The 144,179-nt window shown below is 41.6% G+C and overlaps 1 protein-coding gene across 1 annotated transcript; it reads right to left on the reverse strand.

The window, feature by feature from the left end:
• Positions 1–5,249: 5,249 nt before the first annotated feature.
• On the reverse strand, positions 5,250–108,861 carry TOX3 (TOX high mobility group box family member 3). Its single transcript, XM_082232927.1, has 7 exons — positions 108,734–108,861; positions 35,345–35,410; positions 28,408–28,665; positions 13,520–13,789; positions 10,892–11,119; positions 9,552–9,632; positions 5,250–7,211 (listed from the first exon to the last, which is right to left on the reverse strand). The coding sequence occupies exons 1-7, from the start codon at positions 108,833–108,835 to the stop codon at positions 6,453–6,455; spliced, it is 1,764 nt and encodes a 587-aa protein (XP_082089053.1). The 5' UTR covers positions 108,836–108,861; the 3' UTR covers positions 5,250–6,452.
• Positions 108,862–144,179: the final 35,318 nt, after the last annotated feature.

Consider the following 144,179-nt stretch of genomic DNA (forward strand, 5'->3'; position numbering starts at 1 on the left):
TATATGTCATACACTCCATGATGTGATATGAGAGGTGATATTGTGCCCCCAGCCCCGGGCCTGCACCTCTGGTGGGGGATGCTTTTTCCAACCCCTAGGCCTGCCTCTGGCCTTCCCTGTCATGCCTCTGAATTGCAAGTGGGGAGAGTGCTGTTGTGTTTCCCACAGGCACCCATTTGGCCACTGTGAGAACAGGAGGCTGGACTAGATGGGCTTTGACCTCATACAATAGGGTTCTTCTTGTGTTTAAATAATAACAGCGTCAGAATCATATTAAGGCTGCAACCTCATGCAAAATAAATTGGGATCAGTAGCAGCTGTACTGGTGGCGTAGATCTCTGGAACCACTTTTCCAACACCGCCAATGCTGTAGCTTCCCTAGATGGAGCTGGGTTGGGGCAATGTGGTAGCAAGATCAGGACTGCATGGATTCTCCAGTAATCTAGTGCTCCTACCGGTGGTTCCACATAGCCCTGAAATTACTAACTTTCCGCCCCACCCCAGCTGTAGTGATGGTGGCATTGAGAGGGCAGCTATGTGGCTTTGCCCCACCACACCAAACACTACATTTTGGGAGGAAGCTATCTTGAACTCAATGGAATATAGAGCCAGGGTGATATTGACCATAGGGTCAATCCAGGTTCTTATACCCGCACAGCCATGAAACTTGTTTACTGACCTTGCGTTTGTCACCATCTCTCAGCCCAATCTAACTCACAAGGTTGTCAGGTGGATAAACTGCAAATATACTGGTGGATGAGCATGGTCTGGGGGGTGGGGAGTAGTTATCTGACACACCACTGCCAATTGCCATGATATTAGGATTGAAACCTGATTCATCACAGACAATGGAATTAGTTCTTCACATAGCACATAATTTATGGGATGTGCTGTTGCAAGATAGCTAATGGTTTCGGTGCTTTTAAAAGGAAGAAAAGTATGTTAGGATGCAATCCTATGCACACTCACCTGGGAGTAGAGATGGAAGGATCTGCTCATTTCAGCTCTCTCCATTTCTCATTTTCCCAGTCTTACAATTCAGTTCTCCACATGTTGCAACAATTGCAGATGGTTTCTTTTAAAATCCTTATGAAAGTCCGCCATTTTAGTGCAAAAATGCTCATGAAAGTTCATCATTTTGGTGCCAGTTTCTCTGAACACATTTTTATATGCCGTTTTGACTAACGTACACATTTTTGCAAGCAACTTTTTCTATTATTATGCATTTTTGTATGTTATTTTCACTAATGCCTTCATTTTTGTGCACACTTCTGTAAACATTAGTCCATCTAGCTCATTATTGCCTACATTGACTAGTAGAAAGTCAAAGTTTAAGATGGAGAATCTTTCTCAGACCTACCAGAAGCTGGGGCTTGCACCTGGGTCCTTTTGCATGTGATCTGCCTCTGAACTATGGCCTTTCCCCTTGTTTGTTTGCAGGTATTCCCCAAATCCACAGCCACTCTGCGTTTCTCCCACTGACAGCAAAATATTATTCAGTCCCATCAGGTGCAAATCTGGCCTCAAAATTATCCCGTACCCCCAGCTGAGACATTAAGAAAGACTACAAACTCAAAATTGTTACTGAAATTAATTAAATGGTTTATTGAAGCAATTAAAGTGGCAATCATGATGGATATATGTCACTGAGTACCAGCATGCCTGCTGTGAAACAATGGGAGATGGTTACTAGCTCCATGCCTGTTTATGGACATCACTGAGGCTTTTGATTAGACACTACAGTTCTGGACTAGATAAATGCAGGGGGGAGGGTTGAGCACCATTTAGGCCCCTTCCAACTCTGCAGTTCTATGATTCTAGGAATGTTTGAATGCATCCAGTGCAGGTCTTCTTACATGCTTATACTTTTAGAGAAGAAGAAGAAGAAGAAGAAGAAGAAGAAGAAGAAGAAGAAGAAGAAGAAGAAGAAGAAGAAGTAGTAGTAGTAGTGGTGCCCAAGCTGGTAATCCAAAACTCCAGTTAACATAATGGGACTTCTTTCCAAGTAGGCATGCATAGGAGGGTTTTTCGTTCTTGTTTTTAAAGGAATTAATTAACTAACTGAATGTTGCATCTCTGCAAAGCAGTCAAAATTAGGCCAAAGAATTCATATGCCAGACCAATTTCCCCATGTATGAAAATCCATCGGGGATAACCTGTTAGCGTGAGCTGCTATGAGGCACCATCCCAGCTTATTTGTGCATTTATCTATTCAAAAGCATTTATAAAGCGCTTAATATTTCAAAAATCTCTTCCTGGCTTTAGCCACCATGCCTAAGGCAAATATGCCAATTCATGTGCAGCTTTGGAGGCTAGCACTTTAAATGTCCCCGATTGCCTTAACACAGCCTTTCTCAACCTGTCGGTCCCCAGATGTTGTTGAACTACAACTACCATCACCCCTAGCTAGCAAGGCCAGAGCTCGGGGATGATGGGAGTTGTAGTCCAACAATATCTGGGGACCCACAGGTTGAGAACTGCCGCCTTAACATTTAAGGGTAGCCAAGATCAATACCATCCTGGCTTACCCCCACCTCCTTCATGGTAAACCTCTTTTCTCAGAGGCTTGAAGCCATTTTGCAATGTGAAGTGCAGCTGAATGGAAAGATAGGCAGAAGCCACATATATATAACTACAGGGGTTAGAAGCAGGCGAGAGATTTTACACTGGAGCAAGAAAAAGAGGGCAAAGTTGCTGCCACCCTGGACCTCCACTTATTGCTTCATCTTAGGATGATATGGGGATGAAGGGCACAAGCTTGAGCCCTATGCAAAATCAAGAGACAGGCAGGAAGCATTGGGAATTTGCTACAAGTTTCTAGCGTCTTTCAGCAGATGCTGTCAAGGGGTCAAGAGTGCTTCAGTAAAATTCCATTTCACTTGCAAGGTTAACCCTAAAGGGCAGATCAGCTGGAGATTCCTTCCTTGGAGAAGCATCTCCAGTGCAAAACCTCCCAGAGAGACCAACATATTTTCTTTAAGCTCTTTTTTTCAGACTGTAATATGCCTTGACAATCATTTCTGATATATAAGACAAGTGTTCCAATATGCTAGTGGCCATGACAAAATATTAAACCCACATCTCCTTACCCACACCTCCAAAACAAATTCTAAACACAGCAGCATCCTGAATAGATAGTTTATCAGGTGCCAAAGCAGCTCTGACACAGGCAGGTATAAGATCATACGAAGAGCCTGCTGAGTCAGGCCAGTGGCCCAGCTAGGGCATTATCCTGTGCTCACAGTGGCCAACCAGATGCCTGTGGAAAACCAGTAAGCAGGATTCAAGCACACGAGCATGCTCTCCTTCTGTGGTTTCCAGCATTACCACCTCCAATATTAAGGCTGCAACCATAATAGTTATTGCTAGCCTTCTCTTCAATGCATTTATCCAGTCCTCTTTGGAAGCCGTCAAGGTTGGTGGCTATTTCTGCCTCCTGTGGGAATGAGCTCCATGGTTTTACTATGCACTGCATGAAGGGCTTTCTTGTATCCGTCCCAAATCTTCCAACATGCAGGTTCATTGGATGTCCACAAATTCGAGTGTTATGAGAGAACAACCTTCACCATGTGAAGTTTCACTGATGATTGAAACTTCTATCTTGTTGCCTCTTACTTGCAAGTTCCAAACCCTGCAACCTTTCAAAGGCAAGTTGCTCCATCCCCAAGATCAGTTTGGTTGCCCTCTTCTCAACCTTTCCCAACTCTACAATACCCGTTTTGAGATGAGGCAAGCAGAATAGCCACCCAGCAAAGTCTGTAGTCCCCGTCTTGATACACTCCCCCTCTGGAAAACCTCTGCATTCCCCGTTCATGATTTGTGGTTGCTGCTCACTCAGTCATCCTCCTGCACTCCAAATGCAGTCTATTGCCCTTTTCCTTTCCTAGCTGTAAGGACCCTCCACTGAAGTGACAGGAGTTGGGACTCCCCTTTTGCTGGTGGTGGCAAAAGAGCTTAATAGAGACCATTGCTTCCCAGTGTTTTTGGATTACACCTTCCATTGACCCTCACCATTGGTCATGTGCTGGCTGATGCTAATAATATTAGAACCCAATAACACCCACAGGACAACCAACTTGAGAACGGCTGATGCAGACCATGTTAAATAGACTCTAGTTTTCAATAGCACATCCAACTTTTGGCATATGCAAGTGCTTCTGGCTTCACCCAGATCTTTCCAGATTCTAGGTAAAGCCTGCACTGCTGCAGGAGTGGTTCATTTGAGCTCAGAGAAAAACTGTGGCCTCCATATGATATCAAGTTTGTTTGTATCTTAAACTTGCCTGGTTTAAGCTGAACCTGCCATGGTAGAGGTACACTAACAGAGCAGTTCTAGCTAGGACGCTGACAGAACTTACACCCACTTAGCATAAACTGGCATATGCCAAACTCCATTCAAGAGCAGGACAGCTGCTGGCTGAGACAACCCAAAGCTGGCTGAGGGAAAACAAGCCTTTGAAGTAAAGTTTGAACGTTCACCATCCTTTTTGCCAGTGTCAAGTTCTGCTGAGTCGACAGGGATTTTGAACAGATGCAAGTCTGCCCCTACTACACCCCCCAGAATGACCCTTTGCAAGATTGCCCTACTCTTGGTTCTGCTGGCTTTGGTAGAACCCTGGCTAAGAGACTTACCCTGGTGAATCTCCACCTGGGCTGCAATGAGGGGCTTCATGGCCCAGGCTCACTCAGCTATCCACCTATTCTAAACCCACTCATCCCAGTGGATCTTGGGTTTGGATGACACTGTATTAGTGAAAGCAGCCTTGGATGCCAGTGTAAATGTTAGGGCTGTGATCTAGGACTGGACAAATCCCAACTTGAATCAGGCCAATTGTTCTGGGTTCGATGAGGTGCACCCTGAGCAATCGTGAGAGTAGTGGTGGTTTGGCAACCACGTTTAATTAGGGTTTTAAACCCTAATTAAACATGGGGGTAGTGCCAAAGTGAAGGGGTTGGATGGGAGATGTAGATAGAAATTCTCACCCGGCCTACTTTTAACCGCTTTGCCACCACAAACATTAGGATTTAAAATACCGATTAAACTTAGGGCTAGATCATTCTAGGTTGAATCAGGCAACAAACCAGATTTGAGGTGGCCATGTACAGCCCTGCTTAATGTTATGGTATGAGGAGGAGGTGTAGCACAGGCAAACTGGTATTTTGTTCAAAGGGTTAAGGATTAGCTGATTTCAGTTTTGCAAAACACTGGGGGTATGTGGTTGGATTTTTTTCTTCTTTTTTACTGAAATGTGTTTATTCTATAGCAAGATAAAAGCATTTGTTTTAGATAAGCAAAATACAAACAACTCAATTGCTGCTATTATAACTCATAAAAAAGTATAAAAACAGCATAAAAACACAGTAAGCAATATTGCAGTTAAATCATTCATGTTACCAGTGTTTACATTAAAGCCTCATTTATGAAAACTTTACAACACATGATATGAAAAACTTACAATTTTTTAAAGGAAATATTTACACTGATTATTCAGATGTAGCAATTCTTTTAAATAGTCTACTGGTATTACAGCATATATTTTTTAAAAACTCACATTTTTCCTTCTTACCTATTTTTTTTGTAATAACAGTGCATTTAAGTGCATTTCCTTTTTTAAAAAATACAGTGTATTAAATCTGAAAGTTGTCACCCAAACACAGGATAGAATATTCACATCTTTTTTAAAAAAACAACAACAACAACTTGGAATGAACAGAACAGGGTAAGAATATATTTTGTAACAAAGCACTGTAAGTGTTTAGAGAAATTATAGCTTTGATGGTAAAGATGGGCTCTGATATTTAAGAACTTTCACTTGCAGGTTCCCCCCCTCCCCCTTCTGGAGACATATTAAAAAGAGAAAAAGGAGCTTTGGCAAAAGTCTATGATTTTTACATTAATCTTTATATATATATTTATATTTATATATATATGACAGAGAAAAACACCGTCAACTACTCATGTCATACGAGTGTGATTGCATGGAATCCAATCAACATTTTACAGGTAGTTACAACTGTGCTTTTTAGGTCTTCATGAACAAAAAAACCCAAAAAGAAACCCCAAACTGGTTTGAAGTGCATTCACTAATCAGTTTTAATCTGGAACTGTGAAAAAGGCCAAAACTTTTTCGTTTCACTGCCCAGGCATATCCAAGACTATGTAGTTCACATGTTATGGGTAAAGCTCAAAATAAATAAAGAAAACAAGAGAGCACAGCATTTTCTTTAAAAAGATCGGAAAGAGAGAGGGGGGAAACAAATATTTATAGTCAGCTAAATGAATATACACAGCTACATTGTAGTTCTTTATTGCCTATCTAATAGACAGCTTAGAGGCTCACTCATCTGTTATGCATCCCTGCATAACTACCATCAGCAATGTACAGTTTCCAGCCGTAAACAGTCCCCCTTTGCTTAACTCACAATGCAAAGCAGCTTTGCAACATGTGTCTTCAGAAAATACTGGCCTGCGATAATAGCTGAGTCTGTGTCTGGGTTTGTATTTGGGACTGGTGTTGTTGGGGGGCTGGCGGGGGGCTCCCGATGCTGGGGATCGGGGAGGTGATCTGTGAGGCCACTGGGGAATGTTGCTGAGGTGAAGGCTGTGACTGGTGCTGCTGCTGCTGTTGCTGCTGCAGGTGCTGCATCTGCTGCTGCTGCATCTGCTGGAGCTGGTGCTGCAACTGATGCTGAATTTGCTGCTGGCTCAGCTGCTGCTGCAGGTGCTGCTGCTGCTGCAGGTGCTGCTGCATGTGGTGCTGGAAATGCTGCTGCTGCATCTGCTGCTGGATCTGCTGATGCATGTGCTGCTGGTGGAGCTGCTGCTGCTGCATCTGCTGCTGCTGCATCTGCTGCAGCTGCTGCAGCTGGTGCTGCTGGCTCTGCAAGGAAGGGCTGACCTGGGAGGGCGCCGACGCCGACGTGCCCACCATGCTGCTTCCCATGGAGCTTATCAGCGAGGTGGAAATGTTTGTGGGCATGTTGGGCGCAATGGTGACCGAGGCAACTATCTGATTCATGGGCAGCCGCATTGCTAGAGGCTTGGGGGCAATTGCCCTGGGGAGCGACTGCTGGAGAGTCTGTGGAGAAGTGGCCACGGCCGCGTGCTGGGAGAGAGGGGCGTTCAGAAGGAGGGACGAGGACAGGTTTGTAGATGCCAGCGTTTGCTGAACAGAACGGATTGTTTGGGCTTCAGCTGACTCAGCAGCAGCCTGCATTTAAGAAAGAGAAGTTCATGACAGTTAATACAGAGGCCGCCTCTTATGTTTTTATATTTATACGTTTATATTTATATTTGTCACATTTGCATTTCTCTCACACCCGAGGAGCTTGTAATAGCATCCTTGGCATCTTCCCCTTTCTCTTTATTAATAATAATTAAAAAAATCTTTAACACAACTTTAATAACACAGAACAATCCCCTTCCCATCTCAGGGAGGACACAAGGGGTGCCTAAATTAAAACAAAAGGCAAAACAAAAAAACAAAAAAGTATTAATCCATCAGTAAAACCCATCAGGAGGTAACAAGATTCAAGTCTATTGTGTTCATAGCAGCCAGAAAGTTTTCTATACTGTGGGAATGTATCTTTTTACTGCAGTTTTGCTTTCCTAAACAGTGCCAGTCTCAAAAAAAAGAAAAAGCATTTCGTTCCTTTAACCAGTCACAGATTATTTGTTAATTTTTCCATCAAGGCAACTCACCAAACCACCTTACACTCATACGGCAACATCCTTTAAGTCATATCAATAGCTGGTCAGGCAACTCCCCATTTTAGGAACATCAGAAGAGCATTAGGCCAAAGGTACATCTAGTCCTGGGATCTGTTCTTACAATGGCCAACCAGTAGCCAACAGGAAGCAGGACATGAGTGTGATAGCACTGTTCCCCCCTCATATTTTTCAGAAAATAGCATTTGGAGGTACATGCTGATGCTGGAGGTATTACATAGCCATCGTGACTAGTGGGCATATATAGCCTTATCACCCAAAAAATTGTATAATCCACCTTTTAAAGCCTTCCAAGCTGGTGGTCATCACTACATATTAGGGAACTGCATAATTTAATCATGCGCTGTGTGATCATTAATATTTTTCTATTCTGAATCTCCAACCCTTCCAGGTTCCATTTGTTCATACAGGGAAGGAGATAAGACTTCTATCCACCTTCATGCATCCATATGAACTGACCCAGACCCTGTGATCATGATCAGAGCTTTGTGTACCTCTTCCACAAGAGGTCCAAAAGGTGGTAACACAAGAATGCGCCTTTTCTTCACTGGCTCCTCTTTTGTGGAATGCTCTCTCCAGGGTCGGCTGCCTGGCACCATCTTTAGATATCTTTAGGACCTCAGAGAAAACTTCCCCTCTATAACCAGGCCTTTGGCCTTTAACTATCTGGGACCTTTTAGAAGTGGGTGGGGTGTCTTAAATGTACACACACAAACCCATTTTAATGTATCTATGTAGGTTGTTGTTTGCTTGTAAGTTGCTTTGGCTTGCGATGGGCAAGATAAAGAGACTAACAAAGTAAATGAAGAACAGTAATAATAATGCATCGTTTAATACACCTTTTTCACACACATCCTTTATCCATATAACCACTGCTAGAGCCTTTTCGGGACATTTGGAGGGGAGGACTAGATGTTTTTAAGGCATCGAGGAGGAGCCTGTTGCCAAGATTCAATTTCCTTGCAAGTATTAATTGGTTGAGTGGAGGAGCCCTCAAATATCTGAAGATAGCTTAGCTGATCAAGGATATGAAACCTACAAGCAAAGCCCAAGACAACCTACTACACCTCACAGACTCGCTCTGCATTGGGTTCTGATTTCTGCAGATACCAAATCGCTTCTGCAAAAGAATAAATTGCCAACAGTCTCATACTGCTGTTTATTATAAGAGCTTTCACAAGAGCTTTATTCAATAAATAATGCAGCATGTACAGTACCGTGATATTACACCGCCTTGTAACATGCTCTATGGTTTTGCAGTGCTTTACTCAAAGACCATTTCTCTTCTTTTTCCAAATGGATGGTGCCCAGTTATATTTATAGTACTGAAATTTTGCTGTTTTCTGGTTTGTTGTTATATTTGTTATTATGTTGTTGTTGTTCTGTTATGAAGCTGTGATTTGCAATGATTGATTTTGAGACCTATTCCTGTCTTCTTTGATGTAAGTCACTTTGGACGGGATTCTTTTGTGGAAAAGTGGCATACCAATAAAATTATGAGTGAATGAATCTATACGATGTCCTGGTTGCACAGAGAGCAAAGCAACCTGATTTTTGTAAGTGAAATAATTGTAGAGTTGGAAGGGCCTAAAGAGTCGTCTAATCCAAACCTCTACAACACAGGAATAAAAGATGGATATACCAGGGACTTAGTCTCAGTCCGTCTGCATGCAAAGCAAGAGCCTCTAGATTGCTGTCCTTCCCCAAAGATAAGGCTGGTTAAAAAAACAAACTCTCTGCTTATTTATTTATAAGGTGAAAAGAATCCACACTGAAGGCACTGCAGTACTGGATGCGTAACTGAAGTCAGACTTGAGCTCACCTTGGAAACCAAACTTGCTCTGTAGGCAGCAAGTGCCTTAAGGTATTCTTTCTTGGCAGCTTCTGTTTTCCTTTTATATACCTGTTAAAAGACATTGCAATTAACACCACCTTCAGTGTTTAAATTTCACACCATAAAGTAGCTCTTGCCCGAAGAGGGAAGTTATGGTCTTGTAAAACGAAGAAAGTCAAAAGGGACAATGCCAACGCTGCAACAAAAAGGTTCACAAAAGTGTGTGACTCCCATCCCTCCTCTCCTTTAAAACAACGAGCCAAAACTGCTACTGTGTACATTTTCAGCATTAAAATGGGAAGGAGTTGGAGCTGAGATGATTAAAAAAAAATCTCCTGAATTCATCCGCCTCCCTCCAAAGGTTACCTCTTTCATTTCTGTTTGCATTCACGTCACCCATCAGTTACTTCTTTGACTCCATTTATTATATTGCTTCCTGGAAGCAGTTTCATAGCCAATTAGAAATGACTATGTGATGATGTCACAGAGCATAAATTAAGCCAATACAGAGTAAGGGAACAGGCCTTGCGCTGAATGAGCTTTGTTTGCCTCCAGTGATGTCATCACAATTACAAAATTTACTTGCTATATAAAAGCAGTAGCCTCTCAAGAGAGAACATTTCACAAGCAAGTTCACCTTGTTTTCATTGATGTTCTGAACTTGCTTGTGAAATGTTCTCTCTTGAGTTCCATTCAGCCCTCACTGAGATTTTAAGAACATGGGCATATGAAGTTGCCTTAACCAGACCACTGGTCCATCTAAGTTCAGTACTCTCTTCACTGATTTGCAGCAGGTCTCCAGGGTTTTAGACAGAAGTCCTAACTGAAGACAGCCAGGATTTAACCTGGGACCATCCATATGCAAGGTTAGTGCTCTGCCTCTGAGCCTTGTCATTAAAGGGGTAAACCCATTACTAAATGCTCTTTCATACATTAGGGAACAGACAGTGCCTCTTAAGATGGTCCTTGCATTTTTAGTAAGTATTTACATTCAGAGCAATATTTTGCAGTGCAATGCTCCACCGTCCAATAAATCGGGAACTGTTTAGCCGGTCAAAAGTGTTTTTCATTGATTAATTGATGAATCAAGTCAATTAAAATATTGCAACCTTACTACTACCACTGCAATCAGAGAATGACAAGGGGCTGATATGAAGCCAGATCCTTAGCTGGGATGATAGGAAGCATAACTGTGCTCCAACCCATGCTGCTGCATTTCTAATTAATGAAGTCAGAAGGATCAGCCCACTAGTGTTTAATTAGGACTTTGGCATCTTTCAGTGCATCGCCCCTTTCTCCCCCAAAACTCCAAAGGGTCCCTTGGTTACCTGCTTCTGCTCTTCTCCTAGGCTATCCCACATAGACGCTACAATTTTTGAAACCTCTCCAAAGGTAGCATTGGGGTTCTGCCCTTTAATTGCTGCTTGTGTATCCCTGAAGAACAGGGCATATGCTGACACTGGCTTCTGTGGCTCATTGGGGTCTTTCTTTTTCTTCTTCTTTGGAGTCTTGGGCTTCTTGCCAGAATCTGGGGCAGCTCTCTTTTCTCCTGCAGCCTTGATAAAGAGCAACGAAACCAAAATCAGTGTCCAGCATGGGATATTAATTATAAAAATCAGCTATGCATGCACAAAGCTATTTATGCTCTACTTGAAAAGAAGTATGCCAAAAGACCACAACATAGGGGAAATAAAAAGAAGACCTTTGTAGTAGGCATTAAAAAACAATTCAAAATCATAAGACATGGAATATATTTCTGATCATGAGGGCGAGAAACTTACATTTCTAGTTTATTTTTTAAAGTATCCATCAGAGGTATCACATTCACCATATCAGGTGCTCATGCACAACTGGAAATGCAGAAACAGTCTTGTCTATGGGCAGCATTATGCAAAGTATTTGAGGCCATTATCTGAAGCTTGTTTCTGACAAACGTTTCACAGTGCAACACCAGCTCCCACTTTAACCATATACCAAGCTTGTAGCCCTCCAGCCACTCACTTAGAATGCTCTCAGAAAAGAAGCATAGGTCACTGATTTCCATTTTTAACAGAGGTGTTTGTTTGTTTGTTGAAGCCTATCAAATGAGCTTCACATTTGTTCATAGCCCACCTACTGGCCCTGCCAAATGAGCCTATTTCCTCCACTAGCTCCTTCACCCTGTGTTGTCCCACAAGCAAGAGTAGCCAGCATTAGAGGTTTGCATAGTTCCATATGGAAGCCAACAGCCTATCAGATGAGTTACAGAAATAAGATACTCAGTATGAAAGGAGGAGGAAACCACTCGTCATTCTTCTTTCAGCCTTTTTGTTAAGGCTGCTTACTATGGCTTTTGTTCCTTTTTCCGGGTCACAGAACAATTAATAGAGTCATTATTCAATCACGACTGAGCTCCAATGAGTCCCTCTGCAGCTGCCCTGCATAGCCTGTAGGCAGAGTTCTGGTGGAAATGGCATTTGATGGATCCATGCGATTAATTTCAGGCCTTCCACATGCTCAACTCCCATGGTCTTCATCAAAAATTCTGCATACATAACCTGCACAACCAATCTCTTTATTTAGCTTTCTATAACCTGCTCTCTATCCCTCAGGCTCAAGGCTAATAACTGCAAAGTAACAAAACAAATAAATGCAAAACTGTGCTATGTTAGACATAGATATTCCAGCCATCAGGCATCTGCTCTTTGTTTATATCCCAAAATAGGCTGTCATTGTTCAGAGATATTTCTCAGTCGGCTGTCTATCCTTTGCAAACCTATTTAATCTGATATGAAAAGGAATTTGAGAGCACACTCAAAGCTTTCCCAAAGAGGTGAAGGTATTTTTTATTGGTTTTTTTATTGAAGAATGCTTAGGTTTTTGGTTTTGTAAAATGAAAATTAATTTGCAAGCAGGTATGTCAGTCAGAATTGCTGCATCTAGAAAATGAGGAAGTTGCTATAAAGAACCCTATACCAGCAACTTTTTCTCTCATTTATTTCTCGCTTTTTTCTTCAAGGGGCTCCAGGTGCCATGTACATGGTTTTCTCCCCTCCTCATTTAATCCGCACAAGAACCCTATGAGGCTGGTGAGGCTGAGAGGCAGTGGCTGGCCCAAGCTCACCCACTGAGCTTCATGGCTGAGAAGGGATTTGAACCCTGCTCTCCCAGTTCCTACAGTTAAGTCCCACACTCGAACCATTACACCACATTAATACACACCAAAAGCCACAGAATAGCAGCATAGCATCATTATGGTAAGCAACTAAATAAAGCTACTGGGTGATACAGTGGTGCCTCACAAGACGAAATTAATTCGTTCCGCGAGTTTTTTCGTCTAGCGAATTTTTTGTCTTGCGAAGCACAGTGTTGGAAAAGTTTTGGAAAAGCTTCAAAAATCGCCAAAAACCTCAAAAAAGGCTACCACACTGTGTTCTATGAGTTGCTCCTCGAAGTCAAGTCGCAACTGTATTAACGGTGTTAAGAAAAAGGAAACAAACTTGCAAAAAACGCAAGACGTTTTCGTCTTGCGAAGCAAGCCCATAGGGAAATTTGTCTTGCGAAGCAGCTCAAAAACCGCAAAACCCTTTCGTCTAGCGAGTTTTTCGTCTTGCGAGGCATTCGTCTTGCGGGGCACCACTGTACTCAACTAAGTTTTATTCAGAGCAGACTCACTGAAATATTGCATTTAATTACGGGGTATCAGAGTTTTTGGGGGGTTAACCAGGCTGGGATAGCTGGGATAGCAGGCTTGTTGGTTTTTTTAATGTCTGATGTAGATTTTTTCAATTTCGTTGTTCTGTATGGGACAATGACAATAAAGATTATCGTATCGTATGAAATGATTCTACTCTGAATAAAACTTAGCTGAATTCCACTCACTCCTTTTTGCCCTTACTGATCTCCACTTAAAAACAAAAACAAAAGTTTGGTGGTGGGAGAGAGAGCATCTTTTTACAACACATGATAGAACTTACCCTGTTTGAGTCCTCCGCATCTTCCTCATTTATAGAACTGGATGGAGAAGGGGTTGCCGATTTGCTTGCAGGAGGGGATGGGGAAGTGTGTGGCACATTGGTCCCGCCCAAGTTCAGCCCCAGTTGAGCACTGAGCTGGGATTGGTTAATAGTGGTCAGCTGGTTAGGTGACATAATTCCCGAACGAGCAGCATCTGTCATATGGACAATGGATCTCATAATCAAAGAGTGGTCCTGGCGATACTGAGGCACATCTGCATGACTATGATCCTAGAAAGAAAGAAAAAGGTGGGGAAATATGATATTAACCTGCTAGAATTATCAAGTCAATTCCTGTGCCCTACTCCAACTCAACTTATATCTCAGCCTAAGGATGTGCAATGTAGTCACTAGGTGTTATTTTCTGGTTTACTGTTCCACCCACTTCTCTCTCCATCACTTACTGTTTCTCAAATCTCCAATTCTAGATTGCATTCCCCTCAGGGAAGGGATCTGTTCTACTGCACTCTTGTAAAACACCATTCACGCTCATGGTGCTATATAAATTCAAAATAATAATCAGGATTGGCAGCAAGCGTTGGCATACTAAGGCATCTGCCAGGAGCCCACAGCCCAGCAGAGAGCCCACCAGCATGAGCCCCCTGGAGCTGCTCCTGCTCTTCACAACCACCTCCCAAATTTATGTATTTATAAAATTTCTATCCCACCCTTCCTCCCCAACGAGCCCAGGGGAGCAAACTATAAGTGGGGAAATAATGAAAAGCTCTTAAAAACAATTCCAATACAGATGCAGACCAGGGAAGATCAGAACGCAAAAGCCTTGCTGAAGAGGAAGGTATTTAATAGGTGCCATAAAGATGCCGCCTGTCTAATATTCAAGAGGAGGGAATTCCAAAAGGAAGGTGCCACAATGATAAAGAGCAGATTCCTACATTATGCAGACAGATTTCCTGATAAGTTGGTATTTTCAGGAGGCCCTCACCTACAGAGCGCGGTGATCAGTTAGGTATATAACAGTTGAGGCAATCTTTCAGGTATCAATAATAATAATAATAATAATAATAATAATAATAATAATAATAATTTATTATTTGTACCCTGCCCATCTGGCTGGGTTTCCCCAGCCACTCTGGGCGGCTTCCAACAAAGATTAAAAATACATTAAAATGTCACACATTAAAAGCTTCCCTAAACAGGGCTGCCTTCAGATGTCTTCTAAATGTCAGGTAGTTGTTTATCTCTTTGACATCTGATGGGAGGGCGTTCCATCAGGTGGGTGCCACTACTGAGAAGATCCTCTTCCTGGTTCCCTGTAGCCTTGCTTCTCGCAGTGAGAAACTGCCAGAAGGCCCCCAGCGCTGGACCTCAGTGTCTGGGCAGAATGATGGGGGTGAAGATGCTCCTTCAGGTATACTGGGCCAAGGCCGTTTAGGGATTTAAAGGTCAGCACCAACACTTTGAATTGTGCTCGGAAATGTACTGGGAGCCAGTGTAGCTCTTTCAGGACCAGTGTTATATGGTCTGGTGGCCACTCTCAGTAACCAGTCTAGCTGCCACATTCTGGATTAGTTGTAGTTTCTGGGTCACCTTCAAATGTAGCCCCACGTAGAGCGCATTGAGTAGTCCAAGTGGGAGATAACTATAGCATGCACCACTCTGGTGAGACAGTCCGCAGGCAGATAGGGTCTCAGCCTACAAAGCTGTATATGACTTTGTACATCAAAACTAGCCCCTTGAACTTCCTGTGTCCCAATGTTATAATGCAATAATTCTGATACATGATTACAGTAATCCTTGCTTGCCTTGAGCTCTATTTATATTTCCAGAATGTTTTGCTTCTGGTTTCCCAGTGTTAAATTCACAAACTAAATAAACAAAGAAAGCTTGTAATACAAATGTATCTGAACCAGACAGGAGTTGAAGTTGCCTAATTCCTTCTGGGTAACTTTTCCTGTGAATTCTTACTGCTGCTTATAATAAAGGAACTCTCACCTAGGATGATTATTATTGTTGTTGTTATTGTTAATTTGTGTATACTGCCCTTCATCCAAAGACCCCAGGATGGTTCCCAACAGAAAAATACAAAATGAGAATACAAAATACATAATGAAACAAAGGCAAGCCAATAACTCCCACAAACACATTTAAAAAGCCACAGACTGTTAATCAGCTGAACACCTGGTTAAAGATAAATGTTTCTGCCTGGCACCTAAAGATGCATAATGAAGGAGCCAGGCGAGCCTCCCTGGGAAAGCATTCCACAAATAGGGAGCCACTGCAGGAAAGGCCCATTCTCATGCTGCCACCCTCTGATGATTATTGTAGGGTTTGGATTAGTTCATATGGGGAGAGGTGGTCCTTGAGGTATTGCAGTCCCCAGCTATTTAGGGTTCAATAGGTCAAAACCAGCACTATGACTTTGGCTCAGAAACTAATTGGAAGTCAGTGCAGTTGGGCCAGGATTGGTGTTACATGCTCAAACCATCTTGCCCCAGTGCCAAAACTGGACCTAAACCCTGATTGATCTGGATCTAGGAAATCAGTTTCCTCCAAGAGCATCTGGATCTGGCCTGCGACCATCCACTCAAGAACATTTCCCAAAAAGGGGAGACGGGCTGGTCTCAGGTTTTCTGAATCCAGGGTGGGTTTCTTGAGGAGTAGTTTTACCCCTGCCTCCTTCAAGCAGGCAGGGACCACCCCTTCTCACAAGGAGGCATTAATCACCTCCCTGGCCCAGCCAGCTGTCCCCTCCCTGCTGGTTTTTATCAGCCAAGAGGGTCAAGGGTCCAGTCACTCTGGCTGATCCAAGCACCTTGTCCACAACCTTGAGCCTAAAGAACTGAAATTCATCCGACACAACAGGACCAGACAATGCTCTGGACACCCCTTGAGATTCATCTGCTATAATGGCAGATTATATTGGCAGGGGTATCTGGAAGTCATTCAGAATCTTTTTAAGGATATCACTTTCCACAAATTAAATCACCCCACCCAAATCCTGCAGTGCCACTGCCAATTCTGCAGACAGTGTCTTACTGCCTTAAGGAAGAGTTTTTTAATGTTAGAAAATAAAAAGACTTGAAGAGAATAATAATTTGCTGGGGGGGGGGGGAGAGATAGGGTGTCAAGGCATACAGAGAGCTATTTCCTGGTGGTTTCTCACCTATAAAAAGCTGCTCTTTTCTCTGCCACAAAAAGAGGTTTCCCTTAGTCCTTATTCAAATAAATCATAATATAAAGACATGGTTTAACAAATGCTTTACTCTAAATCTTGTCATTTTGGTTCAGTTTGAGGCTTTTATTGAAGCTAAGTTCTGCTGACTTAAACAGGCCCAGAAACCAATTTCATAGGCAAGTCTATGAATTCTTAACCATTTCATCTAAGATGAAATGCATGGTACTGCTTTTGCCTCCCGTTCATACTTCCCTTCTCTACTTTTTTCTTGCAGTGGGAAGCTTAAGAACGTCCTGAATTCATTATGTTAGAGGTGGGGGACTTGTGGCCCTCCAGATGTTGTTAGACTCTAAATCCCATCATCCTTAACCACTGGCTCTGCTGGCTGAGACTAATGAGGCTTGGAATCCAAGAAAAACTGGAGGGTTGTAGGTTCCCCATCACAGATGCAGATGTAGATGCTTGTACATCTGCAGCAATGCATTTGCCCATAGCAACATGCAGACAAAACCCCAGTAGCCTAATACATAATTACAAGAGAGAAAAGTTACAGAGGGCTGCAAAAAGGAGATTTTTACAGAGGTGGAAATATGAGGACACATAATACAGTATAGTAAATCAGTATTTTGATATAATATTTGATATAAAAGCTGAACATAATTAACATAATTAGCATAATGCTAGCCCACTCACACATATACAGATAAGGCTTTAACTTACACATTGTTATTCCAAAACTTAATGAACAAAGACTGTTTTTCAATAAATCTATTCATTTTCTTGAATAAGGTCTAGAAAAATAAATTAATTTAATTACAGTGCCATATCCCTTTTTTCTTTTTAGCCAATTTGCAGTGCACATCCTGACAGCAACAAATAAGTTAAGTGATAGTTTTAGATCACTGTTTCTACCTCTCTTTTCAGATACTCAAAAGTCATTTTGTTTAGGTCAAGTGGGGTATTGCATTATGGCACTTCATTAATTTTATCTGAACCTATCATATGTTAAAGTTGTATTTAAGTATTTATTAAATTTGTTACATTTGCTCCCCAAAGCGTTCAGAGTGATTTTACACTTGAGTTTGCCACCCTAAGAAAGAAAGAAAAAGGCCTCTCAAAAATCCTGTGAGGTAAAATTGGCATGAGGTCACACTGAGGGAGGAACTAGAAGTTTCCGTAAAGGTGCCTTCTCATCCTCTTGCAAACCAAGAGAAGAAAATGTATAGGATTACAGGACACAGCTTTATACCAAAGCCAGACCAACTTGGGTCCCTTCAAATTCAGGAGCTGAATCTTCAAACATTCAGCAGATGTGCTACCACCGAGCTACAGCTCTTCACCATGCACAATTCCATACACCTCTAACATGTCTCCTCACCTCACGAACTTCATATCACCCAACTTTTTCTAATCAAAAACTGGAATATGTTACCATGCAATGTGATCTGCACTGTGCTCTCGCTCCCCCAATAGTGGGGGGGGGGTTTACGGGGCCTGTTTTTGGGCACTACATGAGATCACGGTCCCCCAAAAGCATTTTGTGGGGGGGGGAGAGATCACAGCAGCCAAAATAGCTGCCACAATCTCATGAGAAAAAAAATGGAATGTCCCATTTTTTCCAGGGCACTTGGCAAGTAAGTCACTATCCTTTGCTAAACTAAAAAGCCCAAGTCTTTCCTCAAACTCCCCTATTTTTTACCTATTCATGGGCTTGGGCTTGGATCTCATGCCTTAGGCAAGTACACTGCACCAGTCTTTAGGTGGCAACATAGCAAGTTGTGATTTTACAGCAGATCTAGCCCTGCACATTTGGATACAAGCAACCTGATGTACCGTATTTTTTGCTCTATAAGACTCACTTTTTCCCTCCTAAAAAGTAAAGGGAAGTGTGTGTGCGTCTTATGGAGCAAATGCAGGTGGCGCAGATATCCCAGAAGCCAGAACAGCAAGAGGGATTGCTTTCACTGCACAGCGATCCCTCTTGCTGTTCTGGCTTCTGAGATTCAGAATTATTTTCTTCTTGTTTTCCTCCTCCAAACACTAGGTGTGTCTTGTGGTCTGGTGCGTCTTATAGAGCGAAAAATACGGTAAATATCTAACACGATGCCAAGAAAAGTAATATAAAATATTTACAAATCATGTATTTGTCTTGTTAAATGTGCCGAGATTTAGCCTCCTGAAAAAGCCTGAAGCCACTGGAAGATGGGTTGTTAACTGCCTAAAACTTGCAGTTCTGGAAGTATGGGGGCTTCTGGGACCCTGTTGCCACAAGTAATTGGAGAATTATGATCCAGGGCTATCATGAAACAATTCTCCATGTTGACACTGAAAAGGCTCCTGAAGCCATTGACTGATTTTGAAACTGGAGAGGTGGAAAAGGACAGGGTGGCAGACTGCCCAGGATCCTGAATATATGAAACTGTCTTATAATGAATCATGATGATTAATTCATCTGTACAGTACTGTGTGTAGCAATGTCTTTCCCCAGTAGCAGATCTCGAGGATTTCAAGCAGATATTTTTTCCCCCAGGTGTACCACCTGATATCCTTTTAAGTAGAGATGTATGCATGCAGAGTGTGTCTCTGCCACACAACCACAGATACTGACACTGCACCCAGATTTAAAAAAAAATAAATCAGTTCACTTTGTGCCAGAAACTAGTGCACAGTTTGATGCTAGCTAAAATGTATCTACAATTTTGCTTTAGAAACCCACTTTAAACTTTGTCTCCTTACAATCCTGCAAGCATTGATATACATGGAACCCTAAGAACCTAAGGAAATCCTCAATGGCCCATCTAGTCAGTGCCCAATCATATGCCCTAATGGGAAGTCTAAAGGCAGGACAATCCCCTATGTTTAGACTAAAAAACCATGGCTGCAGAAGTTATTTGGGACCAGAATAAAATGCAGTTTCTTTGAATCCTGACTTTTTAAACCTGTGTGGGTTGTCTTTAAACAAACTGTTTAGGGGGCCTGGATTAGCAGATTTCTGTGGTGGTTTTTTTACTCTAAATAGCTGGCAAAATCAAATCAATCAATTTAAAAGTATTGCTTAACATGATAGGTAAATAACAGTATAGAATAATAAAACAAGAGAGACCTATATAATACAACAAACGTGCCAAGAAATGAAACATTAAGAATTAAGCATAAATCAATAAAAAGCACCTTAATTAAAACTTGATAATTGATCTTTCAAATGGAGTAAATCACCGAGTTGGGCTCAGCCCATTATTTACCTAGATTTAAATTCCTTTCATACCATTTTCTAATTTTATTTTGGCCACAAAACATGCAGAAGTAAAACAGATACAAGAACCCCAGTTTCCCCAGTAGTATATTTTATATTTGCCTTCTAAAATTTGGTTTGTGCCTTGACTGCTTCCATTAAAAAAAAAATGGCTACTCCGTATTGTCACATACTTTTTAAAAAGCAAGAATTCTATGTTCTGGCAAAATCTAATTATACAACACTGCTCTGTTCAGTTGGACTATCACCAAAAGCAACAACAATCCCCAAATAAAAGGAAAAACCATTGCCATAAAGACATACGTGAATCGAAAGCCGAGAAAGAAATGCCTCTCCAGGCACAATGTATGCATCTCAGTGTTATGAGAACGTTTCAACTCTCATGCGGTTCTGCAGAAGGAAACCAGCAATTGCTTTCCCTTGACCCTTTCAAGTGCACCTCTGAGTGGGGCAAACCAATATTTGGCCCTGAATAAAATTGCCTACAAGGTTCTCACCTCTCCAAATGTCAGAATGATATTTTGGGAATGGGCTCACTGTGTGCGCAAATCTATGGGTCAATGCTTCCCCCCCCCTATTTTTTCATGTTCTACAATACTGAAGATTCGAATTACTGCATAATACACAGGTGACAGAAATGAGAGTAACCTCAAGGAACAGGAACCATTGGAATGGCTTCCTGATTTCCCAATGCTTATTCCACAGCTTTCATTTTTTGCTACCCTTTTACCCGGTTAAACTTCCACTTGCTGTTCTGCAAAAAGAGCAGCATCCTGCTGCCAGTGACAACTAACTTAGAAGCACAGGGAGGTTCGCCTGGTGCCATTTTTGTGGTCTTTTTGGTGCCAGGTGAAGACTTTGTTACTCACTCGCCTTTTAACATAGGGCATCTAATCTTTAAATCTGCTTTTAATGGGGGCAAGGGGTGTACAGAAAGTTCTGTTTTGCCACCTTTATATAGGTCTCGCATTTTTAAACAGGTTTGTGCTTCAGTTTTTATTTCAGTTGGGTTTATTTACTCATTGCAAACTGCCCAGAGAACTTTTACATTATGGGGCAGCGCAGAAGTGCCATAAATCAAACCAAATAAATAACAGGCTGCTTTTTCCTTTTTTTTTTAAGAACCAGAGCTATTTAGCAAGGACAGTATGCACACTGTCCAGCAAATCCCCACAGCAAGGCCAACTGAAAGCATCTTGGCAGATACACGTCTTTTGGCTCCACTGGTGCAGTCAAGGGAGGTAAGTAGGAGTCTCATTATCCTATCAGTGTGATGGCATCCGGAGTTAACTCTGGTAGGACACAACCCTTGTCTTCAGTCTAGAGATATGCCAAATATCCATTTTGCTCTGATGGTTACCAAAGACTGATGGTTACCAAATACATGGTATGCAAAAGAGAGAGGAAATATGTAGGTGTTCCTACTATAGATATATGGTTTTATGATGTATTGTTGAATTCATCTGTCAAAAAAATGTGTCAGAGATGTACAGTAGTACCTCCGGTTATGTAACCCTCTGGTTACATAAACTTTGGGATGCAGAAGTATTTTACCGGGTTTTGCCATGCGCACATGTGCATAAGTGGTCTACCACTGCACACGCATGCGCAGAAGCGGTCCTCAGGTTGTGGAAACCTCAGGATCCAACTGAACCTCTGGAACGGATCCCATCCGCAACCAGAGGTACCACTGTATATTCCTTTTGTGGCATGTTATATGTCCAATAAAAGTTTTCCTGGACAACCAGCTTGATAGGGATAAGTTCCACAAAAGTATGTGGCTCACTGTTCTCAGAAGAACTGTGCACATGACATTTTCTGAAGCTTTTCCTCAGACCATTCTAATCCAGTGACTAAAAACCACATCTCATTTTTGTTTGTTGGCTGTGGGTAAGGGTGGGAAAGAAAAGTGTCACGGTTGACAGTGGCACCAGGTGAGAATTGAGTATTTTGTTATGAGAACAAAAATAATCACCAATAGATTTTATATGTGCAATGTTTAAAAAGCTCTTGTTGTAAAACAATGATACTGACTTTTTTTTAAAAAAAATGCATTATTTATGTTATTACATTTTTATTATAACTTTCCCTGAAGTACCTCAGGGCGATGTGCACAGCTCTCACCCATTTCCTTCTCATAACCATTCTCCATAATCTATTGAACCCCCATTTCCTTCTCATAACCATTCTCCATAATCTACTGAACTTCATAGCTAAGTGAGGCTTTTAATCAGAATCTCTCTGTTCACCTGTAATTCCCAGCAACTGTATTCAGAGATGTACTACTTCCAACAAAGGAAGTTGAACTCAGCCTTCATGGCCAGTAGATGTTGATAGCCTTCTCCTCCGTGGATTTTACTAATCCTCTTTTAAAGGCATCTAGGTTGGAGGCCATCACCACTGGCTCCTTTGGAAGTGATTTCCATAGTTTTAAGTATGTGCCATCTTATTTTATCTGCCCTAAACCTTCCATCATACAGTTTCATTGTATGTTCATGAAAAAGAGAGAACTTATCTCTACTCACTTTCTCCATGGCATGCATTAGTTTTTAAACATCTATCATGTCACTTCTTTCTCTAAACAACAAAACTAAACTGATTGGTGTCTGATGATAAAATGCCACACTGAGCTGTTAAGTGCCTCCTCAGGTGAGAAACCGCCATCCTTATAAATGAACAAATGATTGAATTCAGTAATTAGTTGGGTTTCCCCCTCTTAATGATGACAATAAACATGTTCTTAACAACAAGAAAGGCTTCTTTTAATAAAGAGTTCCAGACACTAAACACATTAATGAACCATGAAATAACTGTTTTATTTGTAATATTATAAACAATACTGCTGTAACTCTGTTGTAATCACAGTTCCTCTCTTTTCCCCTATTCATATCAAGATCGTAATGTGGACATTAAAAATAAATTGTGGGAGTTTCCTTGTAAATAAAATTAGAATGAATAAAACACACATTTTATGAAGGAAAATAACCTGAAACCGTGCCTATCTCCCAATTTGACATAACATATTGGTAATTTTCAATTCCTTGCTTTACTGAAAGGCTAAATCAAGAATCTGGATTATAAATGTCTATATTTAAATTGTCTTTTAAATAAAATTAAAAATCTTTCCTTCATATGATTATATCTATGTGAAATACTAAAGGTTGTTTACAGCAGTGTAATCCTATGCATTCCTACTCAGCGGTAACTCCTACTGGATTTAATAGGACTTACTCCCATGTGATGTGAACAGTGTGTTCCATGTGTACAGTGATATGGGGTGTAAATGCTCCAATACATTATTTCATCATGTAACAGATTCCATTTCATAAGTTCATTAGTTAACAATGAATGGATGCCAATTGCAAATGTAATATTTGATAAGTTTTGCAGTTTCAAAGTTTTAGGTTTGTTGGCTGAATACAAATAAAATAAGCATACAAAATTAAATGGGTCTATAGAGCATCAAAAATTTTCCAATGCAAACTGAAAATTTCCCAGTGCAAACTTCCATTTGCTAATTAGCCTAATTTGCATGAGAACTTTTTTTCAGAAAATGTTCCAAATGTTATTATTCTTTCCTGAAAAACCCACATCATTGCATGTATATAAGATTTCAGTTGCTGAAATCCTATCCACATTTGCATGGGAATAAGCCTTGTTGAACTTAGTGGGACTGATGACTAGGCATGGACTGCATTGTGAGTGACTGATGCTAGCAATCCTTTAATCTTATATACTATTTATGTTAGCAATTTTTGTCCCATGGCATTGTGATAAATATATCAACCAGGATCCACAAAATCAAAAAACAATGAGCTCCAGGGAGCATCAGATTTGTTTTCTTCAGTTGTTCAATGCACATGGCCAAGAACAGAACAAACCCATTGGAATGAATGGTCTTATTAGTCATGTGCATTAATTTCAGTGGAAATGCATTAGATGCAACCCATCATTAAGAATTTTATTTCAGAATCTTTATGCATTCAGCATTGACTCTAGGGAGGTTTACATGTTAAAACAATAAAAATTAGTAAACTGTACCATTAAGGAAGGAGGCTGCGGAGTTCCCAAATTTGTTTAAGATACCTGCAGGGTCTGGGAGAATTTAGAACAAAAACTAAACATTTACTGGGAACTTTCACTGAAGGGCAGACAACAACTACTACTACTACTACTACAACAGAGAGCAATGTAGGCACTAGGTAAGCTTTTGTGGGGATAGGAGGCCAACATTGTGCCACAGGTGAAAAAATCCTCTACTGGGTCACCAACCATCTCACCTCTGATCAAGGAGAACATCAATAGATGACAGCAGTGTCCTAGCAGGTACTTTGTGATAGGATGTAAGAGAGAGTTGTTCAAAGTAGTGGGAGCAGGAACTAAAAATTTCCAGTGCACAATTACAGTCGTGTGTTCAAGAATAATAAAAAAGGTGTGGGTGGAATCAAATCTAATCTAAACATTTTGAACACAAAGCGAAGTTCTGCTATACATTTTTGTGGCAGAATAATGATTATCACATTTTCATATAGGAACTTCTTTACACAGAGATATACAAAAAAATGATGCACTTACAGTTAACTCTATTTTTGTAGAGTTAACTAGAGGTATTTTTTTAAGGCAGTGAAAAATAAATGCAGGCTGAAAAGAGACAATTATTTTACCGTCTGTTTCTTAGATATCAGAAAGGGAATTTCGAAATTCATCAAAGCTAACCTTCTGTTATGTACAACAGGCTAAGCTGAAAAGAATGTTAACAAGTTCAATTTTCATTCAATCAGCACCACTGCTCTCTGAAATGTTTCATTGCAGGAAAGAAATAAAAAATAATCTATATGGTAATTATTAGGATGAATCCCCCAGTAACTTTCAGCAACATGAAAGGTCAGTTCTATTCAAGATATTTTATCAGTCCCTTGCACATACTCCTGTCCTGTCATTTTAAATCTGAACAGCATTTTATTTTCCCATTTACAGCTACCTGCAGAATTAAGTACTTAAGCCAAATAAGGAAGAAAAAAAAGAAGGAGAAAATGTTGAATGCTGGCAAAGGCTATAATAGCATGGAGATAAATCGTTCAGCTGCTCTCTCTCAAGCCTCTAGGGCTACAGATTTTTCTTTTCCTGATGCACTGTGGGTATTCAAAACTTGTTCAACATGATTTCATTTCATTTCAGGCAGTGCCTGAGAAAACTAAATTACAGAATCAATCATACAGAAGGTCAGAGTGAGACTTCATTACAAGTATTGCATGCTTGCATGAATATCTTTCATTTATGACTGACCCAATATGTCACAATAGCTGTCTAGTAAAAATAATCCACTTTCTGAAATTGATGTACTACTGATGTCAGTGCTACTCAGCAGGCTGGGTAGATTATAGAGAGATGTTTAAAGGGGAGAGGGGGGGAGAGAGAAAAGAATAAAAAGGAACCCTATAGAGCACAGGCAACAGCGCTATGGAATTGCCACCCTTTGTAGATTAAAATAATTTCTCAGGTGATCATCTAAACAGTCAACTGTGCTTTAGTCTGTAATGACTTTTGATAGCATATAGCAATTGATTTCCATCTATTTATGTGTAGGTCTATATATTTTCCCACATCTTGTTAAGTCCCAGGTGTTTTTCTGAACTCAAGCTAGAACTCGTTCATTCCCTGCCAGTAATTCATTTATGAAGGTTGGGTTTTTTTTGTATTAGCATATTATTAAAATGCAAATGCTAATCACAGTGCATTTCTTTTATCTTTCGTTTTCTGTTGTGCTTCCTCATTTTGGGGCGGGGGAGAGTGGGGGAAATCCCAACGTAGTAGCATACATTTAAACTAAGATAAATGTCCCTTTGTATCCTGTCAATAATAATGAAGCTAATCAGCAACATGACGAATTGTCACTTTTTCTATAAACAAAAGCAATAACAGGCTGGGTAAGAAATGCAGGACAATACATCAGGAGGTCTTTTTTTTTTTTTACTGGTAGGAAGAATTGTTAATCCATCAGTACATTCATTTTTAATAACCGCTGGGCTACATATACTTTGGTAGTAAAACAGCTTGCTTGCACTTAAAATGGATTGCTGGATATAGCAATCCTAAGTCAGAAATGGAATGGAAAGTATTATTTATTATTCCAGCAGTCTTCCTGCAGCAAATCTAAGAGAAGCCTGCGGAAGTGCTGTTATGTAGCTGGCCAACTCCGCACCCTGAGGGAAACATCGGAGAACCTTGACATAACCTATTTCTACCCATGCCTCTGGCGATTTTGCATTCAAGTTTATAGGTGAACATGTCAGGTACTGCTCAGAACAAAGCCAGAGACACACTGTATTAATCATAGCTCTGCCCAAGTACATTTCATTTCTTCTGTTTGTGCTTGAAAATTTCATGACATTTTCTTCAAGGTGAAATTCTACTGGACATTTCAACAGGGTCAATCTATAAATCCAATTAAAATAGCTATCATTTGCAGTGAAGCTGTCTAACACAGTAATGTTTCCAAAAGTGGCTGGGATTTCATTTGGTATCTTAAAAAAAGGAAAAAAAGGGGCTATGTTATTCTAATGGTTTCGGTTTGGAAAAAGTATTACTTGCCTCTATAGACATCTAGGTCTTGTCTATCATTACCGATTAGCAACTTCTCAACAATGCAGTAAGATTTGACAAGCTGAATGCTGCTTCATGCAGGCATTGTTCAAGAGTGTAGATGAATATCATAATTATTTTATGGCTCCATATTTAGTTCTTTTAGATACAGTAAGCCCAATTGACCATGAAATGAAATTTCATAGTTAAAATGCCTCTTTTACGTTTTTTTTATTGCGGTAATAAAAAAAAGTTATGGCTCTAAAGAAAGGTAATTCACGAAATATACAATCTAAAGATGGATTCTATTATTAATAAATATTTATCAGTTTAATAAAGTGCACATTTTCAATAAATGATGAGAGACATTTACCGCCACATCTATGGAATTTAGATTAGATGTTCAGATTGAAAGAGGGAACAGAATGAAATGGGGGAGAATTTAGAAGAGCTTTTCAAGTCACCACCCACCCACCACAACACCTCAAGCTTTTGCTGCCTCGAAATATCCAGGACTACATTCAATGCTAGTCCTACTCAGAGTAGACCCATTGAAATTAATGGTCATAAGTAACAAGCCCATTAATTAGTAAGTAAAACTAACACAGCCCTTAAGCTTCACCCATCTCTTTAATTTATTTATTTATTTATTTATTTATTTATTATTTCTACTTGCTTACAGCTGATACCAGGGAAACAGTAAGTATTTAGCACTGAGTGTTTACACTACAAAGCCTTCTGCTCCATAGAAAAAGCTATGAGGATAAGAAATTAACTATCAGGGTGTACCTTACAGTAATGCTATTATACCTATTAAACTGTGAAGCAGGTGTAATCTCTGCAAATGAAGATTACATCATACAACCAAATATACACATTACTGTGCTTGCAAATGGGTTGAACGCAAATTCAGCTGCATTGCTAAAACACTGTCCTGGTTTGCACATTATACTAAGTACAGTGGTACCTCAGGTTACAGACGCTTCAGGTTACAGACTTCGCTAACCCAGAAATGGTACCTTGGGTTAAGAACTTTGCTTGTGGATGAGAACAGAAATCGTGCTCCAGCGGCGGCAGCGGGAGGCCCCATTAGCTAAAGTGGTGTTTCAGGTTATGAACAGTTTCAGGTTAAGTATGGACCTCCGGAACGAATTAAGTTCTTAACCTGAGGTACCACTGTAAAGCTAAACAGTGGCTTACTATGAATGTGCAGGTTCCCAGAGAGGAGACTGTGGCTATCAATCCCCTCCCCAATTCCTCCTGCTGCTGCGCTACTCAGGACTAAACGTTTGTTTGGCTTCATGTGTCATCTGAATTTGGGCTCGCTGTTTTCCTTGCTCCAGATTCATTCTCTGCCACCAGCTCATGACCCTGAATCTGCAGTCTGAAACTTTCTCCTTTCTCTCTACCGCCGGAAGCCTTCCGAGCAATGAAATGAGTCAGGGATGGGGAACTTGTGACCCTCCAGATGTTGTTGAACTTCCACCCCCATTATCCCTGACCATTGGCCCTGCTGGCTGGGACAGGTGAGGGCTGGAGTCCAACAAGATCTGAAGGGCCAAAGGATCTCACCATCCCTGAAATAAGTGAATGCACGTTATGGCACCCATTGAAAATTTATGAAAATATCCTGCCACAAGACACTAGTGATATCGACTGTCCGTCACTACAACAAAAGACAACAAATAAGGATGCTGTATTGAGTGCAAGGAGTACCGTCTTTTAGCAGCTGGATGTTATTTTCATGTGCTTGCCAGATAAGTTATTGGAGGGGGTGGAGGGCAGCATAAATGTTTGGCTCAGTACACAACACTGCAATTCTATGCAGCAGTAAGAGAAGTTATGCAGTCAAATGGAAAGGAAAGGAAAAATCCGTACCATATGTAACCCATTGCTTTGGATGATACCATCTTGTTCCACAAGATTTCGAGATATTGTAATGGAAGGAAGATCCAAGCTCTGCGGTGGAAACTGTGGCGTGAACTCATTCCCTTGTGCAGCCAACTGATCACTTAGACCTTGAAATGGCAACAGTATATCTGCCATCCCTAAGTTGGTGGGATCCAGTTCAGGTGGTGGAGTAATTGGTGGGATCTCAAACTCTTCATCTCCAAGACTTGGAGTGTGGAATGTTTGCTAAACGAAGAAAAAGAAGAAAGAACAGCAACTTCACTGCAACGAAACACTGCTAAATAAATGACTGCAGCGTGTGTAATAAAAGGGAGTTGTTTACACCCTGTAAGATTTAGCTCACGAGCAAACCATTTTATTTTACTTTATTTTGTAAATCACAAGTGTAGCAATATTCACATATGCCCAGCTTTTATGGATCCTTCAGATTAAAGATTTAAGTCTCATTATCATATGGCTTTAATGGTGTATCAGTATTAACTGTTTTTTAATGCACCCTTAATTAGCAACATCTGTCTTTGTTGTTGGTGTGAGCATCAGCTACATTGGGTTGTGGTTTTGGGTTGCTTGTTTTTTTGGCTGTATAACAAATTGCCAGTTTATTGATATGTTAGTAAAACAGCACAAACAGCCTAACCATTATTCTGATGCGTCAAATAAAATGCTGGCGACTTTGGTAGTACACAAACAACATTAATCTGGTAGTGAATACTTCAAAATTCTTTTACAACCCATAAATGTGAAATATTAGAATCCTGCTTTTAAGCTCCCTCCATAAGAGGAATAGGAGTATGATAGAGCCTTTGATATGAAGGTGGTTGTGAGAGACATGGACTTTTGGGGGGAAATGGAGGAATTTTGGTTTGATTCAGAGCAAGGATTGTGGGGGGGAAAGGTAGGTTTCTTCTGAAAAACTTTATGAAACTTTTATTTCTAATTTTCTTCAAGGTATCTACACATACTTTTAACACCTTTAGAAAAAATTCAAGGTCATTTGATGCTGAAATGCTGCTTATATCTGCCACAGAAATGAACACTTTTTGCTATCGCTCCCTGCGAAACAATGAATAAATTATTCTGGAATACAGCTCTTTCTGGATTAAAAGTGGGGACATGTTTACATTCAAAAGTGTGTCTGTTCATGGGTGCTTATAACACCTCCATCCCTTTAATGGAGAAGGGTAGCAGGATTATGCCCACTAGGCATGCCTCCCTCCACACCAATACACAGCTATGCCCCTGGTGGCATGTACCTGTGTAGGGCTCTTCCACTTTAATGAGACCCCTGGCCAATCAGGCTGTCTGTGTGCAGTCGTAGTAGTCCTATGCATGCGTGCAGACCCATTCACCCTAAGGCCAAATGTGCAGTCACATGGGGTGCGTAAGCATGGAGGTGGTGTAGCTAGTGGGTGCCATTTTGTTCCTCCATCACACATTCATTGTGCATGTGTGGATCTTTTGAACATCCTTTGTATTTCCATCATATTCCTGACTTTCTCCCTAATGCATCCTCCCTGCAACTGTTATCTCCACCTTCCAGCTTCTTACATTCCCTTTGCCCAGTTAGTTGGGGTTCATGAACAGACCTGAGCTCTCTGAGAATTTGTAATGATTCTGGATGTGTGCTTGTTTCAGACGCTGAAGATTAAATTCACTTGTGTGTGTCTCTGAAATTTTAAGAGTGTGTGTGTCTGTGTGTGTGTGTAGAGGGGGGTACTTTTAAATACATTTTGGCTTAAGGTTTCTCATTTTACTCAAAATAAAATGTAAAAAATCCTTGGCACCATGTCAGACACTGGCATGGGTGCTCCTGGGACCATCAACCACCTTGTATTTATATGTAACTTTAACCCGGATAACCTTGGAATTTCACTACCAGCATCTCAATGTCTGTGGGGGACAATCTGCAGTGAGCTTATGTATGCTGGGAAGCACTTACTTCCTCACTTGGGGTGAAGTCACTGCAGAGAGACCAGGGAACCAGGTACATGTGCCTCTATTGCTCTAAGAGCCACACAGTGATAGAAATATCCAAAATGGTGGCTTAGTTTTTTAAGAGGTGGCAAAACTGTGCACCTCCAAATGTTGCTGGACTAGAACTCCCAGCACCTCTAGCCATTGGCCATGTTGTCTGGGTCTAATGGGAAATGGAGTCCAACAACAACCCATGGTTTCCCCACTCTTGTTTTAGCCCCTTTGGTGGCACAATAGTCTGGGAATTGCTAACCTGGTCACATTTTCATAAGCAATTACCAGCTGCTTGGGATCAACAGCAGGAAAAAGTTATTGCCTTCATGCTTGTACATTTGCCAGAAATATCTGGTTGGCCACTGGGGGATGCAGAACACTAGAGTATATGTCTCTCATCTATAAGGGTTCTTCTCATGATATTCTTAAGACATAATTAACCTATAGAACAATAACCTCAATATAAAGACCGCTTGATCATCTCCACATGTTCTGTGAGTTTTCAGAACATGCCATGGCTACTGAGGTAGTCTGCAGAGTGCAGCTGCTGTATGGCAACAGAGAGGGAAGAGGAATTCCTACTATTCCAGTGCTGGGAGGCAGCAGCTGAGGAGGAGGATGGCACAGCTGAGTGGATAGTTGTCTCTACTGGCATCAGCAGCCTGTGATCACACCAATATAACTGTCAAGTGGAACCATGTGATTTCACAGAGTGGCCTGTGGCACTGCCCACTTCACTACTGCGGAAAGGTAAAGCTGGGAATTCCGTCCCCACAGCCATAGTGGCCACTTGTGGCTTAGGGGAAGAGTAATAGCTTTCCATATAGAAGGTCCCAGGTTCAATCCCTGGCATCTTCTGGTAGGGCTTGGAAGGACCCCTCCCTGTCTGAAACCCCAGCAGTACTTAATAATATGAGCTAATGGTCTGATTCCCTCATGCAGTTGGTATAATCCTGTGTTCCTATGCCTACAAACTGCCTTGCCAGCTTCCACTGCTTCTGCCCACTGTCCCATCCCATAAACACTAACAAGATACTGGGGAAATAAGCAGAAGACTCCAAACTCCTGAAAAGTAATTTGTATGGCAGACAGTGTGTTGCTTTCAAGCACACCGGGGTGGGTGGATCTGTCAATTTAAGGTTTTCTCCGTTTCTCATTTTTCCAATCTTACATCCAGTTCTCCACATTTCCATATCCAGTTTACATTTAAAAAAAAAAGTTATCATGAACATCCATCAGCATTTTAAGTGCACATTTCTTCCAACATACAGATTTTTTGCAAAGCAATTTCCCCTAATATAATGCAATTTTGTGTATTATTTTCATATTCTCAGCCCTTTACAGTGAGGTTTTTAATGTTTGAGGGTTTTTTGTGTTTTAATACTTTGTTGGAAGCTACCCAGAATGGCTGGGGCAACCCAGTCAGATGGGTGGCATATTATTATTATTATTATTATTATTATTATTATTATTATTATTACTACTACTACTACTACTACTACTACTATATGTGCATTACTTGGGCATTGCAAAATTCAGAGAAATCCACATTTTGAAGGATGGCTGTGTTTCGGTTTGCATATCACTTCCGAATTAGGTAGTTCTGCCTTTAAAAGCGAAACAAATCAGATTTCTCCCCCAACCCTGCAAGCGTGCAATACTACTTTGAGATTTGTCTGCCTACACTGGCTTAAATTTTTACTGCAAAAGTGGAGGCTTGGGGTGCAGGAGAAGGGGGGGGGACCCTTCCTTTAATGCATTATTTACATTGTCTGAAAGAATGACTTAATGCCAGTTAATTTAAAAATGATATGTTCAGTGAAAGATCTCATTAAGTGCTGGAAATTGTCATCCTTCAAACTGTTAATGATGATATAAATTAATAACCGCTTGAGAGAAAATGGAAACTGAAACACACACACATACACAAAGAGAGGGGGGTGGAACCTTCGCTTGCATATAAAACCTGTCAGCTGTCATTATTGGTCTCACACCAGAAATGATGAGGTAACACACAGCTACAGTCTGCAGGAGTAATACTGACAGAGTCTTAAGAGACTTAAGCAGTCTTTCCTCAGTGCACAGTGAGCAAAGTGAGCACACGCACGTTCAGAGATTGCAACTTAATTCTGGTTGCGAAAGCTTTCTCTTACATTAGGGATGCATTTACTGACGCTTCGTAGGAAGAGGGGGCATCTGCATAGAGGGGAGGTGTGAAGTTCACCAACACAAAAGGATGGATTGGCCATGGAAGGCGGATGGCTAATGAACATAACCCTATGGCTACATTTGCCGTTAAGTTTGGCACTAATGTGGTCTAGTAACAGATGCAATGGTAATTTGCGAGTCATTTGCTACCCCATTACTGCTTAATGAAATCTAACATATCACATTAACAATATGGATAAACACTCATTCCTGATATGTGGCATTTGGCTGTTTTCATTACTGCAGTAATTAACACTTGAAATATTATTTCAATAAATATTTAAGGTGCTTCAGGAATTAATGGTGGGGGGGAAGCGTGGGTCACTGCCATCACGACACAGAAGCAAGTTGCAACAAAAAGGTGACGTGTCAATTTCTCATCTTAGATGGTCTTGTAATGCTAATTCCACAATGACTGCTGCATGCATGGCATTATATTAAAAGAAGCAGCACCAGCACGGATTTTCAGATTTGAGATGTCCACACTCAAAATACTGATGTTCACTTAAAAGTAAAAGCTGTGTAATTGAATTTGCTTATAGGGCAGTAATTGCAGAGTTATCCTCATGCTGCAGTGCAAATATTAACACTCAATCTTATTCCACTCCTTCAGTGTAATTAAACCAATAGTATAAGCTTTAAGCATGACATGGAGGAGGCAGCTGGATTAATTTTGAGAAGGGAACATTCCATGTTAAAAAAGAGAGAGAAATAAATCCATAATGCTCCCAGACATGTACAACCAAACTATACAATATTACAGCGTTTTCTCAAAAAAAATATTTATCACGTTAGTAATATCTTCTTACAAGCATGTGGGGTGGGGAGCAGTATCTTGTATGCTAGTAAGGATTTATTTAGGTTTTTAAAAAAAGAAGAATTCAAAACATCAAACTGTATCTCATGCCATGATTGCTGAAAGTAATGTATGGATAAGTGGGTAAAATGAATGCAATCTAAATGGGGGGAAACCTCATAGTGAAGTAGTCTTATTCCAAATCACAGGGACTATTCACATTGTAAGAAGTGCCTGAATGGCATGTAATTTGATGGTGGAGAAAGGTACCATTATGTCCAGAACAGTATAATGTTTTTAAGGGGTCATGTTACCAATCACAATTTTAAGAGCTATTAACTTTTCATACATTTCTCTCTTAGATTTCTTTAGGAGAGCTAGGGCTTGGGGGGGGGATAACTCCACCAACCCTCAACAAAAACTGTGTGTGTGGTTAAATGCCATCTGCACTGAAATGTTCAAAACATTTGTTCCTTTTGATAAAAATGCAAATCTGGAGAGCTGTTGTATCAACATATAACAGCCAATGTCTGACACGGTGAATTATCACAGCTGGAATTAAATTGTCTTTGAACAGCTGCTGGCAGTAGAGCTTTCATCAATGTTTGATTCAAATGGAGGAATGAAATTCTACAGAATGAAACATCATGTTGTCATTACAGATGGGGGTTTGTGTTCATTATCACAACTAACACTGGAGCTGGTGCCAAGCAATCTTCCCTTATCTAAGCAGTCTTGTTGGAAGGAGAAAGAGAGACAGAGAAAGAGGCAGAAGGCAGCCATTGTTTTAAAAAGCTGCTCATAAAAATACTATTTGGAATATAACCACAGTTACTGTAGCATTGCCCCCACCAATATTTTTTCCTCCTTATACCCTCACTCCCCACAGTCACTGGGCAGAATGCTGTTTTGGACTCAAAATGGTCAACCCACTCCACATTTTATTAATCTCAAGACTTTTTTGCCCATGGTGTTGACCTCAAGCAGAATTCAGATGCTGCCAACTACTCGCTGTCACCTTCATTCTCTACCATGTGCAATCTCTATATTTCTGTAAATAAGAAAAGGAGAAGGAGGGGCAGGCACATCCATGGGGTAATGGCTACATATGCTTTTGTCCTGATTGCAAAGGCATTTGCTTTGGCCAAAAACAGTACAGTCTGGAACTGATGTCACTACCACTGCACTGACATCCTTTAACTGGCTGTCATGGAGGTGGGTGGAAGAGAGAGAGACAGAGACAGTAAGAAGTACTACAAGAACAAAGTGGTTGGCATCCCTTTCTGCTTACTACCCCGCTCCCACCTCTTGCCCTCCAAGGCTAGAGGCCAAATTCATCACCTCTATGACCTAGTCAGGCCCCATCAATTCAGATCTATGGTTTCTTCTTAAGCCTGCTGTTGAACACTTTCCACAGAAAGACTCTTCCTCATTTCCCCAGGAAACAAATGATGCCACCAACTGTGCTGCTTTCCTTTTGTTTTCGTAATAGCGTTAAGAACCCAAATTAAAAATAAAATGTTTGTATCCATGACCATAATTAGCGCATTAGCTTCTAATGACTGCTACTCTGTTTGCTTTAAAGATGTACACCTACTGTGCCTTTCATTTGTTTCCTTCTGGTTACATTTTTAGGGGGAGGGAGGTGTTGTTTTCCCGTGTGTGTGTGTGTGTGTGTGTGTAGCAGATTTGCTTCTATTGACATGCTATGTAAGTAACAGTCTAACAGACAAGTAAATTGACTGGTAATGGAGAGCTGTCAGGTTATTTTCTCTCTCATTAAAGTCTGTATTTTGTGCTCCATAAAACACATACCCAAAAATCAGCACTTTGCCCGTCATCCACTGAAAAGTCTGTAAAAATTATCAAAGCAAATGTCAGGGTTTGAGCATTAGGTGGGAAATGGGGGGGAGAGAGAAATTCAACGCCTACCTCATTTGCAGTGAGAAATGCATTGTTGGCTTCGGCCATGTTCATGTAGTTATTGTTGTTGCCGAACTGAAAAAAGAAAAAGAGACGCCTACATTTTAACAACATATGCTACAACGAAAACAGTCAAGTTCTGAATGCATAGAAGACTTTAAACACAAAGGACATTAGGACTTAATCTGCAATACCCTAACAATATCAGACAACCCCCATTCACTCCAAAACATAAATATTACATGGACAACTGAAATTGTAAGCTGGGTGATTTATAAAATTACATTGCCATACTCTTGGCACTTCTTATATTTCCAAGCAGTACCATGTGCCACTTAGGTGCACTGGAGCTGGGTGTAGAAAACTGGTTCTTAGAATTATTGGCACACAAACATAGTGTTCATTGGACCTCCACAGGAGTTGCTGGGGAGTTATGGTAGCTACATATGCATCACCAAAAGAGAGGAAAGGAAATCATGCAGATATCAATACATTTTGCACGTGCTGATAATGTGTATGACTCTATATGCCAATTTAAAAATGATTCCTACAACTTAAAGAGAAATACAGTGCATCCCACTATAATGTCAATCTGCCCAGGTGCTAACTGCTGATGGGCCACTTCAGGGCCCCTCCTGCTCTCCCTCCGTGGTGGTTATCTTTAAACTAGACTTTGAATAGGCATCTCTTCAAATAGAGGACACCTCTAAATAGAGGGCTGTCTTCTGTGAAATACGGCTTATGGTTACCCTACAGAGAGGGAACACTGAGACATAGGAAATTGTATCAATCCAGAGCAGATCGTTGGGTCAATACATAATTGGTTGACACTGGCTCAACAGAGTTTCAGATAGGAATATTTGCCACCACAGGTGAATGGTGTCTGTGGCCAGTGCAGGGAAGACTGAGGAAATCTGCACAGGAGATTGTTATTAGGCTGAATCAGGCCACAATTTTATTGATTACAGGTAAGAGTAGGCATTGGACATGTATCCAGCATCAGGCAGCCTGCATGCTGGCTGATAGGAACCCAGTGGGTCAACCCTGTGTGGGGAATCGCACCCCACATGGATCAGGTGCCACAACCCCCCACAGGCCTGCCATTGGGAGAAGTGTTTTGGCCCATTGGTCCCCATGTGGACTCCTGGACAGAGTCACCCATTTCCACACCGCTTTAATGGGATACCCACATGACTAAACATCCAGCCCAATGCGTTATCCACTAAAGTTGTGACAGTTGCTAAGAGGTAGGTGAAAACCTGCAAGCCAGCCAATTCCTCTCTGGCCCCAAATATGGTGACCAATTAACCACAGAAAGGTCCTTACACCAACTTGCCCGCTCCCCCACTGACGGGCCCCAGTTGGGTGGGAGGTAAATCCCAAATTGAATAGCCAAGAGGGTGGGCTGCTTCATGTTGCCCTTCTAAATACACCAGGGATGGACAGATCACAGCCCTCATGCCCATGCCTGGCCATGAAGAACAAAGGCAATCATTCCTGGATCCAGTTGTGGCCATGCCGTTCAGTTGACCCTGCCCCCCACCAAGCCCAAGTGAGTGGATATTCTCAACCCTATTAGAAGAAAAGGCAGACTGAAAACTCGGGGCTTCCAGCATAACTCTTCCTCTGAGCTACAGTCCTGTGTCCTTGGGCAGAGCCTAAGCAAATTATTGTGAAAGCTATCCCTATGGCCAGGCCACAAATACTGTGGCCTGTCTTTCTTTTGAAATGAAATTTGAAAATTTTGTCAACCTTTCATTGGCAGTACATAAGAACTTCCTTGCCAAAGTTAATCTAGTCCATTGTGCAGCCCAATAATAATAATGGTGGCTGAGAGATTTTCATTCCATACTTCTGCAGTCACATTTGGAGTGGGGTACAAAAACAGAGCTAAATACCTATATCCCATAATACAAAAAGTCCATACATACATACAATACAACAATAATGCAAGTTAAAAGAAACAATTCCACTCCATGTAAATAAAACAGCATGGAAAAAGAGGCAGCAATATGATCAGTCAATCAACAAATGGGGTTTCAATTTCTGTCTTAAGCTACATGAAACTCACTTGGAAAGGCATTCCAGAACCACAGTGCCATGACTGAGAAGACCCCGTCTCTTGTTCTAATATGCCAAATCCCACAAAATGGCAGAAAGGACCTCTGAAGCTGATTTTAGGGCTTGGGCAGGCAGTTATAGGAGTGAGGTGGTAACTGCAACTGACAGACCCACATACTACCTTTTCTGGATAACTCTTTCAAGACACTGTTTGCCTGTTGATAGAGATGGTAGAAGAGATGTTTGTTATGTCATTCATTAGCTGGGCTGAGCCAGTTTGGCATAGTGGTCAAAGTGCCAAAGCACAGGCCTCTCCCAACCATAGTCAATACTCTAACGATGACCACTTCCATCTTTTGGAAGACTTGCCAGCTAAGAAACAACAACATACTAACATGCAATCTCCAGTCAGCCATGCCACTCACTTACTTTTGGAAGACAGTGTGGTAAAGTGGTTAGAGTATCAGAGCAGGGTTTGGGAGACTTAGGCTCAAATCGCTGCTAAGCCATGAAGCTCACTGGGCAATCCTGGACACACACAGCCTCTCTCAACCTGACCTACCTCATATGGGTGTGAGGATAACATAGTTGGAGAGAAAACCATATATGCTACCCTGAGTTCCTTCAATGATAAAAATGTACTAAACTATCAGACAAAACTCCTTAGAAAAACTTCTGTATCACTTGAAACCACGTGAAACATTCATGTACTTCACCATGTGATTATTCAACAGATATGAATTCACTGAAAGGTTGTATTTGGAATGATACACAAATCTTGCCTCCAAGTCTCTTGGGTGCTAAGATCAGCAGAGGGGAGCCCCTTGATAGTTCCTCCACCATCAGAGGTTTGAGGAGTGGTGGCCTATGAGAAGGCATTCTCTGAGGCAGTCCCTAAGTTGTGGTACTCCCTCCTCACAGATGTGTGCATGTCACCTTCATTACACAGCTTCTTGCGAATGCTGAAGATGGACATTTTTACCCTTGCTTTTGACACTGGATGTGAATTATTTTTAGGATCCACATTATTTTTGTGCTTGCCAGCTTTTTAAAAGTTTTTTAATATTGTGCTTTACTGTTTTAACCTGCCCAGGGACTTTAGGGTGAAGGGTGGGTAATTAATTATAATTATAATTTGGACATGCAAGCCATTCCTTGATTCTGTAACCAGTGACAAATTGACAAAAATGCAGACTGATTCTTTGAAAACTAGGGATCAAGTGCCCTGGATTATCACTTTCCACAGGCAGTTGCCTCTATACTCTAGAAGTGCCTCTTCTTCTACTCCTGCCCTCTCTATCCTGACAAATGTAATCACTGCAAATCATGAAAAGTCTTCCTTCCATAGCTCATAGGACTGAATGATAGGAGAGGAGAAACACACTCTGCCTCATTTGAGAAATGCATTGTGCAGGAAAGCTCAAGTTACCAGTTAGGAGCCAAATTGCAAGGTATAAAAATCTTGGATATATATGGATGTATCTTTATATTTGTTCCGAAAGCCATATTGGCATTTCACAAGCTTTGATTTTCAGGAATAGAACCCACTAGTAGGCGATTCTCTCGCCAGCTAGAACAATAAGCCAGGAAGTTTCAAGCAAAGCCAAATAAACTGTCGTTTCAATTTCACAAGAAGACGGATAAGTTTTATCAATTGTTGACAGAGGCTTTAAAAATATGTTTAATATTAATATTTTAGGAATCATTAAAATAACTTGTTGATTGTTATCACTAGGTGAAGAACTGCTCTTTTATACCAACTGAGATTGGTGGTCCATCTTGCTAAGTGTCATTTACAAAGACGGGTGTCAGCAATTCAGAGGTTCAGACAGTCTTCCACGGCCCTGCCTGGAGATGCTGGTGATGGAACCCAGGGCCTTGTGCAGGCAAGATTTCATCATCAAGCAGTCAAAAGACTACGTCAGGAGTCCTTCCTCTCTTGGTTGTGTGACTCAAACATATGCTTTGCTTTGGTTAATCTTGTTTAACAAATTTACCCAGAGGGCAACCATGTTAAGATGTTTTTCAAACACTTCCCCCCCCCCCCTGCAACAACAACAACAAAATCTCCCAAAGGAATTTGCAAGCAGCTGCTTACTCCTTCACAGACTCTTCTAAGTTGTGAACAGTGAAGATGATTCACAGGACTACACGTTACTGGAAAGTGCTGTGCATGTTAGCTCATTATCACTGCCCTCCACCATATACTGGAGGATAGTGCACGTTGCAGCAGGGTACCTTTTTCAGATCCAGGGCCGCATTTCCTTCTGTGCCACCTTCCAAGTGATGGGTGGAGAAACAAATGGAAATTTGACCTCTGTACAGTGTTATGTATGCCAGGGAGGGCATTAGGTTTGGGGCCTCTTGAGTGCCTGTAGTTTGCATGTCTGTATACAGCAATTTAGGGATGCGGGTGGCGCTGTGGGTAAAAGCCTCAGCGCCTAGGGCTTGCCGATCGAAAGGTCGGCGGTTCGAATCCCCGCGGCGGGGTGCGCTCCCGCTGCTCGGTCCCAGCGCCTGCCCACCTAGCAGTTCGAAAGCACCCCCGGGTGCAAGTAGATAAATAGGTACCGCTTACCAGCGGGAAGGTAAACGGCGTTCCGTGTGCTGCGCTGGCTCGCCAGATGCAGCTTTGTCACGCTGGCCACGTGACCCGGAAGTGTCTCCGGACAGCGCTGGCCCCCGGCCTCTTGAGTGAGATGGGCGCACAAACCCCAGAGTCTGTCAAGACTGGCCCGTTCAGGCAGGGGTACCTTTACCTTTACCTATACAGCAATTTGGACAGTGTTCTCGAAGCTACCAGCATGAGTCTGACCAAACTGCGGGAGGCAGTGGGAGACAGGAGTGCCTGGCGTGCTCTGGTCCATGGGGTCACGAAGAGTCGGACATGACTAAACAACAACATACAGCAATTTCAAACAGCCACCAGAAGATCAATTGTTACGTGAATTGCTCTTGAGATCTTAGATAGTGTCTACCCAGGAGCACTGGGAATCTCCTGACATGTTTCAGGTATTTTTTGTGTTGGTTTGTTTTTTTTTTAAGATACATGTTAAGTACAGTCAGGAGCAAGCTGCAAGGCAGCACATACTTCTCTGTGTTACACAAGGCAGAATCATAATCCTTTTTGGTATCACAAAGTTGCTTTCCCCATGAAGACTTTTCTGTCATGGGAAAGCCCAAACCCAACACTTGCAAAGCCTTTAAAACTGGATAGGCTGATCTCAAATTCCCTTGTATGTCCACTGCAAAATGACATCAGTCTTGCAGTAGGTGTAGTATTCGCAAGATTACAAATGATCCAGAGACTGGATTAGAAGAAACAAACTTTACTGAGCAGCATGCTGTTACCAAACTATATACAAAATCACAACTAGGGCATCCTCTCCCTGCTGGTCTCATCCAGAACTGATTTCCCTCCAATATAACCATTAGTACCTGCTCACTTAATACTGGGAGTGATAATTGTATGAACTCACCCAAAACGCCTTCCACCACGATGCCAAAGCAGCAAAACACTGAAAATATCAGTTCTCCTAAACTCTGGAAATCTCAGTTGGAGTAAATTGCAATAGTTTTTTTTAGCACAGAGAGACCTCTCTGAAGTAAATGAATGCTACAGTGATTCTATGTTTGCAGCAACTCAAGTTTATTGCAAGTGCATAATTCACAAGTAGTCGAAAATACAGTGGTACCTCTGGTTAAGAACTTAATTCATTCTGGAGGTCCGTTCTTAACCTGAAACTGTTCTTAATGTGAGGTACCACTTTAGCTAATAGGGCCTCCTGCTGCCGTGCGATTTCTGTTCTCATCCTGAGGTAAAGTTCTTAACCCGAGGTCTGTAACCTGAAATGTTTGTAACCCGAGGTACCACTGTACAAGATTATGAACTGGGAATACATAATATTCTGTGGATTTAATTTATGTTTTTAATGTAAACTGCACATGCTTTTTTGAGGACCTGTTTTTGGGGGACCTGTTCTGGGGCCATTTGATAAAGAAACATAGCCTACAAAAATTCCTGAAGGCCAGAGAGGTCTGTACCTGAGGTTCCCCATCTCAGAATTAACCAATGGCATTCAAACAGTGTACAGTGGCACCTTGGGTTACATACGCTTCAGGTTACATATGCTTCAAGTTACATACTCTCCTAACCCAGAAATAGTGCTTCAGGTTAAGAACTCTGCTTCAGGATGAGAACAGAAATCATGCTCCAGCGGCGCGGCAGCAGCAGGAGGCCCCATTAGCTAAAGTGGTGCTTCAGGTTAAGAACAGTTTCAGGTTAAGAACAGACCTCCGGAACGAATTAAGTACTTAACCCGAGGTACCACTGTATTTAATTACACTTATTAGATACACAGTGATGACTCCTATCAGTTCTACAAACAACTACTACTGGTGATTTTTAATTAATTATCCCTGTGGGATTTTTGTTGGCTATATGCAGCCTCTTTCTACAGGAAATTAAGCCTACCATAGTAAGACCAGGGTAGGGAACTTTTGGCTGTACAGATGTTGCTGAACTACAACTCCCCGGCAAAGATGGCCAATGAGTTGTATACTGTAGTTCATCAACATCTAGAGGGCCAAAGAGTGTCCACACCTAATCTACAGAATAATCTGCTCTGATCAACTTCCTAGGGACTTGGGCAGAGGCCTTTTCCAATACTGCTAAATGATATCCTTTTAACTGAGTTGTTGCAAATTAAACCTGAGATTGCCCTGTACACAAAGTATGTGCTTTACTACTGAGATACAGCCCATTTAATTATTTTTGTAAGAAGCACTCTCATTCTACAGGCACAAAGAAAGAAAAACAAAAGAAGAACTGGGCCAAACCTTTAGCAGTGGCTAGATAGACTATCTAAGCTAGTAATGTCAACTCAGGTTGGCAGCAGCTCTCCAGGGTCTCAGAGGAGGAGTCTTTTCTAACCTTTTCTGGAGATGCTGGGGATTGGATTTGGGACCTTCTGCAAGGCACACATATGCTCTGTCACATTACCTCCCAGTTACAGGTAGGTGGCCGTGTTGGTCTGCCGTAGTCAAAACAAAATAAAAAAAATCCTTCCAGTAGCATCTGGATGAGTTTTCTTGTGCATGCACACTTATCTGAAGAAGTGTGCATGCACACAAAAGCTCGTACCGATAACAAACTTAGTTGGTCTCTAAGGTGCTACTGGAAGGAATTTTTATACATTACCTCCCATTTATGCTCCACTGATTTGGTGCTTTCCACAGGATCATGCAGACTGTGCCTCTGGGATCTGATGCTCACATGGAAGACCCAGTTCACACTGTTGGGTTAAGGGAAGATATTGCACTGCCTCTCTACCACAATAATAGTGCCTATCCAAAAGAAATCATAACCTTCCATGATGGATCATCATCATGCTAATGATTTTTAGTAGTAATGTTTTATTTTACTTCCTCTCTATGGTTTTATCTGCTGATATATCTGTATATCTTCATTGTTTTTTTGTATGTTTAGAGCAGGGGTGGGGAATCTCAAACCCACGGGTCAAATGTGGCCCTCTAGGCCTCGGGACACTCCCTTTCTCTAGGCCACAGTCCCTCTCCTGAAGCCACACCTTTCCCCAGCCTTGCTCCATGCCTCCTTGTGTTTTTGCCTGTCCATAAAGTATCCTTGAAAAGTGTTAATATCACCCTCATTTTACAGTCTCCAACTCCTTATTGTGAAATATATATATATATATATTGAATGTGGTCTATAAGTTTGACTAAATGAATGAACTAACCAGGGAAGACTAAAACCAGCATTTGCTGCAAAGGTACATTGTGTCTCAGGTTACAACTACAAAGATTTATATTTAACAAACAAATATATATATATATATATATATATATATATATATATATATATATATATATATATATATTTGCTTTCGTAGATTTTCACGGGTACAGGAATGCAGGTTTTGGTGTCTTCGGGTGTCTTCCCGTGTAAGAGTCGGGGTGTCTGTGCGACGTTTCGACGAGGTCTCACTCGTCATCTTCAGGCTGGTGCTTTCGGCTTCTTGTTACTGGAACAGAGCAGAGTCTGGTGTTTGAGTTCCTATAAATACTGTTGAGGGGTGTGGTGTATAGCCTCCAACGTTCTGGGCAGAGAGGAAGTTCCTAGATTAGTGTGCCTCTTCTTCTTTTGTTCCTTAATTACTTGAGGGATATCTTGAGTGATTTCATGAGTGATATTCTGAATACCACTGGGTGGGTCATTAAGTGTAGATTAGTTGCTAAAGCTTTCGTGTCTTGACCTCTTGAGCTTGTGAAGAGTTTTTCTGAGAAGATGGCTGTGCTGCATTTAGTTGTGCTCTGGCTTGGCTTCGTGTATAGGGGCGAGCTGTGGTTTTGTGCCTTGTGCCAGCCAGATCTGTGTAGGGATTGCAAGGGGGTGCAGCATCCGGAGGTGCCACTATAGTTTGGCTACTGGATGGAGTCTGTAATATGTCTGTGGAGAGGGTCTGGGTTTGGGTCTGGTGTGGTTGATTGGTGACGGCGTTCTGTGTGCCTCTGGTTCTGGTGTCGGTTTTTGTGGGGAGGGCTAATTTCCAGATGTCTGGCAGGCGGGACGTGTCGTCACGCTTGTTCATGTTGTGAGGGTGTTTCTCTATCTCGATGGCTTCCATGATTATTCTCTTGTGGTGATGTTCCATGTTAAAGAGCAATTTGGAATCTGCAAAATTAATTTCGTGTCCTGTTTCTTTCATGTGTTGGAAAAGAGAGGAAGTTTTTTCTTCTTTTTTGACGGCATTCTTGTGTTCTGCGATACGTGCATTTATTCGTCTGTTTGTTTGTCCAATGTACGTGGCTGGGCAGACTTTGCAGGGTATTTCATAGACCCCTTGGTTTTCCAGCTGGATTTTGTCTTTTGGGTTTCTGAGGATATTGGCTATTTTTTGGTTGGTGCAGAAGGCTGTTTTGATATTGTGTTTATGGAGGATTTTGCTGATTTTGTCTGTAGTGCCCTTGATATAAGGAAGGAGGGCCATGCCATTGTTTTCTTCTGTGTCTTGGTTTTTGGGGGGTGTTTCTTTTTGGATTAGCTTCGTAACCCTGTTTTTCTGGTATCCATTGGCGATTAACACATTTGAGAGATTCTGTAACTCAGTTGTCAAGTGGTCTTTGTCAGCCAGGCGTTTGGTTCTGGAGATGAGAGTCTTGGCTACGGAGTTTATTTGTGCAGGGTGGTGGTGTGATTGTGCATGTAAGTAGCGGTTGGTGTGTGTTTTTTTCCGGTAGATAGTGTGTCCTAGGGAGCCATCAGGTTTTTTGTAGATTAGGACGTCAAGAAAGGGGAGTTGGTTGTTGTCTTCTATTTCCATAGTGAATTGTATTTTGGGGTGTAGGCTGTTGAGATGTGTGAGGAAGCTATCTAGTTTTTCTTTCCCGTGTGGCCAAATTACAAAGGTGTCGTCAACATATCTGAGCCAAAGTTTGGGCTTGTGTTCTGACTTGTCTAAAGCATTGGTTTCAAAGTGTTCCATGTACAAATTTGCGATGACCGGTGAGAGGGGTGATCCCATAGGTGCTCCTTCTATCTGTTTGTATCTTTGTCCATTGTGGATGAAGTACGTGTTGGTTAGGCAGTGGTTGGTCAGGTCCAGGATGTATTTGGGGGGGGTTGTATTTGTTTTGAATGGCTGTCAAGGCTTCATTAATGGGCACTTGAGTGAAGAGAGATACAACATCGAAGCTCACAAGTAGGTCATCGGGATGTAGGTATTGCTTCTTTATTGTTTCTATGAACTGGAAGGAGTTAGTAACGTGTGAAGCGATGGATTCTGCATAGGGCTGAAGTTGCTTAGCGAGAAATTTAGCGAGATTTTGTAGAGGTGAGCCTATGGAGCTGACTATTGGTCTGAGTGGTGTTCCTTCTTTGTGTATCTTGGGGAGACCGTAGAGTTTGGGGCATCTGGAAGATTTTTCTCTGGGGATGATTCTTAGCTGGATTTCTTCACTGATAGGAGAGGCTTTTATTTTGGATTTGGTGGTTTTTTCCAGATAGGTGGTGGGATCTGTTTTTATAGGTTGGTAGGTAGGGTCTTGGAGTAGATTTGATAGTTTTGCTTGGTAGTCCGATGTGTTCATCACAACAGTGGCGTTGCCTTTGTCTGCTGGGAGAATGATTATGTTGTTGTCTTTCCTCAGGTTGGTGAGTGCTTTCTGTTCTTCTTTGTGTAAATTGCTTCTGGGTGGTTTGCTGGAGCAAAGGATGTTGGTGACTTCAAGTCTGATTTTATTGGCTTCATCTGGGTCGATTTTGGTCAGGCTAGCTTCGACTCCGCATATGATGTTTTCCGTGGGGATGCGTCTGGGGGCGACTGCAAAGTTGAAACCTTTGGAGAGTACTTTGGTTTCAGTTGGGGTGAGGATCCTGTCTGATATGTTATGTACTGTTTGTTTCATGGGTTGTTGTGGAGGGTGGCTGGGTTTCTGGCGTTTCTCTAGTTTGTAGAGTTTGTTGGTGTGTCTGTCTGTCTTGTGTGAGGTCTCAGTTTCAGCTCTCCAGACGGCTAGTTGTTTGCATTTGTCCCAGAGTGCAGGGTGGATTTTGTTACATAGTTTGAGGTGAAGAGTGAGCAGATCTTTGTTGGTTTGGTTTAGTAGGTATCTTTTCTTATGTATTTCGTTTCTGATTAGGGATAGTTCAGTTCGTTTCAGGATCCTTTCGGTAGCTGGGGTTTTAGAGTGGAATTTAAGTTGGAAGCATGTGGGAGTTAAGTTGTTGTCTCGGCAGTTGCGTAGGAACAGGAGATCACATAAGATGGTGGCTCTTCGGATTTCTAGTTTCTCGTAGGTTCTTGTCAGCTGGAAGGTTTCCTCCCCGTAGAGGTGAGATATTTGCTTTCGTAGATTTTCACGGGTACAGGAATGCAGGTTTTGGTGTCTTCGGGTGTCTTCCCGTGTAAGAGTCGGGGTGTCTGTGCGACGTTTCGACGAGGTCTCACTCGTCATCTTCAGGCTGGTGCTTTCGGCTTCTTGTTACTGGAACAGAGCAGAATCTGGTGTTTGAGTTCCTATAAATACTGTTGAGGGGTGTGGTGTATAGCCTCCAACGTTCTGGGCAGAGAGGAAGTTCCTAGATTAGTGTGCCTCTTCTTCTTTTGTTCCTTAATTACTTGAGGGATATCTTGAGTGATTTCATGAGTGATATTCTGAATACCACTGGGTGGGTCATTAAGTGTAGATTAGTTGCTAAAGCTTTCGTGTCTTGACCTCTTGAGCTTGTGAAGAGTTTTTCTGAGAAGATGGCTGTGCTGCATTTAGTTGTGCTCTGGCTTGGCTTCGTGTATAGGGGCGAGCTGTGGTTTTGTGCCTTGTGCCAGCCAGATCTGTGTAGGGATTGCAGGGGGGTGCAGCATCCGGAGGTGCCACTATAGTTTGGCTACTGGATGGAGTCTGTAATATGTCTGTGGAGAGGGTCTGGGTTTGGGTCTGGTGTGGTTGATTGGTGACGGCGTTCTGTGTGCCTCTGGTTCTGGTGTCGGTTTTTGTGGGGAGGGCTAATTTCCAGATGTCTGGCAGGCGGGACGTGTCGTCACGCTTGTTCATGTTGTGAGGAAATTAGTTCATGTTCTGGAAATTAGCCCTCCCCACAAAAACCGACACCAGAACCAGAGGCACACAGAACGCCGTCACCAATCAACCACACCAGACCCAAACCCAGACCCTCTCCACAGACATATTACAGACTCCATCCAGTAGCCAAACTATAGTGGCACCTCCGGATGCTGCACCCCCCTGCAATCCCTACACAGATCTGGCTGGCACAAGGCACAAAACCACAGCTCGCCCCTATACACGAAGCCAAGCCAGAGCACAACTAAATGCAGCACAGCCATCTTCTCAGAAAAACTCTTCACAAGCTCAAGAGGTCAAGACACGAAAGCTTTAGCAACTAATCTACACTTAATGACCCACCCAGTGGTATTCAGAATATCACTCATGAAATCACCCAAGATATCCCTCAAGTAATTAAGGAACAAAAGAAGAAAAGGCACACTAATCTAGGAACTTCCTCTCTGCCCAGAACGTTGGAGGCTATACACCACACCCCTCAACAGTATTTATAGGAACTCAAACACCAGACTCTGCTCTGTTCCAGTAACAAGAAGCCGAAAGCACCAGCCTGAAGATGACGAGTGAGACCTCGTCGAAACGTCGCACAGACACCCCGACTCTTACACGGGAAGACACCCGAAGACACCAAAACCTGCATTCCTGTACCCGTGAAAATCTACGAAAGCAAATATATATATATATATATATATATATATATATATATATATATATATGCAGGTTTTATATATATATATATATATATATATATGCAGGTTTCCAGTAACAAGAAGCCGAAAGCACCAGCCTGAAGATGACGAGTGAGACCTCGTCGAAACGTCGCACAGACACCCCGACTCTTACACGGGAAGACACCCGAAGACACCAAAACCTGCATTCCTGTACCCGTGAAAATCTACGAAAGCATATATATATATATATATATATATATATATATATATATATATATATATATATATAAAAACACGGTATAAAAATGTCATTGATGCTTTTCGTGTTTCAAAGCACCTACTCCACACATTCACAATAATTTATTCCATCCCCCCAAATAATGATTTCATGGTGACTTTTTGCACACAGTCTTATTACTCATTACTCATTCAGGTGCTGCAAAAAGTGACACGATAGACTTTTGCGTGTCACTGAACCGAGAACAAAGTAGGATTTACATGGAAAACACTAATGGTTCTTAAAAGAGCTGTTCTCTCAAACACTGCTTTTTTATATAAACACACACACACACACACACACTAAAATAAATGAAAGAAAAGACAGATGAATCGGAAAAAAGCATCAGCGCAGCCTGTATATAAGCTAAAATCCCATAGAAATGCAGTAAAGTGCAGAATGTAGTACTGGCAACAGAGTTCAGCTTCCCAAGAACTATTACCCATTCAAGACTGGATTACTGCAATGCGCTCTGTATGGACCTTCCCTAGCGCTTGACATGAAAGCCACAGTTAGGGCAGAATGCTGCAGCAAATTACTGACAGGAATGAGATATTGTCAGCATATAACACCTTCACTCACAGATTGCACTGGTTGCTGACTTGCTACCGGACCAAATTCAAAGTGTTACTATTAGTATATAAAGCTCTTACTGACAAGGCCACTTTATCTGCAAGATTGCCCTATTCCATATATGCCCACTCAACCACTTTAACCTTGGGAACTAGCACTCTTACAACAGATGCCACATATTACTTATTCCACATTGGTAAGAACCCAATAAATTAGTTTTGCATCCTCTACACTTTGGAACTCCCTGCCTAAGGATATCACGCAGGCCCCTTTACTGTACTTTTTTTGGTTCCTGGTAAAAACATTTACCAGGGACGCGGGTGGCGCTGTGGGTAAAAGCCTCAGCGCCTAGGGCTTGCCGATCGAAAGGACGGCGGTTCGAATCCCCACGGCAGGGTAAGCTCCCGCTGCTCGGTCCCAGCGCCTGCCAACCTAGCAGTTCGAAAGCACCCCCGGGTGCAAGTAGATAAATAGGGACCGCTTACTGGCGGGAAGGTAAACGGCGTTCCGTGTGCTGCGCTGGCTCGCCAGATGCAGCTTTGTCACGCTGGCCACGTGACCCGGAAGTGTCTCCGGACAGCGCTGGCCCCCGGCCTATAGATGTGAGATGGGCGCACAAACCCCAGAGTCTGTCAAGACTGGCCCGTTCGGGCAGGGGTACCTTTACCTTTACCTTTACCTTTAAAAACATTTTTCCTTAGATAGACCTACCCAGGTATCTAGAATGTTGTGTGTGTTTTGATCTGGTTTTAGTTTTGCTGATTTTTTTGAAGGTTTCATATCATTGTTTTTAACTGTTTTAACTGATAATTGTATTGTTTTCTTCTCTTTGTAAAATCACCTAGTGATTTATGTTTTGTACAATCAAGCAGTGTATAAATTTTATGAAATAAATAAATGTTAACTAAAAAAAACCATCCGAGTGCACTGCATAACTATGAAATAGCACAGGAGAGCCTAACCATGTGATTTAGGGCAACTGGAGAGCCAGGTGCCATTGGACTCCAATTCCCATCAGCCTCAGCCATCATGGTCAGGGATGATGGGAGCTGTAGTGGAGGGCAACAGGTTCTCCACACCTGTCGTAGTGGAGAACAACATTGTCCCAAAGGAAACTTGAGGTCTGAATAGAAAGAGCATGCCGCCAACGTCTAGAGAGGTAGGTGATGCAGAGGGCCACATGGAATTAGACCAAGGGCCACATGCAGCTCTTAAACTGCATGTTTCCCACCCCAGATCTAGACAATAAATAATAATAAAAACCAGAGTGAAATAAGGACTGGGTAAGAAATCATTCTCTGAACTGTTAGCACATGAATGTAATTACTGTAGAGTCTACGGCTAATCAGCTGTGAATTGTATCCATTAATTAGTATTGGCCCTGGAGAAATGAAGGGAGGGAATCAGTAACAATGTTAACACTGAAAAGCTCTGCTGCCCTGCCGAAATGTGGGTCTCCTGGCACCTGAAGTCGAGCAGGTAGCTCAAGTGGTCCTCACCTGAAGCAGGAATTACAAACTGCTTCTTGCACATCTTTTGTATCTATACAAGGTTTACATTTAATGGCTTTTAATTTAAAGAACTCTTGGTGATCAGCTGGGAACAGCTATAAATCATGCTAAGTAGAACAAAAGGTTCCCATGTTTTATTCCTAGTAAAATATTTGATTTGCGAGAGACAGATCAAAAAGCTTAGCACAAAATGGTTCTTACACTGCAACCCACTATTTGCTGCTTTTGTTTTCATTGTAGTGGATTGCACACAGGGGAAGAACTCAATGGATTACAATTCTATTTCCCTACCCCACACCCCACCCACAAGTTCTGACCATCATTTAGCCAGATCACTGAACAAATAATTGGGAGCAGATGCGGCGGAAGACCAAGAATTGCGTGCCACTGACCAGAATCACAGTCTTTAACATAGAGCCAGTGCAGTATAGTGGTTAGATTGCTAGACCTGGGAGAGTTCAAATCACCACTTGGCCCATGCATCTCACTAGGTAACTCTCAACCTAACCTACCTCAGAAGGTGGTTGTGGGGATTAAATAAGGAGAGGGAGAACCATGTACACCACCTTGAGATCGTTGGAGAATAAAGGTGCAATATAAATGCAATGAATAAAATAAATAAGCAAACATGGGCTAAACAAATGCCCAATTGTTCATCAGGGCATTGCTTTGAACAGATGAAAGCTAATGATCACTCAGCGGTAATCTACTGCAAGAATTAAAAGCAGTCAAAATCAGTAAATTATTTAAAAGGCTATGGTCAGTTCTGGAGGGAAGGTGATTTAAGTGTCACCGTCAGCACCTTTGCTGTGAGAAAAATGGAAGTGGAGTGGCTTCGAAGGAAAAAGGAGCAGGGGAAAAGGAAGTTAAGAATTAGGCCTTTTGCTAGTTAAACAACTGATGGCCTTTTAAACTGTGGAGAGGGTATTGTTTTTGTTTGTTGCTATGTTATGTATTTTTGCGTTTTATTTTGTGAAATATAAATATGTGATCCTCAGATGAAGAGCGGTATAGAAATTTTATTAACAAAAGTGTGATGATTAGGCCAGACTCAGATTTTTTTTCTGCTTGAAAATAAATAGGATGGTTATAGGTCTGCCTGAAATGAAATGGGGTGGCACCCCACCCCACCCCAATGAGCAATGGGGACCATGATCCACAAGCAAATTGCTAATGTCAGTACATCACAAAGCTGTAAAGTTCTTTAGTACCAGGTGATAATAATTTAATTCTTATACCCCACCCATCTGACTGGGTTGCCCCAGCCACCCTATTCTATTCAGCAGAGGAGATAGGAGTCATGAACCCAGCCATTCACCATCAAATAACTCTTCCATATTTTCACAGCTAGGTTTGTAAGCAACATCTACAACTGGGGTGGGGGACCTTTTTAGCCAAAGAGCCACATTTTCTTCTGGGCAAATTTCAGTGCTGGGTGGGGCTGGATGTAAAAGTGGGAGGAACAACAAAATGCAAACTTGTTCCATGACCTTTGCATGATAGGCTAGTTTCCACACACACTCAAAACACCCCTCTCTATCCACCGTGCAAACCAGTGATGTATTTACTGTACTGGAGTTCAAGGACGAATTGCAGCCAGACAAAAACACGTCTCATGTGAAGCAAGGCCAACCAGGGGTGTGGCCTGGAGAGAGGGAGCGTGGTCTAGGGAGAATTGCAAAGGCCAAACGGAGAGGCCTGAAGGGCTGTATTTGGCCCATGAGCCACACCTGATCTACAACATTCCTCAATAGGTTCCTAATATTTGCAATGCACTCACAAGCTTAATCAACATATCCTGTTGCCCTTCCCTTCTCAGAGCCAGGGGTTTACACTTTCAGGGAGCCTGGTTGGCATTTTCAAGGGAGATTTGGAGAGCTAACATAAGTGGGAGCTCTTGCCTCCACATTTACAATCATCCGTGTGTGTGTGTGTGTGTGTGTGTGTGTGTGTGTGGTTTTTCTCTCATCTTTCACCATGAAAACCTGTTTCTACTGATTATCACATTATAATAGCTTTCACCCAAGCACAGCTGCAATGGTAATAGCCACTGATTTCTCAATGACTGATGCACAGTAGTGCTCCAAACCTGCAGCTTCTTTCAGCTGCAAGAAGCCTAATGTACACAAGGATTCCCTACATTCATAGCCTTCCTTACTCACCCACTCCAACAAAGGAGAAAGCTCCACAAAACCTGCTTTCCTAAATGTAAAGCTGCTGGCTCCCACTTAAGTGAATAAGTGAGAAAATTCTGGATGTGTGTCAGAAGCCACATGGAGCTGTGCACTGGAGTATGGGAATGCCATTCAGTGCTGTATATAATGCAAATATTTCCTACTATTTGTGCCGTTAGGTGTCAAACCCACAACTGGCTCATTAGTGTATAACTTTCTTTGAAAAGGACAATAGGCGGCAAGGGGTTATTTTGTTAATCTGTCTGGCCCAGGCAGCATTAGCTGAGAGATGCAACATAACAAAAAGGGGTTGAGGGGGGACAGCACCAGGCATAACTATTTACATTGCATCTGGTTATAAATATCCAAATAGGTATTTTGAGGATTAAGCCTGGTGGCTGTAAGAATGATTAAGCACTTTGCAAGTGATTGAGGGTGATTAAATTGACAAAGATGCTAATGGAGTGTTACATGATAGCAAGTTAACTTTTTTTTAAAAAAACCAACAACACCCACATGCAATCCTAATACTGTAGCAAGTTTTTATTATCTTTATCTTCTTATTAAGTTATTTAAGTAGGATCATATATTGTTATTACGTTGTGACCCATCTAGCAATGTTTGGGTGAAGGGTGGGATGTAAACACTGAAAATATTTTTTCAAAAATTGTGCCCTAATATAGACATTTCATGTAATTTCTTTTAAGCAGCAAGCAATCAGTATTCAGCCATTTATTTGTGCCCCCCCCCCCCCGCTTAACAGTTCTTAGATTGTAGAGCTATGAATACGGACTGGTTATTTCTATAAATATGTATCTTCCTGATGTATCAATTGTGTAAAATTGCGGTCAGGATCAATTGTATCCATAGAATTATTGAGGTGGGGAAAACTAGAATTCGGTCCTTTTTTAAAAAAAAACATAATAAAAATGGTATATTTAATATTACTCCAAAAAATACCTTCTTCGAAAGCATTATAATATGCTCATAATATGTTTCTGTCTCCATTTTGTTAAACTCAAGTCATAAGAGGTTGAGCTATCCTTATGGGTAAAGGAAACATAATGATCCCAAAAGATGTAATTAAAGACCAGAACTAAATTACTTTACAGGTTTAACTACTGTATCTTAATAACTCCACTAGATAACATCTTTTCCAGCATTCGAGTGGGTTTCATTACATTGCTGGATGTCTGATAAGGGCATGAATTAAGGATGAGTATTAGGGTTTTTTATTTTTGTTTGTTAGCTCACCATGTTCATTCTGATTGAATGAAATGCCAAATTAAATTAATGGAGATGGTTAAGTCTAGTTTGCTGGTGGGAAGCCACATGGAAAGTGGGGCAGCCTAGACAATAAACTGTCTGTAATTAGAAGATGAGAAGCTGAATGCTGCTTCAATGAGATTATCCCAAACAACTACAACATACACTAACATTTTCATGCCTACAATAACAAAAAAAGGCAAGCAAATCAAATGGAAAGTTTGCTTCAGTTGAGCATCTTAGTCATTGCAGTAGGTTTAGAGAAAATATACTTTGTGCATTGTACAGCTTTCACTAGTCTTCACAATACAGTGGCCCAGTTCCCATGTGATGCTAAGCCAAACCATGGCTAAGCATGAATGAGCAAGCGTGTGGATAATCACAGCAAAAACTGCAGGCACTTCACTCTTTCACATAGTCCTGCTGCTGCCATGCTACCTGGAGCCAGGGCCAGCCCAAGACATTTTGGCACATGAGGTCAACCACAAAATGGTGCTAGTCATGTTACAGGAATAGTTTGTAAAACCAAAATCACGTATCAAAACTCATGGGGTTCAATGGTAGGTGGGATTGAAAAAAACAGATTTCCCAGATGTCCGCTCCTGTTTTGCTCCCCTTTAAGTAGCCAAGTGCATAGAGTTGAAAGTGCACAAGTTACATGTGTATAAGTTGTGTTACCTGCATATATAATGGAAAGTCATTCATTAGAGCAAATGGGGCACAGCCCCACCAACCCCAGTCTACCCTCAGCTAGTCCACATCTGCTTTCCATGCGGTGCCACTGGCTGTCAGCTTCCTTCTTCTTTGTCTCACTGTCGCTATTGCAAAAGGTAGCAGGAAGATGGAGGCATAACCAGAATTTGTTGGCTCCACCTGTAATTAGCGCTGGCTCCCTTCCTTTCCATCCAACCAGTCCCGATGAATACCAATCAGCAATGAATATATGCCACATATATGGATGGCTAATGAGCTTTGCTGAGAGTTTGGAGAAATGGGTATATTTACAAATACTTTTGGCCATGAATCATTGTCTTTACCAAATGTGGTGTCCTACGTTCTAAGGAAATGGGGATAGTCACTTCCAGCATTTTACAGAAGCTTGCAGCTAGTCTTAAACTCCAGAGACCTAAACCAGGGGTGAGCAGCCTCAGTGGCGTAGCGTGGGTTCTCAGCACCCGGGGCAAGGCAAGTAATTTGCGCCCCCTAACCCGGGGCAAGGCAAGTAATTTGCGCCCCCTAACCCGAAGGCTGGCACGGGGAGGTCTCTCCGCCCCACCGCCAGGCTTCGGAGCAGCCATCCGAAGGCTGGCGGCGGGAGGAGGTCTCTCCGCCCCACCGCCAGCCTTCGGAGGAGGTCCGAGGACAGTGGGGTTCCTGCTTCCTCGAGGAGGGCCGGCCAAACGCGCCACCCAAAATGTTGCGGCCGGTGCGGCCGGCACCCCTGGCACCCCCCACGCTACGCCACTGAGCAGCCTTTAAAGATCAAATCCCCTCAGCAGGGGACTAAACCTGTGACCCTCCATTATCTTGTAGGACTCCAATTCCCACCATCCTCAGTTAGCATTGGTCAATCTTCAGGGATGATGCGAGCTGGAGTCCAGCAACGTTTGGAGGGCCCAGGTTCCCTAGCCCTGAAATAAATAAAATAAGTGTATGTACCACTGTATTTATGAATGGAATCTTTAATTTCACAGTATTTCTCACAGATGTGATCATAAAAGAAGTTGAAATATATAGGGTTGTAACCAATGCCAACCCGACTCAGAGTAGGCCCACTGAAATGAATAACCAACTTAGGTCCCTTAATTTCAATAGGTCTACTCTGAATGAAACTTAGTTGGACACAACCCATAGTACTTAGTGTGGAAGCAGAATATGTGGGTCTGGTGTATACACTGACTTGGGCCTATAGTAGGCTGTACCCTGTTCGGATCTTATATTGATGAGGCTACATCTCTCAGAGTGTAAAAAGAAAGTTGGCATGAAGGTGGGAGAGAAAGTGAAAGAATGAAAGACGCATGGAATGTTGAAGGTTTTGATCGGCAATGCTGATTTTCCTGTTAAGCAAGTTTCTTATAAACTGGGTTGTGACAACTTTCTGATCCCCATAAAAAAGCTTTTAGCGCCATATGCAAGCAGAATGTGAACCCTATTGATCAATTCAGAATATATTCTGGTTGCTGGGGATGTTCTCCAACACAGTTGCTTTGTCTTAATAAACAAAGTCTCACTCTAATCGTAGTGTGAAGGCTTTAATTTCTTCAGCATGAGGTACTGCCATAATATTGCTTTCATGCCTAAAACCTTTTTTTTTTTTTTATAAAATTTTTATTGGGTTTTCCATTTTATATAGACAAAAACAAAAACACAAAAAACAAATAAACACATAAACAAAGAAAAAAAAAGAAAACAACAACAAACATATATACTTTCCCGAAGATATTATTTCCTAACCCTGGTCATTGACTTCCCCCTACCCCCTCCCTTGCATCCCCATTTCCAAATTTATGTCAGCAAATTGGCATTTCCCTGTCCTAATATTAGTCCTTTTATAAAAGCAAACAAAATTAATTTTTTCTAAGTTGGACCTCAATTCCCTTCCATCGATTTCCCATTTTGTCTTGAATAATGATCTTTTTAACCAAATCGCATAATCATGAGTGTTGTTAGAACTTAATTTTTCCCTCCCTCCCATCCCCGGTTTGCGTCCCTTCCCAAAGCATGTCCAAAATAACAGTTCTTAGCCCGGGTTCCTCACGTCCGAGGCCCTCCAGTCTCTTTCAGTCCCTCTCCGCCGGTCTTGTTGGTAACCCTTTATGCCAGTCGTCACATCTCGAAAGAGTTCTTTCACCATCAATCCAAAGTCTCTTCCCATATTTGCAAACAGCTGCTGAAGAGTTTCCACAAGGCATGAATCTTGAAGGTAATCAAAGTCAGAGTCTATGTGGAGGCCCCAATTATATTTCTTTATTTTAAATTCCTTAATTTCATTTTTTTAAAAAAAAAAAAAATCAGGGCAATGTCCTTTTAATGTGAACATTTACACATTCTCCCATTACCTTCAAAGTGCTCCTCTAATAAATGTATGAACTTCAGGTCCGTAATAGCTTTTAAAATATTACATGCATGCGCACACACACACACACACACACACATATAAAATAGACAAGACGGATACGAAGGGACTGAATCTCGTTTCTAAACATAATGACAGCATTTTATTCTAAGAATCCCAAGGAATGGTTTTCTACCACAGTATCTGAGATTACTGTAATATTTTCACACTTGAATTTCAAGGAATATATGATTATACTGCAATTGGACTATAAGTAGCTTTTCTTAGACTCTTATATCAAATTTCACTCACTTAAGCAAAAAATGTGAATTCTAATCTGAAACTGCACAGTTTCAAATTATACTGAGTTATAAATGAGTTATAAATGTAAAAAAAATATTAATATAGGAAGTTTGAAGCAGATGTAGGTATTTTATTCATAATGAAAGATTAGTCGAGACATTTTTAGGCTAAACACAGCAGATGAATGTACTTACAAGTGTCTTAGTTCTTCTATACCTCTCTTCTAGGAGAGGATAAAATCTGCAGAGGCCTTTAAGACTGTAACTGCTAGCCATATAATGAACATTTCACAGTGAACTGCATTCCCTGAAGGTGACCAGGAAGATAAAATGAGGATACTCTTTGGGAGTAGATGGTCTTCAAGGAGGAAGATGAGAAGGAGAAGCAGAAACAGAAACAGAAACAACAGGAGGAGGTGATGGCAGAGCCTTTAAGATGTGAGAACACACCATGCCTGGCATACCCCACACTCAGGGCAAGAGATAAGATGGCTTCTGTGGTACTCAGTGGATCTCCAGCCATCTAGGGAGGGGGTGGAAGACTGTTCCTCCCAGTGATTTAACTTGCTCAATGACATATAAAAATTAAAAGTGCCATGATGGTTTTGGCATTTGTCCATGCACTGGCAAATTCAAGATTGGATTTGCACTCTGTGCAGGGTTGCAATGCACTCTATGTGGAGCTATGCTGGTGCAGAATAGGGTGGCTATGCTGCTTGTGGGGGCAAATGGCTGGCAGTATATAACACTTTGCTTGGGGGACTTGCACTGGCTTTCAATCTGCTACTGGGCCAATGTCACAATATCAGTACTAACATAGAAGGTGCTGCACAGCTCAGGACCAGGTTATCCATTATATACCGTATTTTTCGCTCCATAGGGTGCACCGGACCATAGGGCGCACCTAGTTTTTAGACGAGGAAATCAATAAAAAAAAATCTCCCCCCCCCAGCCCCAAAGAGCAGCGTACAGGCTGCGCACAACCTCTCCCTGCCGGAGGGGTTGCGCACGGCTATGGCATAAGCCAAGACAGCGAGCGGGATCCATCCTGCTTTGGCTTCCTCTTTAGCCCCGCGCAATCTCTCCCTGCCGGGAGAGGCTGCATGGAGCTAAAGAAGCCATAGCCCCGTGCAGCCTCTCCCTGCAGGAGGGGTTGCGCACAGCTCTGGCACAAGCCTGCATTCACTCCATAGGACGCACACACATTTCCCCTCAATTTTTGGAGGGGGGAAACTGCGAAAAATAGAGCGAAAAAATACGGTAACTAGGTAGGTCACTGCAGTCTGCAGGAGAGCTTCTCCTTCAAGTCCCAAATATATCTAAAGCCAACTCCACCATAACTGAGCAGGGCTTTTAGCGTGGCTGCCCCAGTTCTGTGGAACAGTATCCCTGTCAAGATGCAACAGGTGCCCACTATCCACACTTTCAGGAAACATTCGAAGGCATTTTTGCTCTGACAAGCTTTCCCAATTAGCTGAAAAGGTCTCTTCTATGGGTGTCTCCTTTGTATTAGAGATTTTGGTAATTAAGCAGTATACAAATAGTTGAAATAAAACCAATTGTTTTTAAAGGAAGGTTTGGTGGAATGAGGAAAAACAGGAAATAAATAGTGCATATATAACTTATGGAATTTGCTACCAAAGTATGTGGTGATGGCCACCAACATAACAAGGTTTTCTGCAGGGGTGAAATATGCAACAACTCCTAGGATATGAAGCTTTGGGCAGGTATCAAGATTTGCTAAACCTGTGGTGGCAGCAGAAAATTCAGTGGAAGGATGGCCCAGAGGGATTACATTGAGGGACGACCCAGAGAATTTCAGTCATTGTGTAATTTTCACCCACCAAATCAGAAAAAAACTAATTTCCCCAAAACTAAATATTGCATGTGGGGTGCTGGGTTGTAAAATGGCATCATGAATTGACCATCATGGACAACTAACAGGATGCCTGAAACACAGCAGGAAAACTAGAAGGACAAGTTACATGATCCTGTATTCCAACTTTTATGTTTGTTCTAGAAGATTACTTTCAGTGTTTATTAACTACTGTCTCACCAAGAATCTCATTTTACCCTATACATCTCTCCTCCCTACTAATGCCAGGTTTGGGTGAAGGTGAGCTGTCTATAGCCATGTGCCTTGGAAATCCAAGTCATATCAATAACATTAAGAGCCATTTTTCTACACCGTTCCCCTTATCCTTAGCATCCCACTGTGAGCATTTTCCTTCCAAGCCCAGCTTGTAACAACAAAAACAGTAATTCAGATTCTGTTAACAGACTTATTTCTGTCAAGTTCTCAGCACTGGTATTTTACAGCAACATTTGGGAGCCTGGAGAATTCCAAAGCTCTGAGAGGAGCTGACCCACTAGTAAATCAGTACTGTATTGTCTGAAGGCTAATTTAATATTCCTTAAAATCCTAGATATAAATAACCAAGGCTCAGGAGAAGTAACCAAAGCTCAGTGGTAGAACATCTGCCTTGCATGCAGGACTCAGGTTCAATCACAGGAATCTCCAAGCAGGGCTTATAAAATCTCTTGCCTGAAATCCTAGGGAGCCATTACCAGGCAGAGTAAACAATACTGAACCTAGGTGGACCAATAGACTACGGATAAGGCAGTCTCTTATGTTTCTATGTGACCTGTGGTGGGGGAAGGGTCTATTATGCATCTAGTGCTTCTTCAGTACAGCGTCCAAACCAACTTCCCTTCAGTTGCATCAACAGTAGCAGTTCAGGAATCTTGAAACTAGCAAAAGCCCATTCATACATATCTTCAGAGTGGTGCCTTGCCTCTAACTGTACCAATATGGAAATAAGATAGGTAAAGGTAAGGTAAAGGACCCCTGGGTGGTTAAGTCCAGTCAAAGGCAACTATGAGGTGTGACATTCATCTCGCTTCTGGCCAAGGGAGTTGGTGTTTGTCCACAGAAAGCTTTCCGGGTCATGTGGCCAGAATGAATAAACCGCTTCTGGCACAACAGAATACTGTGACGGAAGCCAGAGCACTGGGAGCTCACACTGTCATGTGAATTCGAACCGCCGACCTTCCAATCAGCAAGCCCAAGAGGCTCAGTGGTTTAGACCACAGCGCCTCCCACTCCCTTATGAGAATAATCAAGTATAGAAAGTCATTCCCCATCCTTTGATGATCTCCTTCAGTAGTTTCATCTATGTGTTAAATAGCACAGGGGTCAAAACCAAACCCTGCAGAACCTCAAAGGCCAAGAGGTTCAATCCAATTTCCTCAGCACCTCCTTCTGAGACCTACCTACAAGGAAGTATCAGAGCCATGCAAAGCAATGCTCCCGACCACCAGCAGCAGCCAGGGGGTCCAAAATGTGCAAAAAATTCCAGAAGAACTAAAAGGGATGCCCTTTCCTGACTAGGTCGCAGAGAAGATCTACTAGGACAGCCAAGGCCATTCCATTCCCAAACCAGGCCTAAATCCAGATTGAAATGCGTCCAGATTACCAGTTACAAGAAGGAGTTCAGTTAGAAGGGCTCATAGGCTGTACCACCAGCAGCAGCAACACTCTTCTTTTGTTGTTTAGAGTTTGTTTTTAGTAGAAGACTACAGCAGGTTAGAAAAGAAGACGAGGTACAGCTATATATCGTATATAAAGGGTTGGTGTCTTGTTGCAATTTGGAGCTAAAATTGGGTCTTTGGACTGATAAGACTTTAGGGAGAATGATGACCAAACTATTTTCTATTTTGGCTTCAGAGTCTGGTCAGACTAAATGAAAGCAGAGCTGGTGAAACAGTAGTAACTAGTGGAAGGTGGATTAGGAGATATGGAGAGCTGAAGAAAGGGGAACAGAGAGGCACCTGGCACACTGAATGGTATTCAACAAAGTTTTACTCAGAGCAGAACCACTGAAATTAGTAGGCCTAACTCAGTCAATGTGCATTAATTTCAGAGGATCAACACTGAGCAAAACCTAGTTGACTTCCACCCATTAGGTCGTATCCAATGTTAATTCTGCTCAGAGTACACCCCTTGAAACTAATGGACATTGCCAACATATGTTCTTTAATTTCAATGAGTCTACTCTGAGTAGGACTGGCATTGGACACACCCCATTGTTACTGGGATAAATGGGTCCTGAAGACAAGACAATTTCCCACAGTGTAGGAAGTATTCAGTAAGCTAAATCTTTGCTATAAGTTCATAGCAAGGAATGCTGCTGATAGTGTCAGTGATAAACCTTATGGCTTCCAGACTGAGAATGTTTCAAGAGCCTGTGGCAGTATATCACACAATCAGTAACATCCTTGCCAACCAGCGTGTGTGTGTGTGTGTGTGTGTGTGTGTGTGTGTATATATATATATATATATATATATATATATATATATATATATATATAGTGTGTGTGTATCCTGCCAGACAGATCTTAAAATGGAGTACTTCAAGTGATCCTGTCAGTGGCAGGATTAGCTTCTAACAAGGAGAATTATATATGTACGAGTTCTAAGTTTTTAAGAACAGCATCTGGCTTATATCAAGTTGACACTTTAAGATAAGATACAGCAGTATAACAGGTTATACTTGCAATAATAATTTTTGATTGGCATATCGTTTATCTTAACTACTGTTTGGCATCATTCCAGAGGAGGGTGCAGTGCACTATAAACTGTTATGAAAGATGTCTTTGTATCGTTCAATATTTACACAGTGTGTGCTTTATTTTGTAAATGTGAAAGCCGTCAGAAATGGAAAGCATTGTAAGCTGTTCAACTCTGAAAGATCTGCACCACTATCCCTGACCAAAAAAAGAAAAAAGGGAAAAAATGTTTTAATAGAGGCAGGTGACAATTTTGTTCAGAAATGTTCACACCATGGCTAAATAAGCTCTCGGGGTTAAGAGAGAGAGACGGAAAGAAAAGAAAGAATGAAAGAAAAACGGATTGCTTTTGTGCAGCTGCTCAAACAGATTTCTATCTCAGCTAGATTTGCATATTTCTGAATATTCTCTTTCAGACCCCGACATTTTTGTGAGCAAAATCAATTTTCTGTGGGACAAAAAGTGAGATTTGGTCTAATGATTTTAAGCTTTTAAATAAACATGAACTGCAGTGGCATGAGGAGGTTCCCTCTCCTTTCAAGAAAAGCCCCTCGTTGTTTGAAAATAAAAGATCTCCTTGCTTCCATGGATATCAATTGTCAGTGACACATTTTTAACATGCAAAGGAGAAAAAAGGAAACAATGAACAAGGCAAAGGCAGCACAACCAAAAAAAGACCAGAGTCCCAATTATGTAGCCACAAACACAGATGGATACTAAATTTAATTATAGAGAAACATGATGTGCCAAACTCAATATTTATAGACACAAAGTATGAGAAACAACCAACTATGATGTCTAACACAGATATCGCTATCTCTTTAGTCCTGCTTGCAACAACAAAAATATGTTTATGGCCAGGGGCGAGGTGGACCTTTTCCTACACCCAAATAAATTTTTTTTTGGGGGGGGACATTTTCAGTAAAACCTTTAATACCAAATCCAATGCAAGTTTCCCCCCTTAAACCTTTTGCAGCCTCTGCTAATAGTTACTGTTTGCACAACTGTAAGTAAGTACATTACCATCCAGTTCTTCAATCTATACAAATTTAAGAAACATGCATTGCCAAGGAATGACTCATCTATCAGTCTATTATATGCTACAGGACTGACTGTATTAAACAAATCACTCTCCCTACTGTTGAGGAATACAAGCTATACACGGAGCAGAGGTTATTGTCTAATTTAAATCTTGGCTTGCTTCCCAGTGCTGTACAAGACTCCAATTTGTGGAAACGCTGCTCTCTGCTACTGCCAGAAAGCCTGCAGAAAATGGTATTGGTTGCCTTCCAGAAATATGTCTGCAAAATGCCAATCAACAAGTCACAAAAGATTAACAGTAGGACTGTACCGAATTAATTTAAATTATAGAAACATATGGCTACAATGTTTGCATTGCACTTTAAAAACACCTGCTTAAAACAGAGGGAAAGAGAGGGAGAAGGTTGCCTTAGCTGTATAATATAACATTTATATCCATTGTCGAGTTTTCCTCCAAAATCTCTGGGGTGGGAGAGAGAATTGGCTAGCAAATTGCTAACCTGTATACATTGAGCCAGAAACCGCCATTTTGAAAAGATACAAGAATGGAATGCCCTTATCTTTGAAGGGGGGAAATGAAGAAAATCAACTCATTCATGATTAGTTTGGTTTCTTTCCACCAAATAAGATGAACATGCCTAATTTGCATAATTGGGATACTTGGGGGGGGGGATAAAAGAAAAAAATATTTATGCTTGAATGGGCAAATCCCAAATTGTGTGCATTTTAAATGAGCAGGCTCTTTCTTATTCTCCTCCTAATCTCTGAGTTTTGACTTGCTTCCCTGGAAGATTATTAAATGAATGTTCTCTCACTGCCCTTTCTGCACAGAAACATGATATATGGGAGAGGTTCATTGAAAGTATTCAGAGATAAAAATTTACACACTAGCAGTAATATATGTTATATTTCCTTCATGCTGTCCATTATTTTCACAGGAACCTAATATATATATGATCATGTCATGAAACATGGGGGTGGAGGGGAGTCGGTGACAAGCTTAGCAATACTGGGCATTAGTATATGTCGTATTTCAATCCCCCCCCCAAAAAAAAGAGGAGGAGGAAGCTGTTTCAAGTTTCTCTCCAGTGCTTTTCTATTATTGCCTAGCTAATGGAAATACATCAAGCAAATGTTCTACAAGAGCCATATATATTAAAGTTGACCTATCCATCTAGGAAGAAAGAGAACAATGCTGTTCACTTTTAGCCCAAATATGACACTGATAAATGGCGCCTGGGGGTTCCATCACACAATTTCGCCAACCTGGGCTGTTCGCCCAACATATGACTCTTATACGGGCAATTTTCTTCATTCATCTTCATTAGGCAGTCACTTCACCCGCTTCTGAACATCCCTGTCAAACATGAACATTTTCCTTTATTTATTTTGTAAAGTTGAGGAATCTTTTTAAAGGACTTTAAAAACCTTGATTTCTTTTTTTCTGAGGGGTGGGGTGCTTACATATTGCAGATAACTTAATGTTGTTCTGCTGTGCTCTTTTAGTTCTTTTGCAATTTAAGAGTAGATCCACTGAAATCAATGGACATGCCCAACATGGTAATTAGTTTCAATGGATCTATGCAGAGTATAGCTTAGTTGGATAGCACCTATTATTGTGACTTCATTGCATGTGTTTTAGATTTATATTGTAAGCTAGCTTGGGGGCTCATGAAGCCAAAAAGGATATAAATCATGAAATAAAGACTGTAATTCTGCAGAAGAATTATTATCTACTCACATTTTCCCTCATAATTTACAAACATACACACACAAAGCATCTATTGATAGATAAAGCGTATAAACCAGAGACATTTGGGGTCTGTAGCAGAAAACCCAAATGCCTCAACACACACACACACACACACGTGGTGGCAATTTTTTATTTTTTTGCTTTTATTATTATTTATGTAGCACAATGCTTTAGACAGTACAATAGATCAGGTCCCTGCCCCCAGGGCACTTAGAATTTAACATTTGACACAAAAGAGACAACAGAAGACGGCAAAGAAAAAGAAAAGAAACCAGAAGTACATTTCTTTGCTACAGCAGCGTCAGGTTATTGAACCTATTTTCTATATATGTGTTGTCTGCAGCTAACCTGTGCTTTAAGTAGACCACTGGAATGAATAGCCCTAAGTTAGTAATGTGCATTATTTTCAATGAGTCTTCTCTAAGTATGACTTATGCTGGCTACAACCCAGTATTTTATTTTATTTTTTAAATCAAGGCCAAATCTGCAACATGCATTTAAAGCACTATTATTCCGCTTTAAACAGTGATGGCTTCCCACCCCACCCCACCCCACACAAAGCATACTGGAACCGTACTTTGCTAAGACTGCTGAAAGTTGTTAGGAGGTCCCTGTTTTCCTCACAGACCTACAATTCCCAGAGTTCCCTGGGAAAAGAGATTGACTTTTAAACCACTTTGAGAACCGTAGTTCCCTGAGGGGAATAAGGGCCGTCAGCACCCTTCAGGAAGGAACTATAGTTCCCTGGATTCCTTGGGAGGAAGAAGTGACTGTTTAAAGTTGTATAGCAGTGCCTTAAAAGTAGTGAGTGGATATGGTCTTTGGCTATCTTATCCCCATTTAATTAAATGAGACTTACTTTTGATCATGCCATAAATAAGTAGCCCATGGCTGCCCTTCAGGGGTACCTGAAATCTGCCACCTGTGAGTGGCCTTTCACAATCTCCTTACTAGTGGGTTTTGCTCTGATCAAAACAAATGTTCAGGGTTAGGACAGATTACAGTCCTCTTCCTGAGCCACCCATCCCATTCTTGGCCCTGAAAAAGGCAACTGCGCATTCAAATTAGTATGTACATGGCAAAATGAAAATGCCTTCTATTTTCCTTATTCAATCACTGTTTCTAGTGAGCTGGAACCAGCAGGTTTAGCATTCTTAATCGAATACAATGAGAGTTTCATTACATTAGGAGATTTATGTTACATCCCCATTATTTCCCTTTTTCAATGCCCCAGTAATAATGGTGGGCAATTTGATTATTCTGTATTAACTAAAATGAATACCAATTCACTATATAAAATAGCTATTACATTTGAGGAGAAGGGGGAGCGGAGCCTGAGCACTACAAAAGAGAATTCATATGTAACCCCAATAATTTTATTTAATATATTTATATACCACTTAATACTATTTCCTAAACAGTTTACAGATAGATAGAAAGATAATAATGATGATAGATAGATAGATGATAGAATTGGAAAGAATAAAATTTCCCTTGAAGAAATGGGGGGAAAGCAGTAGCACATTTTGAAAGCAACTTAATATTCAGAGATCCCTTCCCTGTTCTCTCTCTCTCTCTTGCGAAGGCACATCCTGACTCACAATATACAAATATACAATGCTCACAAATTAACAATACATATCACATGTAGAAACCATCTTACAAAGCATGTACTCTTCTAGCACCATGCAATCCAGTCTACTCCTATACTCTCCTTCATTGGAGTTTGTAAAGCAGAGGTTGGGTGACCATCTGTGACCATCTGTCATGGGTGCTTTAGTTGAGATTCCTGCATTGCAGGGGGTTGAACTAGATGACCCTCAAGAATCCCTTCCAACCCTACAATTCTATGATTCTGTTACCTCCACCAGTAAACACAAAGGCACCATTCACCCAACCACTCCAATATCTCTCCCTCAGTTGGCAAACTATGGTCCTCAATCACTCTTTCCACTCTACCAGTGATGGACCAAAAAACCCCAACTATCACAACTTAATGATTGCCCATGGGAAACATGGGGAGGGGGGGTCACTGAAAAAGAACACCTTGATAACAAATAATTGTTTACTTATAGCATACGTTGGCTGACAGATCAAAAATGTCCAAGCAACATGCAATTAATGCATAACAATATTAAAACTTTAAAGATCAATTGAAGCCACTTCCTGCCTAAGAACTTTGGATATTCATGTATGTATGCCAAGTAGAGAAAAATCCTGTCTTTAATCAGATTTAACCTCACTGGACATATATACAAACATTAAAGCCACATTTATCTTTCAAAACATATAACCTTGATAATGCATTGAGTAAAAATTTAGGTACGTTCCTCTCCCAGAATCCAATTCTATCACCATTATTGAAACATAGCACTTTGAAAAAGAAACAGTTGATCTTGGGTTGATTCATATATTACTTTGCTTACTAGCAGGGAGAGCAGTACACAGAGAGAAGAATAAATTTCTATTATCACTACCAGTCGTGTCAACAGCTAAAGCTCTCCCCCTTTTTGTTTTTGGACTAGTTGCATTAAAAGCAAAGTACAACGTTGCATACCACCAGAGTCCACAATGGCTATACCTCCCCTAATTCTAAATATTGTTGGACTCTGATTCCCATTAGCCCCAGCCAACATTGTAAGAAAAATGCTCAAGGTGGCTTGCAACAGTTTTGATAACACACACACACACACACACACACACACACACACACACACATTGTCATCAATAAATGTGACTGACCCTTATATTCCTGCCTGTTAACTTAAGAGTTTTGGGGAAAGTATCTGTTCATCTCAGCTGGGAACGAGCCACAGCTCAGTAGCACAGCTTCGCTTGCAGAAGGTCCCAGGTTCAATCCCTAACATCTCCAGGTAGGGCTGAGAGGGACTTCTTTCTGCCTGAAGCCCAGGACTGCCACTGCCAGTCAGTGTAGACAATACTGAGCTAGATAGACCAATGGTCTGACTTGGTATAAGGAAGGCCTCAAGGCTCAGATGCATGGCTCGTACCTACTAGAAACTGTGCATTTAAGTTTTCTGGGCCCAAATCCTATGGAACTCCCTCCTGGAGCTTCCTTCCTGTTGAAACTTGGCAAGGAACTTTCTCTTTCAGCAGCGTTTTAAGAAAAAAATTCTGTTTCAATTATTAATTTTGCTTGATTTTATTCACTTCACTTGTTTTATCATTGTTTATGTGCACCACTCAGAGCATAGTTATTAAAAACTAAAAAAAGCATCAAATATAATTTCACTCTCTGGTGGACCAACCATATACTTTCAGAAAAAAAGCAAATTCTTCACCTGGTGGTCGAAAGTAAGCATAGAAGGAACCAGGTGAGTCTTCTTAGGTACACAGTTCTAGAGTCAAGAGTTGGCCATACTAAGTTAATAATAAAAAGTATTTATTTTGTTTAGTTAGTTACTAAATTTATATACCACCCTTTGCCAGAAGCCCACAGGGCAGTTTACAACATACAACCTAGATGTCACAACTGAACATCTGCACAACAGAAGTATCAAACCAATTATATAAATATAGCCACAACACTACAATACAGTGGTACCTCCAGTTGTGGACAGGATCCGTTCTGGAGCTCTGATCAGTTCCTGAGGTTTCCGCAACCAGAGGGACTGCTTCTGCACATGCGCACGATGAAGTAGAACGCTTCTGCGCATGTGCAAGCAGCAAAACACTTCCGAATTTGCCGCTTCCACAGCCCAAAGTTTACGTTACCCAAGGGTAACGTAAGCCGAGGTGCTACTGTATAAAGATTATCTTAACAGCAAGAGCATAAAAAGAAGAGAAACACAGCAACAGGGTATCTAAAATTCAAAGCACACAAACAGAATCTTCACTCAAAAGTATCTCTTTATCCTGACTACCTACAGAAAATGACGGACCCTCCCAGATCTCCAGTGGGAGCTTTCACTTCCTCTCCCAATTTTGCATCCTAAAACATATCCTCAGGATCAATCCAGTCCATCAAGTCCATTTGCATGTATTTATGCACCATATACACATTGTGCTTCTTCCCCATGCACCCCCTAGAGCAGGCATGGCCAAACTTGGCCCTCCAGCTGTTTTGAGACTACAACTCCCATCATCCCTAGCTAACAAGACCAGCGGTCAGGGATGATGGGAACTGTAGTCCCAAAACAGCTGGAGGGCCAAGTTTGGCCATGCCTGCCCTAGAGTAACCCCCCAAAATTTTCCTATTCCAGAGTTAAACCTTTTCTATGAATGAACATTTTTTTCCATAGGGAACAAGAACCCATAGAAGAAAATGACAGAAGTACTTTGCTATTCATGCATTTTGAAGATACTATTGATTAAGTGATTCCATGTCTGTGTAGTGTGTACAGTTGAAATGCTGAACAGGTCTTCTGGAAAGTACTAAGGCTCTCTCTCTTTTTGAACCTCAGAGGAATGGCATCTCCTCACAATGTCACCCAATCTACTCTTGTTGCTCAAATTAGAATAAGAATGGGTACCAAGAAGAAACCATCCTCAATTAATCATGATGGTTGTGATGGTACAAAGGGAGAAACTAATCATCTGATAGTTATCTTCAGTCTCAGACCATTTGTTGTCTCATGCCTACGTTCACCTTTATTGGCAACAGAATATATTTGGAATACATTTGCTTTCAAAATTCAAGTGATTCCATCACTCCTGCTTTTAAAGAAATACTGCAAATCAAAGCCACTGCCAATTATCATAGACAATACCAAGCCAGATGCAGCAGTGGTCTTACTAATATGAAGTGGCTATCTTCCTAAGTTTACACATGCAGCCCTTGTGACTCCCATTTCCCTTCCATAACTTTGTTTATTTACAGTGCCCTTCCAAAAACAGCTTCTTCGCGGAGACTCTATCACTTTTAATGTAGTATTGTTTATCTCAGAACTCCGAGGCAAGGTTATCACAGCAGGTTAATGGATTTATGTTGGAAGAAGCCACGATTAGAATAGGGTTACCTGCAAGGACCTGCAGTCCACATTATGCAGTGGAAAACATAACAGCCTGATTGTTATCAGCTATCAGAATGGATAGTAGGAGTCTTATATACTCAGCACACCCAATTCAGGCATGTTTGGTATACAGTACTGCGGTAGTGTTTCACATGTGAAAGCTCTGGATAAAAAGCTCACTGTTAGTACCCATCTCCCTAAACAAACAATGTCCCTATTCTTTGGAAGTAACAGAAAAGTTAATAGATGTTGCAGAAGTCCCAGAAATATTTGTTTCTGAAGGCCATTCATATGAGGCTCATGGGTATTCAGAACATTGCATGCATTTTTGCTATTTTTCATCTCATACGTCATATGCTTTTGTATTTCCTGGGTCAGCTATGCCAGCATAACATATTCGGTACCAACTGCAAACTGCTTTCAGGAGTGGGGCTCCCCAGCTGAGTGAAAACAAGCCTTTTAAAAAGACCACCCTTTCTGCCAGTGTAACTTCTGCTTAGTTGCTAGGTCATGTGTCCCAGCTGAAAGGAGTTTGGAATAGGGGTAAGTCTCTCCTTGCCCTGTCCCCACAACACCCCTTTGGGGGACTTATCCTGGCCTTGACTGAACCAGCTTTGACTGAGCTGGCATGGAGGGCTTACATCAGTTTATCTCTGGCTGAACCAGTAGGGGGGACTTCAGCTAGCATGACCCAAGCTCAGTTCAAGATCCACCTACTCCAGACCCCCTCATTATAGCAGATCTTAAGTATAGATTGCTCCCTACACTGCATTATAAAATAGTGACACAACAGGATAAAAATGCCACCAGATAAAAACAATTAAATGCCAGATAAAAATAAAGAATGTGCAATGCAAATTTCATTAATGCTCAGCCAGTAGGGACAAATCCTAGCTCACCCTGCTAAAAAATGATCACCACAATAGAGGCCAGCTTAACTAGGAAATGTCTGGGTAATAATAATAAAAAATGTCTTAGCCCGGCACCATCTAGTTAGCATTTCTATTTTAATATTCTAATCCATAAGGAGCAGAATCATCACCTTCTGCAGCAGGCATGGGAAATGTTTTTTTTTCCCTGTCCAAAGACCTTCTTTTTACTATATCAGTACTAACATCTGTTGGTGATATTAATATTCGCTGTCATAATCTTCTGGTGTAGGGTCGTGTTTGGCCTAATGCTTTGGACACAGAAAAGATGGTCAAGCAGGGTTCCAATAATAGCCAATGTAGAGAGAAATATATAGAAGGACCTGGGGAATGTACCCACACAATAGCCTCTGGTTTCTCTTATGTGGCTGGAGTGGTTGCCCCTATCCACCCAGTAACAAGACCAGCCTGACAGTGCATCAGGCTGGGCCGTAGCTCAGTGGTACAACATCTGCTGTGCATGCAGAAGGCCCCAGGATCAATCCCCAGCATCTCCAGGTAAGGATGGGAAAGAACCCGGCTTTGAAGCCTTGGAGCTAGATGGACCAATGGCCTGACTCAGTGTAAGGCAGCTCCCTGTGTTCCTATATTCCATAAATCTGAGCATTAAAACTTTTAGCATTTCCTCTCTTTTTTATCAACTTTATTACATTTTCAAAATTTGAAAAAAAGAATACTTGATCCTCAACTACATATTCTAAGATGAAAATAGATGTTACAAAATACATATTGAGGAACAAAAAAATAAAACTTTTAGTATTTTCTTTCTAATGCTAGACTGATGGTTATCTCAAAAAAAAAATTAAAGCTTGCGTGTATTTTTTTTTTTTTTGCCTTTCCTTTGCTATTGATTCTGCATTCACAGCAAAAACCAAGCTTGAAATTGATGTAACAACAGTTGCTCATATTCTCCCATTGTTTCCCTGCTCTTTCCTCCAGCACCCATCTAAATTTGTACTATAAACTCCTCAGGTCAGAGACCTATCTTTTGTTGACGTTGCTTTCTAAATCATCGTGTACACTGCTTGAACTATATAAATATTAATGAAAGAGGCTAACATTCTATCTCCCCGAACCCTGCTAAAATATATGCAGGTACATGTGGTATGTGAATGTAGAACAGGGGCGTTAACGTCATCACTGGTTTGTAATTTCTGCTCATTCCTTATCTACATAGCTTCATGACAAAATGGAACAATGTGCATAAAGAAATCCACTCCCCACCCCCCCACCCCACACACACAAATACAATAAATTATTTAAAAGAAAAAGGCACATCTTGGCATTTCACTGCAAAAAATTAAAAATAAATTAAAAACAGCCCATTTGCAGAGCATAATATAATTAGCCCTCCATTTCAATAATTTCAAGAAACAGTTAACCTTAGACAACTGTGCAGAAACCTTTTAATTAGCATGTTATCTTTGGTGCAATTAATACCTTGTCGCTCATATGTTATCTTCAAATTAAAAAGTTTTACTAGCTAATTAACCAACCAGCTCTAAAAGAGCATCAAGAGAAATCAAGAAGAGTACAGTTACTGGTATTATCATTGTTGCTGTTGTATGGAGTGGGGAGACTTTGGGCTTGTCCGATCTGCTTTGTCTTTTGTTACAAGTATTGCACCCTATGCTATTTCAGAAACTGTGAATTAGGTAGGTTCTCCCAATTATGTGCAACCCAAACCAAATTTCTCCCCTAAGCCTAAACTGGAAAAATATATCTGCTTCAGACCCTAAAGGCACATTATTAGTCAGAGGACACAGTTTTGGTCTAGTTGCATGTTATGGAAGAAAACAAAATACAATACTTTTTTTACAAAAAAATAAGCATGTACTTCAAACCAGAAGATAAGGTTCAATATTTTAACATGGCAGGTAGAAATACAGCAAGGGATCTCATATAAGGCCCCCCCCCCAGTTATCTTGGTTTACTTAGAGCAAAAGAAACTCTGGCAAAAAAAAAATAAAGATGAGGGGTGAAATATGATGAGCAGACAGCCACATAGTTTCAGAATTTTTAAAATTGCTGTTGGGCATTTAGTGGAAAAATATGAACTCTGTGATGCACCATTTCTTTTTTTAAAAAAAAAAACTTTCCCGCAATACATAGCAAAAGCCAGCTGGCAAACCATGCCTTTCTTTTTGGAACAAAAAGCAGTGAGGGCCACACTCTCCCTGCCTTGCCCTATACAGTGGAACCTTGAGTTACGAACGTAATCCGTCCCAGAGGCATGTCCAGAAGCATTCGCACCCAGAAGCGCTGCATCTGCTCACGCACGCGGCATGAATTAGCGCTTCTGCGCATGCACAAGCGGCAAAACCTGGAAGTAACCATTCCGGTACTTCCGGGTCGCCACGGGACACAACTTGAAAAGTCGTAACCTGAAGCGGGCGCAACATGAGGTATGGCTGTGCTAGATTTGGTGTTTCTGAGACTTCTCAGAGGACACAACACTAAAATTAAAATAAAAACCCTGAAAACCTTTGTTTGGCAGCGGTAGTTGGTCTCTGTTGAGACAGTAGGGCAGAAGGCAGGGAGACCAACAATAGATGGAGCCAGAGAGCAAATGGCAGGCAGAGACAATTAATTTTAGTCCGTCCCCCCACATCTTCATCCCTGGTGAGTTCCACAAGGACATCACTGAGACTAAGGAGGAGGAAGTTGACAGCCAGGGCTGCTCCCTGGGCTTTGTGCAAACAGTAAGACAGACAGACAGTTATGATAGCAGACCAGCCTCCACTGTTGCATGGTAGTCTACCAGAACCAATTGAACACTATAAAGTGCTAGAAAAGAAAAGAAAAAGTTCTTAAAACCACCACAAGTCGCTTTCAACAACCACACCCCATGCGCTACCAAATATTTCCAATGGAAAATTGGAGAGGCATGGAGACAGCTCTCCAAAAGAAATCCAAAGATTGGGGGGGGGAGATCCTATGGCAAAATCTGCCAGGATAAGCAGTTTAGGAGGCAGCAGATCTCTGGCTCTGCCAGGTGTTTTCCCGGTCAGCCAGCATCCCTGGCTCAGCTGTAGACACATCAGCATAGCTTGAGGATCAGGTGTGACAACCAAAGTTGGTTGAGTCAAGGCCAGTTTAAGTTCCCCAAAGGGATGTGGCTTGGGAAAACAGACTGGATCCTACTGGATCCTAAGGGATTCTACTCCCTTAGCCTGCACTTAGGGAGAAGATTCTGGGATGCCTTGCATCCAAAGTTGTCCCAACAGATGACACATCCATCCCACTAGCATTTAAAAGTGGGTGCGTGGGATGGAGGAGGGAAAGACCTCCTCCATCCCTGGTTCCCAGCCTTGCAACCCCCTGCCATCTGCTCCTTCTCCTTCTTCTTCCTCTTGCAAAGGGGCCCATAACACAGGAAGCCAAACTCTGGTTTTTCTGGGACCACATGGATTCCGGGAGAGGAGGTCACAGGCACTTTATTCCTCCTTGGTATTTTTTATTCTTGCTCCTTGACTACAGCTCATGGTTTGCAAGGAGAGAGGAGGAATCTAAAAACCCAGGCATTTGATGGTTGAAACATACTGTTCCTGGAAACCTTGAGATTATTAGCTATGAGGATATGTGACGGTTTTAAAATGTTTTGATGTTACTCTTCATTGTACTGTTTTGCTGCTTTGCCGTTTGATGCCCAGGGGGCAACAGCAGGATAGAAATTTATTAAATGACGATAAATAAATTGAATCTGAACAAACGGAAATGTTATTTCCAGGTTTAGAAAAAGTCGGGATCTAAAAAACATAGTTTGAGTTAGGTTTAAGATCCTGTCTCATTCCGAACTTGGTTACCATAGTTCACAAGTTCAGACGTAACAGGAAACTATGGTTAACAGAAGACTTTTCAGGGCTTTTTCAAGGGCTTTTCCAGCTGGAACTCACTGGAACTCAGTTCTGGCACCTCTCAGGTGGGTGCCATTGCCATTATAAGAGAACGAGGGAGGAGTTTGTGGTGATTTCCAGCACCTCTTTTTCTAGAAAAATAGCACTGCTTCCATGGTTAATTGTGGGGTGCCAAAAAAGGATGCAAGAAGGAGCACTGTGCATATGCACAACATTCATTCATTAAGCCAGTATATGATTGTCCAGAAAATTATCTTCATTGCTAGAGCCAGCTCTCTCTACTTACATTGGGGTAGCAACTGCCATTACGGCTTTGCACTGACAAAACATTGTAAAGGGATGAAAGTAACTGCAGTGCTTTTAATTAGCAAGCAGAAGAGGACTGGAACTGGGTTCTGCAACCATTTACTGGGCAGGGATGAGGTCTGAGCTGTGCTGTGGGGAAAGCATGCTTAAAATTACCCACCTGTTGTACCAGACTGAGGCCACAAGCCAGGAAATCCATTTACCTACTATTCAAAGCCAGCCTGCAGTGTGCCCTGAAAAAGCAGTTAGGTTTGATTCATGTTCACAAACACTATATTTGAACTACACTGTGTATTTTAGAATTTAAAAAGCCAAAGTTTTAGTTTAAAATTGTATACTCCAGTACATTATCACCTTTGCAGTTGTAAAAAGATGACATTTATTAAGTGATGCAGTATTCTTGTTCCGCCTTAAGTAACTGCAGGTGAACTGCATCTTTTCTCCTTTTACACTTAACCTCTCACATATTTACTTGATTCTTAATAATTACTACTCTTTGGGCAAAAAGGCTTTCTCTCTCTTTTTTTTTTTACACTGTACTGCACTCTTACAAGCTGCCCACTCAGAGCATTTTTCACAGATCTCTGCCAGAACTGCATAAATTTGATTCTTTTTAAATTTAATAAGGATCAGAATATATCACAAAGCACAAATACACATGGGAGAAATAGTTATTTTGCATAGTTATTAAGTGCCCATTCAGAGATAGGCAGTGCAACTGAATATACACTTACTTGGAAATAAATCTCGCTGAATTCAATGGAGCTTACTTCAGAGTAAACATGTATAGCACTGAACTGTGGATGTGCAAAACTAGAACACCAGGCCAGAATTAAACAAAGGGAGAAACACTAGTTGCATGGTAATTATTGGGTTATCAATGGCCAATTAATTACCTATTTAAACCCTTTAGTAGGCAGAGTGAGCAGTGTTTGGCTAGTGAATTTAGGTTAGAGGGTAAACTGTTGCAATCACAAATACAGAGATACTTGTAGGCAAGAAAATACTAAAGTTGTAGGGAAATGTATTGTAGTTGTATTGTAGGAAATACATAATGTGGGTTGAAAAGTTTCTAGTTCTAGTCTAACTAACTAATCTAGAGAAGAACAAGGCTGCCATGCTTGCTACTTTGTTATCTCAGAGGATAGTTAAAGATCAGTGGGAGGAGGAGGAGAAAATTATAAGCAGGATGCAACCTAAAAAGTACCAGTCTAATTTTAAAGGTACAGGGATAGTCTGGGAATGTGGATGCTCCTCCCTTAACTGCAAACCCCTTTTCTGTAAGCTGAGTTGTACCCCCACTTCCAGCAATCATGAACTTTGGAATTAACATTTGATAAACATTATTAACCATACCGATGCATTAAAATAGAAACATGGCAATGATTCTTTAGGTGTGTCTTTTATCTGGGTAGCAAGAAAACAGGCAATGCTAAAGTAGGCCTTGCAAAGAACTATCACTTACTGCTGCAACACAACTTCTGAACACAACTTCATTTATGAGCCACTGTAACATGCAAACTACAGGAACCCAAAATGCTAACTCTGAACCACAGCATCCCCATCACATAACAATAAATATCAATACACAACATCTAGTACCTTCTGTCAGGCCCCAAACTGCACTTCTAAACACACTTACTGGGGAGTCCGGTAAGTCACATTCTAATAGAAGACTGTTCTCTGTAAAGTAGGATTCATGACCTCACCCCTCTAATCAATGCTAAGGTAGAGTCATGTAGTACAAGTGCCTTCTGGGTCACACAACTGCTAGTTCTATTTCTCAAATACATACACGTGTCATATTCAAATGAAACAAGAAACAAAGAGCTTTGAAATATATCTGTTACTCTGGCACTCAGAGCAGACTCACTGAAACTAAATGGCTGCTGCTAGCCATGGACATTCATTTCAACGGAACTACTTTGACTTTCTCCTTGTTCCTGATGTAGATCTTCACTCATCCCCTTTTCCCTGGCCAGGGAAGAGGAGGGTGTCATTTTGTGGTGTCCCTCGGGTGCCAAAATGTCTTCTGGCCCTGTATAGTGCCTGTGACAGGGGAAGTAAAGCACAGCCATTGTGGCCAGGAGCCTTGAAAGCCTTATCAATAAGCATAGAAGCTACAAGGAAAAGATAACTCTTTTAATGCATCATAAGAGTCTTAAAATTGAAAGTAATGTACAGGTGAGCCACTTTCTGAATCATAACAGATGCAAGCAGTCATGACAACAGTCTTTCCCATCACTTTAGCCATAAAGATTGTCATAGAATCATAGAAAGGTAGAGTTGGAAGGGACTATAAATGTCGTCTAGTCCAATCCCCTGCAATGCAGGAATGTTTTGCCCAACATGGGGCTTGAACCCATGACCCCAAGACTATGAATCTGATGCTCTACTGACTGAGCCACACACTTTTGCCCTGTATAATCTAAGAGTACCTGTTCCAAAACCAAAGGTAAATATTGCCCACTAGTCATCATCATGGAATCTAGCTATCGATAGATAGATCGATCGATCGATCGATTGTATTAACAACCTGACTTTAAAATTCATTGCAAGACTTAATTTGCTTGCTTTTCTGAGTTTGTTTGGCAACTCTAATGTTATTTCAACACACTACTTTGTGTTTATTAAGAGAACACTCAGCTATATTATTATTTTTTCACTTCATGAAATTTTCAATATAGGGGGGAATGAGGGGGAAGTCCTTAGATCCCTATTTTGTAAACCAGACTGCCATTTATATTCAAGGCTGTATTTTAATATACCATCAATATTTAACTACTTCATGAAATGAAGTGTGACTTTTATAGTGAAAATGTCAGTCTTTGCAGTTCATTAAATTCATTTAAAGCATAGATGTCTGATTTTTTTCTCTTCCTCCTAGAGAAATAAAGGACTATTAACTGAGACATAAATTTTAAATTTAGTGTGTAGGTTTTTTTCTTCATCCTCAAAATTAACATTCAAGATTTCGCTGTGGGTTTTGCAAATTTAAACTCCTGTGTTTTCTCCCCATTATCCCTAAGCTTAGAATATGCCAGTCATATAACATATGCAACTGTTTATCACAGTTGGATGTGACCAGTAGGAAGCCGCAAAGGATATTAAGATGTCATATGCTATTATGAATCTGCGGAATTCCACATGTAGTATTAAAAGTGCATTATTCTGAACTGCAGCATCTGGAGAAATAAACCATATATGAGTTGAAATGTAATAACTCACATATTCCAACAGGGGTTTTGTGAGTGGCATACCTCTGTCCCATTTAAAAAAGAAATAGTTAAGAATTCTTTGGCAGAAAGGAGGAGCTTCAGAACAGAGGGTTATGACACTCCTTTTTTATTTTACAAGCTTATTTATCGTTTTCCCATTTTACAACAACAAAAAAACAAAAATTGTTTAACAAAACCAAAAATACACATCAAATTGACTTCTCCTCCACACACACCCTCAATCTGGAACACTCAAATCTGTTCCATTCGCAAGCCTTGGGGTCCGAGCCAGCCCAATACATTTTGGCACCTGAGGCAAAAATATACAATGATGATCCCCACACACCCTGCCAAGGAAGAAAAAGGGTGAGTGAAGATCTACATCAGGACCAGGGGAGGGGGAGGGGAATAAAGATCTACAAAAATTCAACATGCCTTAATATTACTCAGTGGTGGATGGCATGGTAAGGAAAAGGTGCCACACTGCCACACTGTCACTACTACTGGTATTAGGCTGTGTTATCATTGCTCTCATTGGAATGTAGCACTCTCTCGCATAACACAAAAACTCATGGACATTCAGTGAAGTTGAATGGTGGAAGATTCAGGACACATAAAAGAAAAGACTTTATCCATAGTAGTGAAACTATGGAACTCCCACAGGAGGGACGGAGAGCCCCAGATTGGACCCCAGATTGGACGGCTTTAAAAGAGGATTAGATAAGTTCATGGAAAACAATGTTACGTATCAATGGCGACTAACCATGATGGCTATCTTTTACCTCCACTATCTGGGGCAATATGCCTCTGAATACCAGTTGCTGGGAATCACAGGTGGGGAAATTGCTGTTGCACTCATGCCCTGCTGTTGTGCTTCCCACAGGCATCTGGTCAGCCACTGTAAGAACAGGATGCTAGACTAGATGGGCCACAACTTACTGCATCTCTTTGCAGTTTTCACTCAGATATAAATGCAAAAACTATATTGGCAGAAAAATGACATTCAGTCTCTCTCTCTCTCTCTCTCTCTCTCTCACACACACACACACACACACACACACCTTAAACAAACTTCCACTAACTACACTGCATCATACTAGTTCAAAATTCAGGAAACCTGCCAATACTAACTTTAAAAATTAAAATATGATTGCTACATGGCATCTGAATATGCATAAAAGTCATGACCAGATATGAACACAGCAGAAAAAAATAAGAAGCCTATTTTTCTCCCCACCTCTGTGCCAAAAATTGGAATTCCCCAAGCATTCTTAAAGTGTGTTCACAAGGGCACCTAGCCACAGGTTTCCTCCTGGAGAGTTCACAACGTACTAGCAGTTATTTGTTGTTAACACTTAGCAGTAATTCACTGATATTTTCTTTGGAATGCCTAAAAGTAGAGTGGTCTGTTACACCTGCATAATTTTCTTGTCCTCTTTTGCACCTGGTGGCCTTATCTGAAAAACAGTGCAGAGAGTTCTGAGTTACAGTGTGATGAACTTTATCCCCCCACCACCAAGTTCGCAACTAGATTTTCAAACAGGGATAAGTGACTCTATATTAACTTCATCGGTGAAGTATTTTCTGCACTGACATTTTAGTGGAGATTAGCGCACTTGCTGTTGATCATGTTTCCTCTTGTATTGAAGATCCTGACTTAGAAAAAGCAACTCTATTCAGGTCTGCACAGAGGATAAAAGCAATTACACTCTACCCCACAATTCCCTGTACAGATGTTCAAGCATTCCAAGGGAAATACCAGTGAAATACTGCTGGACATACACCATATATTCATTCATTCTCATTCACATAGATATAGATATAGATATAGATATAGATATAGATATAGATATAGATATAGATATAGATATAGATATAGATATAGATAGATATATAGATATAGATAGATATATATATGAGATTTCAACACATTCAAGGCTGCATACACACTATATCTTAACCCTTAACAAACTACACTGCCTATAATTCTTTGAGGGAAAAGGATGTGCTTTGAATTTCCTTTAAAGGTAAAATGTGTATGCAGCCCACATCATACCTAGCCTAGATTAAAATTGATAAAGATGACTAACTTAAGTCCAGTTTGCTTGCCCAGTCCAACACATTGCATGACTGAGATGTGGAAGATGTGGCAAGTAGAAAATGAGAAACAGCTACATCAAGCACCATCATAAGTATGTCATATTTGCCTTTCCCCCCCCCCCTAAAAAGCCTAATCCACCAGCCACAAAGGTCTGCTCCACAAAACAGAATTTTCTCCTCCATTATCTAGAGTAGAATAAATTGTTTAAGATGTGTCTGTTTTCAATCCCTATCTGGGTTATGAAACACAATGGTTGATGACATTAATTATTAAGGTAGACAGGCTTGGAAAATCACCACAGCAAATCCAGAATAAATTCTGTCTAAAATAAGGTGAAACTCACACCCAGCACATATACAGCAAAGCACATTTACTAGACAGCAAGTCTCACTGAATTTAGCAAGACTCCCTTCTCTGTAGACACTCTCAGAGCACACTGGCTTGATAACATTTAAATAATTTGTTTCAGACTGAAAATAATTCACATTAAGAACACATGCATTAACCGCTACATTAAAAAGGGACGAGAGGCTTTTTTTTACAGACATAATTACTACTTATAGTAACTTTATTGCACCTTTAGAGTCAGCAATGTTCCATCACCTTACAAGAAGCAACAACTATGGGATGCTGATGCTTAAGATTTGCTCTAATAGTTACAATGTTCATATAACCTTACGTTTTCTTCCAGTATAACTACCGATGTGCACATCATGTGTCAGTGCAGCAAGTCTTGGGACAGAGCTGTTGTTACTCATGCCAGCTGCAGTCCTACTCCTAATATAGGAGTGTATGGTGAGACCTCTGAGTAAGCATACATGGGAATGAACAGCACATCCATGCAATTCAATGCAAATATATGGGTTAGCATAATTTGCAAATGATGGCTTTAGGAATCAGTCTCAGGCACACTTAATTGGGATGAAATATTGTATCATGCTGGGCAGTTAGTCTTCTAACCCGGAAGCTCCAGCTGGTGCAAAATGCAATGGCTAGACAGTTGATGGGGAGAGATTACCTTCAGCACTTAACACTGGTGCTTAAGAGCATCTACTGGGTGCGTATATGTTACTGGGACAGGCTTAGTTTTCTTGTAATAACAACTTGAGTCTAGGATATGATGGACATCCTGTAACTACAAGCACAGCTTGTAACTACCAGAAGCAATGCATTCAGTATGGTGCACCCAACACTGTGGACGTCCATCCTGACTGTGATTAGGCAGGTCCTCTCTGCCTGCTGAACCCCAGGTACTTGGCAATGCACATTTATTGCACATTTAAAGCACATGGCCTCCCACAAAGAATCTGGGAATTGTAGCTCTGTGATGGGTAAACTATAGTTCCCATGATTCTTTTGGTGAATCTGTGTGTTGTGACATGCTTTAGACATTCCTATTTCATCTGTCATTTTAAGGTAGCTTCTGTTTCTATGGTGAATTTTATTTGTTCTTATTCTTTGTATTGTTCTTATTCTTTGTATTCCATATTAAGGGGTGTATAAATAACACCTGAAATTTAATAAAACAGAATAAAATAAGGTAGCATCTGCTGGAGGTGCAAGTTACATCATGAGGATTGTATACATATATTTTGACTAGGCAAGTTTATTCAGGAATACTGGGCATCAATATTAGGTAGATATATGAAAAGAATCTTCCTAGGAAGATACTTACGTGTACATTCCTAAACTGAAAGTTCCATGCCACTTGCTAAACTATAAAGGATTTTTATCAGCATAAAGGCATTCTGTCTCCTTAGTGAACACTTTCTTCTCCATGTGTCCCGCCCCTTGTTCCAGAATGGGTGTACCCACCAACCAGCCATTCTCCCCAACTTGTTTTTGACCTAGTGGTGGCCATAGGAACACAGCTAGCTGCCTTTACACTGAATGAGATCTTCAGTCCATCTAGCATAGTACTGTCTACACTGGCTGGCAGTGGCACGCCAGGGATTCAGACTAGAATCTTTTGCAGCCCTGGCTGCAGGTGCTGGGTACTGAACCTAAGATCTTTCTGCATGCAAAGCAGATGCTCTGCTACTTTGCTACTCCTATCCCCCTAAATTTCCCTCTACAAATACTGGTGCACTGCATTCAGGGCTTCAGAAATGATAGACTGAGACTGCAGAACAATGAAGAATAAAAACCAGTAGTGTGGCAATTATTTATGACTATACAAACAACTCCAGATATTTGTTGTGTAAATATCTTCCGTGAGCAGGACCAGCCGAGCTATTATTCTGAAACAAGACTTTTCAGTGCCGAAGTCTATAGAAATAATATTGCCAAAGCCATGAGTCAAATAAAAGTAACAATCTGTCCCACTATACTCCAACCAGGTAAACTTCAAAGCAATACACGATTAAAATTTACTTTAAGGAAAACACATTGTCCTTGGCAACAGGTAATTGCCACATGCAGTCTGGAAAGTACAATCCCAGGAATCCTTCACAATGACATTGGTGAGTGGGTGGGTGTAAACTGAATTCAAGATATTAATCTTGTGAAATCATCTGCAGTACATGCTGGGGAAAGAGGACACTTTCCAATAACAGCAGTGTGGATACCAACCTCTGAATGCTGCAGTGAGAGACCCAAATGGTCTGTTTTCATGACCAAACTAGAGTTGTAATATATGGATTCAGGAAATCCATTTGTGGCCACTACTTGGAGAATGCTGGAGAAAATTTCACTCAAGGGCCACATTCCAATCTTGGTGTCCCTCAACTCAAACACTATTTCCACAAGTAAATGAAGAGCAACCTTTCTTCGAGCATCCCCATCAGCGATCCATCCAAAGTCATACTGACAATGGATACCATGGCCTGCAGTGCTTCATCAGGCACCCAGAGCCAGTCATTTAAACACGCACTGGGTTTCAACAATGGGGAAGAAACAACATGAGTTAAACACCAGCAAAACTCATAACACATCAGCTATGTTTTATCAGCGCACCATTGGAAGGTATCAATGACAGTGAAGTTATTTAAGTAATGGTCTCCTTTGGGAGGATGGGTGGGATATGAATTCAGTTTTTAAAAATTAATAATAGAAATGTACAATATTGCAGTGTGGAGTGCTGCTGATTAGGATTCCAGCCAGCTAGGAAGCCGTGCCATCTTTCAGGACATTCAATTTTATTTCATTCCATTCCCCAATCCTCACATTTCAGTGTTTCTCCTTGTCCATTTGGTCTGCATTCCACAGCCACTGAGCGTGCTCATGGGGCTATTGGTGAGGGTCCTCCCTTTAGGGTTTTTTAAAACGTTTTGTTCCCCCAAGTTTTCCCAAACCTCCTCTTCTTGTATGAGGGCGGTGTCATTTTGGCTACAGAAGCATCAGCACTCAAAAGCCTGAAGTTGGCAATTCCCTATCCCCTCCTGCAGTTTCCAGAAATGCATTCAGAAACATAACTGCCTCTTATCCTACACGAATTGGTTTAATCCTCTTTTAAAGCCATCCAAGTTGTTGGCCCTCACTACCTCCTGTGGGATAAAGTTCCATAGTTTAACTATTCACTGCATGAAGCCTACTTCCTTTTATCTCTCCTGAATCTTCCAACATTCAGCTTCATGGGACGGGGCATGAGTTCTAGTGTGATGAGAGGGAGAAAAACTTTACTTTGTCCACCTTCACTATACCATGCATGTAATATCACCTCTCCCTTGCCTTTTCTCTTAACTAGGAAGACCCATATGCTGCAAACATTCCTCACATAGATCTCACTCCATTCTCTTGATCATTTTGGTTTCAATTCTACAACTTTGTTTTTAAGGTGAGGCAACCAGAACTGTACACAGCATTTCAAATGCAGGTACATGTGTTTGTGTGTTTATGTTTCACGCACACTATATATGATGCATATGAACTTTTGCAAGTTTTACTCTGGCTCTCTGAATAAATAAATGAATGCTTTGACTTGGTTCTAAACTTGCATGCCTCACTACCACACACAAAAAATGATGCAAGTAGTCAATTTGTTAACCAAAAAACCCAAAACCTTAATGTACTGGCTGCGCAGCCGAACCATGTTATAAGAATAGCAACAAAAGAATTGTTCTGCATTTCACATATTCTGGCTATATATTTCCCTGGATAAGGATTATCTTTGTGTGGGAAAATTGTGCAAAGAAAACCACAAAAGTTAAGAAAGCCCAACACTATTTATTTATACTTTTCAAGTTCTCTTTAAAGTATTTCTGTTTCGGGAAGATGCCAAACCAACATCTGATTCAAAACAACCGCCTTTGATGTGGTGAAGTCACAGAATTGACACTTTCCTGAAATTCTGGCATGAGGGAGCATTTGAAGACTCCATTCCTAGCCCAGTGACCCCAAACAGCATTGCAAAGGTACGCAAAATATCCGGAGAACCTCTGACTGCCAGTTTGCTGAGGACAAGTAGTAGAGTGCTGCTCCTTCATGCCCAGCTGATCCATCTGGCTGGCCACTGATGGAAGCCCTGTGGGACATAGCGCAGTGGAAAAGAATCAGCTTTGCATGCAGAAGGTCCCATGTTCAATCCCTGCCATCTCCAAACAGGTCTGGGGGAAACCTCTTCTCTCAAACACTGGAGAGTCTTTACAGACAATAGTAAAGTTAGATAGATGAACCAGTGGTCTGATTTAGTATAAGAACAAGACAGATCCGTAGCCCAGTCTAGCCAGGCTCTTATGTTTATTTGCCTCCAGATCTGCCCCTCTAAAACAATTCTGTACTTTCATCCTTGCTACATTCCTTATGCCTGGAGCTCCTTCTCAAAACACCAGGATACCACCTCACCGTTTTCTTTTTAATGCCAGCTCCAAATAAACTTCAAGGGACAAACGAATATTCTATTGAAGTTACTCTTTAAAATACAATCTACACCAGGGATGGAAAACCTGGTTCCTTCCAGATGTTGCTTAACTCCAATGCCCATCAGTCCCAGCCTGCATGATAATGGGAGCCGTAGTCCAACATCTGGAAGGCCACGGGTTCTCCACTCTCAATCTATAAAGGTGGCATGATATAATGATACCTTGCTAACATTCAGAGTTACAATAGAAACTACAGTTTCTGAATTTTAAAAAGTAACAAATAGAAATTGGGTGGCCACCTACATGTCTCCCCCAAAAGGGAAATGCATTACCAAAAAGAATAGAGGACAAAGTGCACAGATCTGCACATTTGCATATGCTAATTTATATACAAATATATAAATAAAGGGTTGTATTCAACATTGCTGTTCCATTCACACAACAGAACTTCCTCTTTTTTTCCTTACCCCTGTGGCCATCCATGAATTCTTAAAAGTGCACACCAGAGGGTCGGAGGTAAATTTTGGAGGTGCAAAGGTGAGGAAAGTAGTGGAAAGTCCCAACATTTGAGGGTTTAAAACAGGCATAGGCAAACTCGGCCCTCCAGATGTTTTGGGACTACAACTCCCATCATCCCTAGCTAACAGGACCAGTGCTCAGGGATGATGGGAATTGTAGTCCTGAAACATCTGGAGGGCAGTTTGCCTATGCCCGGTTAAAAACATAAGAAGACTCTGTGCATTACCCTGGTCTCACAGTGGCCAACCAGAAAGCTACAAACAGGACCCAAGCACTAGAGCATTTTCCCCTCCTGTGGTTTCCAGCAATTGGTTTGCAGAAGCATTACTGCCTCGGATCATGGAAGCAGAGCATAGCCATCGCAGCTAGTAGCCTTGATAGACTCACACAGCACTGGATACAACCAAGTCACTGTAATTTAAATGGAAATCTATATCACCAAAGTGAGGAAGGTCAGGTGCACACTCAGTCTGCTTTCTAGGTGCTCTTAATGAGCAAATTCAAGGCCCCTGCAGGTGTCCTTTCTCGTGGTTCTTTATCTTTAAACCAGACCTAGGTTGGACAGCCATTTAATGTCTGGTAAACCTTAAATGTCCTGGGTGCAGGGATTCGAACTGAAAGAAGTTGACTTCATTTGGGGGCAGGGTGAGATGAAGCGGGTAGGGATGAATCTGCCTACGACTTCATTTTTCATGTGTTGCCATGAGAATTCATTAATTTCCCAAATTTAGCATGCACACAGTACATCATAAGCAAGCAAAATTGCTATTTTAAGGAGCATTTGCAAAGGTACACACTGTACCACAAACACTGATTGCTTTAGACACAGGCATAGTTGCAACTGGTGCATAGTTGTTAATTACTCATCTTGTCCAACCATTCTTAAAAGCAAAACGATCTCAATCCTCAAAGCATTCTGCTATCACAGCCCCATTTAAATGAACAAAATCTTTGCCAGAAAAACATGATTTGAGGTTCCAGCTGCAAGGCAAGAGAAAGCTTCTAATTACATGCAACAATGAGAAAGAAAAATAGTCATTCTCGTGTCGTGGTAAGAAACCATAACCACAAAGGATCTCAGAAGAATCCATCTATGAAACTAGAATCTTGTTCACGTTGCACGGTTGTAGTTTTTTGTTAAGCCATGTAAAACTTTCTGAAAAGGAGTATTGTATTGTCCAACATACTTAACACCTTAATGAAATTAATATTAGCTTTAAAAAGCTTGTCAGTTGGAGACCACCTTTATTAATAAACACACTATTAGCACATATATAGCCCCATGAATAAACTCCATTAAGGGGATTTTTAAGCCATTTCAAATGAAGCTATTTATAGTGATTACTATACAATACAGTAATTTAAAAAGAGCTTAGTCATGAACTATCTAGTTTTCAAAATAAGCAGAATTGCAAGTCCCTTGAACTTGGGTTGTTCTTTTTTTGTATGCTATTGATACTGAACACAAGTGGGGGGGGGAGGAGAGAGAGAGAGATAAAACAAGATTTGTTTTCATTGTACAGTATGCCTAATTCATCCAAACCTCACAGCTGGTATGCTTTGTTTCATTTACTGAACTAAGTCCACAATCGAGTAGAATTCCTCTCATGTGAACATCTATTATTTGCAGTGTACTCTGTTCAGCAAGGTAGGAGGCAGAAGCAATGCTTCTGAACACCAGTCGCTTGAAACTGCAGAAGTGGGGGGGGGGAGAGAATGCTCTTGTGCTCAGGTCCTGCTTCTGGGATTCTCATAGGCATCTGTTCGGCCACTGTGAAAAGAGGATGGCATTCCAGAAAACAAAGAACCACTAGCCAAAAGGCCCAGACACTTGATTTTCCCAACCACGGGGGAGGGGAAGTGGGAAAGTGGCTAGTTGCTGTAGTTATTGTGAGGTTCAGTTTAATCTTTAATTCATCTAAGCGTGGACATATGAACCTTAGTTGCTGTAAATCTTGACTGTATTTTGACACAACACCCCTCCTACCATCTTGCCTGGTGTCGCAAGGAGTGTAGTATTGCCACACAACAGATGAAAGACATATAGTAGCGTAACTGGTTTAGAAACTCATAAAGCTCAAGCCCTTTGCATGCTTTAGGGCTGGCAGTAAGGAAAAGCAGAGCGGTTGTGCCTTTAAAGTTTGTGTGGCAGAAAGAAATGCAAGAGGTTAAGTCTTCCCTAGTATGGAAATCATGGAAAAGGCTGCTTCTGTTGATATTGTGTCTGACAGACATCTTATGACTTTATTTAAAAGGATTTATAAACCACGTAATATATCTAAAATATTAAGTGGTTTACAAATAAGTAGCTCTTTCTTACGTGACACTTCTGGTTTATTTTCAGGACCCTACACTCACCCCACAAGTGGAGATACAACTCTGCATATTGTTTACACAAATTTGTGTCCTCTTTTGCAAGTGGAGTAGAGGGCTCAATCCACATATAGTGCACTGGGTCCAGATAACCTATAAGAAAAAACAGATAGGCACCCCTGGATTGAATTTTCATGTCTCCCGACATCCCACCAAACTCAGTTTTGGTTTTTTTATTGAGGCCATCACACATACAGCTGGGAACTACTGAGTACTGATATAGCGTGATGCATAATCTCAATCTCTTTGTGACTCAAGAGCTGAGAATCTTTAAAGTGTATTTCCCTATAGGTTCCAATTTTTCAATCACACCACATCCTATGCAGTGGTGGTGAACATGGTGCCATCCAGATGTTCCTGGGCTACAAGTCTCATCCTCTTTCACCACTGGCCATAGTGGCTGGGACTGATGGGATTTGGGAGTCCAAAAGTATCTGGACAGCAACATATTGGCCACCTCTGGCATATGACAAACAAATGAAAGGAGCTTTGGTCAATAACAGTCAGATCTCAGGAGGAGAGTGAATGCTTGGGATACTGAAGGCAGTTGGTTGAAACCCTAGCTCTTGCAGTTAAAAGAATCGGACACCAGGTGTTGAAAAAGAGAGCGCCATTACTATCAAAAGTAGAAAAGGCTGGCCTATATGGAGCTACAGCCATCTCAGTATAAAGCTACTTCCAATGTTTTTACTTATAAAAGTCTCTCTCTTTGTGTGTGTGTGTGTGTGTGTGTGTGTGTGTGTCATTTATATCTCACCTTCTTCTCCAATTACAGATAGGTAGCCGTGTTGGTCTGCCAAATTGCAACTCATTACCAAACTTAAAACCATGGAGAGACCTGGTTTGAACAAAGACATTGGATTCTTATCCCATTATACATAACTAAGCCATTTCTCACCTTTTCACCCCTTGCCTTTTCCTGTAAGACCTATTGCAGTCGTTAAGAGTCGTCAACAGGCTCATCTCAGCTATCTGCCAATCTCCCATTCCCACCACCCTTCTGAGTAATACCCCTCCCCACCTTCTCACTATATAGAAGGATCTGGCAACTTCTGTTTCAGTGTATCTGAAGAAGTCTGCATGCACACGAAAGCTCAAACCAAGAACTAACTTAGTTGGTCTTTAAGGTGCTACTGGAAGGAATTTTTTTATTCTTCTTCTCCAAGGAGCTCAAGGTAGCATACATATCCCCTCCATTTTGTTCTCACAACAACCCTGTGAGGTGGGTGAGACTGTGAGCAAGCGATGGGCCCAAGGTTAGCCAGTGAACTTTAAGTCTGAATAGGGATTTGAATCTTAGTCTCCCAGGTCCTAGTCCAGCACTCTAACCACTACATCACACTGGTTCTCCAAATATGCCAGCAAGTTTATTATGGGATAAAATATCATTTTAAAAAACAGTGTAAGCCTATACCGCCTATTCAAAAGTAAATTCCATCGAGGCAAGTGTTGGGGCTCTGAAGGTTCATTTATTTTAAAAAAAAGTTTTTAGCCTTCCTAGAAGTTTGCATCCTTCCAGTTACTGAAAAGATAATGAAAAACGTGGTTGAACTGTGTGCCCCGGGCAATATTTCCTACTCTGCAGCCTGATCCTTTTTTGCAAATAGGTGATTCTTTCCCGTAATTGCCATGTTGAATGAATGACTCTGTTAATTGGTTAAGCCGTAGGCCTTAACATCAAAAGATACAAATAGCACATAACAGATTGTCAACGATATCAAAGTAACAGAAGCTGACTCAATTATACACACAAGATCATTCTGACAGCAACATTAGATTTTAATAACAATTAGCCATAATCCTAACAACTGCAGTAAGCAGCATAGCCTTATGAGTAATTGCCAATTCCCTACTGCTGACTAAATAATTTGCTTCTGTGTGGCAAGCAACAATAATTCTGTTCAAAAAAGGGCTAAGGGTATTCGTCAGGTAAAGAGGAAAGAGCGAAAGAGGTAACTTCCACAAAACCATTTCTATGTGGGTGGGTGGGTGTATTTAATGAGCATCACCAGGAATAGGGAACCTTAAATAATGCTGACAAGGTCCAGAAGTCCTAATAACTCTTTACTGAGCAAACTTAACAAAAACATTATGGCAAGAAAGGAACAGAGAGGTGTGTTTTCCTTTCTCAATTCTGGCCTTGTGTACAACAGGGACATACAACCAAACATACGGGGCGGGGGGACTCCCTCAGAATAATAGGTTGATAATAGGTCTGGGCAGGTTGGTATGGGAAACGGTGGTCTACCAAGTCCCAAGCCATGAAGGGCTTTTCAAGGTCAGAGCTTTCTCAACAGTAGCACAAAGAACTGCTAGTGGATGGTGAAGTTTACTTCACTGAACGTAAGGAGAGCCTGCTGGATCAGGCCAATGGTCCATCTAATCTAGCATCTTGTTCCCATAGTAGCCACCCAGAGGCAATCAATCATGTTTTACAGGACTTCTAGAGATATGTGAATTTCCCTATGAAGGCCAAGTCATTGTTTTGTTTTTAATTCCCCTATGAATTGAAATCCTTTGTTTTTGTTTTTAAAGGGAGATGGCAAAGCAACACTAGTTTGTACTGGTGAACTCTTTCTATTACTTTTTATTCATATTGTTGTTGGTGCTTTTTTTCTTAAAGAAAATTGCAGGGAAATCATTTTCAACAGCAGGGTGCATTGGTTTCTGCTACATTAATTGCTTTCTTAAAAACAGCTTCTCTGCATTTATTCAATGCAAAGGAAGTTGCTTAACTTGATAAAAGGGAGGAGAAAAACATGGTACACAGCACAATTTAAGTACCATCACACCATTATGCAGCACAAGGGTTACTATAAACCCTTGAGTTGCTGCCATGGGCATATATTTTCATTCCTTTTCATTTCATTGTTTTTTCTTACAGAACCTTCACAACCAGGAAGCCAAAAACAAACTCTTAGTTGCTACCATCGGATATTGTTTCCTTTTTTGTTTCATTGTTTCAGAAAAGATTGGAAGGCATTGAATAAGGGTGGTAGAAGTATTCAATGCTAGTCCTACTTAAATTAGACCCATTTAAGTTAACAGGGATGACTAATAAGTTAATGAACTTCAGTGGATTTACTCTGAATAGGACTCAAGGTGACTACAATCTAAGATTCCTGAGGACTCATAAACTAGAATGTATGCACAATGCTCATGGATCTCCAGCACCCAAGCCCATCTCCATTACTGCAGATAATTCTTTGCTGCTACCCAAATATGATCTCAAGCAGACAGAACTGTGTTGTGGACCACTCACTGATCTTCACAGTGTTGTGGCAGAGTGAACTGCCAGTCTCTCCTGGGAGCTCTCCCAGATACTGAAGAGCTCACTGTATTGTCCAGTGTTGGACAACTCTTACCCAACCACAGTCTCTCATCTGAAAGACAACTCCAAAACATTTTTTGTTTATGGGTGGGGGGGAGGCAGTTCTGCCACACATTCTTGACACAATAATAATGCATTAGTTGTGAATTTAGTCTGCTTCATTAGTTGTCCCGTGATGCTGCCCTGATGCTACTACATTATTGCTATCTGGAGGGACTACAGCAAAAATGAACCAGAATATCTGTGCCATAAAAGTTAATGGGATTTCAGCAGGAAGTTACGAGCTATGCACTGGTTGGAAAGGAAGCAGTGTGGACACCAAAACTTTTGCAGGTGAAAACAGTAATGAAAGCCATCATGTGTGACTGCCACTATAGTGGCATGAGCTCAGATCATCACAAATGCACAATGGAAAGGATGTCTGGAGAAGCCCCTAGTCTTGCTTAACACTTCAATGCCTCCCAAGCTTGTTAGAACTGGACAAACTATCCCTCCTTTTCTGACACCTTCTTCCATCCCAACCAGGGTTTAAAATTAGTAGGGTGCCAGGTGTATTTTGCGCCTGGCTGACACTCCGGGATTACTGAAATGTATGTGCTTTGAAGCCTCAAAGTATACGTTAAGGATAGACAATATGTTAAGGAGTTTAACAATAAAGAGCAGAGTATTATGAAAACTGAAGTATGGTACCAATATTTTTATTTTAAACACCAAATTAAACATGTATTAACAATTTCTGCTAAAAAATGTGTCACTTATGTAAATTGCATATTAATTAATTCTTATCAAAATAATAAAAAGTGTTGCCAACCCCCCAACCCCCACCCTAAGGCAACTAGACATTCTGTTTTGGTACCCACAACCCAGGTCCCACAAGCCATTTGGCTCCTAGCTTTTCTATCCCGTTTTCTAACATTGGTACCAACACAATGTTGCTGGAACAGACAAGGGTAAGGAGCTTCCCCACTAGCTATACCTGATGTCAACTTTCACTTTCCTTCATTTTTAATTTATTTAAGGTATTTCTAAGTGGCATGTATAAAATTACAAAACATAAAAAATACAAATTCATCTTAAAACCAAACACTACCTTAGCATGCCTGCTGAAATAATGAAGTCTTTCTCATGCACATGAAGTTCAGCAAGAAATGTGCTTTTCTAATCTCAGTTGGGAGAGACTTGTACAGCCTGGGGCCCACAACACTGAATGTGCAGCATCTCATAGTTACAAGCCATGTATCTGAGCCATAGGGGACCACCAGCAAAGACTCTGGTGATCTCATTGATCAGGTAGTGATAAGAATTCAGACAGTTATTAAAATATCCTGGCTCACAGTTGGACCTTATAAGAACATCAAAGCAGATGAATTATTGCCTCTATTTCAACCACATCTCTATGGGCTGCATCACCCCAAACTGCTGTTCATAAAGGCCAAGTACAACAAATAATGCACTTGCATAGCTTTTAAGATGTTAATATGGCACTCAATCACTTGTTTTTCCAAGGCTATCAGCCATCTTTATCCTAGAAACTAGGACAATTTGTTGTGATCCACAAAACCTCAGTGTTCACTTTCTATCTGATAAAATAGAAGAGTTCTCACTGGCTGCCGAGGTAACCTACACGATTGCTCCACTCAAACTAAACATGTTATATGTTTATGATCTCATTTCAGAGGTATTTATTCAAGCATTTAAATACTGTTTAATCACCCATAACCTCTAAGCAGTTCATATAGGTAGGCAAGTATCCTGTGGACAGCCACAAGTGGACAGTCAATGGCCCTTTGTTTTTTTCTGTCTTCAATATATGATATAACTGTGAGCTCATGGGGGACAGCTCATTATCAATTTAATGTATGACCTATCAAAATTTATGTAGGATTAACTGCAGCAATGCAAGCTTTAAGAGACATTCTCCTTTGTCAGGGTTGCTTTTATTATGGGTAATCAGTGTTCCTGATTTACAGTTACCTTGACCAAGTCCTTTATATGAGATTGTCACAGATTCATTTAAGTCCTACTCACTAAGTAGTGAGACAGTGAACCACAATCTTCAGTAATGAGGGCTAACACCCTGCCCCATGGCTCATTGCTTCCAACCGGGCAATTTCTGGAGCTCTCCCCATTCCAAAATTCACTATCATTCTTCCTTATGCAACTTCAATATGAAGTCCACTTTAAATTCTTCTCTATGACATCCTGTTTGCATCCAGCCATGCACAAAAGAACTGAGGTGATTCGGTGCCAATGCCAAATAGACCTGTCCATCCTGCTCATGTAAGCCCCACCTGGTAAAGTCAATTTGGCTGGTGGGCATGAAAGGCAGGACCTTTTCTGGAACTCCTCATCCTCTTTGGGGATGCATAGCCTCACCGGTTTTTCTTAATCTCTTCTTTTTAACTGCCTTTTATTAAACAAGTTCTTTTGAGGAAGGGCCATAGCTCAGTAGAAGAGCATCTGCTTTGAAGGCAGGCGGTTCCAGTTTCGATACCTGGCATTTCCAGGTAGGGCTGAGAATGTGCCCTATCTGAAATCCTGAAGAGCTGCTGCCAGGCATTGTAGACAATAATGAGAAAGATGGCCCAATAGTCTGATTCTGTTTAAGGCAGCCTCCTACGTTACAGAGAGCTATTTTACAGAATATAGCTCTGTTAGCTGCTATATTAGTCTCTGTCTCAACTGGCCTTTTTAATAACTGTTAACATTGCAGCCTCTGTCAGTTCTGATTATTTTTAGACTGTGTTTTTATGACACCATGAACGACCCCTGGTGGGCTATGCTCCAAAAGGCAGCATATAATTTTAATTTTTTTATATTAAAAAAGCTAAAACGAAAGTTTCCCACTGGTGTTAAGATCATTCCAGCCACACCATCCGCATCAGCATGCAAGTAACTAGCATTGCAATTCTAACTATGTCTATTTAATTCAATGGGGCTTACTTGCAAGTAGGTGGAATTAGGATTGTAGCCATGATGCTTGCCACCCAGAGCAATTTAAATAGGTTTGCATGTGGCCTCCATAATAATGCAAAGCTGCTTTCAGGTAGTTCTGGTGGGTGATCAGTCAAAATAACCAAATACATGAAATCAGCTATCCTGCTGCAACCACAGTGCTGGCAACAAATCAGAATTAAAAGCCCCTCTGGCCAAATTCAGAGGATACACACACAATCATACAAGCTGTAGGCAGAACTGTCTGCCTGGAGGTGCTAGAATAAGGTGAGCAGTTCTCAAGTAAGAAGAAGAAAAGGAGCAAACGTTAGAAAGTGCCCCCCCCCCAGCCAGCAAAAGCAACACAAAGAAAAGGAAGAGCTGGTAAATGAGTGGAAAGAGCAGAACCTGGAAGAACTAAAAACCTTGAGGGGAGGTATCTCTGCTTCTGTCAAATGTGGGCACTATTTTTTCTTAAAACAGTTTTCTTAAAACAGATCATCCCCATTGCTTTTTATTTCTGTCCTGGAGGTTTTGCTGAATATGATTAGAAATGACCAGCAGGTTAAAGGGGTACAGGTCGGAGCAAAACATTACAAGTTAAGGGCTTTCGCAGATGATTTAGTCCTGACTTTACAAGAGCCATACACTAGTACGAAAAAGGTGTTGGAGATAATCCAACAATTTGGCCAGGTAACCGGATTTAAGTTGAATAAACAAAAAACTAAAGTCCTAGGGAAAAATTTGACAGATATAGAAAAGAACAAGTTTCAAGAAGAGACGGGTTTGACGGTGACTAAGAAGGTGAAATACCTAGGGGTTAACCTAACATCTAAAAATTTGAATTTGTATAAGGACAACTATGAAAAATGTTGGACAGAAATCAAAAAAGATCTAGAAATATGGTCAAACTTGAGATTATCAATGTTAGGCCGAATTGCAGTAATTAAGATGAATGTATTGCCTAGAATGTTATTTTTGTTTCAAACTTTGCAAATACTTGACAAGATGGACTGTTTCAAGAGGTGGCAGAAAGATATCGCGAAATTTGTCTGGCAGGGCAAAAAGCCCAGGATAAAATATAAAATATTAACAGATGCAAAAGAAAGAGGGGGATTTGCCCTGCCGGACTTAAAATTGTATTATGAAGCAGCAGCATTCTGCTGGCTGAAAGAGTGGATGCTCCTCGAGAATACAGATATCTTGGACTTAGAAGGTTTTAATAATGCATTTGGTTGGCATGCATATTTATGGTATGATAAAATTAAAGTGCATAGTGCCTTTAAAAATCACATTGTAAGGAAAGCGCTGTTCAATGTTTGGATGAGATATAAAGACTTGCTGGAAAATAAAACCCCTAGATGGTTGTCACCTTTAGAGGCGAAGGCCCACAAGAAACTCAATATGGAGGTCGGATGGCCAAAGTATTGTGAGATTCTAGAACAAGATGGAGAGAGACTGAAACTAAAGAGCCATGAAAATCTAAAACCCAAAGTACAAGATTGGCTCCACTATTACCAAATAACGGAGGTTTTTAAACAAGACAGGAAAATTGGCTTCCAGGTGGAAAAATCAAAACTTGAGACAGAATTGTTAGAACCCAATACTAAGAATCTGTCAAGAATGTATAACTTGCTGTTAAAATGGAATACACAAGATGAAGTAGTTAAATCAGCTATGATTAAATGGGCACAGGACATCGGTCATAATATAATGTCAGCTGACTGGGAAAGGTTGTGGAACACCGGAATTAAATTTACGGCATGTAGTGCCTTAAAGGAAAATGTAATGAAAATGGTTTACAGGTGGTACATGACCCCAGTCAAGCTGGCAAAAATTTATCATTTGCCCGACAATAAATGTTGGAAATGTAAAGAAACTGAAGGTACTTTTTATCATCTTTGGTGGACGTGCCCGAAGATTAAGGTCTTTTGGGAGATGATATACAATGAAATGAAAAAGGTATTTAAATATACCTTTCTTAAGAAACCAGAGGCCTTTCTCTTGGGCATTGTCGGCCAATTGGTGCAAAAAAAAGATAGAACTTTCTTTATGTATGCAACAACAGCAGCAAGAATATTGATAGCAAAGTATTGGAAGACACAAGATCTACCCACCGTGGAAGAATGGCAGATGAAAGTGATTGACTACATGACTTTGGCGGAAATGACGAGCAGAATTCGAGACCAGGGGAAGGAGACTGCGGAAGAAGATTGGAAGAAATTCAAGATTTATCTTAAGGACCATTATAAACTTGAGGAAGTTTAGAATGTCGAGATTCGACAGAGATAAAGGGTTGCAGTAATATAAGATTAGAATAAGAAAGGACTATAATAAATTAGAGTTGGAAAAATATGTATAAGTTGCTGTAAAATTTGGACATGAGGATGCAGAAAGGGGAGGTATGGGGAAGTCCGAGGAAAGAAGTCTACGAAATGACATTATGAAACCACACTTCTTTGTTTGTTTGTTTGTTTTTTTTTGTGTTTGTTTGTTATAAAAACTTTTGTAAAACTAATAAAAAATATTATAAAAAAAAAAAAAGAATGTTTTCAACAGAAAATGGAAAAACACACACATTGTCTCCAAACAGGCTGTGTACACACCATACAGTTAAAGCACATAGTAAAGGTAAAGAGACCCCTGACCATTAAGTCCAGTCATGGACAACTCTAAGGTTGCGGCGCTCATCTCGCTTTACTGGCCAAGGGAGCCGGCGTACAACATCCAGATCACGTGGCCAGCATGACTAAGCCGCTTCTGGCGAACCAGAGCAGTACACGGAAACGCCGTTTACCTTCCCGCCACAGCGGTACCTACAGTGGTACCTCAGGTACAGATGCTTCAGATTACAGACGCTTCAGGTTTCAGACTCCGCTAACCCAGCAATAGTACCTCAGGTTAAGAACTTTGCTTCAGGATGAGAACAGAAATCACACGGTGGCGGCATAGTGTGGCGGCAGCGGGAGGCACCATTAGCTAACTTGGTACCTCAGGTTCAGAACAGTTTCAGGTTAAGAACGGACCTCCAGAATGAATTAAGTTCTTAACCAGAGGTATCACTGTATTTATCTACTTGCACTTCGTGCTTTCAAACTGCTAGGCTGGCAGGAGCAGGGACCGAACAATGGGAGCTCACCCTGTCACGGGGATTCGGACTGCCGACCTTCTGATCGGCAAGCCTTAGGCCAGGGGTCAGCAACCTTTTTCAACCATGGGCCGGTCCACCGTCCCTCAGACCATGTGGTGGGCCGGACTATATGGGGGGGGGGGGTGTGAACGGATTCCTATGCCCCAAAAATAACCCAGAGATGCATTTTAAATAAAAGCACACATTCTACTCATGTCAAAACCACTGATTCCTGGACCATCCGCTGGCCAGATTGAGAAGGTGATTGGGCCGCATCCGGCCCCCGGGCCTTAGGTTGCCCACCCCTGCCCTAGGCTCTGTGGTTTAACCCACAGTGCCACCCACGTCCCTTAGTTAAAGCACATGGCTTCCCCCAAAGAATTGTGGGAGATGTAGCTATAATTCCTAACACCCTTAGCAAACTACATCTCCCAGGATTCTTTGGAGGAAACTATGTTTAAAATGTTTGGTGTGTATTCAGCCAGAAAACTTCCTTTTCCAAGGCATAGCATACAGGCACCCAACAAGGTGGGGGAGTTTAGTGCAGCAATAAGATAAAAACACACTACTTAATATTTTTAAAGTGCACATGCTAGCAGCATGCAAGCTGAGGATGTTTAACAGACTGTTCAGAACTTTGGTGGCTGCTAAATATTTTCAGCAAAAGGCATGTAATTGACTCAATAACTAAGAGGAGGAGAAGTGTTGTTTATTTAAAAAGCTACTGAACTAAAGCCAATGCCCAAAATTAGTTTCCCATCAGCAAAACCATAAAAGGGCTCAAGATAGAGGCAGAATGTCTAACAGCTGGTATATTTCAATGTAGTGCAATTTATTTTTATTTTTGCAACTTTTTCGTGTGGTAATTCCCCATCAACCCCCCCAAAATGGTACTTAACAGTTAGAGGGCAAAATGTTCCTTGCACAAGCTCACTACATCATTCTGCAAATTAAAGGTAAGCTTAAACTGCATGCAAGTATTAGAATCAAGTTGCACCATCAGCCAGTCCATACAGTACACTCACCAAAGAGTTGCTGCCAGGAATACCATCTTAGCAAAGTATGCAGAATGACTTCATACCCCTACCATACATCTAATCCAGAAATGAGGATCATGTGTTTCTGTAGGTATTGTTTGACTCTAATTCACACCAGCCCCAACCAGCATGACCAATGACCAGACATGATGAGGCTTGCAGTCCAACAACATCTGGAAGGCCACAGGTTCCCCATCCCTGGTCTAAACAAACTCCAACATTATGTCTGGGGTGAGGATTACTAGCCACTGGAAAGCCTTATTTTGTAACATTTCCATGGCAGAGGAAAAAGGTATAGTGGCCTACTACCTACAGCTCAACAGCAAGTGTTTCTTTGCCACCTGCAGTTATGCAGACAACCAGTTTTGACAAGGTCGCAATTTGATAGAGAGATCCGTAGTTGCTTTTCTAGCCTTGGTGACCAGAATTGCGAAATATCCCAGTACATCAGATGCCATAAGTAGCAGGCATCACCTGCCAACACATGTCCTAAAAATGATCTAAAACTATTCAGTCAATTTGTACCAACATGGTGACATTTAAACATCACAATTCTCATGAAGGTAATACTTGAGTACTTTAACCAATGTTGCTCATAGGTCTTAATCTTTCCAAGTTCTAACAAATCCTACTCCATAATGAGCTTCCTAGCCCAAGGCTACCCCTTTCTGTACAGGACCAGAGATGGCAACCAGAGGGGGCCATGACAGTTGTCCTGGGCAAGCTCCACTATGATATCAGAGAAATACCATTTGTTGTCCAATGATACAACCATGGACCACTTTTGTGTTCAGCATTCTACAGAAAGCACAAAAAGCCTCTTGACCCAATCCTCAATTAGGGCTAAGTGACTTCAGCTGGTATTCGATCCAGGAAAGATGCAAATGGCAGAGATCCCACCATCCATACCTGTCCTGTCAGTAGGGCCTCGTACGGACATCCCAATGCGGCTCCCACCAAAACCAGCTGAGGTACAACCTCACTGGCTCCTGGTCAGGCTGATCACAGCCACCTTGAAGTGGCACACAAATGTTTTAAGCAAGATATTGAACCCTCTTCAGAAAGTCTTTCATGGCTTCTGCGTGTATGTAGCAAGCAATGTAGCATCTTTGTTGTCTCTGAACCATTGTTATGCAATGATTCACTCATATGTTTAGTTTGTTCATGATGTTTTCCTCCAGTTCTTCTTCCATGCCTTACTTGGAATCATCATCTGCATTGGCTACCAGTGTTAGAAATTGAGATATGAAAGCTAGGAGCTAAATGGCACCTTAAACCTAGGTTATAGACGCAACAACAGAATGTTTAGGCATGTTTTTTAATAACAAGAATACAAAGCTGAAAATGAATGACCTTCAACTAAAATATTATGTTTATTTTTCACATGGTCTAGTCCTTCCCCCACCCGCACCCCTAATATTCTTAAGAAGGTCTCTTCTCCAGCCTTCAGAAGTGGGGAGGCAGAAAAAGGTCCTCCTTTCCTTCTACTCTGCAGTTTTAATCTGAAATCCTAGGCACATTACTGCTCAAAAACTGCTTGCACTAATGAAATTCCCTGTCGCAAAATGTGCCTAGAACAATGGGAGTTTCGAACACTGTTGGCTACCTGTTCACTTCTGGGCCCAATTCAAGGTGCTCATGTTAGTTTGAGGCCCTAAATGATTCAAGCCCAAAAGGTCACATTCAACACTGGTCCTATTCACTGAAGTTAACAAAGATCACTAACTTAGGTTCATTAATTTCAGTGGGTTTACTCTGAGTAGGACTAGTGTTGAATACCACCCAAAATATATGAAAGACCTTCTTTCCTTCAGACCCTCTTGGGGCTGAGATCAACAAAAAGGCCTCTCTTGGTAGTTTCACTGCCTGCAGAAGCTTGGGGGCTGGCCCAGGAGGGCGCACTCTCTGTGGCAGTGCCAAAGTTAAGAAATTCCCTCCCCACAGAGGTGTATTGGTTACTTTCAATGTATGGTTTTCGTTGAATGCTGAAGATACACCTCTTTAATCCAGCCTTTTAAGATATATACTTTTAGGACCTACCTCATCCTTGTGATTGAAATTTGTTTTAAATCATTTAAATCATTTGTTGAATGCTGAAGATACAACCTCTTTAATCCAGCCTTTTAAGATATATACTTTTAGGACCTACCTCATCCTTGTGTTTGCAATTTGTTTTAAATCATTTTTAATGTTGTATTTTAAATTGTTTTAAACCACCCTAGGGGCTTTGGATGAAAGGCAGGCAATACATCAAATTAGTAATAATAATCATCATCATCACCATCCACTTCCTTCTATTCTTTTGGAATGTATGCTAGTCACCAGTTATTTCATCTAAGTTTGTAGTCCTGCTAAGAGGCTCCTTTTTAGGGACGATGATGCACTTCCAATGACACCACTGCCTTTTGCCACTATACCCTTGATCATTTTCATGCAGAGGTACTAGGTCCCCAAGTATCTACATTATGCCCTACTCTCTCCTTTACTTTATGTTCTTTCAGAGGCATCTACCCCTGCTCTGCACAGTAAAAAAGATACAATTAAAGTATACAAACGACAACTCAATAAAACCATGAATAAATGTAACCAATCCAGCAGTTATAAAATCCAACACAGACAGGTTAAGTGCTACTGATAATGAAATATTTTGATTTAATTTGATATTTGTATTCTGTTTTCCCAGCAAATGTTGAGCTCAAAGTAGCTCACACTAATCACAATAGCATTTTTTAAATAAAAAACAACCACCAACTATTGCAATCATTACACTATCAAATGCAATAGCATATAAATAAAGCAAACAGCAGCAACAAATTCATCAAAATAATACAATTCAATAAAGCCATATTCAAAATGGTGGTAACCCCTTCCATGGAAGTGATAATCAGTATAGAGTCTCAGACTAGTAGAAATTTGTGTTTTTATTAATGGTTGACATGATGCTTGTCAATTATTTACTAGAAGAACAGAATAGACGAATAGCTGCAGAAGGCTCTCTCACTGACACTTGGCCAGGAAGAAAGAATTCTGAGTTGCACTGGACAAATCAGTGTATACTATCTCAATAAATTAGCTGCATCAGTCTAGCAGAACAAACTGAGTTCACTGGTGATTAATAACAGCTCAGCTTCATAATGTCTTGATAACATTCCCTTTGGAGGTGCACTTGGAAAGGGAGTGCAAAAATCTAGGGAGGAATATCATCTTCATGCACACAGAGTCTTAGGCTTGTGTGTAATGTAGCACTAAGTTAAAGTCCTATAGTGTCCTACCTGTTTGGCTGGCAAAATGTTTTGCACAAGTTGAACGTTGCTAGTAACTTTTGCTGTACAATAGATTGTGCAATCTGTTGAATAATGAGTTTCTGCTAGAGCAACTGTTGTATTGGATTATGTTGCACAACATGAAAACTTGAACATCTGCTAGTGCAAAACTCCTTGCGCCAGCAGACATTAGATACAGTTTTATAATTCCACCAGCAGTTATGAGCACAAGTTAAAATAACCATCTCATGGCACTGGACTCTAACTGATGTGTATGAGATTTGTGGGGGTGACTGGCAATCTGACATGGGAAAAAGAGTCACTGCTTTGTTTTAAGGCTTCCCTTTGCAAGGTTTTTAAGAGGGCAGTGGCTTAGAGACATCCTACTTCATTCCACTTTGGGTGCCAGTGTTTGCAGTAATGTCTCAGTTTACAAATTCTCATATTCAGAAGCAAAATGAATTATTATTGAATTGTATTCAACTTCAGGGAGACCAAAGCATAGGTTTTTATCAAAGGACCCAACTTCTGGAAGTTGGAGAAACATTGTGCTAGCTACTAATGAATGTAATTTGAGTCTGGAAATAACGTGATGCAATGACTACTCATCAGAGCACTCATAAGACCAGGTAACAAACCCGAAAGCCAATTCATATCAGCTTCACAAGAGCAAACACTATCCAGTAGATCAAAATGTTGAACAGCACACAAAGAAAGTACAGCTGCCAACAAGCAATCTGAAAAATGTCCCTTTTTATGTAGAACATCTAGTTAGTCTTTAAAAACAAGACAGGAAATGACAGTTATTTGGTTGGTATATAGACTTCTCTGGGCAAACATATTTGATGCAGTTCACAAAATGTCCAAGCTTAAATCAGTAAAAAGCACACCGCAGAAAATAGAAATTGTAACATCATCAGAATGAACCAATCTCTAACATATTGTCAAAATAAAAAGGAAGCTGCGTACACTAAAAAATCTAAAATCACAATACTTCCTATGCTCCTGCACCAAGTCAGCACCATATCAGAACAAGTCAAGAAGAATCAGCCCCAAACCATTTGGAAATATGAATGACTTGCTGGCTATACTGTGCACTCGGTCTAATACTTTGCAATAGTGTTGGCTCAAACTCTTGGTGGTTTCACTACCATAGTCCAGGCTTCCTCAACCTCGGCCCTCCAGATGTGTTTGGCCTACAACTCCCATGATCCTTAGCTAGCAGAACCAGTGGTCAGGGATGATGGGAAATGTAGTCTCAAAAAACATATGGAAGGCCGAGTTTGAGGAAGCCTGCCTTAGGCTATATAGCATAACCAAACACTATCACATTAAACATGGCCAGCTGAGGATATGGGTGTGAAAGCCACAAAGCTTGACCCTGTAATATGATGTTCTGTTACACAGGAGCCACTAGACTCCTATCGAGTTGCCATTTGTACACATCTGAAACAAGATGTTTGCCCAGGGCAGTGTGTGTGATCTGATAGCTAATTCCTCTATTAAAGACAAACCTTTAGAGGTCCATACAGTTACAGTCACAGGCACTGGCATTCCTCTCACTATGTTTAGGTAGCTTCCTGCCGATTTCACAAAATCAACCACCAGCAGCTGATGCTCCTCCTGCGTGGTAACCAACACCTAGTTACCAAGTGCGCAGCAGTATGTCATGGTCCCGCATGGCTTGTTTGCATCGTTAAGTATTTGTGACATTTTCCCTGGGGTATATTAGCTTAAGCCAGAATTGTTGCCACCTCTCTTCATGTTAGAATACAGGGAGCTTGTGCTTACCTCCTTAGCTATTTTGACAGCAGACTTATTTATCAAGAAAAGCAAAAAATCAACAACGCACACATAAGTACTGAACAAAGCAAAAATACCAGCTCAGAGCTACAACTCCTAGAGTTCTCTGGGCAAAGGGATATATTATTAACCACTCTATATTTTGTACTGTAGCTCTGGGAGCAGAATAGGGGTCTCCTAACAACTTTCAGTGCCCTTAACAAACTACGGTTCTCAGGATCCTTTGTGGGAAGCCATGCCTGTTTAAAGTGGCATGATACTGATTTAAATGTGTATCACAGAGAGAGCCTAAGTAGTGATGGGCAGCTTAACTTCTAGGAAAACCTATCCACCATTACTGATTGTTTCATTGAAGAACCTCTGATGAGCATCCAGGGAAGCCACCAAGTTCTCCAGAACACAGTTTGATAAAACACCAATTTAAAGCTATCTTTCCAAAAGCGGTATAAAATGATACACAGTTCGTTTTACTGGAAAAATAAGGAAGAACTTAACAAAAGTCTCCTGGAAAGTTCAGTGAAGAAATTCAGTGAAATTCATCACACACTCTTCAAAGCTGCCCCAGATAAAGATGCAGTAACGTTCAACCTTTGACTTCAAAACACTCATATTATCTTCCTTTACCTCGCTTTTGGCAGGACTGAAAATTCTGAGAGATGACAAACTAGTCTAGTCTATATTAAAATTGAGTGCACACTATTCAAGGTAAATGCACTGCATAGATCTTCTGTGGAAAAATTAGCCTAATAGTCTCAAGAGTCTATCATTACAAAGATGTTGATGCTTTTCAAATGAAATGGGAAAATGCTACATTTTAGTCTTATTGTTTCCCCTCTCCACCCCATCCCGCACACCAGCCAAAAGGATTCATGGAAATCACGCCCCACTTTCAGTTCTATCCTAGTTGTTACTGTAGGAAGAGTACAATCATACAGAATATACAAAGCTACAGGTCATACTGCAGCCCAACCCCCAGGAAACAATGCCACACGGATAGCAACTGTTGCTCTCCATCTTACACAGGGTGAAAGTTTAGGCAGGTTGCATAGGCAGGAAAGTGGGGGAAATTAAATGGTTCTTCCTGGTTACAGAGCGTAAGCAGGTAAAGGGTCACCACAGTGTAGCGATATAGCCAAGCCTCGCACTGCAAGCTATACAAGCATCCATTGGCCATCTGCTCCTTCTTTTATCTGTACCATCTATTTACCCAACTGTGGTGTTTGCATTGAATGTTTTAGATAACTGCAGCTGCAGAAACTCATTTGCTGTGCCTTGTCTTGTGAAACATCATCTGTATTATCGCTCTCCCTCTCCCTCCCCCCCAAAATTGTCTATTTATGAAAGCAGTGTGCCACAACCCACAGCATGCAGCAATTTAGCTTATGCCACATACAGTCTTTTTCCAGATCAACCCAGTTGTTTGAGAGTGTATGAGAGGGGGGTAGCAAAGACATAATGTCCCCAAAAGGACATCAACATACTCATGGTGGCATTGTTGATCAAGTGAATGGGGTGTCAGCCTGTCTGCTACTATCCCTTAACTGATCATCAGTTGTAGGGTGGGAGAGATACACTTAGAACCCAGTGCCACCTGCTTCTCTCCCCTTACCCACCATCATTCATGTGTTTTATAGATTCATATGCCACCCTTCAATATGATTGTTCCAAAGCAAGCTTTAACAGAGAAGTTTTAACAACACGTGGCACAATAATATATTGCAGGTGGAAACATTCTCAAAAGCTCAACAGAGTGTGTGTGCCAGGGAAGAGGACATACTTCAGAGGTAGCATGCATGCACCTCGGTGGTAGGGCAGATGTTTTGCAAGCCAAAGTCAGAAGTTGAGCCCCTGGCATCTCTAGCTAGAAATGTGGTTGGGAAACTTGTAACCAGATGTCCAGATGTTATTGGACTCAAGTTCCCATCAGCCACAGCCAGCATGCTCAGGGGTGATGGGAATTGTAGTCCAGCCATATCTAGAGGGCCACAGGTTTCACACTTCTGAGTTAGAAGGATCAAGTAGCAGGTAATGTGGAAAAAAACATCTGCCTCAGACCCAGAAGAGCCATTGCTAGTTAGAAGTGTAATATACTGGTTTGAACAAACAAAAGTTCTGGCCTGGTGTAAGGCAGGTTCCTGTGCTCCCCCCCCCCTGCTCCCTGCTATATATTTGCCCATGGGAGAGAGAAGAGAAAAATCTGTCCTACTAGATTGGTACAACAGTATTTATTTGGCTATAAACCAGGTGAAGCACCAATCCTAATGAGATTTGACTGGTTTGCAGATGGACCTGCAAATGCAAACTTCTCAAACCAGTAACTCTGGAACAACCCCATCAACTTCACCCTACCATCAAACAGGACTGGATTTACACGTTATAATGTCTTAATATGGTACACTAGAAATGTAGCAAGGATGAGGCAAGGACAAAGCCATTCAATCCCTAATAGTCCATATGCAACCCAAATAGCATAAACTTCTAAACTATGGACACATACAATGAAGCCTTGCACAATTGCCTAGCCTCAGACCATTCACTCTAAATAAATCCTATTAAATTCAGATTTTCCTGAAGTTACTCTAACCCAGGCTTCCTCAACCTCACCCTCCAAATGTTTTTGGTCTACAACTCCCATGATCCCTAGCTAGCAGGGCCAGTGGTCAGGGATGATGGGAACTGTAGTCTCAAAATATCCCGAGGGCTGAGGTTGAGGAAACCTTCTCTAACCCATGAGCTATTCTAGACACACACAAATGATGTTTTTTGGGTTATTGCCCATTGTATTCAACCATATGTAGAAGAATGTCCTCCCTACTACGTTGCCAGTCAATACTGCTGGCCTGTTCTTAAGCTTTGCAATGACTACAGCAGGAGTGCCAACTTGAATAAAATATTGAGGGGGGCAGGTAACCCCTGTCCTGCACAATTGATCACATGATGTGGCACACATACACCATTTGAATGGCAATGCCCATCAAGTTTGGGGGGGCAGCCCCCTCAAATATTTTATTGGGTGGGCCAAAGAGACATTGGCCCCTAGGAGTTGGTTCTTATGGACCACAGTATTATTGCCTTAGACACTGATTTTTATTTTTAATGCAACTACTAACATTGCTGCAACATTGTTACAAATGGTGGATACACATCTTACGAACGTCAGCTTATAGCTAGGTATGTAAAAATACACTAATGCAAAAGCATTTTCGATGACAAAGCAACCAGGAGCAGCTTGGATGAGCTCAGCAAAAGAAAGAAGCAAGGTTCATCTGAACAAGTCATCAACCACCCAACCATCTGTGGTTTAAAACTATATGAATCAGAATGAGATTTGCAACCACTGGCTTCAAACTGTTTACCCTAGAGTAAACCCCTAGGTTAGCAGACTTACTTTTTAAAAGTGCAATAAAATTTTCGTCTTAACATCCTGATCCTAAACACATTTTGTTACAAAGCTTATTGATTTCAATGATCTTTATTTCAAAGTGTGTTCAGGATCACAGCCCAAGTCATATCCATCCTCCACCTTAATTAAAGTTAGCAATAGGAAAAGTGCAACAGAGTTAATAGCTTCCTACCAGTTTAGTGTTTTTTTTTGGTTTTGTTTTGTTTTGAGGAGATTGGTGTTCTAAGAAATGGTATCCAACAGCAGTTTCACACTTTCCTTCCTCGTGATGCTGAAGATACAATGGAACATTATTCAAAAGGTACCTACAATTGGTTTGCTTCTGCAAATTTCTAATTTTGGAGCTATGCACATGTTTGTAGAGGCACACTCTGTAGAGGCACATAGCAAACGAAGAAGAATGTACACAGTGTCTTTTCATTATCACCAAGGATAAACAAACAAAAAAATATGGCTGGTATATAGTTTAGCTCAAAAATGTTCATGAATTAATACAAAGTACAGCAAACATTTAGCCAATCTCTAAATGATGGCGACTTTATACATTTGGCTGCCCTAACAAGCGACTGTGCAGAGTTATTCAGAGCACTGAAAACTCTTAAAAATCAAAGGTGATGCTCTAGTCCCTAATTTGTGTTGAGTCCCTCCTCTCTCTCTCTTTTTCTTTTTTCATACTATCAAGGCAGCAGCGTGCTCATATTCTCAGTGGTGTATCTCCCAAGAGCACGCTCAGGCATGCATTCTCCAGGAGCAGCTTAACATAACCTTGGTGAAAAGGAATTGGTATGCTATGGCTACATGGGACAAGGCAAACACCAGTTCAGCTTCCATCAAACATGACCATCATGCCTGACCAAGCACATTCGAAAACAGAGCCTTCTTAAAAGAAGAGCTTGCTTTGGTGACATCCTTTTTTCAAGCAATCCCCTAGTAAGAAACTTTTGATAACCACAGATATTGTTTTGAAAATTCCGTCTTCCCACCCCCGACCAATTCCTTTTTCTCATGCATTACCTAGGTAATCATCATTACATTCTTCATTAAGTTAACCATTTGCACAGTATCTCAACAGGCAGTATCTCACAAGGGGCCCCAGAGTCTGGGCAAATGCAGCGTGGTGGTGGTGGTGGAGAGAGACAGCTAGCTGTGAAAGGGATCTTTATATACATGTATGAAGGCCCCGTGCTAATAACTCTGTGAGCTATTGACACAGCCTAATGCAAACAGTGAAGTCCCTTTCAGAATAGCATGAGTCACCATGTCTCTCTTTAAGTTTGCATTTCCCTGTTCCTTCCCGGTTGTTGGCAAAAACAGACTAGCTGTGGTTGAAACATTTTTTATTATTATTTGTAAAATGCATTTAGAGTAGGGAGTGCCCTTCTCTTCTGCTGACTGCTGCTGCTGCTGCTACATCTGCCTTCTCATCTATAAACTGCCACAAGAAAGATGTAAATAAGCCATGGAGCTAAGTAGTACCAACAGCTTCTCCGGCAGACAAACAAGTCAAATGAAACAATTCACTTGCTTTGTAATGTTAGCAGGCAAGGAATCATGCATCCACTGAACTAATTCCCACTTGGAATGACCTTTGTCACCCAGATCCTAAACACATTTTTTTTCTGGGATGTGGATCCCACGGATTTCAATAAAACTCCACACAAGCATGCTTTGTCAGAACTAATGCCTTAGTTAATGTCTTAACTGTGGCGGAATGTGAAAAAAGTGGGACTCAAATGAGTTGGGGGGGGGAGTGGGCAGCAATGCACAATCTCTGATCAGCATTTTATCATACTCTAAATACCAAGGACTGTAAGAAAAGAAATAGATCTGACCTTAAAAAAACAGATATTTTTAAAAATAAATACAACAAACAGAAAGAAAGAAAGAAAGAAAGAAAGAAAGAAAGAAAGAAAGAAAGACAATAGTGGCAGCTGCTCGCTGGCTGCAATTCCCAAAGTACTTCTTAGAGCCTCAGCAAAAACTGCCCATTGTTCCAGGGATTCCAAGTAAAGCAGAAAGCAGCATCTTTGCAAACTGCACAAGCCCATTTTTGCCCGGATACACCATGCACACACTTTCCCTTCATCAGCAATTTCCCCCACGGCCAATGAAATAGTAGCTATTCCGCAAGCCCTACATTTGTATGTGTGTGTTTACAAGGGAAACTGTGCTTTATTTCAAAAGAATTGTGAGAAAATGATAAGGGATTATCCTTCCAAAATTGGGGAGGGGGAGTAGTAACAACAACAACAGCAGCAACAACAACAACAGGAGCCAGAGATGGCTTTTTGTACAGGCCATGGAAAGGAGCAGCGAGGCGGTAGCGTTGGAGAGAACACTTGAGAAAGTTTTGATTAAAAAATTGCTGCCCCATTTAACATCAGGGAAAGAAAGTTTCAGCAGTTGCAGTGCCCTTTCCCACTCGTTCCACCTACCCCCAGAACAAAAACAAAAATATACTACCGCAAAACAGAGCACCACCAGGCACAATATTATGAGGAAAACTAGAGAGGCACACCAGAAACAAAGGTATAAAACAAGAAAAATGGGGAGGAATTAAAGAAGTAGTCACCTTGTTGTAGTTGTAGTAACCCAAACACTGGGCAAAGTCCAGATTGGAAGGGTCTCCAGGAAGGGAGCTTCCAGATGCAGCAGGATAAAATCTTACATCCATGTTGAAGGGATTGGGGGGGGTTGTTTGGGGCAGGGGGGTGGGGAAGGAAGGGGGTGTTGGATGGAAGAAGAGAGGAGGTCCGTGTGGTCCAAAAAGGGGTGAAGTTCTGAGAGCCTCTCAATAGATCCACCTTCCAAATAATAAAAAATAAAAAAGTGCCCGGGTTTGGAGGGAAGAACGTTGCTCAAGTTGTTTGGGAATCTGCGAGAAGTGGAAAGAGGCGAAGCTTCCTGGAGGACAAGGAGGGAGGGAAGAGGAGGGAGAAAGAGAAGGGGGGGGACAAAAACAAACAAGGGATGGGATGATAGAGACGGGGGAGGGGAGGGGGCAGAGCGGCAGGTGAGCCGAAGGCGGGGAAGGAGAGGCACAGGTGAGGCGAAGGTGAGGGGGGGGGAGCAAGAAGGGGGAGCCTCTCGCGCCTCTGGAGAAGTGGGGCGAAAGCTTTCTCTCAGTCCTCTCTCTCTCTCTCTCTCCCCACCCCCCTCCAATGGCAAGCCCCCGGGTTTTGCCTCTCTCTCTCTCTCTGCCTCCAGAACCAGCTGCACCACACAAAGAAGCCACGCGCCCGGCTCTGAGGAGAGAAAGAAGCAGAAGCAGCGGCTCTCTCTCACTCTCTCGGCTTCTCTCTCTCTCTCTCTCTCGGGCCCCCTCCTCCCGCCTGCCTCAGGAGAGGGGGGAACGGCGACCGGGCGCGCGGGCGGGCGGGCGCGCGCTCCGCCGCCGAGGCAGCCGGCGCAAGCGTCTCTCTCTCTCTCTCTCTTTCTCTGTATGTGTCTGTTTCTTTTCCCTTCCCCTCTTCTGGAAGTGACTGTTTTGTGTGTGTGTGTGTGTGTGTGGACAGAGAGAAAGGGCAGAGGAACTCGTGAGGGGAGAAAGAAGGCGCCAAAGAAAAGGAGCCCCGGATAGCTGCGGAGAGGGAGGGTCGCGGGGCAGGCAGCTTCGCTGTCTCCAAGCACACACACGCCCCAAAAGTGCTCCAAAAGAGGGGCGACGGTGGCGGCTGCTCTTGGCACCGCCCAACTTGAATGAGGCCGAAGGGGGGACTTGGTGGTGGGGTCGGCGGGTTCTTCGCCGCCGCTTCGCTCTCTGGCAGTACTGCCCCCCTCTTCTTCTTTTTTTTCCTCGCTCCCTTCAGCTGCACACCGCCGAGGAGGGTTACCTCGCGCTCGCGTCCAAAGGAGCCAGGGCCCGCTCGCTTCTCTCCCGCCCCGCCCTCCCGCGCGGGCTCCTTGGCCGGCCGGCCGCCTCGAAGGTTGAGGGGGAGAGAGGAAACCGAAGCGCACGTGCGCGGGGGGGGGGAGAGAGAGACAAGTGCACGTGTGAATGGGGACCATGGGTCTATTACGCACCGCAGCCAGAACTTTCGGCAGTGCGGTTGGGGTTCGCTCCTCTGAGCTTGCCGGGCCGCCAGGGGAGGGGAAATGAAGAGAGTGTAATACACGTGTATGTATGCAGCAGACTTTCTATTGATAGAGAGGAAGAGGGTAGGCTGGCTCGCAGGCGGGCATCTGAAGGGAAGCCTTTGTAACCCCTTGAACGTGGGAACCAGCCTGAGCTGGGCAGAGCACCCTAAAGCGGGCTTTTACTTAGTGTTGCCTCCAATCTAACGCTCCTCCTTCGAATTTTCACCCGCGGTCTTCTGTTGTTTTAACAAATTTGTCCGTTCTAAGGATAAAGGAAGGTGGTAGGTGGGAGCAGGATTGCTGAGCATCTAACCTCCGCAGGTTCGTTTTATACATGTACTCTGTGCACCTGGAGTGCTTCCCCACCCCACAGAAACCCAGCATGGAGAAAATGTGATAGACAGCTGGATATATGGGGCTCTTTCAAACATCATAACAAATGTATTCAGATGATATACACACAATCCTGCTCCCCACTGTTGTATACGAATGCACTGGGTGATGAAACAAGTAATGTGCATTTTAAAACTTTATTTATTGCATTTATATCCTGCCTTTTCCTCCAAGGAGTTCAAGGTGGTACACAAGGTCCTCCCCCCCTCCTCATTTAATTGCCACAACCACCCTGTGAGGTAGGGTTAAGCTTGAAGATGGTGACTGACCCAAGGCCACTCAGTGAACTTCATGCCCCAGTGGGGGATTTGAACCCTGGTCTCCCAGGTCCTAATCTGACTCTTAACTTCTCTCTGTGATGTTCTTCCATACATGGAAATCTCCATGGGTGCTGCAGCCAACAAGTGCTGGGTGTGCATCACAGAACAAGAAGCATTCTCAATGAATTCTCAAAGCCAGTGTCATTGAGAGGGATGCCCCAGGGAGAGTACTGAAGGCAACAGGGGACATTTGGGCCCTAGGCCTGAGGTTCTTCCATCTGTGGCTTATAAAGAAAACAGCTGAGAGTAGAAAATAACATGAATCTTCCATGCAGGATGGTGCTTTATACTGAGAGAGGCCTTTGGGTCATCTAGCTCAACCCTGGAACAGCAGGGTTTATGCCATTCCAAGCCCAACCTGGAGATGCCAGGGATTGAACATAAGACTGTACAGAGTCAGATCATTGGTCCATCTTGCTCATCATTGTCTACATAAGAACATAAGATGAGCTTGCTGGAACAGCCCAGAGGCTCCCCTAATCCAGTATCCTGCTATCACAGATACTTGTGGAAAGCTAGACATGAGCACATAGCACTCTGCCCACCTGTGGTTTCTGAAAACTGGTAACTACCCAGACTGGCAGCAGCTCTTCGGTGTTTCCAACTTTCCCAGCCTTACCTGGAGACACCAAGAATTGAACCTGGGACTGCCACGCTATGGTCCCAAACCATACATTTGCTTGTGTAATCGTTCGTAAGTTGATCAGATCCCTCCTCAACCTTACATTCATTTCAAGAAGAAAAGTTTGGCAGAGCCATATCTAGTGCAGCTATTTTCTGGAAGCACATCAGTGTATTTCCATTTTAAAAGGACCAATTTCATACATCCAGGTCCACCCTTCCACACACATTTAACACCACACAGGAGCTTAATAACAGCATTTCTTTTTTGGTGGCCAACTATAGAACAATGGAGGTAATGAGGGCACTTCCTCATAGACCAGACAAATATTTGATATTTCAAACATTTCAAGTGCTCTGGTTTTCCTAGAAGATAACAACAGAATTTCCAGTTACAGATAGGTAGCCGTGTTGGTCTGCCATAGTCAAAATAAAAAAATTCCTTCCAGTAGCACCTTAAAGACCAACTAAGTTAGTTCTTGGTATGAGCTTTCGTGTGCATGCACACTTCTTCAGATACACTGTGTAGAACAGATACATATGTGTAGAACACATATCATTCTCACTAGTAAAAACCTAACAGCATACTTCTGCTAGACTCTGTTGTGTGTTCTTTCCAGAAAGCAGAATTTACATGTCCTAAATCACAACTATCCATAACTAAAGTATAATCATATGAGTTCAGTGGTAGTTAACTTCCAGGTTAAGTGTGTATAGAACTGCAGCCCGAAACTGGCCCTGTAATTGAAGGGAAGAAACATTTGTCATAGTGTCAGCAGTGCTGAGGCCAGGCCGCATTGGATACTTTTCATAGTATTACACACGTCAGTGGTATTGATGCTGCAGTGTCCATTCATCCTTTGGCTTAACACTCCTACCCCCATGGAGGGGGGGATGGTAGCTCCCAGTCCCAACAGGAGAGTTTGGGGACTTGGGAAAGAGTGACTGACGTAAATGAGGAAGGCTTGACTTTCGATGAGATTACTGATACGGAGTAAAAATGATAGAAATATGGCACATGAGGAAAATATGTGTTCCTGACAATAAATATGTGTTCCTGACAATTTCTGCAGTGGATTTTTGTTTCTCTGTTCTTTGGCAGGGAGTATAAAAGTTATTCACACAGAAGTTTTCTTTTCACACTTTAACATTTTGATCAGGTTAGTAAATAAATAAGTATGGCCTGGGAAATTATTGCAAAAAATTACCTGATCTCAACAGCACTCCTGTTCGTCTAAACATCTGACCAGATAAAATGTTACCCTTGTTATCTTAGCCATTCAGATAAATATGTGTTTAGTAATGTGTAAATTAAGGTTACCAGATTTTTTTCAATGAATCCAGGGACACTTTTTAACTTCAATGGATTTTGTATGGGGACTGATTTGCAAATCCAGGGACTGTCTCTGGGAAACGGGGACATCTGGTAACCTTAGTGTGAATGCAGGCAATGAATTTCATGTGCATTTGATTGTACCTTGTAAGAAGAGGTACCAGTATCTGGAAACTCTGGTTGGTCACTGTGAGAACAGGATGCTGGACTAGATGGACCACTGGCCTGATTCAGCAGGCACTTCTGGTGTGTTTGTGTAAGTATAGAATAAAGTGTGTGATAGGGTTCAGCTGAAAATGCAAACAGTTTTTATGAAAACTTTTATGGTAAAACTTGATGGTAAAAATCCCCTCTTTTTTTCAAGAAGGGAGAGCTGCAAAAGAGAACAAATTTATTCACTTATTCAAAAGGAGGGCAGCACTGAACTGAAAAGTCCTCACTCTAAATTCACTTTGTGACATTACTGCCATTATGCTGCCTTTCCATGGGTAAAACAATGTTCAAGGCAGCTTGCAACATGAAAATATTTACATAATTACAAAAGTATAACAAAATGTGAGTACTGTAATCATAAACAGTAAATGAAAACATCTCAGTAAGTATACAATAAAATTAAGCAATCCCCACATAATTCATAAGGCCTAACAATAGTGATGCAAGAATACAATACCATTAACAGCAGAAACTGAGCATCTCCAAAATTAAATCTTGACCCCAATAAAAACTTATGTAGGGATATGGGAATACTTTGTGACCTAAGCTGATCAGCTACATTGCATAATGCCATTATCACACTGACTGCACGATTTCCCCAATTGGCTGGATAATTATTCCAAGACGATCTGTTTTGATAATCCTAAAAATGAAAAAATAAAAGCACCAGAGTGGGAACTGACTTAAGGACTAGCTGGGTTTGGTAAACATTTCAACCCCCGGTAAGCACTACTTTCACTCCCAAAATCAAAGCAAACAAATGTTCCATTCACCCCTAGTTCTGGAATGAAGTTAGCATCCTGTGGCTAGAACTAAATGTTTTGGCAGATGCAGAGTTGATGCAAAAACAGGAGCCCAGCATTTTATCCTTCTTTTGCCCAAGTAACATCTTGTTAAAAAGAAAAAGCATGACATGGCATCATCGCCACAGTCGGTATAGTGGCACAGCAGTGGGGAAATTCAAAATGTGGTGATGCCACTTTTGTATAGCTACGATTTCCAGAGAAGAGGGGGGACCATTCAGTTTTAATGAGAGACAGCATAATTTGTACTCCTTGAACCAATATGCAAACTGAAACACAACATCCTTTTAAATCTGCACTTCTCTGAATTTTGTGGTGAAGATCTCCCGTCAATCAATATGTACCAACAGGCATATATTAGTGGATAGTTTGCATACAAATGCATAAATTAGTGAAGATGGTGTGCAAAAATGCATTTTATCATGGAAAATTGCTTGTAAAAATGTCATATTAGTAAAAATTGGATAAAAATGTGTGCATCGGAAGAAATTTGCACTAAATTGTGGGTGAAATTTCATGAAGATTTCTTTTCAAATTTGCTGCAGAAATGTGAAGAAACTGAATTTAAAATTGGGAAAATGAGGAATTGGATAAAAATGAAATTGACACGTACATCCAGCCTTAGATTCTACACCCCTGCCACGGTGTCTTTCTCCAGCGTTAGAATTCCAATGTACCGGTACTTCTCCCTTTTAAAAAAAGAAAAGAAAAGAAAGAAGTTTTTTCTTACTTAATTCTACAGAGGTAAGTTATTGTCCTACTTCTGAGAAAGCTCATTTAGGAATTGGCTGTAAAATAATACTCCAAACAAAGAAGATATTGGTTGCCCTCACTAATGCCTTACCCTCCCTTTAAGATGTAACAATGCTAAATTTTACAAAACACCAGCAAAGCATTCAACAATGGGGGGGGGAGCCTCGTCCTTTCTGCTGCCCGTTTACATGGATCTGTGTTTGCCTTGAGTGTGAATACTCCTTGCTTTGTAAGCAGGTGCATGGCCTGCTTAGGAGTTAAACCTCAAACTCATCACTGCTGCTTGACTAGAGTGGGACGGGGCTTCTTTTCTGGAACCGTTTCAAGTCTTCCCTCTCCTGCTTCCCAGCATTTCAGCCACCTGTTTAGCGAGTTCATACTCCAAAGGAGATCTATGCAATTAGAAACAAGGAAATGAAAATAAATGACCTTGTTTGTTATTTATAACAAAGGGGCTCTGCAAAATTAATCCAGCAAAGCTTGACCTTACGACCTGAATGAAAGAGGGGAAAAACCAACCCATTCCTTTGTGGCGACCTCACAATACTCCAGCCGCAGAGCATTATTGAGTAGCTCTGCCTCTTTATGATGGATATTGGAGGAGTATATTCAAAATATTAAATGTTTGACGAGCAAGATTGGAGAATTTGCATGAAAAAGGCATGTCTAAGCAAAGTCAAGTGAGCTGTGATGGAGGTGATTTTGAGACCTAGGAAACGAAGGTAACCCCTGTACATACATGCAGTTCTCTTTATTAATTTATTGCAGTTAGACTTAGTACACTTCTTGGTATGTATCTGAATGCGCATTTTATTGGGTCATACTGTATATTTTAATATATGGAGGATAACAATCTAATCTATTTTTTAAAAAGCAGCATAACAGTTTAATCCATAATTATGCATGTGAATGTTTTGTTTCCGATTATTTTCAGAATGTGTGAATGTTCCATTTCTCAAGTGAAGCGCTTAAGTTTTCCGGACTCCATTGCGTTACCTTCCATGGCGTTGCTCCATATTTCCTCCTCTTCTATATATTTCCCAGGTCCCCTTTAGATCATGATCCTTTGTTCTTTATTGCAGAGTAGCTCAACCAGCCTTGTAACATTTATCTTCTCAATTCCCTTCAGTGTTCTCTCCAACCCTGAGACGTGCCCTCTTAATTTCCCCTTTTCTAAAGAACACAGACCTGGTTTCTGTAACCTTCATAAATAAGCAAGATCTTTTTGCCCCAGCCACCGCTAGCTGGACCTTTCATTGCACCTTTCCTGTTTGTACTAGATCTTCTCCATAATAAGGTAACCAAAACCTCATGACGGTCTTGTGTGCACTGACAGAATAAAGTCATGTTGTGCTGAAACCTTCCTATTTGGTGCTTCTGTGCTCAGGAGTGTTTGGTTTATTATCTCATTAAGAGCAACACTAATGGTTTTACCCTGTATCCTCAGCCATCCCCAGCCTCTCCTCATCTCTTTGCTTTAACCACCACTGGTTGTTTAGATTTGAAGGACCTGTTTTATTTTTCTTTGATTTAGCTCTAAGCAGGACTTTCCTGCTGTTGCTCAATTTTCTCTGTGATTAATGTTTACTGTAGCTTCTCCATTGCTGAAGTCGAGATTACAGGCCTACAGTGTTTCGAATATGCCTCCTGTCTATTCTTAAATAGAGGCTATTGCCAATGCAGCCATATGATTGTTCTTTGCAGAGGGGGTTAAGTACAGCTATCATATCAGAATCCATATTGAATGCTAAAAAGCTATTAATACTAGATATTAAGTAGGACATCTGCAGTCTACCAAAAATGCCCTAAACATTCATCTCCTGGTTAAAGAAAAGAATATCTGGATTCCGCCATCCCCATTTTATACTAACAGCAAGGTTGGTGCAGAACACATTGTCTTTTAGGCACCTAAGTCAGTACCAGTGTGATGCAGATACAATTGGGAGTGCTGAAGCCAACAGAGGTCTCTGAATTTCCCCCAGCATAGGAACATAGTATGTTGCCTTACACTGAGACAAGTCATTGGTTCACCTGGCTCATTATTGACAGCAGTTATTCAGGGCTTCAGATACGATTCTTTCCAAGTTCCACTTGGAGATACTAGGAATCAAACCTGGGACCTTCTGCATGAAAGTCAAGTGATTCGCCACTGAGCTATAAGGGACATGCTCTGCCACTGAGCTACACAATCTAATATGGTATTCACAGCTGCCTCAGATTTGCTTGCTGGTAGGAAACACCCCCATTTTCCCAGCTAGCGTCAGGACTATTTCGATTCATGGGCGCCACACCTTAACCCAGACCTGGAATGCAGGTTCACAGGCTGAGGAACCAGGATGGACTCAGCAGCTCGACAACTTTCCAGAGCTGTATTTTTCCACAGAATCCCCTCCCCCCCCCCCATGTTTCATAAATGAATTAGTAACAATTAATGTTGTTAATTGCAAATACAGTATTTAGGCAAACTTGGCTGTTTCAAAGTTTGTTAACTGAACAAAAACAAAATAAGCATGCTAAATTAGATATTTCTCTAGGGCATCAGAAAATTTGCATTTTAAGTGTGTGTTCTAATGTGGGGATCACTGCTTGTTTTTATACTTGCAAGCTGCTTTGGTCAACTCCTTTGTGGAGGGGGAAAGCAGGTTATACCGTATTTTTCGCTCTATAACACGCACCCGACCATAACACGCACGTAGTTTTTAGAGGAGGAAAATCCGTAGGCATGCCACCCGTAGGCATTCCCTCCATAACACGCACAGACATTTCCCCTTACTTTCTAGGAGGAAAAAAGTGAGTGTTATGGTGCAAAAAAATACGGTAATTTGTTGATTGATGAATAAATGAATGAATGCATGCATGAATGCTTGGTCAGTAGATTAGTTGTCCAGCACATACAGCACATTAAATATATGGATCCCGGTGCTAGAACCCCCTATTTCAAAACCTTATTTGTCCTGTTGTTGTTGTTGTTGTTGTTGTTACATCTCATCTTTTCTTCATCTCATCACATCTCAAGGTTTGCATACCTCTCAAAGTTTGCATACATAGCTCTTACCCTTCCCATGTTATCCTTACAACAACTCTGTGAGGTAGAACATAAGAAGAGTCCTGCTGGTCAGCTCAAAGGCCCACCAAGTCCAGTATCCTCATCTCACAGCCAACCTGATGCCTGTGGGAAACACTAGCAGGACCCAAACACAAGGGAACTCTCTGTTCCCTACCAGTGGCCTCCAGCAACTAGTATTCAAAATTATTACTGTCTCTGACAGTGGAGGCAGAACAACAGCCATCTGACAACTTTCTCCTCTATGAATTTGTCCAATCCTCTTTTACAGCCATCCAAGTTGGTGGCCATCACTGCTTCCTGTGGGAGCGAGTTCCGTAGCTTAACTGTGCATTTCACAGAAAGAGGAGTGAGAGGTGGTGTCTCAGCCAAGGTCATTAATTGATTTGAACCTGCTTAAACCATTCCACTAAAAAGCATCTAGCTAAAGCTGCAAGGATCCCATATTATTTTATTTTTTCTTAGACTGGGACCCTGCCTATTAGTTGGCGAGCCTTAAACACAGTTTGCTATGAAAACAAAATGGCAATGGCAACCCATATTTCCATTGGTGCCTGCTCCACATTTATGTGCCAACGGACGGCTTTCTTTCAGCGAGGCTTTGTATAGTAGCGAGGTCTGAGGCTGGTGGGGCTGTGCCCTATTTGCCCTTAAAGACCAGCCTCCATGGTAGCAGAGGCTCTCCTGCTGAGAAGGTCGGGTAGTGGCTCTGCCTTACCTGGCGAGCCACTTCTAGCAGCAAGGGTTTTATATTACTGCAGTTCCAAGCACTTAGGCTATGGATTGTTCCGTCCAGCCTTCCACAGAGAGTGCAAAAAGAACCTAGTTAAATGGGTGTTTGAGTTTTAATGAAACCTTGCTCCTGCTGTGTTGAATGTGGTGAGGTTCCTCTTCCTGTTTCGTACAGGTTACTTATTTATTGTCCCACATTATCTTTGCAGGAAGCCAGTCAAGCATTGGAACGGTGGGATCGAAACATTTTAAATAACTGTACCTGTGCCCTGATACAGGTAGGAGCACCTGTGTTGGTTCCAGCCCTCATTCATTCCAACAGGGGATTCATTCATACAGTTGCACAATGAACAGCACAGATTAGGCACACGACATAATTTCCATTATGTTAATGTTGCTTTAAAATATATTGTGCAGAGTGCCGCAACAATCAAATTATCAATTATAATGTCTACTCCGAGTAGAAAAGTGTTGCGAAACAGAGGGCTGATTATGGCTCCGGTACTTTCAATCTGCATACTCATTGTTTAGTACAGGGAAAACAAATTATCTTGTGTTGGCCTCAGTTCAAATTTAATTAAATGAGTGCAAAGCAATTATAATAAAGTACAATGGTGTAGTAATGAAAGGAAAATAACTCATTAACCTATTAATCTTTATTTATGTTCCTCTCAAATAAGTATGTAATTTCTTTATCACTGCATCCCATAAGAAATTGCAGGCTTTCCCACCGCTCCTGGGATCTGCCTGCGCTAAAGATCATCGTTCAACTCCATGCTTACTATTTATATACATTTGCTTTTCATGTCTTGTCTTATTCTCCCCTCTCTTCCTTACCCTTCTCCCTTTAGGAGGTGCATTTTCAACCTGTTTCCAACATATCTCTGTGATGTCGATTACAGACCTGCTCGCTGAGTCCTCCCCCCACTTTTTCGTTGTTTTCTTTTTCTTCTTCTTCTTCTCTGCCTGACACTTGTCAGTTCCAAAAGGTATACTGCATTCCCAGCATTGGTATGCCTCGGTCGTTGCATAAGTGGAGAAAGCATTCCCCAAACATCTGCTATGTAAGATAGTGTTACATTAAGACATAGGATGAAAGCATATTATTTTTAAGAGGACTTGACACAGCTATCACTTTCTAATCTTTCTAAACTGAAGGGGGATGACAACAAAACACCATCTTTCTCAAGTAGGCTGTTTAAGATTCTCAGAGCAAGTTCCTTGGAATTGCTTGATTTCTGTTCAGAGCCAGGGTGCGGGTGGGAAATAAAAGAAGCAGGTTTTAATTTTTGAGAAGGGCAAAGCACAGCAAATGGCATTTCTACAGCATCTTCCATTTGTCAATAGGCACAATTTTTTGTTTGTTTTGCTTCTGTTTTCTGTTGGTATCTAGTGAATCAGTTTCACTTTTGAACCAGGTTGTGGGTGATCGTACTTGGGAGACAGGCGTGAACCAGGTTGGGGGCAGAGAAGGAGGGCAGTTGTTTGCTAAACCAAAGTCCCTGCAGTCAGCTGCAGGAGAGAGAGAGAGAGAGAAAGATGGACAAGAGATGGAACCAAGTTTTGCACTTAAGAACGTAAAATGAGCCCTGCTGCAAAGGCAGCAACCTTCCAGGGGCCACATGGGTGAGGTGATGGGCAAGGCCAGAGGCAGAAGCGGGTGGAACAATACATGTAAAGTTTACCTTTGTACAGTACGCTGGGGGACGTGGGTGGCGCTGTGGGTTAAATCACAGAGCCTAGGACTTGCCGATCAGAAGGTCGTGGTTCGAACCCCCGGGATGGGGTGAGCTCTCATTGCTCGGTCCCTGCTCCTGCCAACCTAGCAGTTCGAAAGCACGTCAAAGTGCAAGTAGATAAATAGGTACCGCTCCAGTGGGAAGGTAAATGGTGTTTCCTTGCGCTAATCTGGTTCGCCAGAAGCGGCTTAGTCATGCTGGCCACATGAGCTGTACGCTGGCTCCCTCGGCCAATAAAGCGAGATGAGCGCCCCAACCCCAGAGTCAGTCATGACTGGACCTAATGGTCAGGGGTCCCTTTACCGTTACAGTACGCTAGTTTCCGCATATGCTCACAAACTCCTCTCTATCCTTCATCCAGCTAGGAAAAGGCATGATCAGAGTTTGACAGCACCTTCCAGCTAGGCAAAAACACTCAAGGGAAGTGCAGATCAGGGCCACTTAGGGTCATGGCCTGGGGAGAATGGGCATGGCTGGGGAGGAGTGTGGGGTGGGGAAAGTCCTATGGGTCAGATATAGAGGTTTTGAGGGTTGCAGTGTCGGGCTGGGGTGGCATAGTGGTTAAAGTGCTGGATTAGGACCTGGGAGACCAGGGTTCAAATCCCTGCTTAGCCATGAAACCAGTCACTGGCTTTTAGCCTACAGGGTTGCTGCGAGGGTAAAACACCACCTTGAGTTCTTTGGATAAATGGTGGGATATAAATGTAATAATGAATAAGTTCGGGGCCTTATTCATTATTTCACAACATTTACATGCTTCTTGATTGCAATAAAACCTCCAAGCAGATTGTGAAAAAAGTAAAACATTAACATTACAAATAAAAGACAGGTAAAAACAGGCATTTTAAAAGCATTCAAAAGATAATTAAAATCAACTGGAAGCAAAAAGAGATTAAAATACAGAATTTTGCATGTCAGGACAGGCTTACCTAAACTAAGATATTTTTAGGAGGCTCTGAAAAATGTACAGGGAAAGGCCCTGCCTGGTATCAAGACATAGGGAGTTCCAAAGTGTAAATGCTGCGCTGCTAAAAGATTGGTTTCTTACAAGCATGATATGAGCATCATGTGGCACATGTAATGGTGAAGTGGCTGAGTGGGCATATTAAGGGTAAGGCAATCCTGCAGGTAAAGTGGTCTCAAGCCGTTAAGGGCTTTATACACATACAGTAACTCATTGACCTTGGCCTTTCTGCCATCCATCCAGGTGAGAAGGACAAGGACAGATTCTGGGCTTCAGGTACAATGCCAAGAACTAGACAAAGTGCTTCAGGTCTGACCAAAGCAGAGTAGTGCCATTACTTCTCACAATATGATTGCTGTACTAAACCTGCACTGCCCACAATCCCCCAGTTGTATTACGGATATCTCATCTCCATTTTTTCTTTTCTGCATTAGCAGTCATCAGGTATGAACATAAATAGCACCAGAGAGGCTCAAAGGCAATTTAAGCCACACATGTGAAAATGGTTTAAGGTACTATCTAAATAGACTGGCATATACAGTGGAACTCATCTCATATTTGGGCAACTACAGCAATTAAACGTGGGTATTGACCTCTGTGTAAGAAGGAAGCATATGATGGGAGCATCTCTCAAGCTTCATCTCTTCCCACCCCACCCCCCTGTACTTACCTTTCATTTAAAATGAAAACAAAGGCAGCAATACAGTAAAATGGATCTGAAGTTAACTTATAAAAAAAGCGGAAGTGTTTGTGCATAAAATTCTATCCTAAAATACTTTGTATGGTATCCAACTAACCCGGCAATGCTTACCTGAGAGTAAGACTCCACTGAAAACAATAAGACTTACTTCTGAGTAGGGATGAAAGAAATCTGTTCATTTCTAATTCTCCTAATCCAGGCATAGGCAAACTCGGCCCTCCAGATGTTTTGGGACAACAACTCCCATCATCCCTGACCACTGGTCCTGTTAGCTAGGGATGATGGGAGTTGTAGTCCCAAAACACCTGGAAAGCCGAGTTTGCCTATGCCTGTCCTAATCTTAAATTCATTTCTCCACATTTCTGCAACCACTGCCATTCTTTTTAATCCTCATGAAAACTTGTCAGCATATTAGTGCAAATTTCTCAAAATAAACATATTTTGACTAATACATTTTTGTAAGCACTTCCCCCTAATATAATGCACATATATATGCTTCTATGTGTGCTTCCCCTAGTATATGCATTTTCCCGCTAGTATATGCATTTCTGTCCATGTTACTTGGCTGGAGAACTGCATTGCAAAATTCAGAGGAGTGTGGATTTTGAAGGATGGCTGCATTTCAGTTTGTGCATTGTTTCGGAGAATGTTGGATCTGGCAGGTTCACCTTTAAGTCTGTACTGAATCAAATCTCCCCCTCATCCTTACTTCTGAGCAAGGATTGTGCTATAAGGTCAAATCCACACTATATATTTAAAACACAGGGGATCTCCCAAAGAATACTGGGGCCTGTAGTTGACCCTTCACAGAGCTACAGTTCCAGCGCCCTTAATGAACTACAGCTCCCAGGATTCTTTGGGGGAAGCCACATGCTTTAAATGTGCTTAAAGTCGTACTAATAGTAGACACATTATACTCATTAGTCTTTGCATTAGTCATGGCCATTAATTCCAGTGGGCTTGCTCTCCTTATGGCTAAGTGAGAGTTGGCCCTTTGTTTCCTTTCCATTGTTCTCTGCTTCCAAGTTTTTCTTTGTATCTTGTATTAGTACTGAACAGTTTCTAAATCTCTACATTGCTCTGAAGGCCAGTGGACAGAAAAGTAGCCTATGGATTTTCATATCTGACTAAATCATACCTAAAATAGATCCATTGAAACCAGTGGAAACAACTAATGGAAGCCCATTATGTTCAATGGGTCTGCTCTTAATATGACTTTGCCAGACACAACCCCCTTTTATTTTAAAATTCCTAAGCCGCTTTTCTGCCTGCTAACCTTCAAAGCAGCTTCGAGATTAAGTTACCATTAATTGCAATGAAAATCAAATAATTATATAAAAAAAAATACATCATGAACCAGAGCCAAGGAAAGAGCCAGTCAACGCCAAATGCCTGACAAAATAAAAAATATTTATGAGCATGCCAGAAAGCCAATGGTTTATATTTAGTACATAACATTCTATGTATATGAAACAAAGTGATTCTGTGTTTGAAAAAATGATTTCATGGTTTAAAAGACAGAAAGAAAAAATAGGAAATAACAGATTCTCTGAAAGAGGACCACCACCATCACTATTATTACCATCCCATATATATATATATATATATCCCCCCAAAAGTGCAGATTGGTTGCTCATATGTGGGGAGAAGTGTGCCACTACTTCACACCTAGCAGTAAACTCTTGCTCCCAAGCAAGTTTCTTTCTGGTTTAACAATCTGTTGCGGAGAGCAGCTTTATCAGGGAATGTAACTGCAGCCCTTTTTCTTAGTGGCCCCCAGTCAATCACCTCTTTTGTATGCCTTTTGCATTCTTCCTCTCTTCCTTCACACTTACTGCTCAGTTACTGCTATTGCAGCATTTCACTCTTTGTGCAGGGCTAACGCTACATCATTCCAACGAAGCCCGACCGATTGGGTCAGACCCCAGAAACGGCAGGAGTATGGTGCCCTCTGCCCACCTGCTAATCAGAAGTGAGCAAGCCACCAGACATAAAGTTGGTGGTGATTATTATTGTTGGTAAATATTCGTTCTGTGGTAGGAGGTCTTCCTTCTGTTAGCATTTCAGTGAGCTTTCAGAGATCATGTTCCTGCCATAAGGAATATGATATTTTTGGTTACTAGCGGGTTTTGGATCTGAGTTAGTTCAACTCCTGGTTCATATTAAACAGTTCAGCTAGAGAATGAAGAATGATCAGGATCTAAAACAGCTCCTTACAGTGAGCCTAGAGTAGGAATTGGGGAGAAATTTGATTCAGTTCACAATTATAGATTAAATTGCCCTAATTCACACTTTCTGAAACAATACACAAACCAAAATGCAGCCAGCCTCCGAAATTTGCCCTTATCCTAATGTTGCATTGCAGTTCTCTAGACAAGTAGCATGTAGAAATTTATATACATTAGGGGGAAGTGTTGTAAAAGTGCATAAGTGTGTGTGTGTGTGTGTGTGTGTGTGTGTGTGTATTTGAGAAAGAGAGAGAGAGAGAGAACCTGATATACAAATGCAATATGTTCCACTTAACTAACTGCCTGATTAACCCACAAGCAAGATCTAGCAATAGCAATATCTAGGTAGAGGTAACAGTGATCAGATATTAGGTCCTGTGTAACTGGAACAATACAAGCATGATGCAGAAACTATCTGTCTGTCTGTTTGTCTTTCTATCTATCTATCTATCTATCTATCTATCTATCTATCTATCTATCATCTATCTATCTATCATCTATGAGACCAGGAAATGCTGAGAACTACAACCCCCAGGATTCTGTGTGGTGATGCAGAGGGCAGTGCTACCCCCAACAGTTAAACTGCAGTCAGAATTTGCTACTGCTGCCTTCAGAGGGAGCTGTCCAATTGCTGCTTGTGATAAACTTTTCTTTAAAAATAATAATACGTGGTGAAGATGGATCAATCCCTAATGGGCTGTTTCTAGTGTTGTTGTGTTGCCCCATTAAGTTCTTTTAACAAACACGCACATAGCAATCAAATAAATTGTATAAAATTTAAAAAGGCATTCAAATCTAATTGTTTGCTATACTTATTTCTTCAGTCGTGTTTGTGTGTGCCCCCCCACCCTTTGGCTGTAGCAAAGTACTGAATGATGCCATTTCTTCACAAAAATCTTCACAACAACCACCCCACTGTAAGGAAGAGAAAAATAAGAGAGAGTCCCTGGCCCAAAGTCACCCAGTGAGGCTCTGGGGGTGGGTGGGTGGGTGGGGGTGTAATAAAGGTAAATGTGTAGGTATTTATATTAGAATAATTCAGGTAACATGAAGAGGTGGGGAGCCTGAAATGTTGGCAGTAAGTGGTGATTAGATGAGCATTTGAAAGAAGAAGAAGAGTTCGGATTTGATATCTGGCTTTATCACTACCCTAAGGAGTCTCAAAGCAGCTAACATCTCCTTTCCCTTCCTCCCCCACAACAAACACTCTGTGAGGTGAGTGAGGCTGTGAGACTGAGGCCCAAGGTCACCCAGCAGCTGCATGTGGAAGGGTGGGGACGCGAACCCGGTTCACCAGATTACAAATTTACCACTCTTAACCACTACACCACACTGGCTGTGGGAGTTAAAATGTTGGGAGCAAGACAGAGGCTAGCTACTTCAGTTCAATGGGAGCAGATGTCTGATGGGTGTGAGAACTGTTGTTGGGTGTGAAGCAGGGTTGGTTGGCTTAGTAGTGCGAGAACAAGCTTATAATACCCATTGTTGTAATTGAAAATCACGTAACAAGACAAAGAATGTTTAAATCAGCCCCGGTCTTCACAGCTGAGATGGCAAGGCTGGGCTAGGTTAGGCTGTCAAGAACAGCTGATTGAACAGTTGTCTGCCTCGCAAACTGCCTTCACATTCCACTCTCTCTGTGGTGTCACTTACAACATTGCTCAAAGAGATGGCACCACCACAGGACATATGCCCTCTCTCTGTTCTGTAAATGGCTGGTACCCCCCTGGGCTTTGACAACTTCCCCTCGCATGAGTGTGTGCCATTTCTAGGGCAGACATCTGCACAGATATCTCCATGGCAGCCTAAGGGGATGAGGCGGCCGTTCCCATCACCACTCTGAGACATCAGCATCTGTGAATTATATCACCTGACCTTGCCGTAGACCATCCCAACATAATTGCCATAAGTGATACGTTGATTGCTGTGCGGCACTTAGCATTTCCAGATGCTTTTGCTGTCGTCATTCATTTCATTGTATCCCTTCTCGTGGAGCTGTGACAACACAAATGCAAAGGGACAAGGTCAGATCAATCGTACAGTAACATATGTGATGTATCTGTCACATGCAGCCATCCACAGAGCATGGTGAGGTTCACCTTATGCGGGGAGTCTGGAGGTGGAGATAACACACCTGAGAGTCTGTATGGCTCACAGGGGATGGGACAAAGCTCAGCGGTAAGGCAGCTGCTTTGCATAAAGAAGCCTTGGCATGACCTGGTAGGGCTAGGAATGTCTCCTGTCTGAAAACCTGGGTGCCACCACCAGGCAGTGTTGACCAAACTGAGCAAGATGAACTCATAGCATAAGGCAGATTCCTATATTTCTGTGGTTAATAAGTGGGCCCATAGGCTCTAGGGAGTCCAGCAAATCCAGAAAACTATTTAATTTTTATTTGAAAGGGTTTAAAGTTATTAAAATTAAAATTAAAAGACGCCTGCTTCTTGGGAGAAAAGCAATGACAAACCTATGCAGCATCTTAAAAAGCAGAGACATCACCTTGTCAACAAAGGTACGTATAGTTAAAGCCATGGTTTTCCCAGTAGTGATGTATGGAAGTGAGAGCTGGACCATAAAAAAGGCTGATCGTCGAAGAATTGATGCTTTTGAATTATGGTGCTGGAGGAGACTCTTGAGAGTCCCATGGACAGCAAGAAGATCAAACCTATCCATTCTTAAGGAAATCAGCCCTGAGGCTCCAGTACTTTGGCCACCTCATGAGAAGAAAAAACTCCCTGGAAAAGACCCCGATGCTGGGAAAGATGGAGGGCACAAGGAGAAGGGGACAACAGAGGACGAGATGGTTGGACAGTGTTCTCGAAGCTACCAGCATTTTGACCAAACTTCAGGAGGCAGTGGAAGACAGGAGTGCCTGGCATGCTCTGGTCCATGGGGTCATGAAGAGTTGGACACGACTAAACAACAACAACAAAGTTATTTACGTTGAAGTAAATTGTTGTGCGCAGGACACGGGTGGCGCTGTGGGTAAAACCTCAGTGCCTAGGACTTGCCGATCATATGGTCGGCGGTTCGAATCCCCGCGGCGGGGTGAGCTCCCGCCGTTCGGTCCCAGCTCCTGCCCACCTAGCAGTTCGAAAGCACCCCTAAGTGCAAGTAGATAAATAGGGACCGCTTTATAGCGGGAAGGTAAACGGTGTTTCCATGCACTGCGCTGGTGCTGGCTCGCCAGAGCAGCTTTGTCACGCTGGCCACGTGACCCGGAAGTGTCTTCGGACAGCGCTGGCTCCCGGCCTCTTAAGCGAGATGAGCGCGCAACCCCAGAGTCGGTCACGACTGGCCCGTACGGGCAGGGGTACCTTTACCTTTACCTAAATTGTTGTGCTATTCTAATATAACTTTGGCATCATCTGCACTATACACTTAACACAGTACCATACAAGTTTAAGCAGCTATGGCTTTCCCCAAGGACTTCTGGGAGCTGTAGTTCATTAACAGAGCTGATAGTTTTGATGAGACTCCCCTCACAGACCTACAATTTCCAAAGTTTTCTTGAGAGATGGGTTGTTAAACCACTTTGGGGGAAAGGAAAGGATGGTGCACTGAAGCGAGAGAAGGTATAATATGTGTGGCTTAAGGTATAAGAGTCGAGAGGGGAAAGCTTTTGATGGTGGAACACAGTAGTCCAGAAGGTGGTGGACTTTCCTTCATTAGAGGTTTTTAAGCAGAAGCTGTATAGCCCCTTACCAGGGATGCTGTGGCAGTGCATTTCCTGCATCTAGTTCACATTTTCCCAAACACAGCCTTCCTTTGGAATCCACACTTCTCCAAATTTTACGGTGTAGTTCTCCAGCCAAGCAATGTGTACAAAAATGCACACATACCAAGTGTGCATAAAAACGCATGTGGTAGTGAAAAGGGCGCTCAAATTTGCATCCTGTCAGAGGAAATTGCTCTGCGGAAATATGTATATTAGGCAGAATCGCATAGTAACGTATGAATATTGGGAGAAATCTGCCCCAAAAATCTGATGAATGTCCATCAGTACCTTTTTGTAAAACAAATAAATCGCGAACTGATGTGGACATGTGGAGAAATGGAATAAAGACTGAAAAGCCGAGAGTAAGAAATTGACAGATTCGCCTATCCTTAATGCCATAGTCTGTACAGTAAGCAGGAGACTATGTAAATGACTCACTGTATATTTAAGAGTTGAAGCAGATCAGGAATAATCTCTGATATTGGAGAGGGAAGGTCCATAAAAATGAGAGAGCATTAACATCTCTTTTTATGCGCTTATCCGTTACAGGTCATATAATCCTTCCCTTGCATTACATGGCGACCAGTTCAGATAAATTAACCAGAACTATGCCAGTCTTTATCTGAAGTGTTAACCATTAATTTGCAAAATCAATCCTCAGAGGAGACCGGGGGGTTAGCTTGATGGCCTCAGCAGAACACAGGCCATGGATTTTGCATGCCTTGAAACTCGAAAAAGCAAAATACATAACTAATTGCCATATAGATAACCGCTGAATTAAGCAAATGCAAGAATTATACAAAAGTCGGGGTGAAATGTACTGCATTTGCAAATTAGTTTGTCACTTGATCGTGAGTCCCAGATGTTTCACACCCGGGGAGTATTTCTTAAGCAACAATAAGCAGATTTACATACATAGCCAATATGTTTATTTAAAGAAAATTCCCAAAACCAAAACAACAAGCAGATTTATTATTTGGCACTAGCTCCAAAGATGCAGAACTAGTAAAGACAACATTGGGGGTGGGGAGGAGAGAATCTTTTTGACATGACATGTATTTATAATGGGGAGGCGAACTGGGGTTGTCTCTCAGTCTAACTGCAGGCACATCCACATTCCTCCCTCTGCCCTGAGATCCTCAATGCAGATTTGGTCTAGCTTTTTCAGAACTGATCACATAGCTTCTAGATAAGCTAAAACAGATAAGCAGAGCATCAGAAATCAGAAACTCCATCCCTTTATACTTTGTGTATAAAATGGCTGGACTTTAGGGGGTGCAAGGCAGAGGGAACCTGTGAAGGATCAGCAAGCACTAGCCAGGAAGTCTCTCCAACATCAAGTCAGGTGGCAATGGAAGAAGATAGGGAGCTATTTTATACTGGGGGGTGGGGGCAGAGCCGAGTGGCAGAGCAACTGCTTTTCAAATGAAAGACCCCTGTTTTTTGCTCAATCCCTGTTGTCTCCAGATAGGGGGCAGAAAGACCCTGGAGAACCACTGCCAGTCAGTGCTGGCAATATGGAGCTCCATGGACCAATGGTCTGACACAGGCAGCACTCACACAGCAGTTTATTCCATTGCTCCCATGTTTCCCTACCTGTTAGTTTTCGCATTATGTCTGAGCTTTCGCACAACCTAAAAGCCACTTATGGAAAAGGAACAGAACATAGTGCCTGTTTAGCACTCATTTCCATGTTACTTGCTTCTAGGAAAATCGAATCCATTTGCAGCCCCATTAACCCTGAAAATTACGGGAGGAAAGTGACAAAATGTGGGGTGGCATACCAGCATATACACTTCTTTTGTGCTGTTCAGCGGGGGGACAGAAACACACATGTGCAGAAAGGGTGGGGGAGGGGCCACGTTGTCCAAATACATTTGTTGTTGTGTCTCATCATGCCCACTGGTGTGAGTGAAATTCAGCACGGCATGCCGGTGTGTCAGTCGAAAAGCCACAGTTGTAGAACACAACAAATTCCACTTTGTGACAGGAGCATTAGAAAATGGGACAGCATTATACAGTAGTACCTCAGGTTAAGTACTTAATTCATTCTGGAGGTCCGTACTTAACCTGAAACTGTTCTTAACCTGAAGCACCACTTTAGCTAATGGGGCCTACTGCTGCCACTGCGCCGCCGGAGCACAATTTCTGTTCTCATCCTGAAGCAAAGTTCTTAACCTGAAGCACTATTTCTGGGTTAGCGGAGTCTGTAACCTGAAGCATATGTAACCCGAAGTACCACTGTAATCAGGAAAGCTAACGCAATATTTTCCCCATCTGTCTGAATGCACCCCTAATATATGTCAGCTCCCTATGTACCTAATTCGGATGATACATCCATCTAGCTCAATATTTTCAACGCAAATGGGCTGAATCTTCTGGAGATGCTGAGGATTGAACCTGGGACCATTTGTTTGTAAAGCGTGTGCCCTACCATGGAGCAATAAGCTTCTATAGCCCCCTGCAGAAGCACTCAGCTCCAGCTTGCTCACTGTTCTGAGCTGGGCCTGCCATGCTGTGCGATGTCTTCTTCCCGCATCCTTTCTGAATGCGGACACCTAATTAGCAATACCAAGTAAGGAGGGAGGTTAGGAAATAACCAGAGCAGTCCTTCACAGTGCTAAAGTAACAGAAGGCAGATCAACAAAACAAGAATCTCGTTTGCGTTGATGCTCTTTCCAGTGCCTGATTGGCATGCCGCTCTCTTTGATGATTGACATGCTGAAGAGCCAGCTGCTCATTTGTTTGGCTGTTTGGCTCCCGGTTAAACATGGACTGGTGGGAGGGGGGGAGTCATTTACACATTTTTGGTCTTTTTATTACTGTTTCTCCTGTGCAACTGACAATATGGAAGTGGCACCACATCCTACAGAATGTCATAGGGCAGGGCCCCTGAAATTTTCTCCTGTTGCCCCTGTACTCTGCAATAATTTCCCACCTGCCATAGGTGAAGCAGCAGCCATCTGTTGCTTTACACATCTTGCAAAGATTTCTATTTCTGCCCAGGCGTCTGGGAAAACATTAGAACCTAAGGCAAGCTTGCTGGATCAGGTCAATAGCCCACCTAGTCCAGCATCCTGTTCTCACAGAGACCAAACAGATCTTTGTGGGAAACCTACAAGCAGGACATGGGCCACATTTAAGGACTTTGGTAGTACTTCAAATAGTCATAACTTCCCCCTTCTGGGAATTTCAAAAATGGCTTTTCCCAGTGCTTTTTTAAAAAGATAGATAGATGATAGATAGATAGATAGATAGATAGATATAGATGGATAGATAGATAGATAGATAGATAGATAGATAGATAGATAGATAGATGATAGATAGATGATAGATAGATAGATAGATAGATAGATAGATAGATAGATAGATAGATGATAGATATAGATAGATGATAGATAGAAGATAAAGAAAGAAAGAGAAAGAAAGAAAGACTCACCATGAAGATGTTTCAGTAAGTGCCACACTTTTAACATTTGGGAGCGGGAGAAAGGTACCAGTAGTGTGTACCCTTGAGTACCCCCAGAAAAAAGCACTGGGTTTTTCTTAACAAACTGCAGCTCCCAGAATTCTTTGGCAGAAGTCATGGCATTTTAAAGTGGTATCATAGAGCTTGAAACATATGGAAATGATTCACTTCTGCAGTATGATAGCCTTAAGATATATTCAGACAAGGAACATAGTTGTTCACTCCAATCATTTGTAAAATTAGCAGAAGAGAATGAATCATATTTATAGATTCTCATGTCCTGAAATACAATTACTTGGAAAAATAAAAAAATTCCTTCCAGTAGCACCTTAAAGACCAACTAAGTTAGTTCTTGGTATGAGCTTTCGTGTGCATGCACACTTCTTCAGATACACACTTCAGAAGTGTGCATGCACACGAAAGCTCATACCAAGAACTAACTTAGTTGGTCTTTAAGGTGCTACTGGAAGGAATTTTTTTATTTTGACTATGGCAGACCAACACGGCTACCTATCAATTACTTGGAAGTAAGCCCAGCTGATTTTACTAGAACTCACTAGGAAGGAAGTGTGGTTAAGATTGAGGGCTCAGCTGATCCCTAAAGTTTTTTGCCTCTCAACCACTAACTAAGCTACCTTGCAGGGTTGTGGTAAACATTAAATGGGGATGGAGTGTAGAATCTTGAGCAGCTTGGGATGTAAATACAATGCATAACTTCTTTTAAAGTAAATGCCTGATTATTTCCCCTGCCTGCTGCTTTCGCTTTGCATTATCCCATAATGAGACTGAAAGACAGGGATAAAACCGACTTTCAAGTTCTACACCTCATAATACGATGCCTAACACTTCCAGTGAACTGCTGCGTTTTATATTCTGCTCAGACAAGCGATATCAGCCTTGAAAATTCAAAACACTGCCTTTTTCCCGAACCCCAAAACCTTTCATAATCTACAGCCATGACTGGCAGAAGGACATTTTTTAAAACAAAAAACCACACTCTAATGCAAGATGACTTAAGGAATAGGCTCCATGACAAATTTACAGTAGTACAAGTTAGTTCCCCTGTATGGATTCTGATAAGATAAAACTTGTTTGCACAGCGTTGATCCTGTGTCCCAAATGGAGCCTGTATGAAATGGGCTCATTCGCTTGCTTAGAAGAAAGAAGCCCTCTTAATGTGAAATGAATAATAAAGCTGACCATGAGGCATTTGAAAGACCCCAGCCGTTGTGCTGATCTAGTGTACATGACTTCTGTCCTCCCATTCAAGGACGCTTCACTTCAACTGAAGGGAAGGCTCTTCATGTATCCCTCTTACACACACAGGAAGCTGGACTCTTCCAGTAGCGTAGTAGCAAATTCAGAAGTTCAGAGTCCTTTCATGATAGACACAGGCACTCCCTCTGACAGCCACACCCCCAATCTTGTACAGTAACAATCATTAGGGGGCATTGAAATGACCAGTGTACATCTCCATCTGGTACCTCAGTCAACTATTTCCTGTGCATGTAGATGGGCAAATGATATGGAGTGCTCCAATATTCTTTGGGAGTGGTTTAAGTTCTGTTTTCCTCGAGGTTTCACCATACACAACAGAACTTGCACACCACTCTCTTGAAAATGAAGCACCTTGTCTTTTCAGCGTTCCTAAAAGCTTCCTTTTAGAGCAGCGGTTCTCAATCTGTGTGTCCCACAGATGTTGGACTACAACTCCCATCATCCCTGAGCCTTGCTAGCTAGGGGTGATGGGAGCTGTAGTTCAAGAACATCTGGGGACCCACAAGTTGAGAACTGCTGCTTTAGAGCATACAGAACAATTTGGTGACCCTAGTGACCCTAGGAGCCAATCCTCAGTGGCCGACTCACCTCCTTTCATTCTGATTGGCTACAATCAACACAAAGGGTCAGAAGACCTAACAGTGGTTGGAAAGCCCCCAACCCCTTTCACACTTTTGGGTGGCTCTAGCAGGCTGGAGACAGGGAACCTGCTGCATAAATATTAGCAAGTTTTTGACACACACCCACAACACCTCTGGGCCCTGCAGTGAAATAAATGGAGAAGCCTTTGCCTGGGGGGGGGGTCAGAGGGTCAGGGGTATGTGAAATGAAATACAGCTGTCTTTCGAAATCCTTACATCTCTGAATTTTGTAATGCCAAGTCACATGGACAAAAATGCATATACTAGGGTAAAGTGTGCATCTAACTGCCCATATTGCTGAAAACAACACACCAAAATGCATTATATTAAGAAAAAAATACTTTCCAAAAATTGTATATGATCGGTAAAATTGAATAGAAATGTGTATATTAGAAAGCATTTGCATGAAAATGCTCATGATTTATCACAATGACTTTTTTCTTTTAAAAAATGCAAACTTACTGGAAGAATAAGAAATCAAGACAACAAGCTTTTTATTAAGGAATGGAAATTGTTTATTGAATATTTACAAACAAATTGTAAACAAATTAAGACATTAGCAGGATTATTGTAAAAACTTGCAGTTTCTAAAACATATATGAAACAGTTGAGGAAAAAATAAATAGAGTTAACTGGGATATGCAGAAGAAGAAAAAAGAGGGTAAATTCATAGAACTGCTGAGAAAGGGAGAGGGAAGTTGAAGTTTGATAGGTGAAATTTGTTTTAATTTTTTTGTTGAAATGTTTATTTGTTAAAAATGAAAATTATAAATAGACTTATTAAAAATGCAAATTTATATGGAAAGGTGGAAAACTGACCGTAAGGATTGGGAAAAGTGAGAAACTGAGAGATACTGAAATGGATGGATTTGCCTGTCCCAAACTCTCTGCAGTGAGCTGGCCACTCCCAGCCTCTGTTGAGTTAAAGTGTGAATGTTCAGTATTTGATATTGGATTGAATACACATTGGGTGGTGTGGTCCCTTCATTCCCCACTTTTCTGCAAATGTCAAATCCAGTGAGTTAAACCACTTATTTCCCACCCAAGAGGGACAGCTTGTAGCAGAGGAGATACCTGTAAGCAACTCTTCTGATGAGTGCCATTGTTCTCCCTGGAAGACCATCTCATGACCAGGCATGGGGCCATATTGACAGATGGCTTATGGGTAGGAAGCCAAAACTTAATGGCCTGTGAGCATTGAGGATGTGTGTTTTATTTATATTTAAATTTCTATCAGTCACACCATTCTCAAAGTGACTTATGAGTGAGAAAAATAATGGGAAGCAGCATGTTAAAAACTACTGATCTTACCCAGGCCAATTTTTTTTAAAAAAAATCAAATTTCAGTAACAGAATACAATAAAACCAACAACTCTCAAACTCAACAAGAAGTGGTGAACCATCTAGCATGTTTCACAGTCAGGAGCATGAAAATGTTTTGCTTTTGCTGTTTAATTCTTTTATTTATTTAAAATAAAAATAATGTATATGGAACACTCCAAGTCAGCAAAATGCTGTCAATAAATTTAGCCTCAATCTTTATGCAGCTTGGGTTTTTAAAAGAGAAGAACCTCAAAAAAATTAAATTAAATTAAAGAAAGTGGGGGAATCTAACAAATAAGATTGTTAACATGCTAAGTAGGTTCAAGATCAAATTTAAAATCATTATAGATATGTAGGAAGTATAGGATTTATTCATTTTTGCAAACAAACCAAATTACTGCCTTGGTTATGTTCAATATCTGTTTAATGAGAAATGATTATGGGGTGTTGTATCTTCATATATAGGATGAGCCTGGCAGAATTCCAATGGAACATAAGAAGATCCCATCTAGTCCAGCATCTTATTCTCACATTAGCCATCAGGATGCCTTTGGGAAGGCGCTAAGCAGGACCTAAACACAACTGCACTCGCGTCACTGGTGATTCCCAGCAACAGATATTCAGGTTATAGTGCCTCTGACTGTGGAGGCAGAACATAGCCATCATGGCTACTAGTCACTGATGTGCTTATCCTGCCTGAATTTGTCTAATCAAAGCCATCCAGGTTGATGCCCATCACTACTACTTATGGGAGCAAATTCCATGTTTTATGCACCCTGTAGAGAAGTACTTTCTCTTGTCTTATTGCTCCTGAATTCCAATGTCATGGAAGAAGGAGAAAAACTTTTCTCTGCCCACTTTCTCTACACTCTGCGTATTTTCCCCACCTCTATCGTGCCCCCTCTTACTCACCTTCTCTCTAAACTTAAAAAGGCCCCAATGTTGCAATCCTCCTCACAGGGATTGACACTGGCAGCTAGGAAATGTTGTGAAATGTTTCACTGGCAAAGACTTACCATGTTCAACAACAACAACAACAACAACAACAACAACAACAACAACAACAACAAAGGGCAGGTATTGGTTGCTTGCTATACCATGGAACGAGACGCCAAGTTCCTGACATGATAAATATTTTATAACTCATGTTAACCATTTGTATTTGGCAGTTTGATGCATGTCTTTCCTTCAACGTGACTGAGCCATATTGGCAGACCCCATTAAATGAAGCAATGTCACATTGCACTTTCAATATCGAGCTCACCTACAAGGAGCTGGGGTTGAATTTGAAACAATTTCTCTTGGGGGAAATCTGATCACCGATGCCATAGCTACTGCCTGCTACCTCCACCCAGATGTGCAAGTTTGTCTGTTTTAGTCTCATTTTTTTACCTCAGTTTTAACTTCAGTTCGCCACAATTCCACATCAGTTTCCGAATCTTCTTTTAAAAGTCTTCATGAAAATTCATGACTATTGTAGTGCAAATTTTCCCCAATATCCACATTTCTATACACAGCTTTTCCTAACATACACATTTTTACAAAGTCATTTATGTATTCGTTCATTTATTTAATTGATAACCCCTCTTCCTCCCCATGGAGCATAGGAGAGCAAACAGATGTACAATTTAAACGCAAAGCAAAAGCATTCTAAAACAGATCAAAACATTCTAAAAACAATTCCAAAAAAGGCTAAAAGGAGTCACACATAAAGACACCTGCGAGCAGGTCCAGCTAAATACATTCTAACAGCATTTGCAGTTAAAAACATATTTCCTTAACACATTTCTGTATGTGACTTGCACCAGTAACATGCATGTAAATACAGATACTTGGCTTGAGAATTTTATCACAACATTCAGAGAAGTGCAAATTTTGAATAATGGTTGTGAAATTTATCAAATGCCAACAAAATGAACAAGTGTCTAAATTCAAGGCCCACTGGTAGCTTGATGCCTTGGACCAAACAGCTTTCCTGAGTTTGCCTCTGACTGATCCTGTCTGGCCCCTAGGATTGAAGTTCCCTGTTCTTGCCTTACTCCATTTTCTACATCCACCAGTGAGTTCCGCCATAACCAAATATCCAGCCCTTGTGCACTCTGGCTTCCCTGATCTCGCCTGCAATTGCTCTGCAACTCCTTTGCTTTTGTGTGAGTTGCAACAAGCAACACAAACACCGAGAAAGGACTCTATTCCCAGCTAAAGATCTGAGAGAGAAAATTGCTGTGTTCCTTTCTTTTTTTTTCTCTCCCCCCCCTCCTCTTTTTTGCTTCATGCTGGAGCAGTTTGCTGCTTTCTTTAATACTCAGGGAAGAGTAAGTGGTAATCAATAGTGATATCTGCTTGAATCTCGGTACCTTGATGAAAGTGCTTTTGAAACACAGCACAGAGTCTGATTCTGCTATTATTTAGTGCCAGGAGTTATTACCTTTGCACCAGCACCGCATCTAATTTATATACCCAATTGTTAGCTGGAATCTATTAAAGTTTATTAGGACCATTTTGGAATACAGTAGTATCTAGGCCCTTCTCTTGTTAAAATTTTCCAGCTGGTATAGGCAGCAAATCTGAAACGGACTGGCATCTGCAGGTCAGCTGCAGCTTTTTAAATAACCCAGGAAAAAGAGATGCAAAAAATAGGTATTGTTTGGTGGCTGCTGCTGAAACATCCCTTGCTATCTGTTTTTTCTCCGGCATTATTATTATTATTATTATTATTATTATTATTGCTTATTAGTTGCTTATTAGTTGCTGCTTCTTTTTCTACAAAAGGTCACTCAAAGCAACTTACAATATAATACAAAAATTAAACACCAATATATGAAAGAAAAACAAAAGTTAACCACATTCATTTCTTTAAAAGGTGGTCTAACACATCCCACCCACCAAAGGATATCAAAAAAGCCACCTCTCCAAGTTAAAGGACAAAAGCAAGCCTGACTGAATAAAAACATTCAGTGATGGCACCAGGCATGCCACCTTGAGGAGAGCATTTCACAGGCAGGGAGCCACCACCAAAGAGGCCTGTTCTCATTTTGCTACCCTCTGGACCTCCCTCAGAGAGGGCACATGGAGAAGGACCACAGTTGATGAACTCAGAGTCTGGGCTGGTTCATACAAGGAGTGGTGGCCCTTGAGGTATTGGGGTCCTGAGCCACGTGGGAGATCTTATCCCTAAAGCTTTCACACAAGGATTGCCAATAGTTGAGTTATCAAGGAGTGGGGCCACAGCTCACTGGCAGAGTACACACTTGACATGCAGAAGGTTGTAAGTGATGCAACATATGCAGCCCTCCATATGCTGTTGGACTCCAACTCCCATCTGGTGCAGCCAGCATGGCTAATGGTTAGGGATGATGGGAGATGCAGTCCAGCAACATCTGGAGGGCCACAGGTCCCCCATCCCAGATCAAAATGGAAAATAAAAATGATATGCATACATATCATCATTGCTTTCTACTTTGGCAAAGGAAATGATAACTCACCAAATGTTCGGTGGTATTCAGCTAAGTTGTGCTTAGACTAGACTCACAGTAAACCCTGGTTGAGTACAATAGTCATCAGAAGAAAGTATCATTATTATGATTTAAATCCTACTGCATTATTCCAAATAATATGTAGCAGAATTAGCAAAAAAAATATTTGCAATGAATGTGTGTGCTCAAGTGTGTGTGTGCGTGTGTGTGTGTGTGTGTGTGTGTGTGTGTGTAATTCCTGTGTCTCATTAGAAGGTTTTGAGTTTCAAAATCCATTCCAAGTGTTGTAAAGTGTGCTGCATTGTAGATTAATGCACTGAATACATTTCCACCGAGCTTGATGTGTTTCATAAAAGGTCCATTTCAAAAGTGTGCTGTATTATAGGTGAACAGTTGCAGTAAATAATCTTGTTACAGAAACCTAAGCAATTTTTACAAGGCGTATTTCTGGCTGACTGAACAATTTATTCTCCAGATGACACATTGTATTTTTCCAATATAAGATGAAACAGGGGTTTGTTTTGTTTTTTTATAAAAAAAATGAGAAAAAAAGGAAAAGGCGAACCATTTTGTTTAGAGAGACAGGAACAAAAGGGGCTTCCTTAAAGAAGTAATGCATTTATAAAACTAGTGTGTATTTTCAAATGGACCCACCTGATCCAGTGCATTTAAAAATATAATTCAAACCAACAGTAAAGAGATGGATTACTACTTTACCTGAAAGAGACCCACATTATTTCCTGCTCTTCACTCTGAAACACACACACACACACACTTGTTCATGTACCCTACATTCCACAGTGTCCAACCTTCTCTCCGTGTGCTTAATCTGCTGAAATACATTCAGCTCATCCACCCTAACAACAATGGTGTGTACCAGCAACTTACTCATTCAGAGAAAGCAGCTTGTGTGCCTAGCATAGAGGGAACCAGGAGGGCTGATTCCATAACCCAACCAAGAGTAGCAGTTAGAGTGTGGTGTAGCAGTTAGAGTGTTGGACTAGGACCCAGGAGATCAGGGTTCAAATCCCCGCCTGTCATGGACTGGCTAGATGCAGAGGAATGTTGGGAGGCACCAGCTGGGGAACCCCCCAGGGAAGAAGGCTCAGAGCCGGGGGGAGCAATGATGAGAGGGAGAAGAGGGAGCAGACTGGAGGAGGAGGTGTCAGAAACTGAAGAGGTAACGTGGTTTAGTGAGCAGGAAGAGACTGGGGCAGAGATCAGTCAAGAAACAGAGGCAGGAGAGAAGGGGGGCAAGAGACAGAGATGAGGCAGGCTGCTGAAGAAGCCTGGGAATCTCCCCCTCCTGCTGTGACCAGCTCCCCTCCTTCTTGGTCTCCCAGAACATGAAGAAGAATGAAGAGGGCAGAGCAAAGAGAGACAAGACGAAGGAGCCTCTAGTTCAGGCATAGGCAAACTCGGCCCTCCAGATGTTTTGGGACTACAACTCCCATCATCCCTGACCACTGGTCCTGTTAGCTAGGGATGCTGGGAGCTGTGGTCCCAAAACATCTGGAGGGCCAAGTTTGCCTATGCCTGCTCTAGTTGCTGGGAAAGCAGTTGCACCTGCAAAACATGTAATCGGTACATTAAGCTTGTTATTTTTTGCTGGCCAGCGGTTTCTCGAGTGTGTTCCAGGGAGTATTTTTACCCAATAAAAATTAGTAGTGGTGGGTAAACGTGCCCACTACTATGCATCTTCCTCTGAAATGGGCAGCCACAGGGTGACTGATGCCATGCTCTAGCTACCATCCCACGCTTTCAAGTTCAGTTTCTCTCAGTGTCTCATCCCCCCCCCCACTCAAGTTCAGCTCTTCACATTTTCACATCACTTGATGAATTTTTCTTTGAAGAGTCTTCATAAAAATTCATCAGCATGGTACTGCAAATTTGTCCTAATAAACATATTTTATATGCAATATTCTGCCTAATATACACATTTCTGCAAAGACGTTTTCCCTACTACAGTGCATTTCTGTATGCTGTTTTCATTGATTTATGCATTTATACATACATTTTGCCCTAGTTATGCACACTGCTGTACATATTACTTGGCTGGAGAAGAGCATCACAATATTTAGAGAATATGCATCTATTATCGAAGAACTATGTTACAAAATTCAGAGAAATGAGAGTAAAAGGATAATTCATTCTGCTCCAGATGTTAGTATGGGCAGGGTGAATCAGCTCAGTTAAAAATGTGAACCAAACAAAATTCTCAAGTATCCTTAGTCTCCTGTTGCTGCCCCAGAATACTCTGTAATGTCCTGAGCTCAAATGGAAGGTATTCCTATAAAGCCCTACATGGCTTAGGTCCAAGCAATCTGAAAGACCATATTCCCTCATATGAACCTGCCTGGGTTTTGAGAACTTTGCAAGGCCCTTCACCCAGTCCTGCCACCCTCACAGGCACACTTGGTGGGGACACCGGAAGTGGCTGCTCCCAGACTTTGAAACTCCCTCACTCCCAAGAGAAACTAGACTGGCTCCCTCCTTGCTGTCCTTCCACTGGCAGGCAGATGAAGACTTTCTTGTTCCAAAAAGCTTTTGGGAATTGACTGCTTTGAGTTAACGGGCTGGTTCCCTTTTTATTGTAATTATTGGTATGTTGTAAATAGATGTTACATGTGTATCTAGTTTTAATATTTAATTGTATTTTAATAATGGAGTTTTCTATGTTTTTAGCAGTTCTTGGTTTTATCTGTAAGCCACCTTGAGGCTTGTTAGGTGGGGTATAAATAAATTATTATTAATATTACTTCTATCACCACCAACAACAACAACAACAATTCCTCATTAGACCATTCAACATGGAAAGGTTGTCTTAGGGAGAAATCCAAGCCAAAGATCTGCAGGGATGAGCAGAGTTTGGAATAGGTGGGTGTCTGACTGAGGCTGAACTCAGCAGGAACAACACTAGCTGAAGATCCTCATCCCAACGCAGCTGGAGGTCCAAGGCCAGGGTCAGTCCCTGGTCCATCTAGCTCAGTTCCGTTCAATCACATCTTACGTTCATTTAACTTGCACAGTTTCAACCATATGCAGTTGAAGGCAGGCACGTTGAAATTGAGCAAGTTAAATCCAAGGAAGGCACAGAACTTACAAGCTCTTCTTGCACCCAGTCCACTCAGGGTTACCTGGCACACACACACACACAAACGGTTTTTAAGCTACCCACTTTGCTTGGGGAGCATGTCATGTCAGTTCTGGGATGCTCTCACGAGATCTTGCAGGGCCATCCAAGTTCCCACAATTTCTTGTACAAGCATCCCTAACTCACTTGATGCACAGGCTCTGGGAGTATAGAAGGTTCTTTTTCTCCTCTTCACCCACTATCTACAGGTTGCTCTAATGGTTGGGGTATACACTGTTTATGTGTATATGCAGAACCCTTGGAAATAACCCCTGGATAAAATAAGATTATACTGTATTCCAAAATAGATGCTCATCCTCACACTGTGCAATCCTTTGAATGGTTATTCAGAGGTAAGCCCTTTCAGTGAGCATGCACTGGATTGCAACCTTGTGCTAGTGAATACGATCCACACCAGTTGTGCCATTTCCTCACCAGGAAAATCCAGGCCATGTATATGGGACCTTAACATAGTACCAAGTGGAGTGAATGCATTCATTATAGGCCATTTCTATTCTGTCCTGTTTCTTCCTCCTCTGGCTACTTAGGCAATGCCATTAATCAAAATCCTATAGCAGAAAATGCATGCATAAGTCCAACACATTTATTGCCATGGCAACACTTCAGTCTCTTGTTCATATGTCAAGCTACATCAGTGGAGATAAATTCTTTTGTTTTCACTCTGGCAGTCCGCTCTGTTTTGGTTTTAATCCATGGTAAAATATCGTTTGGGCTTCCTATAGTCTTCAAATACACAGACACACACCCTTGCAACACACCCACCCTGCCAAAGCATCTCCTTCCCAAAGTGTCAGCCAGAGAGTTGTATAATTACAGGTTGCTATTTGAGGTTATAATAGCAATTAAGGTATCAGGATGGCCTAGTCCTCATGATATTGTTTTAATCCAGAAGATGGCTTGGGAATTTAATTCCTTGTGAAAAGGAGAGCTTACCGAGGTGAATATAAATCATTATGATACCAGAGCATGGCATTCTTGAATTAGATTTCAGTATTTCAAAGAGAACGGCTCTAAGCCACAAGCGAAGGTGATCTAATTCGTTTTCTAGCTGTGATGGAGATTGTGTATAATTCCACCCCCCAAATAATATTGAAATTAATCTTTAATGGACAGATTCTCTGAGCCCGCAGTGGAAGCTGGTTTTATTCTTCATTGTGACTCCGAAGCAAAGCCCAGCCAAATTTATTGGCTGGTTGTAGTTAAGAGTGAAAGATAAATAGGAATCTATGTGCCCAGCTCCTTATGGCTTTGAGTTAGGAACCTGAGGAACAGATGACGTAGTTGGTTGGCTCTGCCCACCTGACCACCAGTGCTGCACCACTGCTGCTTACCAGGAGGTAAGGGGGAAGTATGGTACAGTGTAAGCATACTGGCAGAGCAAATCCTGTGCTCCTGTTGGTGCGTCTGTAATGGACCAACCCCCCTTGTTCTGCCCCTCTCCCTTTTCCTCCCAGTAAGCAGCAGGGCAGCTGAAGGACAGAGGTGCCTCACCCAGCCAGTGGCGTAGCCTGGGTTGTCAGCACCCGGGGCAAGGCAAGTAATTTGCGCCCCCTAACCCGTGGATTTGCGCCCCCTAACCCATGGATTTGCGCCCCTAACCCTAACCCCCAGATGTTGCGCCCGGTGCGGCCGGCCCCCCCCCTGCACCCCCCACGCTACGCCACTGCACCCAGCCACCCACTACTGCTGTGGGGGCTTGCCCCTCTCAGGGATATTCTTTGGGGTTCTTCTTTTGGGGCGGGGTCAGATCTTATTTATTCATTTTAGAAATTTATCAACTGTTTGGTGTCATCAGCAAAGTTGATGTGCATCCCCCAATTTCTTCATCCAAGTCATCCATAAAGATGTTGAACAACACCAGACCCAGGACAGAACCCTTCAGCACCCCACTGGACATTCCCCACCCTCAGAATAACAAGGAACCATTGGTGAGCACTTGCCGGGCTATTTTCTTTCTGCACATTGCTAAAACATATATCCCAGACTCCAACATGCCACACCACATGCTGAAGATGTACTTTCTTCCCCCTGGTTTTCAACAGTGACGTTATTCTGCTTTGAGGGACCCACGACTTTTGCTGAATGGATGCTGTTCTGGTTTGAATGATTTTCCTTACCTTTTATTATTACAGCTGTTTTGTTTGTCTTTATAATCTGTTCTGGGACCATTTGGTGATGAGTGGGTAAGAAATACTATAAATAAATATAAAATAAAAAGCCACACAATTAAAAGCAAACCTAACAATAAACTAAAGCAGTCAAATTAAATGTTGTCATAAAAAACACGTATCAATAGCGGCAAACTAAAGACGTACCAAATGGTCAGCGAAAAGCAAAACAAAAATATAGTCCTCTAGCACAGTCCTGTGCACATCTACTCAGAAGTAAGGCCCATTGAATTCAGTGGCTTTGCTTCCGAGTTAAGTGGAAAGAGGATTACAGCATCAAGAACCTGTTTAAAAGTCAACGAAGAGTGGAGCCTGGTGAAGCTTTCCTGCAGGACTGTTCCATGGCTTAGGTGCCACCACTAGAAAGCCCTCTCACTTGTCCCTGCCAGCCATACCTCAATGGGCAAGGGGACAAGAAGAAGAATGCAAATCTCTAATATGTTCACACTGGAGTAGCTAAATAGCTGAGATACATTCAAGCCCCTTTTAATTCTCAACCAACCATGCAAAAAAACTGGGCATCTCATCTCTTATCTTTCATTTTCAGCTAGGACTGGACAAATCTGTCCATTTTTGGTTTCTCGTTTTTCCACTCTTTAGTTCACTCTGTTGCATTTCTATATCAATTTGCAAACATTTCTTGCAGGCAATTTCCCTTGATGCAGTTGATTTGTGTACAATGTTTTCACTTCCGCACATGCTCCTCTAATACACACTCATTTTTTGGTACACATTATTTTCTGTTGGAGAACTGCATTGCAAAGTGTGGCTTTTGAAGGGTCACTGTGTTTCAGTTTCCATACTGATTTGAGAAGTACAGATGAGGCCAGTTTGCAATAAAATATGGAGGC

The sequence above is a fragment of the Podarcis vaucheri genome (genome assembly GCF_965113315.1).
Source record: "Podarcis vaucheri genome assembly, chromosome: 7".
Lineage (NCBI taxonomy): Eukaryota > Metazoa > Chordata > Lepidosauria > Squamata > Lacertidae > Podarcis > Podarcis vaucheri.

What these genes read in the sequence shown, in the direction of transcription:
- TOX3 (XM_082232927.1), bottom strand. Translation starts at nt 108,835, where the DNA reads ATGGATGTAAGATTTTATCCTGCTGCATCTGGAAGCTCCCTTCCTGGA. An exon ending in TAGGAGAAGAGCAGAAGCAG is followed by an intron (nt 9,633 to 10,891) that starts GTAACCAAGGGA and finishes GTCTTTTAACAG; the next exon opens with GTATATAAAAGGAAAACAGA. An exon ending in GAGCAAGTTTGGTTTCCAAG is followed by an intron (nt 7,212 to 9,551) that starts GTGAGCTCAAGT and finishes TCTTAAATGCAG; the next exon opens with GCTGCTGCTGAGTCAGCTGA.